The sequence below is a fragment of the Homo sapiens genome, chromosome X (assembly GCF_000001405.40).
Source record: "Homo sapiens chromosome X, GRCh38.p14 Primary Assembly".
Classification (NCBI taxonomy): domain Eukaryota; kingdom Metazoa; phylum Chordata; class Mammalia; order Primates; family Hominidae; genus Homo; species Homo sapiens.
In genome coordinates, this window is record NC_000023.11 from 106,682,619 (window position 1) to 106,802,465 (window position 119,847).

Genomic DNA, 119,847 nt, shown 5'->3' on the forward strand with positions numbered 1-119,847 from the left:
TAGAAAAGACAGTCTTGAATTGCCTACACCACCCATCCACCAGCAGCAACCACGTAGTGTGGACAGAGAATCTGTGTGCATGGGGGAGGGAGAGTGCAGTGATTGTGGGACTTTGCATCGGAACTCAGTGCTGCCCTGTCACAGAAGAAAGCAACACAGGGCAGAATTCAGCCAGTGCTCACAGAGGGAGCATTTAGAACAGCCCTAGCCAGGGGGAATCCTCCATCCCAGTGGTAGGAACCTGAGTTCCAGCAAGCCCCACCACCACAGGCTGAAGTTCTCTGGGGTCCTAAATAAATGAAAGGCAGTCTACACCACAAGGACTGCAATTCCTGGGCAAGCAACAGTGCTGTGCAGGGCTCACAGGCAGTGAGACACTGGCTAAGGCAGCCAAGGGAGTGCTTGCATCACCCCTCCCCCAACCTTAGGCAGTGCAGCTTACAGCTCCAGGAGAGACTCCTTCCTTCTGCTTAAGGAGAGGAGAGGGGAGACTAAAGAGGACTTTGTCTTGCAACTTGGATACTAGTTCAGTCAAAGTAGGATAAGGCACTGGGCAGAGTGCTGAGGCTTCCATTCCAGGTCTCAGCTACCAGATGACATTTCTAGACACACCCTGGGCCAGACGATAACCTGCTGCCTAGAAGGGAAAGACACTGTGCTAGCAGGATTTATCACCTGCTGACTAAAGAGGTCTTGGGTCCTGAATAATCAGCAGTGGTAGCCAGGCAGTACTCACTGTGGGCCATGGGTGAGACTCAGAGACATGCTGGCTTCAGGTGTGACCCAGCACATTCCCAGCTGTGGTGGCTACAGGGAGAGACTCTTTCTGCTTGAGGAAAGGAGAGGGAAGAGTAAAGGGACTTTGTCTTGCAGCTTGGGCACCAGCTCAGCCACATTGGGGTAGAGCACCAAGCAGGCTTCTAGAGTTCCTGATACCAGGCCTTTGCTCCTGGATGGTATTTCTGGACCTTCCCTGGGTCAGAGGGGAGCCAGTGCCCTTAAGGGAGAGACCCAGACCTGGAAGCATTCACCACAGGCTGACAGAAGAACCCTTGGCAGTTAAACATCAGCGGTAGCCAGGCAGTACTTGCCACAGCCTGGGGTGGTGATGGCCACAGGAAAAAATTCCTCCACTTGAGAGAAGTGGAGGAAAGGGTAGAAAAGATTTGGTCTTGCAACTTGGGTACCACATCAGCTTCAGTAGAATAGAGTACTGGGTAGATTCCTAAGGTCCCAATCCCAGCCCTTGGCTCCTGGATAGCATCTCTGGACCCTCCCAGGATTGGGTGAGGAACTTGCCACCCTGAAGGGAAGGACATAAGCCTGGTTGCATTTGCCACTTGTTAATTGTAAAGCCGTAGGGCCTTGAGTAAACATAGGTGGCCGCCAGGAATGGTCACCATGGGTCTTGGGCAAAACCCAGTGCTGTTTGCTTCAGATCTGACCCAGCACATTTCCAATGGTGGTGGGAACAGGGGTACTTGTATCAACCCTCACTCAGCTCTAGGAGGTTCAGCACAGAGAGAGAGATTCTGTTTGTTTGGGAGAAAGTAAGGGAAGACAACAAGAGTCTCTGCCTGGTAATCCAGGGAATTCTTTTAGATCTTACCCAAGACCACCAAGGCGGTAACTCTGTGTGTCTACAAGAGACACAGAATTACTGGGTTTGGAGTGCCCCGTAATGAAGATATGGCTGCAGGGACCAAAGACTTACACCACAATACCTAAGTCCCTTTAAAGACTTGGCAAGCTTCCTTAAGCAGGATGCGTACAAACAAGCCCAGACAGTAAAGACTGCAATAAGTACCTATCCCTTCAATTTCCAAAGTCCACAAGCATCAACGCCATCCAAGCAAACATTACCTCACCAAATGAACTAAACAAGGCACCAGTGACCAATCCTGAAGAGACAGATATATGTGATATTTCAGGCAAAGAAGTCAAATGAGCTGTTTTGAGGAAGCTCAAAGAAATTCAAAGTAACATGGAGAAGGATTTCAGAATCCTATCAGATAAATTTAACAAAGAGATTGAAATAATTTTAAAAGAAGCTGAAATTCTGGAGCTAAGAAATGCAAATGACATACTGAAGGATGCATCAGAGTCTCTCAACAACAACAAAAAGATCAAGCAGAAGAAAGAATTAGTGAGCTTGAAGACAGCCTATATGAAAATACAAAGAGAAGATAAAAGAAAAAAAGAATAAAAAAGAGTGAAACACACCTACAAGATCTAGAAAATAGCATCAGAAGGGCAAATCTAAGAGTTATAGGTCTTAAAAAGGAAGTAGAGAGATCAGGGTGGAAAGTTTATTCAAAGGAATAATAATAGAGAACTTCCCAAACCTAGAGAAAGATAGGAATATTCAAGTACAAGAAAATTATAGAACACCAACCAGATTTAACCCAAAGAAGACTACCTCAACGCATTAAGTAATAAATTTCCAAAGGTCAAGGATAAAGAAAGGATCCTACAAGCAGTAAGAGAAAATAAACAACTAACATACCAAGGAGCTCCAATATGCCTGGCAGCAAACTTTTCAGTGGAAACCTTACAAGCCAGGAGAGAGTAGCATGACATATTTAAAGTACTGAAGGAAAGAAACTTTCATCCTAGAATAGACTATCCAGATAAAATATTCTTAAAACATGAAGGAGAAATAAAGACTTTCCCAAACAAACGGAAGCTGAGGGACTTCATTGACACCAGACCTGTCCTGTGAAAAATGCTACAGGGAGTTCTTCAATCCAAAAGAAAAGGATGTTAATGAGTCATAAGAAATCATCTGAAGAGACAAAACTCACTGGTAATAGTAAGTACACAGAAAAACACAAAATATTATAACACTGTATTTGTGGTATCTAAACTACATATATCTTGAGTAGAAAGACTAAGAGATGAACCTACCAAAAATAAAAACTACAACAACTTTTCAAGAAATAGATAGTATAATAAAATATAAATAGAAAAAACAAAAAGTTAAAACATGGGAGGATGAAGTTAAAGTATAGAGTTTTATCAGTTTTCTCTTTGCTTGTTTGTTTGTTTATTTATGCAATCAGTGTTAAGTAGTTATCAGTTTAAAATAATTAGTTATAAAATATCATTTGCAAGCCTCGTGGCAACCTCAAATTAAAAAACCTACAACAAGTACACAAAAAATAAAAATCAAGAAGTCATAACACCAGAGAAAATCACCTTTACTAAAGGGAACACAGCAATGAAGGAAAGAAGGAAGAGAAGACCACAAAACAACCAGAAAACAAATAACTAAGTGTCAAGAGTAAGCCCTTAATTATCAATAATAAGATTGAATATAAATGAACTGAACTTTCCAATCAAGAGATAGACAATGGCTGAATGGATGAAACAAAAAACAAGACCCGATTATCTGCTATCTATGAAAAACACACTTTACCTCTAAAGACACATGTAGACTGAAAATAAAGGGATAGAAAAATATATTCCCTGCCAAAGGAAACCCAAAAAAGAGCAGGAGTAGCTATCCTTACATTAGACAAAATATATTTCAAGACAAAAATTGTAAGAAGAGACAGAGATCATTACATAATGATAAAGGGGTCAATTCAGAAAGAGGATATAACAATTGTAAATGTATATGCACCCAACACTAGAGTATCTAGATATATAAAATAAATATTATTAGAGCTAAAGACAGAAAGACCTCAAAAAATAATAGCTAGAGGCTTCAACACCCTACATTCAGCATTAGACAGATCTTCCAGGCAGAAAATCAACAAAGAAACATTGAACTTAATCTGCACTATAGACCAAATGGACCTAATAGATACTTACAGGACATTTCATCCAATGGCTGCAGAATACACATTCTTCTCCTCACCACGTGGATCGTTCTCAATGATAGACCATATATTAGTCCACAAAACAAGTTTTTAAAATTCAAAAAATAATGAAATTATATCAAATATATTTTCTGCCCACAATAGAATAAAACTAGATATCAGTAACAAGAGGAATTTTTGAAACTATACAATCATATAGAAATTAAATAATATGCTCCTGAATGACCCATGGGTCAATGAAGAAACTGAGAACAAAACGAAAAATGTATTGAAACAAATGATAATAGAAATACAACATATCAAAATGTATCATATACAGCAAAAGCAGTGCTAAGAGGAAAGTTTATAGCAGTAAGCACCTACATTTTAAAAGTAGGAAAACTTCAAATAAACAACCTAACAATACATCTTAAAGAACTAGAAAAGCAAGAGCAAACAAAATCTGAAATTGGTACAGAAAAGTAATAAAGATCAGAGCAGAAATAAATGAAAATGAAATTTACAGAAATACGAAACATCAATGAAACAAAAACTCGTTTTTTTCAAAAGATAAATAAAATTGACAAATCTTTAGCTAAACTAGCTAAGAAAAAAAGAGGGAAGATACAAATAAATAAAATCAGAGGTGAAAATAGGAAACATTTCAACTGATACTACAGAAATTTGAAGGATCATTTAAGGCTGCTATGAGCAATTATATGCCAATAAATTGGAAAACTTAGAAGAAATGGCTAAATTCCTAGACTTATACGACCTTCCAACATTGAACAATGAAGAAATCCAAAACCTTAACAGGCCAATAACAAGTAACGAGACCTAAGCCATAATAAAAATTTTCCCAGTAAAGGAAAACAGGAGACCAAATGGTTTCACTGCTGAGTTCTACCAAATATTTAAGAAGAACTAATACCAATTCTACTCAAACTATTCCATAAAACAGAGAAAGAGGGAATACTTCCAAACTCCTATGAGGTCAGTATTAACTTGATACCAAAACCAGGGAAAGATAAATCAACAAAAAGAAAACTACAGGTCAATATCCCTGATATATATTGATGCAAAAATCCTCAACAAAATACTAGCAAACCAAATTTAACAACACATTAAAAAGTTCACTCATCATGACTAAGAGGGATTTATCCCAAGGATGCAAGGATGGCTCAACACACAAAAGTCAATCAATGTGATACATCATATCAACAGAATAAAGGACAAAAACCACATGATCATTTCAATTGATGCTGAAAAACATTATGATAAAGTTCACATCGCTTCATGATAAAAACCCTCAGAGAACTGCATATAGAAAGAACATACCTCAACACAATAAAAGCTATATATAACAGACCCATTGCAAGTATCATGTTGAATGGGGAAAAACTGAAAGTATTTCCTCTAAGATCTGGAACATGACAAGGATGCCCACTTTCACCATTATTCAACATTGTACTGAGAATCCTACCTAAAACAATCAGACAAGAGAAAGAAATAAAGGGCATTTAAATTGGCAAGGAAAAAGTCAAATTATCCTTCTTTGCTGATGATATGATCTTGTAGTAGGAAAATCTAAAGATTCCACCGAAAACTACTAGAACAGATAAATAAATTCAGTAACGTTGCAGGATACAAAATCAACATAAAAAAGTTAGTAGCATTTCTATATGCTGATAGCAAACAATCTGAAAAGGAGACCAAAAAATTTATTCCACTTAGCAAAGCTAAAAACAAAATAAAATACAGAGGAGTAAACTTAATCAAAGAAATAAAATACCTCTAAAATGAAAACTATAAAACATTGACTCAAGAAATTGAAGAGGCCAAAAAAAAAGAAAAGATAGTCCATGTTTATGGATTGGAAGAACCAATATTGTTAAAATGTCCACAATACCCAAAGCGATCTATGGGATTCAACACAATCCCTACTAAAATACCAATGACATTCTTCACAAAGAGAAAATGAAAATTCCTAATATTTATATAAAACCCCACAAGATTCAGAATAGCCAAAGTGATCATGAACAAAAAGAACAAAACTGGCGGAATCACATTACCTGACTTCAAATTGTACTACACAGCTATAGTATCCAGAACAGCATGGCACTGGTATGAAAACAGACACAGAGACCAAAGGAACAGAATAGACAAACCAGAAATAAATCCATACATCTAAAGTGAACTCATTTTCAACAAATATGCCAAGAACCTACATTGGGGAATGGACAGTCTCTTCAATAAATGGTGATGGGAAAACTGGATATCCATACGCAGAGGAATAAAACTAGACCCTATCTCTCACCATATACAAAAATCAAATCAAAATCAATTAAAGACTTAAATCTAAGACTTCAAACTCTGAAACTACTGCAAGAAAACATTGGGGAAACTCTCCAGGTCATTGGACAGGGCAAAGATTTCTTCAGTAATACTCTACAAGCACAGGCAATCAAATAAAAAATGGACAAATGAGTTCACATCAAGTTAAAAAGCTTCTGCACAGCAAAGGAAGCAATCAACAAAGTGAAGAGACAATTCACAAAATGGGAGAAAATATTTGCAAACTATTCATCTATAAACTAGGGATTAATAACCAAAATATATAAGGAACACAAGCAACTTACAGGACAAAATCTAATAATCCAATCAAAATGGGCAAAAGATCTGATAAAAGATTTCTCAAAAGAAGACATACAAATGGCAAGCAGATTCACGAAAATGTGCTCAACATCACTGATCATCAGAGAAATACAAAACAAAGCTACAATGAGATATCATCTTACCCCAGTTAAAATGGCTTTTATCCAAAAGACAGGCAATAATTAATACTGATGAGGATGTGGAGAAAAGAGAACTTTCATATAATGTTGGTAGAAATGTAAACTGATACAACTACTATAGAGAACAGTTTGGAGGTTACTCAAAAAACTAAACTAGAACTGCCATAAGATCCAGCAATCCCACTGTTAGGTCTACATACAAAAGAAAGGAACTCAACATATCGAAGATATATCTATACCCCTATGTTTATTGCAGCACTATTCACAATAACCATGATTTGGAATCAACTTAAGCGTCCATCAACAGACGAATGAATAAAGAAAATGTGGTATATGTACATAATAGAGCACTATTTGGCCATAAAAAAGAATAAGATTCTGTCATTTGCAACAACATAGGTAGAACTGGAGATCATCATGTTAAGTGAAATAAGCCAGGCACAGAAAGACAAACTTTGCATGTTCTCACTTATTTGTGGAAGATAAAAATTAAAACAATTGAATTCATGGATATAGAAAGATAAAGGTTGGTTACAAGGCCTGCAAGAGTAGTGCAGAGGGAAGAAGCAGGGATGGTTGTTGGGTACAAAAATATAGTTAGATAGAATGAATAAGATCTAGTATTTGATAGCACAACAGAGGAACAATTTGTTGTACATTTACAAATAACCAGAAGAGTATAATTGGATTGTTTATAACACAAAGTGAAGATAAATGCTTGAGGTGATGGATATCCCATTTGCCCTGATGTGATTTTTACACATTGCATGCCTGTATTCAAATATCTCATGTTCCCCATGAATACACCTACCCACACACAAAAATTTTATTTTCAAGTTTAAGTTATGTACTTCAACCTCCAGTGCAATGTAACATAATAGCTTAGGAATGTTCTCTTATTACACCAACACTGGCACAAGATGTTATGGGAAAGTTGTCATTGTTTAAAATTTATTTTATTTGTATTTTTTTAAAATATATATATAGAGAGACGGGGTTTTGTCTTGTTGCCCAGGCTGGTCTCGAACTCCTGAGCTCAAGCAATCCGCCAGCCTCAGCCTCCCAAAGTGCTGGGATTACAGGCATGAGCCACTGCACCCATCCAAGTTGTCCTTTTTTCAGAACTTAATGATTTAACTTGTGCAAAAATATGTCAAGATTTGAAACTAGTATGTTCAGATTATTTAACAGGGAGCCAGTGGTAAAGGCCTGGGTGTGTCTTCCTACCTTTCTCCTTGTTTGTGCATACAATTACACTTCTTTGTAAAGATGCAAAGAAGGCTTGGTTTTATTACCAAAAGAAAGTCATAGTATGCATATTATTCTTTAATTTGCTTTGCTTTCCATGGGTATAAGATCTTTAATAACATGTAATAAAATACCTTTGGGGCATTTGCTACAAATATTTCCCCAATGTATCACTGCCTATTTAAAATAGTTCAATATTGTTGAGTGAGCAAATGTTCCACTTTAATTTTTTCCACTGATATGACAGTCTTTTCCCTTTCACAAGGTTTAATAAATACCCAGGTCTGTGTCTGCTGGTTTTAAAAAATTCTTAATTTTTCAAAAAACATTATTACTTAATCCAACTGTAATTTATTTGGGTGTTTTGTGAGGAGGAAATGAGGAGCAAACTGATTATTTTCCTTCTTTAACTGACTAGCCAATTGTCCCATCACCATTTATTGAATGGTGCCTTCTTGGGTTGTTTTGTTTTGTCTTGTTTTGTTTTTTGAGACAGAGTCACTCTGTCACCCAGGCTGAAGTGCAGTGGTGCAATCTCAGCTCACTGCATCCTCGACCTCCCAGGCTCAAGCAATCCTCCTGCCTCAGCCTCCCGAGTAGCTGGGACCACAGATGCACACCGCCACACCAGCTATTTTTTTTTTGATAGAGATGGGGTTTCATCATGTTGCCCAGTGTGGTCTCAAACTCTAGGGCTCAAGCAATCTGCACGCCTCTACCTCCCAAAATGCTGAGATTACAGGCATGAGCCACTGTGCCTGGCCTTTTTGTATTTTTTATTGATAGATTATAGTTGTGCATATTTATGGGGTACATGTGACATTTTGACACATGCAATGTATATCGATAAAATCAGGGTAATTGGGATATCCATCACCTCAAACATTTATCTTTTCTTTGTGTTGGGATCATTACAATTCTTCTCTTCTAACTGTTTTTGAAATATACCATACACTGTTGCTAACTATATTCACCCTTCTGTACTATCGAATACTAGAACTTCTTCCTTCTAGCTAACTGTATTCTTGTACCCATTAACCAACTTCTCTTCATCCCTCCCTCCTCCTTCCCTTCCCAGCCTCTGGTAACTACCCTGGAGACATGGGAGGAGAAATGAGGCAGGAGAGCTTTTCCTTAGTGTATTTTTATCCTGAATTGTTTCCTGAATACGTAAAATGTGTTAAGATTTTTTAAATGTTCAAAACTTCAACCTATTAAATCCACTGAAAAAAACTGTTAGGATATAATCTTAAACACAGAAAAAGTTATTATAACAAAATGATAATAGCAAAAATATTATTTAAAATTTTGACCAAACAAAAATGGAATGACTAAGTAAACCGAGGTATTTCCATTAATGGAATATCATTTATCCAACAAAGCATTGTCTACAAAGATTATAAGATAAAATATATAATGACTGAGATATTAAATGAAAAACTAATTTAAAAATATATAAATATGATCATGTAACTAAGAAAAAATCCCTACACAAAATAATGAAAAGAAATCTTAAGATAAACAAAGAAATATTATTTTTTAAAATTTGACTTCTAATGGATTTAGGTAACTTCTCATTAATCTGCTTTTAAAGTTTTTCATGAGAAGATTTTTTAAGGAGTAATTTAATTGGCAGAAAAGGATAGATCAAATTTCTGGGATTTTACTAATTATTTAAATGTTGAATGTTGATGTTGAATTTATCACAAAAGACTGTCCATCAGCAATCTCTAAGCTAATGGTTTTGACAACATTTATAATAACAATAATAACATTTCTGTTTTTAGTCTGATAATTTTCTCTGGTGAATACAGGCTTTATTGTGATCCTAAAAACACATCAAAATGATAGGGCTAGTAGCAAAATAATGAACTATTTGTGTTTACTCTTAAATTGACCATAAGCTAATACACAAGACCTTTAATCTTTTCAGTTCAATTATATGAATTATTAGGCTGTTACTAGGTGTATGATGCTAGTAGTACCAGGTACTATGGGAGGGTACGCTAATGAGTAATTGGCAGCTATGATATGATAGCAAGGTTCATATTTGTATTATACATCTGCTGGGATTTATTCAGCAGGTTCTGCTGCTGATTCCCTGAACTCCTTCCCTCTGCTGAGTGGTGTGAACTGTTAATTCTCACCTGCAGGGTCCACTCCAACACTGATATTTCAGATGTTTAAAAGCGGACAAGAAGTAGGGAGAAGAAACAGCTTCATTGACCACCTCCATCAACAACGTCTCCTATTTTTTTATTTTCGGTTGTCCTGTCCCCTTGACTCTAGTAAACCTTCCTGATTCCAGATTACCTGACTTGGACCTTGGACTACCATTGTCCCTACCTTCCTTTTGACCTGGTAGCTTTTTGCTTCCCTGGAAGCCTGATGCCTGTTTGTCTAGTTTGCTGACTCTTGGCCCAGTCAGACTCCTGATATCTCTGTTTGTCTTGTTCGTTCATCTATTCCTTCATCAGCCCTTGGCACACATTGCAATCTCCCCATCCCAGCAATTTTCACAGACCAGTTGACCCCGTAGCGTATGTGTCCTAATGCTCTTAGTGTCCAGTGTGCTCCTGAATAAAAACAGAGCTTGAACTAAAGGAAGCAATGAAACAAATAAAGTTGTCTATACATCTGGGAGAACTAAAAATTTAAAAATGTAAATGTTAAAAATTAAACCTTCAACAACCTTTTTTAGAGTATAACACATGGGGCACAAAAATTAATGGAATGCAGCAACTTGCAGGTATCAATCAATCAACAAATATTTGAGTGCCTGCCATGGGCAAGGCACTATACTTGAAAGGAAAGGAATTCTAGCTACTGAAATATGTTTGTTTTCCAACGAATAAACAAGGTAACAGAGGATATCCCTTGGGGAGCCTGCTAAGAAAACACACACACACACACACACACACACACACACACACACAGAGAGAGAGAGAGAGAGAGAGAGAGAAATTAGAAGAGAAAAAAGCAATAAAATTCATTCTACTAATGCCATAGCAATTAAACTCATGGATCTTAACTTACTCCAGGCTGAACTGGTTGATAGCATATTTCAGCAGGGCTTGGCAAACCAGTTTAGTGTTTTAGATATTCTGAGAGAGGTAACTTTCAGCCTTGTCACGTGGGATTCCCCAGAGTCCAGTTCCTCTTTCCAATCCACTCCATGTTTATGAAAGTGCATTAGTTGGAACAGTAAGAAGAAAAAAAAATGTACTGCAGGAAGTCATCCAATCCTAATAAGTTGACATGTAGAATAAAGTTGATGGTGTTATTTATTACTAAGGTAGTCCTGGTTAAGGGTTACCTGTGTGTACAGCTGGAGGAGGGGCAAGCAAAGGGGAATGTAGATAACTAAAGTGAAATAGAGCTGATGTATCCAGAGGTTATGTTGCTAGAGGTGAGATCAGTTACCTACGTGCAACTGAAATTTCAAACTTCTGTTCAGCAGGGACGTGAGTGGACAATGGTGACTGATAGTTGGAAATATCAGCAAACATCTTAAATTTTATACTCAAATGAATGAGCAATGAACCAGGAGAATAGGTCCAGTTTTTTTTGGCTCCTTGTAATTTTTACCTTTTTACTTAAAATTACAGCATCTTTTTCAATGAGTGCCTATGTGACTGTGACTTATTACAATGAAACCAGCAACTACACTGCAATAGAGACATGTGAATGTGGCGTTTATGGATTAGCTTCACCAGTGGCTAATGCTATGGGAGTGGTAGGCATCCCTAAGAACAATAACTACCAAGCTTGTGACCACAACACTGAGTTTAGTAATACTAAGAAGCCCTGGATTGCGCTGATAGAAAGAGGTAATTGTACATTTTCAGAAAAAATTCAAACAGCGGGCAGAAGAAATGCTGATGCTGTTGTGATTTACAATGCTCCAGAGACTGGCAATCAGACGATACAGATGGCAAATTTTGGTAAGTAATAATTGATTCACAAAGAGAGTTAATGTCCGTTTATCTTAGAATGGTATTTCCATCTAGAACTGGTCTAGGATCTGGCAACAAGGTTGTAAAATAATTTTACTTTAAATTTTCTTGCCTGGCACAACTTGTAATTACTTTATTATTATTTAATATTTTTAATTAATTTGTTCCAAAGACAGTAGCAATTCATGAAGTGATTCCTATTTTCTTTCATGTTTTCTTAGCAATATAAGTTTCCTCAGTGGGCATTATATCGTGAGTTGCTTTTTAATAAACTGTGCCTTTACCTCTAAACATTAAAAAATTTAATTTCATTATTAATTTGCACTTCTCAGTTTGATTTATTTTCTCCTGCAAAAGGGATTGTATGTTTTCAAGTTTGTGAAACTGCAAAACAGTTTCATTATGCTTAAATAATAGCATATTATAAGTGTGTAAAATGTTATAGAAATGAGAACTTGACTCTACTGTATGCTTGTAAGATTTGAATCTTTTTGCGGGACTGATACAAACGAATCTGCAAAAACGTGATATTACCCATTGAAAAGTGTATGGCAGAAATAGGATAACACTGTAATTAACAAAGAAAATAAAGATTTCCCTTAGAAATATTTACTAATGGCTTCTTAAGTAAATAGAAACTTCTAATTTATTAACTTTTTAAAGGAGTTACTTCTGAAAATCACTGGTTTTTATTTATTTAAAAAAACAGTTTCCAAGTAAATAGATTTTTAAACCAATGAAGAAGTAAACTTCTGAACCCCATTTTGTTCACTGTGGATAGGTATGTGTGTTTTTATCAGACTTGGTCTAAAAAAAAAAAGGAATAATTTCAATCAAGGCAAGCGCTGACAGTAAATGAATACAAAATTTTGATAATTGGTGTTATTGCCAAATTTGGCCTCTAAGAAAATTAATGCAAATTAAATTAAACAGATTTTAGAATTATGAAAAGGAGAAAATCAAACTTATGTTAAGAATAGTATGGTGCTTGGAATGTTCCAAGTTGTACACATACAATATCACTGTTTGGTACTAATATTTGAAAACCAAACTGCTTATTTCGCTAAGCATCAAAAAAACAAGTAAGATGAACTTCAGCAGTACAAAATTATTGTAGATGTAACAAAACTCCATGTGCTACCTTTTGTGACACATCCTGGACACTGCAAGAGCTCAGACATTCACATTTTATATTATTTTCTAGCTAAGAGCATTTCATAAGCATTCCCTGCCTGTTCCTGTGTTTTTACGAGTGACTTTCATTTTTGTAGAAAGAAACTAATGCCATTTTCTGATAAAACTTAGGAATTAAATCTGTTCTAAGGAACCAACTTGCTATACATTTAAACTTAGAGATCCTGAATACTCTGGGTTTCCTTTTGCATGAACACATTCTACTTATTCACTCTCCTGCTATTTTTGAAATACAAACAGTATCAAACTAAATAGTAGTCCTGTTTTCAAAACTTTCTTTGCAACCTGTATTAGGGACCAATATCTAGTAGAATGTAGGTACCCTGCCAGTAAATTTGAAATATTTACCAAAGATCACTCACAGTAAATCTCTCCAAAAGAAACATGTGCATAATCATTTGAATATGTGACTCTGAACAGAGTTTTAAAAAGGAGGCAGTTAGACTTATCATTCAATATATACCTCCAATATAACCAAAGACACATGATCAAAAATATTTTAAAGCTACAGTATTGCACCTATTTTAAAATAAACACATTGAAAAAGATAGCATAATGATCATAACTGTGATAGTTAACATTTACTGGCATTTACTATATTTCAGGCACTGTTATAGTGTGTTTATTTAATGAACATTGTTTTTTAACATATGATGATATCAACCCCAAAGAATTAAAACTAAATTTGGAATTTTGCCCTTTTAAGACCTGCCAAATAGTGTGCCATTGGATTTTTTCCTTCCTAGAAATTTCCTTTATATAAAAACTATTCAGTGATGCAGCTGACAAACATAAGGAATCAAGTGTGGATATGAAAACTAGATGACCAGACACTAGATCATTAAAGACTGTCATTATTTTATGCCAACATTTTGTTTGTTGTTGCTGTCTTTTCACTCGTGTTTTGTTTTGTTTTGACACAGAGGATGGGGGAAATCCTCCTACAATAAAGCTCACGATTTCACCTTCTGTCATCTCATCTTGTATTACCCCCTAAAAACCACCTTTTCAGAAAATCACACTGTAGCCCCCTCAGGCCCTTGTACTCTTCTACTCTTCTCTGGCTCCCCCTACCTCTTCATTCCTTCAGTCCCATTATCCTGTACTAGGTCTTACTAAGCACTTCCACAATGTTGTGTCTCTCTGCTTCTTTCTAATGTCAGTGCTCTCCAGCCAAAGACCGCTAGCAACAGACCTGTAGTTTAAAAAGGTAGATTTATTACTTGTTGCAGCAATTGGAAGAGCACACACCATGGAAAACCACAGGGCATCCTACTAAGAGGGTGTTAAAAAGGACTTGCAGGATTTGGGCTTGCTTATGTGTTTTGGGGGAGAGTTGAAGGAAGATGACTGTTAACCAACCATTCTAGTTTGCTTGAGATTGAAGGTTTCTTGGGATATGGGACTCTTAATGTTAAACCAGGAAATTCCTGGGAAAATTGTGACAAGTTGGCCACCCTAGCTGGCTTTGTTCTGAACTTGGAGGCTGCCAGTAAGTTGTAATTCTGTGTTTAGGTTTCTAAATAAACCTTTTTTGTAAGTGGGGAAGACTAGCCCATGGCTAAAGCTGTAATTGGTAAAGAAGCAATAGTTACCCTTATTAGCCAGAATAGAGAGATATTTGGTAGTTACCCTTATTAGCCAGAATAGAGAAATATTTGGTAGTTTTTGTGGCGAGGACACTGTCCATATTTTGTCTGTGTTCAGACCTGATTATGGAGTGGTCTTTTTTGTTTGTTTGTTTTGATCCATCATAGTCACAGATTGACCTTCTCTAATGTTGATGTTCTGTGAGATGGTTTATATTCAACAAGAAAATGTCAAGGCTTAATTGAGAGTGCCAGGCTAGGTCCTAAATATCAGGGGCAACTTGTCTCTTTCTCACTGAAAATCTACTTCACCCACCCTCGTACTGTTGTGCAAATATATTCTCTTCCCCCATGTCCTTTCACATTTCTGTGCCTCCGCATCCCTTATAGGTTGCCTTCAAGGGACCTGATAAGTCTAAGGGATGCTTCCACACTCCTTGCCTCACATGGTTTCATGATTTAAATACAGAATGTCCTTACTCTTGAGTCCAGTCTATTTACAGCCTCCCTACTAAGAGTGTTATTTTTCTGAAGGGGATAATTTCAGTTTGAGAATAGCTTCCACTGAGGAAGAATAGTGTATAGCCTAATAATTGGAGGTAAACTTCTAACTCAGTTTCCCATTGTGCTGTGTCCAGTATCAGTTTCCTAATTTGCTCTTGGAGTTCTCCTTTGGGTTATATTCTGCATTGGTGAGTATATCTCTATCTATCTACACACAAACATATATGTATATATACATATATTTTCATATTCTAGCTTACCAGAAGGAATAATGGGATTTTGACTCGGCATTTTGATGAGGTGGGAAATAAAAGGATATGTTTACCATGTTCTTAAGTAAGTATGTAACTTCCTAACAATCTTTTCCGAGCACTGCAGACATGGCCTTTCAGTTCTATTCTAGAGATGCAAGAAAATTCAGGACTCCTGAGTTATTCAAGCAGAAGACGCGTAACATGTTAAGTACTTGCTTGCTGAGCAGACAGCTTTGGAAGTTAAATATGTTATTTTTAGGTAAAATGTCTTAAGAAATGCTTAGATTTGGATGTAGTTTATATCAGCAAGGTCAGTAATTTGGGAGGGATAAAATGGTTTTTACGTTTTATCATTTCAGCTGTGTCCAACGAAGTGGATTAGAGTCAAGTGTGCGGCATTCAGAATCTCCAAAACTCAACCAATTCCAGAGTAGTGAAGTGCATGAAAAGGAAGGGTTTAATTATAGCAGCAAACTCACATGCTTTATAAAAATGTTTTTCTAGAAGTAAAAGGGGAAATAAAAGCATGGTATATAAATGAAGTGAGAAGATGACAAAAAACTTCGGTAAAACTAACTCAGATATGTACATAAAGAAGAGCTTAATTCAAGAAAACTAATCAGTTGCATTTCAAATGAGCCTCAAATCTGTCTAATTCTGTGCATCTCCAAGACACCACTCACTCTATCTTAGACCTCTACAACAGCTTTCCAGTTGATTTCCCTGCCACTCTTTTCCCCTTCCAAGCCCAATCTCCAGACTGTAAGCCAAAGTGGCTTTTTAGAGAAAATAAATCTCATTCTGTTTAAAATCCTTCCGTGGCTTCCCATGACACTCAGGGTAAATTCAAACTTCTTTCCAAGACTTTATCCAGCTCTGAATCATCTGGCCTACTGCTGTGACCTCATTTCCTCTCACTCCCTCCTCTTCTACTCACTGAACTCTTGCCACACGGGACTCCTTTCAGTGCCTCAATTCCACTAAACATTTCCTTGCCAGACAGCCTGAAAGTAACCCCTGATGCCTTCCTCATCCTCGCTCCCACATCTCATTAAACATAAAGTTCTCTTGATCCTACCTCCAAGCATTTCTTAAGTCCATTCACTTTTTCACCTCTGCTGCCTCCATCCAAGCCCAGGCCAAAATCATCTCTCACCTGGACCACTGCAATAGCTTCTTAAGTGTTCTCTCTTGCTATTCTCGCCCCTCTGTAGCACATAGCAGCCAGAGTGATCCTGTGGAAAATGTAATTCCACCCCAGTTAGAATAAAATCCAGGCCTTGAGCCTAGGCCTACAAGGTTTGATGCTAATCATGTACAATCAGACCTTATCCTATGCCCTTCTGCCCTGCATTACCATGCCTCAGCGACTCTGGTTTTCTCTCTGTTTTTTAACAAAGAGAAATAAGCGCAAGCTTTTGTACTTGCTGCCTCCTCTGCCTGAGTCACTTCTCCTTCATTTTTTTTTCACATAACACTGCCTCCAAAATATAACCATGTCTATCTACTACCACTAGTCTAGTACAGGCTACCGCCAGCTCTCGCACTGACTACTGCAAATAGCCTCCAAACTGGGCTCCCTGCTTCTACTCAACCTACCCCATATATTCTCTACACAGAAGCCAGAGTGATCAAAACATATAGGTCGATCACATCACTCCTCTTCTCAGAACTCCCCAGTGACTTTCCATTGTTCTTCAAATAAAGTCTAAATTTTATCAGGCCTAAAAGGAGTTGCATGATCTGGCCTCTGCCTATCTCTCCAACCTAACAGTCTACTCTTTCCCTCTCCCTCACAATGCTTCAACCACTCTGATCTTCGGACATTTTCTCCAACACGTGAAGCTTTTCCTGCGTGGGACACTTTTTACTTGCTTTGCTCTCTCTCACCACCATCGTTATCACACATAACAGGTACTCCATATACCAGTTTAAATGTTTCTTCTAACGGGTCTCCCTTGACCTTATACATATTATTTTCTATCAAAACCTTCAGGTCGTTCTTGTTAAAATTTATTTTAATGTATATTTTCTTTTTTAATTTATTTTTTAAATTTATTTATTTAATTTTTTTTTTTTGATACGGGTCTTGCTGTGTCACCCAGGCTGGAGTGCAGTGACACAAACAAAGTTCACTGAAGTCTCGAACTCCCTGGGCTCAAGCAATCCTCCTGTCTCAGCCTCCCAAGTAGCTGGGACCACAGGCCTGTGTTATCACACCAGGCAATTTTATTTTATTTTTTTAGAGACAGGGGTCTCACTGTGTTGCCCAGGCTGATCTTGAACTCCTAGTCTCAAGTAATCCTTCTGCCTCGACATCCCAAAGTGCTGGGATTATAGTCGTGAGCCGTCGCACTTGGCCTAATTATTTTCTTACTTGTTTATTATTTGTTTCTCCCACTAGATTGTAAGTTCCAGGAAGACAGAGACCACGTCTGTCATGTTTGCCATTGTATCCATTGTACAGAGCATAGTGCATGGTCTTCACTATTTGCTCAATGAATAAAAGTTTAAGAAGCTACAAAACAATTCTCTTTTATATGTGAAAAGATGGACAAGTTGAAATGAAGTTTGGTAAATTTGGCAAACTATTGTATTTTTTAAATTGTTTTTATTTTTACTGATACAAGTAATAAATGAGTAGTTTCTCCTATAAAAAACACTAACAATATAACTAAAGTCTCCCCTTGACTACCACCCCCAATTCCAGCACCTTTTCAAGAGATAACTATTGCTATTCATTCAGTATGTAACCTTTCAGACTTTTTCTATTCATTTTTGCATATATACGTACAGAAAACACGTAGTCAATTTGTGTTTTATTTTTAATATTAACAAAGTTATTCTGTAGCTTGCTTTAGCTACTCAACAATAGGAACTGGAGTTATGTTCATGTCAGTAAATTTGTATTTAAATCAAATTCATTCTTTTAACTATTGCATTATATTAATATTGCACACACACACATAATTTATTTAACCAGTCCCCTAGCAATGGACATTTGGGTTGTTTTCAGTGCTGCTCTTTTACAAACAATACTTCAGTTAACATAATTATTGCTGATACATAAGAAAGCTATTGATATTGATCTTGTATCACTATTGTTGACCTTGCATCTGACCACCTTGTTGAACTCCTATTAATTTTATTAATTCATCCATTGATTCTCTTGAATTTTCAAGATAAGTGATCATTTTCTCTAGAAAGTTTTGCTTCTTCTTTTATTTTAATTCTACCTCTTAATTTTTCCAATGGTCTTATTCCATTGTCTAGGGCTACAATAGTGATAACAGTATACATCCTTGACTTGTTCTTGACTTTACTAAAAAGTGCTCCCACCGTTCTATCATTGAGTATGTTATTTGATAGAAGCTTCTGGGAGATAGTCTTTATCAAGGTTCAGGACTTCAGTAAGATTTTTTAATTTTGTTATTCTTATGGCTTAACTAGAATATGAATATATATGTATATATGCATATATGTTTGTGTGTCGATAGATACAGATAGAGTCACCATGTAGGATATGCCCAAAAGGGAAATCCAATAGTTTACTGTTAGCTTGGGAGAAATAATAAGGTGGTATACAGAAACAATAGATGATCTCCATAAATTAGGTATGGAAAGAAGAAACAATAGGTAAAAGGGACAATTTTGGGTTATTTTCCAAATACAATTTTATTAGTGCCCTGGATAAAACAATTGAAAAAGAAATTTCATTGTGACTCCGAGTTGAGTGTCAAGTTGTAAGACACAAACAAACAGTAAAAGCATCTTGACAAGTTAGGAAAATTATTTATTAAAAACAAGATGAAGTACCATGGTGAATAGTAAAGAATAATAAATGTAGAGACAGATATAAAATAGAAATATATGGGCAAAAAAGACAGGTTTCTAAGCAAAATATTTGACAACTACATTGTACCACAAGTCAACTAAAGAATGACACAGTTATTTAAAAAATTGACATGATTATGGGATGTATTAGTAAGTATATAACATGTTACGCCTGGAAAATAACTCAGCTATGCTTGGAATTCATGAATCTCTGAAACATCATAAGCTTTTTTTTTTACCTGACTTACAATAACAAATTATTTTAGTACCTCTTTTATGCTTTCACACAAATGCCCAGGTGCCCCCCTCCCCTGGGTACAGGCACATACAAACATAATTGCATAAAAATGTATGTTTATAAGGAAATCAAGATATAGTACCTCTGGGCACCAGTTTCCGGATAAAAACAAAATGAGTAAATTTACTGTGAGCCCTTTCAAGTACATTTCATCTCCCTTTTCTCCATTTTAAAATCAAAGAACATTTTGAAAGCATCTAAACATGTGCCATTTGTTCATTAACATATCCTTTGCTTAACTCTTGGCCTCTTCCTCCTAAATTTTTAATGTTTCATTTATTATGTTATGATTTGCTGCTCAGACATAGATTTCCCCCAGAATTACTTGCAATTATTAGAAAAGAGTGTGTGTGTAAATACACACAGAACAATGCCTGAGCCTATATAAAGTAGGCTACTTCCTCTTAAGTACTCTCTGTCGCTCTCATTTCAGCAGTCCTCAGTTCATAAGTGCTCTTACCCCAGCTACCTCTCTTCCTTCATTCGAAGAGTACATTCCCTAGGCAGCAAGGACATCATATAAACAAATTATATCTGTTTCTGTCTAAACTTGCAAGTTTTATGTGCTACTTATTTAGAAAATTGTTCGATATTCAGGTGCTATTTTGATAAAGTTGGGGGAAAGATTTACTTGTTGCACCTAGAAACAACATGCCTTAAAAGAAAAACAAAACAGATTTCTTACTGGTGATATCAGGACCTTTGACAGAACAGTGGAAGAGTGAATTCCAGGAGATGATGTTTCAGAGTGTCCCTCATCACATCATGCAAGCAACAACCTGTTCCACCTATGCTCAGGACATGCTTTGAGCACACAAATATTCAACAGTATAGTAATGTTAATAGTCATGTAAATATTTAACAATATAGTAATGTTAACTGTAACTTTTTAGAGTTTTAGATGTATATCATATTTTTGCCTAAATTTTTAATGACATATATTCTCAGCATGACCTAGCTAATGACCTCAATATGCAATGATAGTAACACAATGTAGTTAAGTGAATTCGTCTCTAGCAATAATCAATACATTGACATCTCCCCCGTGGAAAGAACAAAGAGAAATGAAAATTTCCTTAATAATTCACTTGCTTTCCATTTATATTTTAAATGACTGTCTCAGCATCATTTCTCATGATAAATTGGAACTCTTTATTTCTTTCAGTAATGTACCTGTTAAAGTATCTGTTTTTCCTTCCCCTTTATGAAGGCAGTTGTTAATTGTAAGTACTCTGTTAACTATGTGCCGAGCATTCTTCTCAGTGTAATCATCCCAACAACTGCTATGAGGTACATAGTGTCAGTATCTCCATTTTATATATAAGAAAACTGAGACACAGAGAGATTGGTTAAATTCGCCATGGTCATACAGCTAGTACGTTTCAAAGCTGAGATTTGAAACCTAATATCCTAATAATTAAGAGTCTGTGCTCTTAATCAGTACACAATACTACCTCTCCAGTGAGCATATACTATGGAAGGCACTGTAAAAAATGGTACAAAAATATCATCATTGCCCTCAAGGAGGGAAATGTAGTCAGGGGACTAATATTTACGCAAGTCATAAAAGGCAGACTAGAAATGTTAAGGTTATTAGAACTGAAGCAATTAAGAAATTGTAAAGGTCAGAGTGTTGGAAGGGTCATCAACATAGAAGGTGATAGCAGAGAAGTCAAAGACCAGTACCGGGAATATGAAAGTGAGAGAGTTATAGGATAACCAGTCAGAAAGTGGGATATTTCTGTTAGGATTTTGGAGGTTTAGCAGATTAGGATGCTGATAATATACAGAGTATGGCCATGGCAGTGGGGTCAATAAAGTGGAATGGCAACAAAAATTCCTGAAGTTAAACCACACTGAGGACAGAATGTTGGGTGATGGAAAGATTTGAGGGTGAAAAGGATGGCTGTGATCCAAATGATAATGTCTTCGATAAATGTGTGAAAATTACTGGGAGGTTGGTCCATGGCCAAGCAGAGAGGAAGGTAATAGAGGTTATTAAAACCAAATGCTGTTGAGTCTCCAAGAAGCAGATTTTGATTCATAAGAGTGGGGGAGTAGGCCGGGCGCGGTGGCTCACGCCTGTAATCCCAGCACTTTGGGGGGCCAAGAAGGGCAGATCACGAGGTCAGGAGATCAAAACCATCCTAGCTAATACGGTGAAACCCCGTCTCTACTAAAAAATACAAAAAAGCCAGGCGTGGTGGCTGGCGCCTGTAGTCCCAGCTACTCGGGAGGCTGAGGTAGGAGAATGGCGTGAACCCGGGAGGCGGAGCTTGCAGTGAGCTGAGATCGCGCCACGCACTCCAGCCTGGGCGACAGAGCGAGACTCTGTCTCAGAAAAAAAAAAAAAAAAAAAAAGAGCTGGGGAGTAGTCTGGAAACAACAATGTGGGAGTGAAGAGACTCCTATTCCTTGAAATATGTGGGGCACGAACAGATGAGCTGCCTTACTGAAAATATCTGAAGGAGAAGTCGTGTCCTCATGATAAGACGGGTTTTGGTTGAGTCAGGAAGCACAGGGAACCCACAGTGAAGAGAAGATGAGGAAAGTATACAAGTTAAACATCTGTCATGTAACCAGAGATCTAGAAGACACATGGAAACTTTTAGGAGAGGAGAAGTAGAAGAAAGTAATGAGTAGTACAGAGAGAGGAGCACAGAAGTGAATAGTAAACAAATTAGCTTCCATTTGGGAAACTAGCTAAGGATGGAATGAATGTGATACCAGGTGGCAATAATGTAAAGATTAGAAACAAAATTCTGGAGTAAATTTGTCTCAGGCAAGTATGGTACTTGGTTTATCAATGTAAAGGGCTGGCATTGTATATGAAATGTAAGAGCATTATTCACAAGGGAGCAGCCACTCTTGAAGGAGCTGGCAAGGGCAGAGCTGAACAGATTAGAGGTGAAAATGTGAATAAATTTAAATCACAAGGGTTTGTTCCTAGAGCTATGATTGTAGATCACAGGGATGGAGAAGCATGTCAATGTTTGGGCAGGGAGGTAGGGTACGGTGGAGGGTAACAAGTGCTAAATGACCTGAATATAAAACTAACCCGCCCTAGGTTTCCAAATGGAACTGCTTTATAGTCTTAATCCAGGTACAAGTTGGTCCTTGACTTGAGTGTCACCTGGGTATCTGGAGGATGTTGCATAAAAATAGGAAATCATTATAAGAAACAAGCACATGAAAAATTATTTGGGGCTCTTTTAATAAATCAAATGGCTGGAAAATGATCTGTTTGTTATGACTAATGCTAATTACCTATCTGCATTGAGGAGATTAGGATTTTAGTAAAAACTGGTAGAAACTTAGTCAAGGCCTTAGGATGTCAAAATTGCAATCATTAAATGCCCGGATACCCTGCATTCCAGAATTGAATTAAATCCAATCAACATTTACTTATGTATATTTTTAGCTTTTAAATGGAATTGTAAATTGAGTTCTTTTCCTCAAAGCAGTCAATTCAGCAGAGGAAGAGAAGTGTACAATCAGTCAAATAGGATGTTTGATATTGTTTTAGCTCTAAAAATGTCAGCATGGACCGAATAACCATTTTTCAGAAATAATTTTTCAACTGATTTTTTTAGCCTCATATAGGATGCAGCCAGCATCTAAATGCTCAGTTAACTTATGTATAGCAAGATTAGCTGCAGTTGGAGGCCACAGTAGTTACATCTGAGAAATGTAGTACCATTTCAACCATACACACAGGCAAATGCTCTTAGAAAATTAGTTTTCTCAAAAAGCCAGGATATGCAAAATGACCATATTTACCAAAGGGCTTTGTGAGGACTCCTTGGAGCAGAACTCAGAGAGAGGTGGGTAAATCACATGTTGGTTAGAAGAAGGAGTGTGATTTGATTGTTTCACAAGGAATACATCTTTCTCACCTGAAAGCTGCTGTTCATTACCTCAATAAGGGCAGCTTAAAGGCTTAAAGAAGGCCTACAGAGAAATACTAGGCCTCTAACCTGATGCATTACCACATGATACCTCCACGACATGGGAGACCAAGGGATGAAGAGAAACCCTAGGGTATGAACCCCTGGGTTGCTATTAATTCTTGTTTACTTGTCCATAGCCTTGGCCAAGGGTAGCTTTGCAGTGTGGCTAGGAGGAAATCTCTTAGGGAGAGCAAGTTCTGGCTGACAATTGGATTTTCCAAATTGGGAATAAAAGAAGGCAAAACTGTGATTTTTGTAAATCTAAAAAACAATGTGGATTTGTTTATACACATTTTATTTGTATCATTTCATGTTAAACCTCAAATAAATGCTTCCTTATGTGAAAAAAAAACAAAAAAAAACAAGGGTTTACTTATTCACTCAACAAATGTTTACTGAGAGCCAAATATTTGTCCTCCCAAGTTTTACATTTCATAGTTCTATCTCTGAAACTTCAAGCATGCATGGCTTCTACCAGAAGCAGTGAGATGTAGTAGTGATTCAAAGCATGGGCTTTGTAGGGGGATAGACCTGGGTTTGAATCCCAGATCTACTGTTTGTTTTCTAGCTGTGTGATCTTGGTCTAGTTACTTAAACACTCTGAATTTCAGTCTTCTTATCTCAGTCATCTCATCTGTAAAATGGGAATACTAGCAATACTACTTTAAACGGCGAAAGATGTATAGGATCTGAAAAGAAATAAGAGTATGTGGTACTACTTTATATAGGGTGGTTGTAAGGATTAAATTACATAATGCATATAAAGAAGGCACTTTGCACAATGTCTATTCTATAGTAGACAGTAAAAACTACGGTAGTAGCAAGATGATGCTCATGAAGTCATCCTTGTTTTCAGTTCACTCTCCCTCTTCTTCACCTGTCTGTGTCTCTTTCCCACTTTAAACTCTTGGGCAAAAATGTTTGTCCTACAAGAAGTCTTTTTTGGCTAACAGTTTATCCTGATATTTCCTTTACTTGGCACCTATTCAAAATTTACATACATAGTTCGGGTCATGCTAATTTTGCCTTTTTGCCTATTTTTATGTATTCTTATGTATTCATTTGTATAATTCCTGAATTCCTAACTATTATAGACTAATAGATTCATAGCTTAAACATTAAAAAATACATAATTTCCATGTACTTCAGAAATCCCTTAAACTAAAACCCTGTCCAGTGGTCATTCACTTACTACTTGAGCACTGTCAGGGACAGAGAGTTCATCATCTCACAAGGCATTTCAGTTCATTGCTGAACAGCTCAAGTTTTTAGAAAGTTATTGTTCAAACTATGCCAAAATGTGCCTTCCTCTAACTTTCACACATTTTTCCTTGTTGTGCTTTCCTGAGCAATATAGGACATATTTTAAGTTGTCTTCTATTTACTTTATATCATCCAGTCAATTACCAATCAGTGGTATTGACATGTTGGCTTTTTTTCTTAACTAATGTTAGAATTTCAATGTTTTTACCACTAAAATAATTATAAATAAATTATTTTTTAAATTTTCTTTTGGTGGGATGGGATATACTCCATCTACTTTTTGAGGATGACTTTACTTTTGTGTCTTGGAGAAGGATTTGGGGGCCAGTCACCTGTGTGATGTGCGGTTTTTTGTGTCTCAGGAGTCCCCCTCCCCAACAATATTCTCCTCCCTATTAGCATGCTGTCTAAAATTTCATCCTTCATTAAAACAGCATTCTTTCAGGTTTTAAAAGCTGTAGGGTCTTTGAGTCCTTGTTAAAAAGGCAAATGGTCCCAGGAAAAAAAAAACACCAACTGAAAAGTACTACTGATAACTTAGCAGGGATTAATTCATTGATGGCAACCTGAGTGTAAAACAGCAGATTGATTGAGGTATGATCTGGAAGCAGTACAACACTGACGGAGATCCAGGGACTTTGTTTCATTCATCTCAGTATAGCACAGTGACTGATTCATATCAGGCCCTCATTGATGAATGAATAAATGAGTGTATGAAAATGAATGAATGAGGCTGGAAAAGTGAGCATCTATCCCCCCAGTCAAATATTTCCTACTTCATAATCTTATCTAGAACCATTTAAGTGTGATAACACCAGAAAGATTGGGGTTCCTCGGCTTGATGACACCATGCTGACTCTTAACAGAGTGTTCTTTTAATCTCTGTCTGCTCTCCCCACAGCTATTTGATGTCTCATCTTTAGCTGGCAGTTGGAGACATGACTTCTTTGTAGGCTGTTTCTATATAAAGCTCTGGCAGTAGGAACTGCCTAGGTTACCAACAGTGATTCACACAGCTACATAAAGTGCTTACACCCACACAGGGTTATGGAGTGAAGGAAACAGATTCCAGTTCAGATCTTGTTTCACTGCACGATATTGTGGAATTAGTTAACATTACTCTCCACTTATCTACATAAGCTATTGTAGATGTAGTGATCTCCATCATACCATGTGAATTTGAGTAGAGTATTAAAAACCTCATTAATTCTCACCAGTGTTTAATCTAAGTTTAAAATGTGGGGTTAGCACTTAGAGGAGTGAGGAGATTATTAAGTGCTTTCAGAGAAAGAAACTCTTTTAAGTAGTATATAGAAGCAACTGTTTTCTGCAAACAATCTTTGCCTATTCAATAAAGCAGATCCAGCAGTGCTTCTTTTTGGCATCATTTTAGTAGCAATTCATTTGTGTTATTATATTACTTGAAAATAATAGGGCTGCATTTTATATTTTTAAAAAACTTTAAGAGGAAGGCCTACCTGACAGAAGTTTTCTTAACAATGGAAGGATATATTTAAAAATACATAAAATGCCTGTTTTAAGGCTATATAGTAATGTAATCAAAGCTAATGAAATATAGAAATCTGCTTCAAAGAATAATGTGATTTGAATTAATACTTCAGTTGCTTTTATGCAAATGAATACTTCCTAAAGCACTAGAAAAATTGTGGGGTCTTTTTTTGTACAAGGTTCCTAGTGCAGAACTTATATACAGTATGAATTTTCTTTATCATGGAATGAGTGCTAACCATTCTCCAAAATAATAAAATATTACTATATTCTATAACTCCAATTATAGAACTTGCCTACTTCAAGCAAGTTTTATTAGTATAGTTTCACTCTATTTGCAAAATAATTTCATAATGAAAGTAGGCTTCTATTTCCTTTATTTTGTATGCTCAGGCTGTACTTCTGACAATGAAAAAAGTTATATCTAAAAGAATATCCCCATTGCTCATTTGTGGATATTGTTCAAATTATTGGATATCCTATTAATACTTCTCTGAAGAAATAGATGTCCACAGCCCATTAATCCTTACTCTATAAATACATAAAATGTTAGCAAACTGATAAATATTGATAAAACTTGTCTCATTCAAGCAATAATACGTTATGAATCTTCTACTTTAGGCTTTCATTTCACTGAACTGTGCCATTTAAATGTAATTATACTTTCATAATATGAAGCTGTGGTGGTTTTGTGTTGTTTTATATTTACTTGGAACATTTTTAACTGTTATAACTTCTTTTTTTTTTTTAGATGGAGTTTCGCTCTTGTTGCCCAGGCTGGAGTGCAACAGCCCAATCTGGGCTCACCGCAACCTCTGCCTCCCGGGTTCAAGAAATTCTCCTGCCTCAGCCTCCCGAGTAGCTGGGATTACAGGCAGATGCCACCATGCCCAACTAATTTCGTATTTTTAATAGAGACGGGGTTTCTCCATGTTGGTCAGGCTGATCTCGAACTCTCGACCTCAGGTGATCCCACCACCTCGGCCTCCCAAAGTGCTGGGATTACAGGTGTGAGCCACTGTGCCCAGCCTGTTTTAACTTCTTATGGGAATATTTTTATTTCCCTACGGTAAGATCTTGGAGATAGTCTATATTTTTTTGAAAGGCTTCCTCAATCACATATCCTATTTGTACTTTAGGGAAAGAAAATATTACTCAGAAGAGAAGGGTAATTTAAGACTTTTACCTTCAGCCAAACAAAATGGCAAAAATGAACAAACACTCCAATGTTCTAAATTTACTTTCATATAAATTTTAAATACTGCATAAATTGTGTTCTGATTCCTGAGAAGCTAAACAGTAAAGTACCATGTTCTACTGAACTATGAAAAAAATAGATAATCTCAATTCCTTTAATATGGTTGTTTTCCTGACCCTGAGTCAGTTTCACCCTTGTCTTTGATATACCACTAGAATTTGTTTTGAACAGAAGGAAAGCAGTGAAGATATACACAACAAAAGGCAAATTTCTAGTCCTCCAAGCACTACTTTTGCACCTGTTATATATTCTGTTAAAATGGTATAAGCAATTATGGATAATACATTAGGAAACTCAGAGAACTACAGTTTATTGAGGATATTGACTTAAATGAGTCAGAAGAATTTTCAATTTGACAAAATTAAAACCTTTTGGAGTTTCAGGGATACGAAAAGCTGATCTGGCTGGGCACTGTGAATCACGCCTGTAATCCCAGCACTTTGGGAGGCTGAGGCGGGCAGATCACTTGAGGTCAGGGGTTTGAGACCAGCCTAGCCAACAAGGTGAAACCCTGTCTCTACTAAAATACAAAAATTAGCAGGGCATGGTGGCAGGCGCCTGTAATCCCGTCTACTGGGGAGGCTGAGGCAGGAGAATTGCTTGAACCCAGGAGGCAGAGGTTGCAGTGAGCCAAGGTGGTGCCACTGCACTCCAGCCTGGACGAAAGTCTGTCAAAAAAAAAAAAAAAAAAAAAAAAAGCTGATCTGGGTGCCTTAGGGAGAAATTCACAAAGAAAATAGCCAACTATATTCTGGCCAATTTAATTTAGAAATAATAGTCTCTCTAGGTTTAGTCTAGCTTCATGATTTGCCTCTTCTGAAGCTATAAGCAGAAATATGTGGTCAACTAAAATGTGATTTATATGTGGACAACATATGCAGCTGAACTGTGCACAACCCCATTTGACTGTGAAGGAAGTTGGTGGGAAAATACTTGTTGAATATTTGCTACTTTACCACACAGGATGTTGAAAAATATTTTGATCCACAGCAAATATAAAAATAATTTTTGCTAAAAAAAATCACTGAATCTAATTCCTCATTTTCAAAACACCCACTTAATTTATAGGAAGATGTGCTTATTTATAGGAGCCAGCCTCTCTCCCCACCTACTCACCGCCTAGCCCCATGGGAGTGGAGGGTTGGAGTGGAAATGCACTTTTGCAAACCCTGCAAAAATCTGAAATTAGTATCCACCCCTTCACAGATATCCTCTTGTGGATGGTAGAATTATTTAGTTGGTTTACATATTTATGGAGCAATCACCAGACAGTAAGATCATTTTGTTTCATAAAACACAGGAAAGTTCCTAAGCACATAACAAAGTTTTCATTTATTTGGATCTCGACGGTTTTTTAAATCTTCCTTTTGAAACTAGCTAAGTGAGCCAGACTTATCCATACCAGAAAAACCTGTGAATATGTATTTAGGATTTATTTATTGCATATCATAGTTAGAGTGCAATTCCTTTTTTCAACCCACTATACAACAGATGACACAGCATTTTTTTGTTCCAACCTTATAAAAGAAAGGCCCAACAGACAGCATGTTGAACATTTTTATGGCTAATTCAAACACTTCAGTACTTGTCTCAAGCACATTTTATTTTGGTTTATTTTTCCATATTTTTTAAATTTTATTTTATTTTAAGTTCCGGGATACATGTGCAGGACATGCACGTTTGGGTAACTTGTTATACTGACATCTGAAATCAAATTTCCAATGTCTTCTGACACCATATGGCAACTGCTTCAATTATGAGAACACCAAGACACTCAGCCAAGGTCAGCCAAATTGATTTGAATAAAACAAAAATCAATCTAATTGATTATTTTAAAACTAAGCATCTTGAAGATGGGAATAAATTCCCAGAATGAATAAGATCAGTAAGTTCATAGAATCTCTTTAGTGGCTACATGCTCATGGGAGTAAGGTGACATACAGAATACAAATATGCTAAGTTTTGCCATTAATTTAATTACCTGCATGTGGCTAGCCCACCGGTGGTGGTTAAATCTCAGGCTAACTTTCTTTGATCACTCAACATACTTCAGAGTCACGTCTTTATATGTCTGAAGAGAATGCCTGCATAAAACAGAATATGAAAATGTGCTGAAAAATGCATTTCAAAGCCAACTTCGAGTGTCTTTTTATTATCTGCTCCTTTGTATCATCTGCATCACTGCTTCCCATCTACTGGTGTCTGTAACTGACTCAATTCCCTTCTAAGGACTAATAAGCAGCAACTCTGAGAAAACTATACATTGCTTTAGGTAGAAAATGAAATTCAATTCAAAAAAGAAAAAAGTTAATTTTAAGATCTCAAGAAGAAAGCCAGTAAAGCAAGGTTATTGTTAATGCTTTAAGCGTATAATTCTTCTAAGAGAAAGATCATTAGAGCTTTGATAAATCACTAACACTTTGAGCATGAGCACCTTCTAATCCTAAATATCTGACAAACTACAATGAACCAGAATGCTACTTTTTGCAAGACAGAAGTTCCCTTATGCATTCTCCACGTTTTTTTCTGCCTACACATCTAAAATGTTACTCAACTCAGCTATTTTTCCCATCATAGTATTTAAAATTTTGCTCTTCCCTCTTAACTGAGTTAAAAGTTAAGTAAAAGGGTTATTTTAATAACCCTTTGCCACAGTTAGTATCATATATGTTTACTAAAATAAAAGATATACTATTTGAACAAAGTCACTGAACATTCCACTTTTAGCCAGTTGTTTTGGTGTTATGTAAATAAGCCTGACTCTTGACTACCTCCTAATATTCTTGAAGTTATGAGTAGATAAAGTTACTTTTTTTTTTTTTTTGAGATGGAGTCTCACTCTGCGGCCCGGGCTGGAAGTGCAGTGGCGCTATCTGGGCTCACTGCAACCTCTGCCTCCTGGGTTCAAACGATTCTCCCGCCTCAGCCACCCCAGTAGCTGGGACTGCAGGTATCCGCCGCTTCGCCCATCTAATTTTTGTATTTTTATTAGAGATGGGATTTCACCATGTTGGCCAGGCTGGTCTCGAACTCCAGAGCTCAAGTCGTCCCCCACCCCCCGCCTTGGGCACCCAAAGTGCTGGGATTACAGGTGTGAGCCGCTGTCCCCAGCCCGATGAAGTTAATTAAAAAAAAAAAATACAAGCAAATCTCAGCCGGGTGCGGTGGCTCACACCTGTAATCCCAGCACTTTGGGAAGCCAAGGCGGGTGGATTGCTTGAGCTTAGGAGTTGGAGACCAACCCGGCCAACAGGGCGAAACCCCGTCTCTACTAAAAATACAAAAATTAGTAGGGCTGGTGGCGCAGCCTGTAGTCCCAGCTACTCGGGAGACTGAGGTGGGAGGATCGCTTGAGCCCATGAGGTGGAGGTTGTAGTGAGCCGAGATCAACCACTGCACTCCAGCCTGGGCAACAGAGTGAGACTCAGTCTCAAAAAATTAATTAAAAGCAAATCTTATTCTGAATGTTCTAGAGAAATGCTGTCCAACAGAACATTTTACAACTATACAAAATTCTATTTCTGTGTTGAATATGTAGCCACGAGCCATCTGTGGCTACTGAGTGCTTGAAATATAGTTAATGCAACTGAAAAACTGAATTTTTCATATAAAAAATGTAAATAACCACATGAGCCTATTGGCTACCATATTGAACAGTATATGAACATGAACATGGGGTCGTTGGATAACTTTCATAAGGTCCATACAACTCCTTGAAATTGTGCACAAAATTGTGTGTGTTGATTTATTTTGTACCTAGGTTTCATCAAATTTTCAGAGGTAACTCTGACCTCAGAAAGGTTAAGAACTACTATAGCAAGGCCGGGCGCGGTGGCTCACGCCTGTAATCCCAGCACTTTGGGAGGCTGAGGCAGGCAGATCAAGAGGTCAGGAGATCGAGACCATCCTGGCTAACATGGTGAAACCCCGTCTCTACTAAAAATACAAAAAAATTAGTCGGGTGGTGGCAGGCACTCCCCAGTAGTCCCAGCTACTGGGGAGGCTGAGGCGGGAGAATGGCGTGAACCCAGGAGGCGGAGCTTGCAGTGAGCCGAGATGGCATCACTGCACTCCAGCCTGGGCGACAGAGTGAGACTCCGTCTCAAAAAAAAAAAAAAAAGAACTACCATAGCAGGAGTACTATGGGCTTTATGTTTCCTGACACAAAGTTAAAACTAGAAACACGGTGATTTTTTTTTATGTTTTAAGAAAATATGCAAATTCTTCAACAAAAATAATTTCCTAAAGTTGAATTCAAATAATGCATTATACAATTCTACAATCAACATGTATTCCTCTTTTTTAAAAAAGAAAAACTTTTTATTTTTTAAAAATGTAGATTTACATGCAGTTGTAAGAAATAGATCTGTGTACCCTTCATCCCTTTACCCAGTTTCCCCCAGTAGTATCACCTCGTATAACGATAGTACAATATCACAACCAGGAAATTGGAGTTGATACAATCCACCCACCTTACTCGAATTTCACTAGTTTTACATGCAATTATATGCATGTTCTGCACAATTTTATCACATGTGTAGGTTCATGTGACTATCACCACAGTTAAGATTCAGAACGATTCCATTGCAACAGAGCTCCTTCGTATTGTCCCTTTATAGCCAAAAGGACCTCCGCCCCGTAACCCCTTATTAACTCTGGGCAACCACTAATCTGCTATTAGTATAATTTTATCACCTCAAAAAATGTTGTATAAATTGAATCTCATTGTATGTAAACTTTTTGGGATTGGCTTTTTTCATTCAGTATAATTCTCGGGAGATTCATCCAGATTGTTGCACATATTAATAGCTCCTTTCTTTCTATTGCTAAGTGATATTCCATGGTATAGATGTACCACAGTTTGTTTTACCATTCACTCACTGAAGGATATTTAGGTTGTTTCCAAGATTTGGCAATTATGAGTGAAGTTGCTATGAAAATTTGTGAATGGCTTTCTGTGAATGTAATTTTTCATTTTTCTGAGATAAAGGTCCATGACTGAAATTGGTGAGTTGGATGTTAGTTTTATAAGAAACTGCCAGACTGTTTTCCAGATTGGCTGTGCCATTTCACATTCCCACCAAAAAAAAATGTACGTATGATCCAGCTTCTCCACATCCTTAACAACATTTGGTGTAGACACATTATTTTTTTTAATTTTAGCCATTCTGGTAGGTATGCAGTGATATCACACTGTGATTTTAATTTGCATTTCCCTAATGGCTAATGACATTTAACATCTTTTCGCGTGCTTATTTTCCATCTGTATTTCCTCTTTGGTGAAATGTTTATTCATGTCTTTTATAATCAGACACAAGCATCCAAAATAGGAAAAAGTTCTTTTTACATAGGAATTCAAATAATCAGTGGATAATATGGTTTTACAAAAGAAAGAAATGCTGTTCAATGGGGATTTTTTTTAATTGGCTATCTGCTAAGACAGATGCCCTAACATTAACTCTTACCCCAGTGAAGATGTTTTTGTGGAGGACTAGGAAAATAGGACCCAGGAACAAAACTTGCCTTTCTGATACCTTGACTGTAGACAGAATTGAGAGAATACAACTGGAGATAAAAGAGAGCTTTTAGCAGGTATCAGATTCAATAATTTCATGAATGCATTTTCTAGCAAGTATCTGTAGTGCAGATATTTTATGTCCTTGGTATGCTTTGGATATATTTAGATGTAGTTTGTTGCCTTGTTTTAGGAGTCCAAGTTGTATACCTACCTGGACAGAGAGCTGTCTACTACAGTTCAGGCAGGGCAACAGAATTACCTGCAGGCTAAACTACTCTTCTCCTCATAAAAGAGATTGAATAAAAAGCCTACAATGACAGTCCACTGCCCAGTGAATCAAGACCAACTCCAAAATATGTTATTCAAGGTCAACAAAGCCCTAACCTACCTTTTCTGCCCAATCTCCCACTACTCCTCCTCTGTACTCTAGCCAAATGAAAATACTGTTTCCCAAATCTGCTCTGCTCTGTCCTGACTCTGAGCTTTTGTTACTGCTATATCCTCTACTGAAATACCTTCCCTCACCATTTGTGTCCATCAAAAATCCCACCTATCCCTCAAGGTCCTGCAGTTATCCATGAAACAGCCCCTACTTCCTTGAGTCAGAGGCAAACATTCCTGCCTCTATTCTAGCACAGGACTTTGTACTCCCTCACAGCACTTATCTCTCTGACCACTCTTTTGTTTAAATACCACACCAACGCAATAACATGGATGAATCTCAACTGCATTTTGCTAAGTGAAAGAAGTCAGACACAAAAAGCTACATGTATATGACAATCCAGAAAAGGCAAAAACCATAGGGAAAGAAAACAACTGAGTAGTTACCAGGGATTAAAAGTGGGAAGGGGTTTTGACTATAAAGGCATAGCATGAGGGAGTTTTTGTGGTAATGAAACCATTCTATATCTTGACTGTGATGGTAGTGGTTAAATGACTGTATATATTTGTAAAAACTTATATAACCATATACTAAAAAGGGTGAATTTTACTCTATGTAAATTATACCTCAACAAAAACGTTAGGAAAAAATCATACCAGCTAGGCAGCAAACTAGATAGCCTGCCCTCAAATTCTTGCCAATCATTTACTTGCACTTCAAGTGATGTGCCAGAGCAAGATCTGTGGCTACAAAAAAGATACATGGTCCCTTCTCTCAAGAAACTGTCTCTAATGAAGGAGATAGGCATGTAAGTAAATAAATGCAATATAGTATGAAAGATGCCATATATATTATGTGTAAAATACAGTGAAGAGGTAAAGGAGGAAGTGGTCAGATTGACTTAGATTGTTGAAGGCCTAGAATTCCAGGTTAAGAAATTTATATATTGCCGGTCACGGTGGCTCATGCTTGTAATCCCAGCACTTTGGGAGGCCGAGGCGGGCAGATCACGAGGTCGGGAGATCGAGACCATCCTGGCTAGCACGGTGAAACCCCGTCTCTACTAAAAATATATAAAAATTAGCCTGGCGTGGTGGCGGGCGCCTGTAGTCCCAGCTACTCAGGAGGCTGAGGCAGGAGAATGGCGTGGACCCGGGAGGCGGAGCTCGCAGTGAGCCGAGATCGCCTCACTGCACTCAAGCCTGGGCGACAGAGCGAGACTCCGTCTCAAAAAAAAAAAAAGAAAGAAAGAAATTTATATTGTATTCAATATGCAATGAAAAGTGACATAATCATAGCTAGGTTTTAGAAAGTATAATCTGGCTGTAATATGAAGGATGATTTGGAATAGGGAAGAGACTAAAATCAATTAGAAGGCTATTTACAATAATCTAAAAAAAATTAATATCACTTCTCTTTTCTAGTAGTAGACAATTGAGATCAGACTGTGCTTTCAATTAAAGCTTATATTGCTGATAATCTAGATATGTGAAAGTAAAAACAAAGAGAGGACCCACAGATCTTTTCTTGATACCGTTAATAGGGTTAACTCTTAATTTAACTTGTCGCATTCATGTTTTTATCTTCCCCAGCAAATTTGTAGGACTTTGTAGACAGCAGAAGCTCTAAGAATGTTTATTCTAATGAATAGAGCAGATGAATTTTATTTTAAATCACTGAAACTCCAAAATAGAAAATTATAATACCTCTATGCCCAATGATAGTTACTGCTTACAATTTTATGTTAGAAATCCCAGAGGGTTAAGGTTGATAAAAATGTTTTGTTCCTTAATTTGTATACTTAATGTAAAGATTAAGTGGGATTCGTCTAGCACATTTTTCCCTAGCAATACTGTTTCATTGAAAGTCTTCTATTCTTTACTTATTCACTGCTACCTATTACAACTTGCAATGAGTGACAAGGGTAAGATTCTGTTGCAAACTGGACAATAGCAGGCAGTATAAATCTACTCTTTAGTAGACTACTCTTAAGCAATTGATTATTGCCTCTGTCTTAGAACTTGGAAACCTCTGCCTAAAATGCCATACATGGGGCATATTGAAAGCACTGACACATGTTAGCCTGCTTACTGGAATGTGTGTACTGAAGAGTTTTTATTCTGTTTTAAATCTAACCAATAGAAGGCCCTAAAACCAGGAGGGAGCTATGCCCTAAACACCGTATAGAGGCCAAACATATGCTCTCATCAGGTCTCTAAATACCTCCATCATCACCTAAGAAAACTAAGACATTTAATGAACTAGTGGGATCATTGAAGATAAACTTAATGAGCCTCTTCTTCAAACAAACAAGAGCTTCAGGGTTTCAATTTCTGCCCTCTTTTTCCCCCTCTCGAAAATCAAACATTGCTGAGCCACTTCCTTGCCTCTGATAAAAGACTTTCTGTGGCTCTAGAGTTGGCAGCATCCAGAATGTTCAACAGTCACAGATTTCTGTGTCTGAACTAGTTTACTATGAAGAAGATAAAATATTTTGATGTTAACTGCACCCAAAGCTACACAGAGACAGCTTAGAAAAAATGTACCTCCCCCCACCCCCCAGCTAATTGGAAGATTGTCAGCTAAGGGAGATGTGATTTTATAGATGCCAGGGTGTGCTCTGATTCAATGCATCTGGGCTTTTTTTTCCTTTTGATGTTCCCGTTAGTATTTTCCCCATTAAAGTTCTTGTACTTTATACTGCATGATTTGTGGTGAAGTCAAAACCGAAGTCATTTTTGTAGCTATAAAATACCTTATTGTTGAAGGCCTGCTTGTTCCTTGCCTGTTTCCTGCTACCAACATAACCGTAACACTTGTCTAATTCTGGTGTGACAGAACTTAATTATTCTGTGAATCATGAGTGGCAAGGCAGCCAATTTCAGTTGTCCCAACTACGTGCTAGCACCTGGTCACTTATTGCCAGATACTTGTTTACTCCGAGTTATTGATCAAGTTTGAGTCCTGTGCAGCTGCCACTAATCCTAATGCATATAGTTGGCAGCTGTGAATTTGTGACTTTGCCCCCTTGGAATACAAAGGCAGCCTTTGCCCACACTCATGAAGGCTTTAACTTCTAAAGGGTAAGTCTTAGCTTAATAGGTGATTGTGATTACATACTACAGTAGAAGGACGTTTATTCATAAATTATTTTTTCAGGAGCCCCAGCCTTATTAGAAATTATCCAGTTAGGTTTCTATCAGAAAAGAATCCCATTGCCTGTAGATTAAAAAAAAAAATTACTGCCCATGGGCATTTTTTTTTTTTTGAAACAGAGTCTCTGTTGCCCTGGCTGGAGTGCAGTGGCATGATCTCAACTCACTTCAACCTCCCCCACCCTGGGTTCAAGTGATTCTCCTGTCTCAGCCTCTCGAGTACCTGGGATTACAGGTGTGCTCCACCACACTCAGCTAATTTTTGTACTTTTAGTAGAAATGGGGTTTCGCCATGTTGGCCAGGCTGGTCTCAAACTCCTGATCTCAGGTGATCCACCTGCCTTAGCCTCCCAAAGTGCTGGGATTACAGGGGTGAGCCACTGCACCTGACCATGGGCACTTTTAATAACTTAATTTCTCCCTAATTTACTAAACTGATTTTATCCATGCCTGACAGGTCCACTTCCTTCTACAGCTCTTCTCTCATTTGTCCTAGGCAATGGCAAGATCATAGATATTTATTTTAGATATACTATCTGATTTGTTAGGCTTTCATCTAATGGAATATTAAGTGATTCAAAATATATCTGTTCAATTTTTTACCAGTAGTATTACTATTTTAGTTGAGAAAGAAGAAACAGAGACTCCCTCAATGTCACATAACCAGTCAACAGCAGAGTTAAAAATAAGAACAGAGACTAAAATAGGGGGGATTCTGTGGATCTAGTATACTGAGTGTCATACTGGATCTGATGAATGGATTGGAAATGAACCTCAAATACGTGGTCATATTTGCAGGGCATAGTTCATTAAAAACATTTTCCTATCCCACTTTCCCCAAATAGTTGTTTTTCTTTCTTTAATAAGATATACAGAAATTCTCTTGTGGTCACAGGTTTAATTCTTTTGGAATCTTCACCTTACTGGAAACCTGAAAAGGAAAGATAGGAGACTGCATGAGACAAGATGTTTCCGAGGTAGGTTTGCCCAATACCAGAGTGGGGAGTAAAGACCACTCATCTCCATAGTTCCTTCCAGCACCTCCCTTGCTCAACTTACCCCCATGCCTTGGGCCTTTCCCCACTCTTTATCCCTCTCCTTCTCAGCAATCTGTGATCCTCTCAATCACCTCCCTAAACTCAAGATAGCTAATTTGATCTCCCAGTAGCAATCAAGTGCATACAATTTAGCTCAAGTTTTCTGCAATGACCTCCACCAACACAATTTCTTTCTTTCTTATTTAAAAATATATATTTTTTATGTTTTGTAGAGACAGGATCTCGCTATGTTGCCCAGGCTGGTCTCAAACTCCTGGGCTCAAGCAACTCTCCTGCCTCAGCCTCTCAAAATGCTGGGATTACAGGCATGAGCCACCACACCCGGCCTCATAATCTCTGTTATCTAGGATTTCTGGGCTGCTCAGCAGGATTCTGGTGAGGGGGTTCTTAGCATGGTAAAATGTGTGGCTGAAGAACACCCATTTTTTCCACCTTGTAATAATGTTCTCCCTATGTATGTGTAGAGGTAGTATAGCAGAATGAAAACAGCATGGAATTTGGAGTCATACATACCCCTGTGTGAATTCCAACCCCACCACCTACCAGCTGTGTGACCTTCAGCAAGATACTTCATTTTTCTGAGTCTCATTTTCCTCATCTGAAAAAATGTAAATTATAATAGGATATCATTACCTGTTGTGAAAATCAAATGATAACATTAATATATGTAAAGTACCTGGCCCATAGTAGGCTCTCAATGGTAGTTATTAAAGTTATGGATATGAAAAGATTGTTCTTAGTTTTAGATACAGCGTATCTACTGTTTGTAAAGCCACTCTCTGTAATTCTGTCCTTTCTTTGGGTGCATGAAAGTTTTGCTTTAAAAAAAGAATCCCTGTTTCCTAATGGTTGTATACTAACTTGAGCTGACCGAGGTTTAATCTTCATTTGCAAGTGACATTATGTTATTTGGAAGTATGCTGTTGGCATCATGCTTTGGCTTTTCATTTTGTTTTGTTGACTGCTTCTTCTCTCCACACACCCACCATTTTCTTCTTGCTATCTACATAGAGCAGCTGCCTGGAGTGGAGATTTATTGTCATCCCTTGTCTACACATTCTCTATACCTATGTTGTCGAGCTGTGTATCCAGCATCACTTAGATGCCAGGATACCGTTTGTCCCAAGTTGTGCTTTGCCATTCATTTAATGGTGAGAAGCCAGATACAGTGTCTCATTCCTTGCAAACATATTAAAAGCTGAACACTATCATCCATCTCAACATCTCTATAGAGTCGGTGTGATGGGAAACTAAATCTGCCACAATGGTTCCCTGCTGTTGCTCCTGCAGAATGCTGCTCTGTTTATCAGTTCATCATTAAATAGTGAAGTGCTCAGGGCAGCTTTCAGTTTAGTATTGCTGATACAAATATTTAGCAGGGTAGGCCTTTGTGGTAGGATTTGAAGAATTCAAAAAGGCTCCTGGCCCATATATATCCTGGCCCATATATATCTCCCTCAATGGTCACAGTGCCTGAAATGCATACAAGAGATATTTCACTTGAACTTTCTCTTTTTGGTATAAAGCAACATCCAAATGCGAATGGCACTCTCCAGAGGGAAAATAGTTAAGTCATTATCAGCTATTAATACTTAAGAGTCAGAACGGCATTGGAATCCTTCTTCTGTTCCTAGCTATATGGATTTTGGCAGGTTGCTGTAATTCTCTCTGGGCCAGTTTTCCCTTCTGTAAAACTGTGGTTAATAATAGATACTTGTGAGGATTAAATGAGATAATGCATGTAAAACATATAGTAAATGCTCAATGAACAGTAGCTGTTATTAGTCTTAGGGAGAGTAGGACTCCGAGGGAATATATTTGGGACTAGTAAATTTGATTTGTCAGATATAAGGTGAAGTCTGGTACAGGGGGACTGCTCAGAGCAAAGGTCCTGGTGGAGTAGTGATATGGCCAGGGAGTAGCATGGAAACTCTGGGGGCCTGGGTTTGGAAGAGGAGGGTGGAAGGAAGAAGAAGGACTGAAACAGGGTGAAACTATACTTAAATTAACTTCCCAACAAGAAAAGTGTAGTCTTACTCAGGATGGGATGCTTGGTGAGGTAGTGAGCTCTGACACTGGGAGTGTTCAAGCAGATGCTGGATGCTAGCTACCTGTCAGGAATACTCTAGTCTACCCTAGGGCTCCTCAAACATATATACATGCAGATCCCCTGGGGATCATGTTAAAAGACAGGTTCCAAGTCAGTTGGTCTGGGTGGAACCTGTGATTCTGCATTTCTAACCAGCTCCCTGATGATGCTGATGCTCCTGATCAACAGACCTCACTCTTGGTAGCAAGGCTCTGTTGTAGTTAGAAAATAACTCACAGTGAAATAGAGGAATACGGTTGGGTAAAACCAGTGGGTTACCCAGGCAAGTCTCCATAGAGTGGAAGTACTTTGTTGCAGTCATGATCTACAATCTGGTTCTTAGCTTTGTAAGCCTCGAAATTTGATTGGTAGTATAACCAGAGACTGGGTTTCTGGGGACTGACTCACACTTAACCAAATTCACGAGAGACCAATATATAAGCCAGAATGCCAGTTGATTAATTTATAATGAGAAGTACAACTTCCAAGTGGACCAGATACTAGTGTTTGCTAATCAGTACATTATCTCCCTGTAGGCATATTTACATGAGGAGCTAACTGATAATAAGTAGGGTTGCTCGGTGAGGATGAACTCAGAGCAAGGGGGGTTCATAGGATGATTTTAATGACTCACGTTATCAAGCTATGGTAGTCTGATACCTCCATTCCACAAGTGTCTAGACCTCCAGAATAGTTCTGGAGATATTGGCCTCCTCACTAGTCTCTTTTTCATCAGTCTTGTCCTCATACAATCCATATGATCTCTTTAAGTTCAAATCTGGTCATACCATTCATTCGCTCCATTGACTTCAATATAAATTCACAATTTTAAACTCATTATTACAAAATGTTTAAAATACTGTATAAGAAAAGTAGGAAAAAAAGTACAATGAGCACCCATACACCCACCATCTAGATTTATCACTTGTTGTCATTTTGCCATATTTGCTTTATGTATGTGTATACACATGTGCATGCATATTGAGTCCGTACGCTTTAATATAATTTTCTGGCCTGGCGCGGTGGCTCACGCCTGTAATCCCAGCACTTTGGGAGGCCGAGGTGGGCAGATCATGAGGTCAGGAGTTCGAGACCAGCCTGGCCAACATGGTGAAACCCCGTCTCTACTAAAAATACAAAAATTAGCCGGGCATGGTGGCACGCGCCTGTAATTCCAGCTACTTGGGAGGCTGAGGCAGGAGAATCGCTTAAACCTGGGAGGCAGAGGTTGCAGTGAGCCAAGATCATGCCATTGCACTACAGCCTGGGCAACAAGAGCAAAACTCTGTCTAAAATATATATATATATATGTATGTATGTATAATTTTCTAAACTTTTCATGTTCTGGCACAAGTTATTTGACTAGCTTCACTTCCCTTGGCTCCACCTTTGCAACTTTATATCCCAACCATACCGAACTACTGAATGCTAGTTCCCTGAATGTTCTTTGGAGTTCTCATATAATATACTCTTGCCTGTGCCTGAAAATCCTTACTCTCTTTGCTTGGGTCACTCCATTTGTACTTAAAGACTCAGTCACACTTGTCTTGCCCTAGCGCCTTATACTTTTCTCAGTCATAACATGTATTACACTGTACTGTTATTGATAGTTTATCTCTCTGATTGTCTCACTAGACCATGAGCTCATTGAAGGCAAGGGCTGTTTCTTTTGTCTCTCTACACCCCTGTCTCTCCCATGCTTTGCACTTAGTAGGTGTTCAGTGATCGGAAACTCAACTGCCTATCACACAGTTCTACCTGGTTACATCATAGGCACCTCAAAATCGACATATCTAAAGTGAACTCATCTCTCCTTCTACCCATTCTATACATTTAAAACCCTCCTCCTGTATTCCCTGATTGAATGTCATCTAGTCTTCCAAGTCAAAAACCTCAGAGTAATTTCTAACTCCTCCTTCTCTTTCATCCCCCAAACCAAGTCCTGTTGATTCTACCACCAAAGAACATTCCCATTCTGCCCACTTCTCTTCATGTCCACTACCTGTCTATCCAAGCCATCTTCATCTCTCACCTGTAGCACTGCCAACCATCTTCTGTATGGGCTCCCTGCTGCTATTCTCATTCCCTCCAATCTATTATCCACAGAGAAGGATCTCTAAACTTCAGATCTGATTCTATTACTCCCTGATTAAACCCTGATTATATTACTCCTCGTTTTTGGATAAAGTCTAAACTCCCTAGCTTTACCCAAAGGACTCTCAAGAACTGGCCCCCATGTACCTCTCCAACATGATCTGTTACCACCCTCCCTCTGTTACTTTAGGTTCCAACCATTTTGCATTTACTGGGCCTGTAGTAATTGTAGCTTCCTAACATTTCTTTTTCATATTTCAATGCCTTTCCTTGTGTTGTTTTCTGCCTAGAAAAGTTTACTGTCTCAAACTCAGCCCAGGTCTAACCTCCTCTGGGAAGCTTTTCCTTACTTCTCAGTCTGGGTTAGGTGCTTCTCTGTTATCCACTACTACCCTGTCATATCTCCATCATAGTGCTTACACTATATACATATATCACTCTATACTGCACTTTCCATTTTACTTGTCCTTCTCATCAAAACTAATTTATGAGCTTCTTGATAGGAGAGTTGATGTCTTATTTGATTTTGCACCACAATGCTCAGCCCATGGCTTATGGCAGATGTACAACAAATATTTAAGAAAATAATGAATGGAAAAACATTAATAAATGTCTCTCTGAACTTCATTTTTGTAGCTATAAAATACCTTCTTTCTTCTGAACACATTGTTTCTTCAAAGTACAATATAGTTGGCTGTCATTCAGGTAATATCAATTGAATTTTGAATGCTCTTCACCAGCAAAATCAGACAATTTCTGGAATTGTACCATTTCTCAGAGGTGGTTGGTCCTACCCATTTTTCCCCTAGGTAATTTTTATCTCAGAGATTACCATCAGTATTTGGGGGTACCATGCTATTGGTCTCATATACCCACTTTGACCTCTAAAGTCCTTTTCAATACCTAAGAGTATATGTTTCACAAAATTGCACATTTATTTATGTTCTAGGTGTTGTTTGGTATATGATGTTAATTTTCCTCTAGGTTTCTCTCAAGCCATAAGAGTATCAAGTACAGAATTGGTCCATGCTTAATCTTTGTAAATAACATTGATTAAGTAAATGCTGGGCCAGGGATTGAGGGGAGTAATTGATCAGAAATTTAACAAATGTTGAGCTGCATAAAGTAGACTGTATTTATTTGAACTGAAAAAGTGGCTAAGACTGAACATCTTGAACATCATTTTCTCTGATATTACCTCAAATTAAAACTTTAATATTATTTTAGAATTGTGTCTCTGAACCTGTTTAATAATTTTAACATGTTTTTTATATTGCTAAGCATTGTTCTAAGTGCTTTATTACATGTATTAACTCATTTAATCATCTGAAAACTCTGTGAGGTAGGTGCAATTATTATCCCCCTTTTACAGATGATGAGGAAACTGAGCCACAGGGAAGTTCCCCAAGGTCAAAAGTTATTCATAACTATCAGACAGCAGGTATATTAATTCAGCTTAATTCAAGGCTCATTTGTTAACCATCTAGTAAATATAATAGTTGACAGGGTAGACAAAAATTGAATACTTAAGCAAGGATAAATCGTAATGTAATAATGCCATGAGTGAATCGCCTAGGCGAGTCAGGCTCCTTTCAGTTAGTGGGAAATGGAGAAAGATTATGTAGTTAAGGTCATGAATAGCGCAGGAACATCCGCTAGGGTAAGTCAGGTTTGTGAAAAATGCAGAAGAAAGGCTTGGTTCTGAGGTGTGTGAAAACAGTCATTCTTTTGTGAGGACTAAAATTAGTTTTAGAAGAGGCATCTGATGCGGTACATGAAACCTAGGGTAACGGTGAGGAAATACACATGTATGAGGCTTCTTAGGAGCAGGGAAAGAGAAAGGTGCCATTTGAAGTCAGTAAGAAAGGGTAACAGCGCGCTTTTCCTGCCCTTCCCCCCTCTAGAGAATCAGTAAATAGCCTGATTCTACTCAAATTCCTTCCCTACCCAAATTCCCTTGACTACAACTCAGACCCTTTGGATCTGCGCTTTTTAGAAGTACTGTACTTCACATTCTGGCACCGTAAGCCCGAAATGTCCTTTAGGCAAATGTTAGGAGGGAAAAATGTATTCTTGCAATTCAAAACCGACTCGAATCCTGCCAGAAAGCTTTATGTTTGCGGACTTTATCGTTCCTCGCCTGTCCGTTTTTTATAAAACGACGCGACACACCTAGCCACACAGCCTCAGATCCTATTCTAACATCGATCCATCCTGTTACCCTTTTAAGAGGCGGATCCCGCAGTGTCCTTTCCTCCCTCCCAGCCACCTCTACCCCCAGTCGGCTGGGCGGAGCTTCACGCTAAAGCCCCAGAGCCCGACGCGGCAGCCGCGGTAGCGGAGAAGACTGGAGCTCCGAGGAGCTGCATCTGCGGCAACCTGTGTGCTGACGCTACGTGCCTCCTGGCTCCGACGTAGCTCGCAGCTCCCCAGTCTCACTCCATTCCTTCCCCACCTGGCGCGCACCTGCTCAAGACCAGGGTCCTGCCAAGCGCTAGGAGGGCGCGTGCCAGGGGCGCTAGGGAACTGCGGAGCGCGCGCGCCATGGGGCCGCCGCCTGGGGCCGGGGTCTCCTGCCGCGGTGGCTGCGGCTTTTCCAGATTGCTGGCATGGTGCTTCCTGCTGGCCCTGAGTCCGCAGGCACCCGGTTCCCGGGGGGCTGAAGCAGTGTGGACCGCGTACCTCAACGTGTCCTGGCGGGTTCCGCACACGGGAGTGAACCGTACGGTGTGGGAGCTGAGCGAGGAGGGCGTGTACGGCCAGGACTCGCCGCTGGAGCCTGTGGCTGGGGTCCTGGTACCGCCCGACGGGCCCGGGGCGCTTAACGCCTGTAACCCGCACACGAATTTCACGGTGCCCACGGTTTGGGGAAGCACCGTGCAAGTCTCTTGGTTGGCCCTCATCCAACGCGGCGGGGGCTGCACCTTCGCAGACAAGATCCATCTGGCTTATGAGAGAGGGGCGTCTGGAGCCGTCATCTTTAACTTCCCCGGGACCCGCAATGAGGTCATCCCCATGTCTCACCCGGGTGAGTGCAGCTACTAGATTGCACCCCTCCAGACCTCTGCCATGGCCAGTTTCTCTTATTTTCCTCATTGCCCTCCTCGTCCTATCCCCTTGCTCCGAAGGAAAGTGGGTGCTCTTTCTGTCCCCACGGAGTGGGGCAGGGTCCTCCCCGAGATTCACCAGGCCTGGGTGTTGGGCAAAAAAAAATCCTTCATTTGCCTCTCTGGTGGAAAAGGGTAAAACAAACCGGGTGCAGAGGCTGGCAAATCAAGGACTGTTTGAGCTCTTTGCGTTCCCTTTTCCTGGTTTTTCACAAGGGTGTCTAGCCTTGGATTAAGTGGTGGTGGGCATCGGGTCTTAAATGACCGAGGAGATCACCTGGAAATCTCTTCCTCACTCTGCTTTTTAACAACCTCAGACTGGCAGCAGATTTTCCCCTCCTCTCCCTGTTTTTCTCTCCATGTTTCCTGGGTATCAAATACTAGATTGTGCTACTGTGCCCTGTTAACCTCATTGCAATTTTGGTGGAAACTTTGCTTAGTTCTTGGGTTCTTCTCTGCCCAGTGGTCTCAAGTCCCAAGTGACTTGGTATCAGTGCTTTTGTTTGCTTCTGAAAAATCTGATTTAGGTTATTGAGTTGCAAAACAGGTGACTAACGTTCTTGAAAAAGAAGAGGTTTCTGCATGAGGATAGCAAAGGCCTAGACTTTGGAAAAAAAAATAGTCCAGGTAGTTCTTAAATTCTTGGAGATGGTATGAGGTTACTATTTTTCCCCGTCGGTTATCCTTCCACAAACTTCCCTATTTGTGATTAGGTATCCATACCTTATGTATATAGTTATCCTAGACCCTAAAGGACAAAGGGGAAAAAAATGGAGAAAAAGAAAGAGACACGTGTAATAGCAGTGTATCATAGTTTTTAAGAGCTGGGCCTCAAGTCAGAGCTTGGTTTAAATTCCTACTCTGTTGCTTACTAGTCCTGTGACCTTGGGCAACTTATTTCAAGTCTTAGAGTCTGGGTTCTCTCATCAGTCAAATGAGAATGAATAATAAGAAAACTTATCCACAAGTTTGCCTTCAGGATAAAATGAAATAATGCCTTAAAGAGTTTAGTGCAGTAAAGCACATCATCCACTCTCAGTAAGGGTTAGCTGATAGGATTAGCCTTCTGGGAGTCACTGGAAGGAAGAAGCTGCTTATTTGACTACTGGAGGTTTTCTGTTTTTCTTAAAACCTTATGACTGAACCTGCCTAGAGAGCACTTGTATTGAGTGGCTGGATGGCGTAATGGAAAGAACACTGAATTGGAACTCAGGAGATTTGAGTTCTTTTAGCCCCTTCTTTGCCTCTACCGACTTTGTAACCTTGTACAAGTTACTCACATGTCAAATGATTGTATAGGCAGTGGAGGCCAAGTTAGAAGCGTGTACTGAAACAAAACAAAAGTAGATGAACTCTAAGATCCCTTTCAGATCTAAAATGCTATGATTTTTAGTTTTTATATTGATTAAAGGAGAAACTGTATCTCTCTTGGCCGATAATTCATTGATTAGAATGAATCAGTAGCTTTTAGAAGTTACTGAAAATCAAGAATAAAGACCTAATAAAGTTTATAGTCTTTATATTTCAGTTGACTGTCTAATAGCAAGGGTTTGACTTTGTCTTCTAATGAGATTCATTTGCATGAATGATTTGTAATTGAAGAGTATTTAATTACAGAGTCCTACTTAGACCATTTTCCTTTTACTTCTGTTAAGGGTATTTATCTGATAGTTTTAGGAGACAATAAAATTAACTTTTGCTTGGCTCCCACTATATGCCAGGCACTCTACATACATATTACTTATACTTTATTGAGAGGCAATATGGTGTACTAAGAAAAACACAGGCATTTTAGTCAAGATTGGGAATAAAATTCTGGATTTACCACACAATAGCTTTGTGTCCTTGGTAGGATTATTTAACTTTACTGAGCCTTGGATACCCCATCTGTAAGATGGAGATAATATTTATGTTGCTGTGATTATTAAGGATTATATATATATATACTACCCAGCTGATAATAGTCACTGAATGTTATAATAGGTTAATGCTAACAGGATGCAAAAAAATAATGTACAAATGTATGATTGTGCAACTGTCGATTTGAAGACATGAATACACTGAGAATCTAACTATGGGTGTTGTGTTTCAGGATACCATATAGGAATAAAGCCCTAAATATTGATCACTAAATTACACTACATTCAGAAAAGCATTTTGATACTTTAAAAACAATATTATCTGAGATAAAGGCTATACCAAAGTTTGCCATCAAGCTAACTAGATAAAACCAGCAAATTACTTGAGGTAAGGAATCACATTTCTCCTTGAACTCCTGGAAAAACTATTTTTCAATATAGGGGGAAAATCACTGCATATTATCCACATGTGTTATTGAATATTTGTTTGCAAAGTGTTATATTGTTTGCTTTACTCATTCCTCAGAGTAAGCCTAGGGTTTCCTTTTAACCTCTGGTCAAAAACTTATCTTGGATCATAGTGGCAGAGAGATAGGACTGAGATTTAAGTATGGATTAGTTCATTATATATTGCTGTGAATTACGAAGGGGCCACCAAATGTGGAAAAGCCTTCTGTATCTTCTTTGTTTACAAAATCTCTCTTCACTCACTCTCATAGGGGCCTGCACTTGAATTGTTTGCCCTTGGTTAGAGTTTGTGCTGAGTGTCTATATTCCCACCTAACTAATTTAGAACAGTTGCTTTAAAATTTTTGTTTAGGAGAAAGAAACTCCACTATATAAGAGCAATCAATTAGGAAAATGAGACTTTTATGTATACCAAAATTTTTCAAAAGTTAATTGTAGCCTAACATCAACTCATGCAGTTTATTTCTGTATTTTGTTTGCAGAGTATTCAGAAAATTCTGATTCACACAGATAAATAATTGCAAATGACAGATGCTTATTGGCAGTTTGGCTTGCAATCTCTGGATATATTTCAATCAAATCAGTGCAGAAACCTGAAAGGAAATTAGGAGAAAATTTTTATTCCAAAGTGTAATTACTATTCAAATTTCTTATCTTAAAAATGAAAGTCAGATAAGTGGCCAAATCTTAAAGTAAGCATTAAAACCATCTAAAATGTAAGATTGTCACGAGACACGTTAAGCATGTTCTCACTATTGCACAACAAACTGTTCTGCTTACGCCAGGCAGATGGGCCTGAGCTTTGCCTGGTGTCTAATTGAGCACAACCCACAGGTTGAAGAGATATGTATACTTGCTTGTACAATTTTCCTTGAGTCAACATTGTAGGCATGAATTTATTGAAAGACTGGTGCAGAACTACAACCTTCATAATTCATGAAACATTTACAACGTTATGCATAAAACATATGCAAAGGGATGTCAGGAGAAGCATTATTCCTGAGGGCTGTAAAAAAAAAAAGTGAATGAACCAAGCAGTTTAATTAATGATTTGGGGGTCTCCAATGGGATACAGTTTGATATATAACACAGTTGCTTGTGTACATTGTTGAAAGATAGTGGAACAGATTAGTTAAGAGGTTGTGCTCTGCCAATTAGTATTTTTTAAATCTTAGGCCAGTTATTTTACTTCTCTAAGTCTCAGTTTTCTCCTATGTAAGGTAGGCATAATAATAAACTTGCCTCCTAAGGTTGCTGGGATTCAATGAGATAATGCAGATAAAGCGTTTAGCACAGTGTCTGACATATAGGAAGCTACTATTATGTTTTAATCACAGTTAAATATATTTTAGAAAATGAAAGTTGAATCCTGTGTTTGTAGAACATAATTGGAAATGAACAGTCTAGAGTACTTCAAAGTCCACATTACCTGAAATTCTAATTTGATCCCTTTAGGTACGGAGGGTAGACTGAATTTTAACAGGAAAAAGATCTTTTGGTCCTCCTATGTTTGTTGTACTTTTCTCAAATAACTGCTTCTCCCTCCTGCTACCAATCTTTTTCCGTTCACAGAGGACCTTGGAATAGTATGTTTGTACTACTTAATCACCACCCAATCCCTTCTCAACCATTTTATATTTAAGTTTTATTCTACTTTTTCTAGAATGTTGACTTTGAAAATAAATCTTTTTTTAATAGAGAAGTTCAAAAGGGATTGGCCAGTGATGATTAACCAATGTAAAATACTATTCCCAAAGCCATTTTCAGATGTAGCCTTCTTGGTACCTCTGCAGGACTGTATTTGACACTGTTGACTGCCTCTTTAAAACTATCCCAAGTAGTGTCTTCCTTCCTTGCCTCTCTTTTGTTTCATTACTATTTTATTAATTCATGCATCTGACACTTCTCACTTGCATCCCAGACTCCTAGCACTCCTCCTCCAGTAAATAGATGCCACATCCTGTTGATTCTGGCACTTTAAACATTCTCACATATGTCTCCTTCTTCCTTGCTTTCAATACCCTGCTTTCAGTTCCTGTGTCTTCTCATGGGAAAAAATACTTAGCCTCTTGATTGGTCTCCTTGCCTCCAGTAGTTTTTTTCCTAGTATGCAGTTCTTCCTCCATGCCATCAGAACACAGCTCTGATCACATATATGCTATTACTTATAAATTTTGGACTACATTTATCAGCATGGCATATAAAACTCCTAGTAATCTGATCCCAAACTACATTCAAAGCTTTATATGTCTCTTCTTTCATGTTGGTCCCTAAACATTCTCTATTCTTTTCCACTAACATTCCTTTGCTTCTGCTATTGCCAACAGACCTGTTTTTCTTAGCTCTGCTAGTCAAAAATTTACACATCCTTCAAAATGCAACACAAATGCCTCCTCATCTTTGAAGCCTTTCTTAATTCTTTCTTTTCCTCTTCCCAGCACAGCCCACACCCAAAACAAAGTATAGTAATCTCTTTTTGTTCCAATAGCACTTCCTCTCTTATAGTACGTTCTGCATTTTGCTGGTAATTATTTGTTTACATATTTTACCTTCTACTGGATTATAATCATTTTAATGTTTTGTTAATCTTTGTAATCTCTATAGAAACCTTTGTACTATACATGCTCTAGAAATGCTTGCTGAATTGCCTTAAACACTCAAGAACTCTAATGCCAGAAGGGTCACAAGATTCACTAGAAAAGTATCTAGTGGATCGGAATTCAATTCATCGAGCATTTATCAAAGGTCTGCTGTCTGATAGATACTGTGCTTCTTGCCTGAGTATACAAAATAATTAAGGTAAAGTCCCTGCCCTCTTAAGCAATGTAGAGCCTGGTAGAAGGAAGAAGAGCATACAGGAATAGAGTGTACACATACTTCAAGATTGCTGGCTAACTTCTATGGTGATTAGCCTGGTTTTATGGATTTTTAATGGCAAAATGCCCTAGGTAACAAGAAAATAATGACAAATGACTTTTCATATTGAGTTTTCCCTGTGCTGGGGTGTTTTATTTTTTTGATCTTTTAAAAACTACACCAGCATTATATTTATGTCTCCAATTAAAATGCTTCCATTGAACATGTTGGTGAATGTGAAATTTCATAAAGTAAAAATCTTTTTTAAAAAAAGGAAAATAGAGTCAGCCCCCTATATCTATGTCCACATCTATGGATTCAACCAACTGAGGAGGAACAATATTTGGGGGAAAAGAAGCATCTGCACTGAATATGTACAGACCTCATTTTCTTGTCATTATCCCCTAAATGATACAGTATAACAACTATTTACATAGCATTTACATCATATTAGGTATTATAAATAATCTAGAGATTATTTAAAATATACAGGAAGATGTGCACTGGTTATATGCACACATTGAACCATTTTATATAAGGAAATTGAGCATCTGTGGATTTTGGTATCATTGGGAGGTCCTGAAACCAATCCCCCATGGATACTGAGGGATGACTATATAGCTTGATCAGTGAATTGTTTTCTAAGCACATAAATAACTTTTCCCCCCTCAGTCCCTGGAAGATATGTGTTTTCAATACAGAATGCCACATTTTAACTCTGTTCACACTCAAATGGACAGAAAAGAGGAGAGTACTAAAGACATTTTCTAAGTAATTTTCTGATTATAAAATTAACTGTTATAGAAAACTTGAAAAATACAGAAAAGTGTAAAACTAAAATACCCATAATTCTACAACACAGATGACACCATTAATATTCCTTCTTACCTTGATTTCTGTACATAGGCATAACTTTGTATTCTACTTTTGTAATAGTTAATTTTTTATAAATATTAATGTAGTAATAAAATACAGAAAAAAATGAAAAAAGATATACAAATCTGTTTTAGCATTGGGGGGATTAGTCATTTTATTCTTTTTTATTTATTTATTTTTTTTGAGACAGAGTCTCGCTTTGTCACCCAGGCTGGAGTACCATGGCGTGGTCTCAGCTCACTGAAACCTCCTCTTCCCGGGTTCAAGTGATTCTCATGCCTCAGCCTCTCGAGTAGCTGGGATTACAGGCCTGTGCTAACACACCCGGCTAATTGTTATAGTTTTAGCAGAGACAGGGTTTCACCATGTTGGCCAGGCTGGTCTCTAACGCCTGACCTCAAGTTATCTGCCTGCTTTAGCCTCCCAAAGTGCTGGAATTACAGGCGTGAGCCACAGTGCCCAGCTTATCATTTTATTCTTTTGCTCTGTATATAGATATATTATTTAAAGAATTATATACTATATATACTAGTTTTGTATACTGCTTTCTATTGTAAGAATTTCTCCATGTATCTAGAAATAGAAGATGGTCCTCTTGTAGTTGAAGGTTGTGGTCATTGACTGAGAGTTGGGGATTGAGCCTCTCTTTCTTTAGCTACCAGAAAGGAAGTGAAAAAATGGAGATGGGGAGGGTTGTGAATTGGGGCATTTAAATAAAAAATATGCTTCACCGAGGTTTACATTGAAATATACTTACTAGCCTTAAACATGGTCTGATCTAACCCATATGCATTGCCTATTGTGGCCTTGGTATTTCTTAGGGTTTGATCACCACTTGTGCTTCAGTTCATTTTCTCCCCCAATATTCCCATAGGTAATGCCTTTTTATTTTTCTTTTTTTATGTCTTCTTCACAATTGAGGTTTGCACCTGGTTTCCCTGTTGCTTTTAAGTAGCTTTTCTATTATAATGATGGCTACTGAACTATAAACTATTGTTGGTGTTTACCCCAAAGTTTATTTGATAAGGCACCATAGGTATTTCCTGGGAATAAATAATTTTTGTATATGTAAGTTCTATCGAAGTATAATATACATCCCAAAAAGGTACATAAATCATTGATTTAGCTCAGCGAAATTTCACAATTGAGCACACCTGTGTGACCAGCGCCCTGCTCAAGGAATAAAATAGTACCAAACTCCAGAAGAGCACCTCACGCTCCAATATGAAGAATTTTTGATGTAGCACAATTATCAATTTTGTTTCCTGAGGGAATGCCCTCTTGCAGCATGTGGTAGGAGCCCAGTCACCCACAGAAATATTCTCCTCTTCACTGCACTGGGGTTATTTTATGGTGGTGATCCTCAGCTACATACCGTAGGGAGTTATTACCAAGCACAGAGTATATGCACCTTTCCAAGCCAGTTCAGAATTGCCACACTTTGCTGTACACCACCACCTTGGAGCCCTATGGGCAAAGTGGAACACAAGGGCTCTTTGTTGTGTTATTTCCTGTTCTGTCCTTTTCTTTTTCAGCTGTGTGTATGTCCTTCCATGCACCATAGCACGTAGTTACTGCTTGAATTTACCGATAGTCTTAGTGCAATATTGATTTATTTATTAAGGAAAGTTTGGTGATTCATGCTGACCTCTGGGAAACTGGACTTGATGAAGGTTGTTAGCTCCAGAATCTGCTCATGAATTACTTGCTTTTAATACTTGAATGACCAAGTTGGTACAAATCAGTAATTCTGAGTTAACCCTATTCATTTTGACCTTTTTTGAAAGAAGATAGTCCTTGAGCTCAATAGTTGATATATGTTTCTCTTTAAATGTTAACTTGTCATTTCAGACAAAATGTTGAAATAGCTTAGTTAAATACTGCCTGCAACTAAAAGCGTCTTAGCTTTTAAAAAGAAAATGCACCATAATGTTAATATTGTTGGTGAAATTATAGGAGAAAGTATTTGTTCTCTTCATTATTATTTTTCTATATTTTCTGACTTTCTTATAATGAATGTTTTACTTTTATAATCAGAAAAATTCGTAGTTTTAAAGAACCCAAAATACTCCAAAATTATTGATAGATCCTAAAGAAAGCATTACTAATGTGACTATAGTGACAACAGGAACAAAGCATATCTGCTCATAGAAATGATTTACAAACTATTATGAGAATTTAAGAATTGCTTTGGCCTTTTGAATATAGCTATCTAATCCATATGATAGTTGGTGTTACCTTTTATTGTTAACACTGGTTTCTTCATGTGCCTTGACGACTAAAAGAATTTTCAGGACTGACTTTTCCTATTTTAATATGGAATCTTTCTCTTCTCTTTACCCATTGTATCACTAGCTTTTTTTACCCTCCCCCCAACACACACACACATAAAAAAATGCACATTCCATGCCTTTCTTTGTATTTTTGTTTTTTTTTCCCGTAAGAGGCCTGCTTACCCTCATTAGCCCCCTTCAGTATCCATTCTACTCAATACTGTTAAGATTAGTGCTAATAGCTCAATATGAAGAATTCAATATATTGGTAATTTTCATCCATGAGACACTGACTTCATCTAATGGTGATAGATTTTGTCATTCTAGAAAATAGGAGGAAATTGTATTAGATTAAGGGCAGAAGGGAATCGTGATATTCTTATTTTACACTTTATTAATGATAGAACACACAAGCTCATTTAAATTGAGTTACTTGTTTTTAAAATGAGCATTTCCCTTGGGATTTTATTCAGCTATATAAAATTCCACTAGTTGGTGGTTTATACAAGAAACTGTCAAGTTCCAAGGTTGCTTTGGTACCACTTATTTTCCTCTTAGAATGTATTTTGTGTCATACTTTTCTACCCTCCTCTGTCTTTCATAACATGATTAATTTTACCTTAGGTAATCTTACACATACATACACACCCCTCTTAGAGCTTCTTTTTCCTTTTCAAAAATTTTGTGCTTCCTTCTATGTGATTCCACTTCTTTTGATGTAGTAGTAAACATTATAGCAAACCAGTACTCTCAAAATCTAATGACCTTGAAGGTGTCCATAACTTACTCCCATAAATTCTATAAAAACCACCCATTAACCATGTAATCCTCCTGATTAAATACACATTTCCTTCATGTACCAGTATTCATGATAAATTTGATGTGCCTTTGTTTTACTTTAGATATTGCAGTGATACTGCTTTCTGAAAAGTTTTATTACAAATATGGGTTAAATAATAATTTATATTTGCTTTGCAGTTTTTTGTCCTCAAAGCACTTTCATATGTAATAATCTTTGAGCTCATTTGAGAACCCAGTGTTTAGCAACATTACTGTGGGAAAATATGTTGTCTCTACTTCCAAAGAACTGGTTTACAAATGAACTTTTAAAACATAACCTACTAGTGTTTCTATTGTGGCTGTTCATTATGATAGCCCCATCGAGTATGGATTATTATATTATTCCCAACCATGCTGGTTTAGGGAGTTTTAATTCAGTTTCTGTGTCATGTTGACCAAAGTTCTGTCTCACCTTTTCCATGTACTTCACCTTAAAGACTACATTTTGTTTTCTTAATCTTTGAGGATCTCAGATGTTGGCTTATCTTAAGAGCATTTGTAATGTCCCTAAAAGTCTTAAGAATGTATCTTAACTTGATTTGTGGCTTAGTTAGTCATCAGTAGATTTTCTTTTTTTATTATTATTATTATAATACTTTAAGTTTTAGGGTACATGTGCACAATATGCAGGTTAGTTACATATGTATACATGTGCCATGCTGGTGTGCTGCTAGATTTTCAAGTACAGTTGTCCATTGGTGTCTGTGGAGGATTGGTTCCATGACCTCCCGCATATACTAAAATCCACAGATGCTCAAGTCCCTGATATAAAATGGCATAGTATTTGTATATAATATATGCATCTCCTCCTATGTGCTTTAAATCATCTCTAAAATACTTATAATACCTAATACAATGTAAATGCTATGTAAATAGTTGTTAATAGCATTGTTTAGGGAATAATGACAAGAGAAGAAAGTCTGTACATGTTCAGTACAGGCACTTTTTTTCCCAAACATTTTTGATCCTTGGTTAGTTGACTCCATGGATGCAGAACTCATGGATATGGAGGGCTGACTATACATCTCTTATCTTCGAAGATTTCAACAGTCACTTGGATGAAAGCTAGAAAAAATGTGATTATACTGAGTGAGGGTTTCATTCATAGAACCATGGGCAATCTATATTGAACACAATTCCAAAATACTTTCATAGGTGTGTTTCAATCAAATTCTTTCATCACCAGTTCATTTTGGCAAAAGGGCAGGATATGTAAGAAAGACTGAAACTGGATGGTGTGAAATCACCAATTACCTCCCTTGGCACAAACCATAACTGCCATTATTTTTGCTGCTCCTCTATGGCTGATGCTTTTTGGTTGAACTGGCTAGTAAGACAAAAGAATTGACTTACTTTGAGTAATGTAATTAAAGGCCAACAGATCATCATTTGATGGTAAGGAAAGCTATTTGATTGCTCTGTTTTTATTTCAACCTATTGTACCAAGGTGAATGTGTTCCATTTGAAATTGGGGGACAGCATATTGCAATGGAAGCAGGTGTCCTTGAGTCAGACAGCTTGATTTGAATTCCAGCTCTACCAATTAATAAATATGTGATCTTGGGCAAGTTGTTAACCTAGACCTTATTTATCTTGTTCATCAAAAGGGGGATAATAATACCTACATTTTCCATGATATTATAAATCAAGTGTTTGGCAGGTAGTGAGCATTTAGTAAATGCTAGTTCTCTTGAACCTTTGCTAATAATTTCATTACTACTAAACATAATACTTCTCCATTGGTTATTATAGATATTTACTACCACACTTTGAAATATGTAATTGTTTCATATGTAGAAGCAGAAAAAACGGAACATCCATATTGCAATTTTTCTGGGCAGTTCCTGAAAAATGCAGGAAGAAATCACATAATCAAGAAACTGAAACGACTATATTATCTTCCTTCTCCCTGGTGTATTTCCATTTTAAGCAAAAGCAAAACCTTAAAATCAAGATATTAAGCTCTAACAATGGAAATGGCTATGACCCTTTTGCTGGCACAGTGGTTAAGAAGAGGGGACTTAGGAATCAAATGGATTTGGTATGAGTCCCAACTCTATCATGTAAAACTTTGTGACCTTAACCAAATTAATCTAAGACTCAGTTTCTTCTCCCATAGAATGGGTAATATAATTGTCTCTATGTCATAGGGTTATTGTGAGGTGTAAATTAAATAATATATGTACAGTGCTCAGTGCACATCCTGGTTTATTAAAGGATAGCTTGACCATCTCCTTACCCTCATCTATAGCCCAGCTTTGGAGATTGGCAGTGTATATCACTGCAGGGCTTCTTAGAGCCTCTAATATGCAAAAGAAACCCTGTTTGACTTTGTTCAATGCATTATTTTCTGAATTTATCTGCAGAGTCCTTTTTGTCTTTCCAAATACTTAACATCCGAAATACGATTTGGGTAGCACTGATTATCAGACACTTAACAATTTCTCTCTTCTATTCTCTTCTCTTCTCTTCCTTCCTTCCTTTTTTCCTTCCTTCCTTCCTTCCTTCTTTCTTTCTGACTTTTTTTTTGAGACGCAGTCTTGCTCTGTCACCCAGGCTGGAGTGCAGTGGTGCAATATGGGCTCACTTCAACCTCTACATCCCGGGTTCAAGCGATTCTCCTGCCTCAGCCTCCTGAGTAGCTGGGATTATAGGAGTGTGCTACCATGTCCAGCTAATTTTTGGATTTTAGTAGAGGCGGGGTTTCACCATGTTGGCCAGGCTGGTCTCAAACTCCTGACCTCAAGTAATCCGCCCACCATGGCCTCCCAAAGTGGTGGGATTACAGGCATGAGCAACCATGCCCGGCCCTCATATTTTAACTGTGTCAAAGCTTTGTCAATGTCAGAGACTAACCAATAAAGTTAACCTCAGTATGATAGGAACAGAATATATTCAATGTGATGACAAATATTCTTTTTTTGTACTAATATGGTAGCTTTTATATCAGGTTTATGTGGCTTTAAAGTGGTTCTACATGCTAGGTTTATTCTCTTTACTGACTTTCAGAAACAATTTATAGTGAAAAGATAAGGACATAAGTGAGACAGATTCATGTTTGGTTTTATAATTCATGTGTGGACCTTAATGTAGAAGCTAGCTTTTGTAATATGTCATACAGGAGGAAATTTAATATACTCAGGTACTAGAATGTTCTTTTTTATAGATTTTTTGGTACCTATATGATACCAAAAGTCATGCAGAGGCATCCCAAATTCTCCTTTTCTCTAATTTGAGTACATAATGGAATAATAACTAATTGGACTACTGGAACTCTTGCACCCTTGGATTTTGTGGCCAGGTCAAAATGAATACCTAATCTCTCAACATAATATTCTTCCTAACTTTAATGACAAATGCAATTTCCAACCCAATCCCCATATTAAAAACTATACCTGAAGAGAATGCACATAAGAAGAAGCACCAATTTCAATAAAAGTTTGAATGCCCCTTTATGACCAGCATTATGCTGAATGTTGTAGTAGGAGAAGGGGAGTGTGTAAGCAGCATGCTCAAAACAATGATAGTGTTTTTTCCTTCCAGGGACCTCACATTTTTAGCCTCTGTTGTTGTTGTTGTTGTTGTTTTGTTTGTTTGTTTTGCCTAATAATATTTTAGTCTGGCACTTAAATGTCAATTTAGGTAGGGCTTTCAGATCTACACAAAAAAATTGCATTGACTAGAGTTTGGCAACATTTAAGGTACAGAGTACAGGTACCTTTCATGCATTGTTTTACTAGTTCCACCTGGTCTGAAAGGTTCAGGATAAAGTGGTGAAGGTCATGTCCCAGTTTCATTGTAAGTCTAGGCTATGACCTATGCCTGTACCCATATGTTTGCTCCTAAATAAACAATTGAATAAACAGTGGAATTCTCCTTTACAAGGGCTCACATTATAGGAAAATACAACCAACAAATAATTTTTACTTTTTATTTTTAGAGACAGGGTCTTGCCCTGTCATCCAGGCTGGAGTGCAGTGGTGCAATCATAGTTCACTGCAGCCTTGAACTCCTGGGCTCAAGCATTCCTCCCGTCTCAGCTTCTCAAAGTGCTGGGATTACAGACATGAGCAACCACACCTGGCTAGAACCAAAAAATAAAGGACAAAAGGAACACCGTAATTTCTAATGATCATTTGTATAAATTTTCTCTCTCTAAAACCTCAAAGTCTCCTGTTTGCTCCTTTTTTTAAACTGCCCGACAAATAATCTAATTATTTTTAACCACTTGTGTATATCTTGTTAGTCATAGTTGTTTCACCTTTTCTTATCAAATAGTCCTATCAGATTCTGAACAGCTTTTTGTATTTCATAGTTTATGGGATTGAAAATGTTGATGGTATAGAGTTTACTGACTAGCATTCCTCTAGAAAACATAAATAAATAGCAACTGCAAATGTTAAATCTGGCTTCTAGAAACCTTACCACCCCAAAACAGAAACAATGACAATAGAAAACATTGGCATAAAAATTTTAATATAATTACAGAATACCCTATTTATCAATATAATAACATATACACTATAATTTCTGCCTGGCCTTGCAATAGCATATCTTATTTTTTTCCTCAGTATCAGCAGAAATTTAAGGTTTTATAGAGACTCAACCTGTTCTGGATGCTTCAATGCTTCTCTTTTATGCCCTCTGAAATTCCTCATAACCATCCAAGCCATCAGCCTACTAGTGAACCAGGATGACTGTGTTTTAACTTGAGCTTTGGGCTAAAATGGCATGTGTACCAGCATCTGAATGGAAGTTTGAAACTGAGGTATACCAAAGCCCCATGTTGGAAGGGGATTATTTGTCACCATTAATGCAGCTCTGGAAGTATGGTAATTTCAACAGAATCAGCACTGTGGCAATAAGCATTCCACTAAACCCAAGGTCTATAGGATAGAATTAGTATTTAATTTTTTATCTGTTTTTGTGATAGGTCTTTGCTGTAGGCAGACATGTCTTGTCTAGATATGCCATCTTTATATAGAGAGAGGACGCACACCTTAGACTGTTAACCACAGTTATCTTTAAAAGATGAATTTGTTTTCAGATTAAATCAAAATTCAAATTATCACTAAATATATTATACTTAAAATTGCATTCATCAGAAATTTATTTGACATGTGTTATGTGGTAGGCACTCTGCTAGTTGCTATAGATACAGTGATGAAAGACCTAGTCCCTAACATGAAGTTCATAGTTTATGAAGGACAAATAAACCAGATAACTTTAAGGGAAGTCTGTAGTAGATAGTGTAAAAGCAGGACATCTAACGCAGTCAGGTCAGAATCTTATAAAAGGAGGTTCAATTTTATTCCGTAGGTGAAATGGAGCTCTTTAAGGGTCTTTTGAAAAAGAATAATGTACTTTTTCCTTTTAGAAATGTTTCATTAGTAGCCATGAGGAGAATGAATTAGAAGTCTAAGACTGGTGGCTTGGAGACCAGCTAAGGGGTTGTTAATGGTGATTTAAGTGAAAGATAATGGTGACAATGGAGATATAATATAACAGGAAAGGAATGGGACTATTTCTGATATAGCAAATTTTTAAAATTCTATGTGAAGTACATTACATACTGAGGAAAACAAAATAATTCTATTGGCAGAGTTTTTCTCTGCATGGTAAAGGATTGGCATTGATCTGGACAGAGGGAATAGACTGCTATCTTGAAACTCTTTGACCTTAATGTTTGAAAAGCTATAAACAAACTCCAATCCAGTATTTCTCAATGTATTTTCCACAGACCACATGCAGCAAAATAACCCACAGAACTTGTTAAACCTGCAGATTCCCAAGCCCCACCCCAGACATACTGAATGAAGGAATGGGGCCCAGAGAGCTCAGTGTTTTAACAAGTTTTCCAGGTGATTCTTCTGCCTATTAACGTTTGAGGATCATCGATCCAGCACAATGGTTCTGAAATTATGATCTGGGGACTACTAGTCTCTGAGATTCTTTCAGGGGTCCATGAGATCAAAACTATTTTTATAATAATACTTACACATTGTTTGCCTTATTCACTGTGTTAATATTTACACAGATGATATAAAAGCAATGGTGGGTAAAACTGCTGTCACCTTAACACAAATTAAGACTGTGGCACCAAACTGTATTAATTGTATTCTCTACCTCCATGCACTTCAGGAAACAGAAAGTGCTAGTTTCACTTAAGAATGCCCTTGATGAATCAAAAAGAATAATTAATTTTATTAAATCTCTACCCTGCACAACTATGTATATAGTGTGTGTACATATTGATATACATATATGTATATGCACATATATATACATGTGTATATATACACATATATATGTATTTCTGTGTCATGAAATGGGAAGTGGGCATAAAGCACTTCAACAGCATACCAAAGTATGATGGTTATCTGAAGGAAAAGCACTTGTATGACTGAGTCATGAGATGAAATAGCCACTTCAAACAACTCTTTAACTTGAAGATCCACTGACAAACAACAGTTATTCAGACTTCAGTCCTATTTGGAAGATATTTTCTCTAAAGTTAACTGGGTGAGCCTGTCATTTCAGGAAAACAAATGACAATATTTGTTGCCAATGATAAGATTTAAGTTTTTAAGCAAAAATCAGAATTTTGAAAAACTTTTATCTACTATGTAAGCATAACTTCCCAATACTTAGACTTTTCTAATGGGATCAATGGTGATATTAACAACTGACTTTTTTGTTATTGTTTTATCTTGAAATGAGTCACCATATAACTGCATAACTCAGTGAATCTGCATAACTGAGTCTGCCTAACTGGGATCTATGTAACACAGTGAGCCAATATTTTCCAAATGACCAATGCATGATATTGCAAAACCCCATATAAATAAAAGATCCATTCAATGTGTGAGATAGACCAATGGATTTTCATTTAACCAAGTAGAAAGAATTCATTGATATTGTTTCAAATTCTACCTTGCACATAGTATTTAAGAAACTACCATTTGTTGAGTTTTGGTGTAGTATCAAAGGATAATATCTACAGTTATCTGAAAATGCTATTGAGACATCCATCAGTTTTCCAATTGCATATCTGAATATAGTTTCCCTTCTTGTGCTTATTTGACCCAGCCATCCCATTACTGGGTATATACCCAAAGGATTATAAATCATGCTGCTATAAAGACACATGCACATGTATGTTTATTGCAGCACTATTCACAATAGCAAAGACTTGGAACCAACCCAAATGTCCAACAATGATAGACTGGATTAAGAAAATGTGGCACATATACACCATGGAATACTATGCAGCCATAAAACATGATGAGTTCATGTCCTTTGTAGGGACATGGATGAAGCTGGAAACCATCATTCTCAGCAAACTATCACAAGGACAAAAAACCAAACATCGCATGTTCTCACTCATAGGTGGGAATTGAACAATGAGAACACTTGGACACAGGAAGGGGGACATCACACACTGGGGCCTGTTGGGTGGGGGAAGGGGGGAGGGATAGCATTAGGAGATATACCTAATGTAAATGACGAGTTAGTGGGTGCAGCACACCAACATGGCACATGTATACATATGTAACAAACCTGCACGTTGTGCACATGTACCCTAGAACTTAAAGTATAATAAAAAAAAGATTTCCTTCTTGTGCTTTAACCAAAACAACATATCACTATAGATCTCATGCAGAAACAGCTATGAAGATTCAGCCATCTTTTATTACATCTGATATTACAGGTTGGCACAAATGAAAAACAATGCCACTCTTCCTTGTTACATTTTGTTGGGAAATATAGTTATTTTTAATACAATTAGGTTAATTACTTTAACATGAACTTATGATTATTTTAAATGAATATATATATATATTGAGATGGAGTCTCACTCTGTCACCCAGGCTGGAGTGCAGCCACTGCAACCTCTGCCTCCCAGGTTCAAGTGATTCTCCTGTCTCAGCCTCCCAAGTAGCTAGGACAACAGGCACGTGCCACCATGCCCAGCTAATTTCTTGTATTTTTAGTAGAGACGGGGTTTCACCGTGTTAACCAGGATGGTCTCTATCTCCTGACCTCGTGATCCACCCACCTCGGCCTCCCAAAGTGCTAGGATTACAGGCGTGAGCCACCAAGCCCAGCCGAATAAATAAATAAATATTTTTTAAATTCCTCCGTGTTAATTTCTAATGTGGTAAATATCAATAGAAATAATCTACTAAACAAAAGTTATTTGGAGTTCTCAATAACTTTAAAGAGTGTAAAGGGGTCCTGAGACCAAAAAATTGGAGAATTGCTGATCTAGCCCTTAGGTTCTATGTGATACGTTAAACATAACCACTAGTGGAAGTCAGAATAGTTCAAGCAGGATCAGGTGTTTTATATAATATTTCTAAGAATTGTTTACCTATGAGTGTGACATGTCATCCACAAATTATTCATCTGTGACCTTTTGAACAGTGTCATTTCTAATTCCCTAATGTCTTTAATATACTGTTTCCTGAGGACTCCATCTACCAGAGAATTTTTGTGCTATATCAAGTATGTGACCCATTTCCTAATGTATTATTGCCTTCAAAAACTACAGCAAAATTATCTAGAGGTGCAGGGCAGAAAGGCAACTTGCTGTACTCTACATTAGCTATGTGCCTTTGTTGATTTTAAAAAATGGTAATAAAGGTGATTTGGGTCACATTCCCTGCGATACACCCTCCCTCCAAAAGATGATCTGTGATAATCCAGAATATTAAGAACCATTGCTTTAATCAACAGCTAATCTGTACTAATGCCTATTCTGCAACAGACTAGATTTTAACAAAAGGCTAGATAGGAGGTGTCTAAGTTCATTTGTGTGGCTATAAAGAAATACGTGAGGCCAGGTAAAGAAAGAAAAGAAATTTGGGGGCCAAATAAACCATATTCAAACCATAGCAGGAGGATAATCACTTTATACAAGGGTATGCACTACTGATTTTGTCTGGTTCCTAGTGAAACACCGATATATAATCCAGATACTTTTAAGAAATCACTTGTGTATTTGTTTCTTTGATGAGGTACACTGATAGTAAATACATATATATATTGCAAGAACTGCTATGAAGGAATCAAGAAACGCAAATTTGGTTCATCTGTGACTGAGACCAATCAAAAGGAAACAAAAAAAGTTGCCACTAAACAGGACTTTGAAGAAAGAGAGGCTAGTTTGGCTTAAAAGTTTAGATTTTTTTTTTCTGTTTTGAAAAATCACTACTTAGGATTCTTGGTCTGATGAAGTTTGGTATCACCCTTTGAAATAATTGTCCTTCCCCAGTTGTCTGAAGAGTTTGGGATATAGGAGGAAAAGCCAAGCCTTTGAAAAGCTACTGTGGACAAAATGAATATTTAGAAGTCCACTTGAATTGGTTCCAGATTTTATAATGGAGGAAATGTTTGTTACGTTGGAACTCTTTACACCTAGATCTTGTTCATTCTGGATATCAGCAAATTCAGAAGTGCTGACCCTATTGTATTATCAGGATGTTTGGACAGTATTGAATGTAGTTTTATAAGAAGAACTACTTTGCCCTTCAGTTGCCCTTATTATTCTCATTGTGAATAACCTCTATTTTCTAATATGTTAATATTAGAAAATGTTAGTTGAAAGAGATACTAGAACAGCTTCCTTCACCTTGTATTTTGTATTTCAATGCCAAGGTGCTGTAAGTATGTTATCACTATGCTAGAATATTTAATATATTGTAAAAATATTTTAGAATTTATTTTACATTTTAACACGTTAATATTAAATGTGGGGAAAAAAAGGTCCAGAGGCACAGAACTTATTACATAGTTGGTGCTTAATAAATATTTGTTCAGTGAATTTGTGTTTACAAATAAGATTAGACAAAAACCATAATATCATTAGCTTTTTGAAGGAAATGAAAGAAGTTGGCCACCAGCAGGATCCTACAGTGGATTTCTATACGTTGTGAATAATAATTTTTCCCCAATAATGCCCAAGATAGACATTCTTTGTATTAACATTTTAATTGAATGATATTCAACAGCAATAGGTAAGAGTTGCTACAGCTTATTTCATTACCTTTGTTCCCAAGATAGGTAAATGCCAAAACCTTTTTTCACTGTTAAACATTTGAAATTGAATCTCTATTTCTTCTTCTACTTAATTGCTACCTATTTCTAATCTGTCCCTTCTCCTAAGATACTTTAGATAGCAGAATGAAAATGCATGAAACTCTAGCCATGTCTCGTTATTATTAATGACTATTAAGCTTGAGAATTTCTCCTAGAATTGGAATCTGTAACTACTATATACATTTGTTGTATCAAGATAAGTGTGCTTTAAGTTATAATGGACTCAGGAATCTATATTTAAGTAATAAGGGTCCAGATTAACTACTCTTGATGACTAAATTGTCAAATACAAAGTGGTATAAATACACTGGAATTATAAAAATGACAGCTTTTTCTGCTATTCAACTCTGAAAATGTAATTATTAGATATAAGATTTATGAGTAAATCCTTGATTGATCTCTACAAATCAGATAGGCATTTAACAAATAAATTTTATAGTTTGTGTTAATGATTTTTGCCTAACAGTCCATGAAAGAAAAGGGTGTGAATGATCTCACAATTACCTTTGAAACAAAGTACAGATTTAGAAAGATTGAAATCTTGAAAAGACAGCTGTTCTGTGATTGGGGTTTAGACTATCTGTTGTCCAATTATCAGTTTTTCTCATCAGATACTTTTAGCAAATTAAGGACTTTTTTCTTTTCTTTGGGATGAGCGCTATGTTTGTTTAGAAAAATAGGATGAAATTAATAAATGATTTGGAGAGATTCTATAAGGATAGAAGAAATGTAGTGATCTTCCTTTGCCAGACTTGATTATAGAACCTTAGAAACCTAGCACAGCCTGACCTCCTTCATGCAGAAGATGCAACCCAATCTTCTGATCCCATTTGAGTTACTTTGGCTACATTATACTGTTTCTCTCTCCCAAACTGTAGACTGTTTCAGGTTACCAGTTTTTAAATAAAGAACACTATCAAGTTGAGAAATATCAAAACCAATACAAAACAATTTGTTATTTTACAAATCATTGGACATTGAAGGAAAATAAATTTTCCTTTTTATTCTACTTGTATCAGTTTGAAATGTGATTTGGGAATTATTATTTTCTACTACTGGCCATAATAGTAGATATATACAATTCATTTCACTGGCTTGGATCATATTCTTCCTAGTGATGAATATCTAACATACGGAAGATATTTGCAAGTGTGTAGAGGGCAGGGACTGCACTTTATTACTCTCTATAGCCCCACAGGCTAGCATAGTGCCAGGCATGTGTGTAGATATTCAGTAAAACACTTAATGAATGAAATTAAGAGTACTGTCTGTCTTCTGTATAACCGGTCCACAAGAAAGTTAATGGAACCATAGCTTTGATCTTATTAGTGCTACGTTTTAATCAACTGAGCTATGTAACCCATTTTTGGCTTCTTAAGCCTGGTACTTTCCAAAGGAAATAGTTGTTACAGTGAAATTTTGGACAGAAAAGTGGAAAACTCTAGAACTTGTACAGGAATCTATGTATTAGCATATCAACATTGGTTTTAAAGATCAGCTCTCAACATTTTGAGAAAAAAACATAATTTTACAGACTGTGGTAAAACTGATTCCATTTGTATAATATGGTGTTGTTTTATTATGAGAGAATAACAAAATTTGCTGATAAGCAAAACTCAGCAACATAAACAACATAGATTCAGTGATATGGTTTCTGTTCATTGGACTTGTGTTCTTGAGGGCCTGAACTCTTGTTTTCAAAGATCAATTTTTATGAGCACTTAAAGAAATGCTTTGATATTGCAGCACTATTTACAATAGCCAAGATATGGAATCAGTCATCAAAAGATGAATGGATAAAGAAAATGTGGTATGTGTACACAATGGAATACTATACAGCCTTAAAAAATGAAATCCTGTCATTTGTAGCAACATGGATGAAACTAGAGGATATTGTGTCAAATGAAATAAGCAAGGCACAGAAAGACAAATGTCACATGTTCTCACTCATGTGGGAGCTAAAAAAGTGAATCTCATGAAGATAGAGAGTAGATTGGTGGTTATCGGAGGCCAGGAAGGGGAGGGATGAAGAGAAGTTGTATAAGGGGCACAAAAATACAGTTAGACAGAAGAAATAAGCTCTAGTATACAATAATACAGTAGTGAATAACTTACAGCTAAAAGAATTGTAATCTTCTCAACACAAAGAAAAATAAATATTTGAGATGACAAATATCCTGATTACCCTGATTTAATCATTACATATTATATACAGTTATCAAAATATCACATTTATCACAAAAATATGTACAACTATGATACATCAATTTTTAAAAAAGGAAGTGAATTTTTTTCTCAGGCAAAAGATGATATTTTAATCTATCTTTGAAAAAAATGCCATCCTTCACATTTTCCAAAATCTTGTTTAATATGAGAAAAGCTTCTGGTCCTGTGTATGTTTTAAATATTCCCTTCACTTTCTATTCCCTAACACACTGAAAATCGGGAGATTAAATATCTATGATAAATTCTGAACATGACCACATCTATATTGCTTATAATAAATGGCTAACTTTACATCTGAATGTTTTGTGGTCCTTTAGAAAGATAACTTACAAAGTCACTAATTTTAATTTGAAAGGTTTGGAATTCGCTGGCGCATTATAAGAGACCCTTTCCAATATTTTAAGGATAGAAAAAAGCTAAAGGGAAAAAGAGGCTCAACAAGGCCTGCTGTAGCAACAGAAACACACAACACCACACAAAAAAGCACACACACTAAAAGGGTTTCTTTCTTGTTCCACAAAGGAAGTTTGATTGTTCTTCCTTGGAGTTTCAGGGTACATATTTTGTGGTTTTCAACAGAGTAACAAGTAGAAACACTTAATTTGGGAATGTGCATGGGTTTTCACTAGTTTTTAAACATAAGTATGAGGCCAGCCATGGTAGTTCACACCTGTAATCCCAGCTCTTTAGGAGGCCATGGTGGGAGGATAGCTTGAAGCCAGAAGTTTGAAGCCAGCCTGGGCAACATAGTGAGACCCCTGTTTCTACAAAATAAAAAAATTACCCGGGTGTGGTGGTGTACACCTGTATTCCCAACTACTCAGGAAGCTGAGGTGGGAGTATCACTTGATCCTGGGAGGTGGAGACTGCAGTGAGCCGTGATCGTGCCACTGCACTCCAGCCTGGGCAACAGAGCGAGACCTTGTTTCAAAAAAAAAAAAAAGGAAATTAGGTATGCACAAGTGAAAAGAATAGCAAAGTAAAATAGTTACAGATTTTGAATTGTATTTAGTTGTAGTTAAGCTTTTTTAAGACTAGGTAAGTTCAGTAGTGAGAAGTGGGGAAAGAGTAGAATAAGCAGTTCAATCTGTAACTGAGTGAATAATCAATTGTACTTAAGTTTTGAATCTGTAATGTCCAGTGGTGAGCTTGTTCAGTCAGTTGTACACATTTCATCCCAATTCCACATTCACGTGGCTATGGTGGGAGTATTTACACCATGGAAACTGGCACACACTACACATTAGGGCTTTCTCCAACCCTGAGAGCAGATTTCTAAACATTTACTACTGCACCCATGAATGTGCCTATTTAATTTTCACTTTTACAGTTAAATAACAGCTTTAGGTTTCATTGAAGATAACTAGTGTAGAATGGTGAAGAGCAGAGATACCAGAGCCAAACTATCTGGGTACAAATACCATTTCTTCACTTACTAGCTTGTGTTACCCTAGGCAGTTAGTCAAACTTATCATTAATGGGGATAGTAGCAATGCCTACCTTATAGGGTTGACGTGAGGATTAAATATGTTAAGGGTCTGTTTTATAGATAAATCTTATCTGGCAACCTCAGAAATCCAGTGCATAGCCAGGATTCAGGAAATAAACAAAAACATCACTGAGCCACCAATGTAAATGTCAGACAGAGGGTACTTGCCCTGAAGCCCCCAAGCTTTCTCTAGAAGCTAATTTTACTCTTTCTGTAGAACCAAGCTTGATTGTCTTTTCTGAGCCAAAGGGATATTAGAAGCATGACATCACACAAAAAAAAAGAGAGAGAGGAGAGATGCTGCTAGAAGCAACAACTGAAGTGAGAACCTTCCTCCCTCAAAGAAAATTATCCAATGTGAGAACTCAAAAATGAGTCAGACTGCTTGATTGCTAAGATCTGTTCCATTTCCAAAAATTTATGACAAGAGTGAAAAATTGCAACAGTTTAGAAACAAATAATCTTACTACTATGTTAAATAATGGCATACAAAGATAATCCACTGTCAATAATAAATCATAATCAGTATCTATTAGTTAAGAAAATAGGACAGGGAGCAAGATGGCCAAATAAAACCCACCAGTGATCATCCCCTCCATAGGAACACCAAATTGAACAACTCCCCACACAAGAAAGCATCTTTGTAAGAATCAAAAATCAGGTGAGCAGTAACAGTGCCTTGTTTTAACATCATATTAAGGAAAGAGGCACTGGATAGGATAGGAAAGATAGTCATTAATTTCTTACACCACCCCTCCCTCATCCCCTGGTGGTGCAGCTTGGCACAGAGAGAAAATCTGTGTGTTTAGGGGAAGGAGAGCACAGTGATTGTGGGACTTTGCATCAGAACTCAGTGCTACCCTGTCACAGAGGAAAACAACATGGGGCATAATTGTGCCCATACCCATGGAGGGAGCATTTAGACCAGCCCTAGCCGGAGGAGAATTGTCCATCCCTCTGGCAAGCCTCACCACTGTGAGCTAAAGTGCCCTGGGGTCCTAAATAAATACGAAAGGCAGTCTAGACCAAAAGGACTGCAATTTTGAGGCAAGTCCTGGTGGTTCTGTGCTGGGCTCAGAACCAGAGGACTTGCGGTGCATATGGCCAAGAAAGCGTTTGCATCACCCCTCCCCCAACTCCAGGCAGTACAGCTCACAGCTCTGGGAGGAGAGGAAAGATTAAAGTGGACTTTGTCTTAACATTTGGATACCAGCTCAGCCACAGTAAAATAAAGCACCAAGCAGAGTCCTGAAGCCCACACTCCAGGCCCTAGATCCTGGATGACATTTCTAGACACACCCTGGGCCAGAAGGGAACCCACCAATTTGAAGGAAAGGACCCAGTTCTGGAAGGATTCATCACCTGCTGACTACAGAGCCCTTGGACCTTGAATAAACATTATTAGTAGCTAAGCAGTACTCACCATGAGCCTTGGGCAAGGCTTCAGGTGTGACCCAGCACATTCCCAGCTGTAGTGGCCAAGGGGAGAGACTCCTTTTCTCTGCTTGAGGAAAGGAGAGTGAAAAGTAAAAAGGACTTCACCTTGCAATTTGGGTACCAGTTCAGCCACAGTAAAATAAAGCACCGAATAGATTCCTAAAGTTCCTGACTCCAGACCCTACCTCCCAGACAGCATTTCTAGACCCACCCTGGGCCAGAAGGGACACCACCACCCTGAAGGGAAAGACACAAGCCTGGCTGGATTCACCACCTGCTGATTAAAGAACCCTTGGGCCTTGAACAAACAGCAATACTCACCATAAGCCTTGGGCAAAACCCAGAACTATGCTGGTTTCTGGTCTAATGCAGCTCAGTCCCAGCAGTGGTGGCCACAGGGGTGCTTGCATCACCTCTCCTCCAACTCCAGGCAGCACAGCATGGTGAGAGAGATTCCTTTTGTTTGAGAGAAAGTAAGGGAAGAGAACAACACATTCTGCCTGGTAATCCAGGGAATTCTCCTAGATATTACCCAAGACCACCAAAACAGTACCTCTACTAGTCTGCAAGAGCCACAGCGTTACTGGGCTTGGGGTGCCCCCTAATGCATATATGGCTAAAGTGACCAAAAACTTAGATCACAACACTCAATTCCCTTTGAATGCTTGAAAAGCATTCTCAAGAAGGACAGGTATAAACAAGCCCAGACTGTGAATATTATAATACCTATCTCTTCAGTGCACAAGCACCAAGAAATATCCACAAGCATCCAGATCATCCAGGATAACATTACCTCAGAAAATGAAATAAAGAAGGAACCAGTGACCAATCCCAGAGTAACAGAGGTATGTGACCTTTTAGACAGAATTCAAAATAGCTGTTCTGAGGAAGCTCAGTGAAATTCCAGATAACACAGAGAAGGAATTCAGAATTCTATCAGATAAATTGAACAAAGAGATTGAAATACTTTAAAAAAATCAAGCATAAATTCTGGAGCTGAAAAATGCAATTGATATACCGAAGAATGCATCAGAGTCTTTCAACAGCAGAACTGATCAAGCAGAAGAAAAAAGTATTGAGCTTGAAGAGGGGCTGTTTGAAAATACACAGTCAGAGGAGACAAAAAAAGAATAAAATAGAATGAAGCACACCTACAACATCTAGAAAATAGCTTCAAAAGTACAGATCTAAGAGTTATTTGCCTTAAAGAGGTGGTAGAGAGATCGAGATAGAAAGCATATTCAAAGGAATAATATTATAACACTGTAGTTGTGGTGTGTGAACTACTCATACCTTGAGTAGGAAGACTAAGAGATGAACCTATCAAAAATAATAACTGCAAGTTTTGAAGACATAGACAGTATAATAAGATATGAATAGAAACAATAAAAATGTAAAAAGCCATGGAGGGGATAAAGTTAAAGTATAGAGTTTCAATTAGTTTTCTCTTTGTTTGTTTGTTTGTTTTAGCAATCACTGTTGTCATCAGTTTGAAATAATGCAATATAAGATGTTATCTATAACATTCATGGTAGCCTCAAATCAATGAACCTAGAACAGATACACCAAAAAATAAAAAGCAAGAAATTAAAACATACCACCAGAGACAATCACCTTCACAAAAAGAAGACAGAGAGGGAACAAAGGAAGAGATCACAAAACAACCAGAAAACAAATAATAAAATGGGAAGGGAGTAAGAACTTATCAATAATAACATTGAATTTAAATAGAATAAACTTTTCAATCAAAAAACATAGAATGGCTGAATGCATTAAAAAGCCCCAACTAGCTGCCATCCTTAAGAAACACACTTCACCTATAAGGACACACATAGACTGAATATAAAAGGATGGAAAAAGATATTCCATGCAAATAGAAAACAACAAAGAGGAGTAGCTATACTTATATCACACAATATAGATTTCAAGACAAAAACTATAAAAAGAGATAAAGAAGGTCATTATATAATGATAAGAGGATCAATTCAGCAAGAAGATAGAACAAGTGTATATATGCACCCAAAGCTGGAGCACCCAGGTGTATAAAGCAAATATTATACAAACTAGAAGGTGGGATATAGACCCTGATATAATAATAGCTGGAGACTTCAACACCCTACTTTCAGCATTGGACAGATCATCCGGACAGAAAATCCACAAAGAAATATCACACTTAATGTGCAGTAGAGAACAAATGGACCTAATAGATATTTACAGAACATTTCATCCAACAGCTACAGAAGACACAATTGTCTCTTTGGCACGTGGATCATTCTCAAGGATAAACCATATGTTAAGTCATAAAACAAATAATTTTTTTCTTTTTTCTTTTTTTTCAGACAAGTTCTCACTCTGTTGCCCAGGCTGGAGTGTAGTGGCATGATTTCGGCTCACTGCAGCCTAAACCTACCAGACTTGAAGGGAACCTTCCACCTCAGCCTTCCAAGTAGCTGGGACTACAGTGGGACTACAGGCACATGCCACCACACCTGGCAATGTTTTCTTTCTCTTTTTTTTTTTTTTTTTTTTTTTTTTTTTTTGTAGCGACAGGGTCTCACCATATTGCCCAAGCTGTTCTCAAACTCCTTGGCTCAAATGATCTGCCACCTTGGCCTCCCAAAGTGCTGGGATTACAGGTGTGAGCCAGCATGCCCAGCCAAAATTTTTTTTAAATTGAAATATCAAGCATCTTCTCTAACCACAATGGAATAAAACTAAGTCAATAATAACAGAAACTTTGGAAACTATACAAATACATGGAGATAAACAGTATGCTCCTGAATGACCAGTGGGTTAATGTAGAAATTAAGAAGAAAATTTTAAAATTTCTTGAAACAAGTGGAAATGAAAACAAAATGTAACAAAACCTATGAGATATAGCAAAAACAGTACTAATAGGAAAGTTTATAAAAATGAGTGCCTACATCAAAAATGTAGAAAACCTTCAAATTAACAACCTAATAATAGAACTAGAAAAGCAAGAGCAAACCAAATGGAAAATTAGTAGAAGAAAAGAATTAATAAAGATCAGAGCAGAAATAAATTGAAATAAAAAAACACAAAACATCAATGACATGAAAAGTTGTTTTCTTTAAAAAATAAATAAAATCAACAAACCTTTAGCCAGAATAAAGAAAAAGAGAAAACCCAAATAGATAAAGATGAAAAATGGGACATACAACCAATACCACAGAAATTCAAAGAATCCCTGGAGACTACTGGGAGCAGCTATACGCCAATAAATTGGAAAACGTTGAAGAAATGGATAAATTCCTAGACACACAGAACCTTCCATGATTGGATCAGGAAGAAAACCAAAACCTGAATAGACCAATAACAAGTAATGAGAAGAAAGCCATGACAAATAGTCCCCCAGTAAAGAAAAACCTGGAACCCAATGACTTCACTGCTGATTTTTGCCAAACGTTTAAAGAAGAACTAATGCCAACCCTACTGAAACTATTCTGAAAAAACGGAGCAGGAAGAAATACTTCCAGACTCATTCTATGAGGCCAGTATTACCCTGATACCAAAACCAGACAAAGACATATCGAAAAAAAAAAGGAAACTACTACAGGCAAGTCTCTCTGATGAACATCAATGCAAAACCTCAACCAAATATTAACAAACCAAATTCAGCAACACATTAATAGGGTAATTGATCATGATCAAGTGGGATTTATCCTAGGGATGCAAGGATAGTTATACATAAATCAATCAATGTCCTACATCCTATCAACACAATGAAGGACAGAAAGCATATAATTCCAATTGATGCTGAAAATCATTTGATAAAGTTCAACATCCTTTCACGATTAAAAACCCTAAAAAAGGGCAATTAGGCAGGAGAAGGAAATAAAGGGTATTCAATTAGGAAAAGAGGAAGTCAAATTGTCCCTGTTTGCAGATGACATGATTGTATATCTAGAAAACCCCATTGTCTCAGCCCAAAATCTCCTTAAGCTGATAAGCAACTTCAGCAAAGTCTCAGGATACAAAATCAATGTGCAAAAATCACAAGCATTCTTAATACACCAACAACAGACAAACAGAGAGCCAAATCATGAGTGAACTCCCATTCACAATTGCTTCAAAGAGAATAAAATACCTAGGAATCCAACTTACAAGGGATGTGAAGGACCTCTTCAAGGAGAACTACAAACCACTGCTCAAAGAAATAAAAGAGGATACAAACAAATGGAAGAACATTCCATACTCATGGGTAGGAAGAATCAATATCTTGAAAATGGCCATACTGCCCAAGGTAATTTACAGATTCAATGCCATCCCCATCAAGCTACCAATGCCTTTCTTCACAGAATTGGAAAAAACTACTTTAAAGTTCATATGGAATCAAAAAAGAGCCCGCATCACCAAGTCAATCCTAAACCAAAAGAACAAAGCGGGAGGCATCACACTACCTGACTTCAAACTATACTACAAGGCTACAGTAACCAAAACAGCATGGTACTGGTACCAAAACAGAGATATAGATCAATGGAACAGAACAGAGCCCTCAGAAATAATGCTGCATACCTACAACTATCTGATCTTTGACAAACCTGACAAAAACAAGCAATGGGGAAAGGATTCCCTATTTAATAAATGGTGCTGGGAAAACTGGCTAGCCATATGTAGAAAGCTGAAACCGGATCCCTTCCTTACACCTTATACAAAAATCAATTCAAGATGGATTAAAGATTTAAACGTTAGACCTAAAACCATAAAAACCCTAGAAGAAAACCTAGGCATTACCATTCAGGACATAGGCATGGGAAAGGACTTCATGTCCAAAACACCAAAAGCAATGGCAACAAAAGAAAAAATTGACAAATGGGATCTAATTAAAATAAAGAGCTTCTGCACAGCAAAAGAAACTACCATCAGAGTGAACAGGCAACCTACAAAATGGGAGAAAATTTTCGCAACCTACTCATCTGACAAAGGGCTAATATCCAGAATCTACAATGAACTCAAACAAATTTACAAGAAAAAAACAACCCCATCAAAAAGTGGGCGAAGGACATGAACAGACACTTCTCAAAAGAAGACATTTATGCAGCCAAAAAACACATGAAAAAATGCTCATCATCACTGGCCATCAGAGAAATGCAAATCAAAACCACTATGAGATACCATCTCACACCAGTTAGAATGGCAATCATTAAAAAGTCAGGAAACAACAGGTGCTGGAGAGGATGTGGAGAAACAGGAACACTTTTACACTGTTGGTGGGACTGTAAACTAGTTCAACCATTGTGGAAGTCAGTGTGGCGATTCCTCAGGGATCTAGAACTAGAAATACCATTTGACCCAGCCATCCCATTACTGGGTATATACCCAAAGGACTATAAATCATGCTGCTATAAAGACACATGCACACGTATGTTTATTGTGGCATTATTCACAATAGCAAAGACTTGGAACCACCCCAAATGTCCAACAATGATAGACTGGATTAAGAAAATGTGGCACATATACACCATGGAATACTATGCAGCCATAAAAAATGATGAGTTCACGTCCTTTGTAGGGACATGGATGAAATTGGAAATCATCATTCTCAGTAAACTATCGCAAGAACAAAAAACCAAACACCGCATATTCTCACTCATAGGTGGGAATTGAACAATGAGATCACATGGACACAGGAAGGGGAATATCACACTCTAGGGACTGTGGTGGGGTGGGGGGAGGGGGGAGGGATAGCATTGGGAGATATACCTAATGCTAGATGACGAGTTAGTGGGTGCAGCGCACCAGCACGGCACATGTATACATATGTAACTAACCTGCACAATGTGCACATGTACCCTAAAACTTAAAGTATAATAAAAAAATAAATTTAAAAAAAACCCTAAAAAATCTGTGTATGCAAGGAACATACCTCATTGCAATAAAAGCTATATGTGACAGATCCACAGCTCAGTATCATATTGAATAGGGAAAAACTGAAAGCCTTTCCTTTAATACCTGGAACAGGACAGATATATCCACTTTTACCACTGTTATGCAACGTAGTACTGGAGGTCCTAGCTAGAGACATCAGACAAGAGAAAGAAGGGCAACAAAATTGGAAAGGAAAAAGTCAAATTATCCTTGTTTGCAGATAATATGATCTTATAGTTTGAAAAACCTAAAGGCCCCACAACAAACTATTAGAACTGATAAATTCAGTAAAGCTGCAGAATGCAAAATCAACATATATAAATCAGTAGTATTTCTAGATGCCAATGGCACACAATCTGAAAAAGAAATCAAGTAAGTATTCCCATTTACAATAACAACAAATAAAATAAAGTACTAGGAGGAAACCTAACCAAAGAAGAGAGCTCTACAATGAAAACTGTAAAACAATGATATAAGAAATTGAAGATGGCACAAAAAGATGGAAAGATATTCCATGTTCATGGATTGGAAGTTTCAATTTTATTAAAAGGTTCATACTACCCAATGCAATCTACAGATTTAATGCAATCCCTATTAAGATATAATACCAATGACATCATTCACATAAATAGAAAAAATAATTATAGAATTTATATGAAACCACAGAAGACCCAGAATAGCCAAAGCCATCCTGAGCAAAAAGAACAAAACTAGAGGAAACATATTACCTGACTTTAAATTATACTACACAGTTATAGTAACCAAAGAAGCATGGTACTGGCATAAATACAGACATATAGACCAAAGAAAAATAATAGAGAATTCAGAAATAAATCTATACATTCACAGTGAGCTTATTTTCAACAAAGTGCCAAGAACATACATTGGGGAAAAGATAGGCTCTCCGATTAATGCTGCTGGCAAAACTGCATATCCATGTGCAGAAGAATGAAACTAGACCCGTATCTCCTGCCATATACAAAAATCAAATCAAAATGGAATGAAGACTTAAATCTAAGACCTCAAAATATGAAACTACTAAAAGAAAACACTGGGGAAACTCTCCAGGACATTGGACTGAGCACAGATTACCTGAGCAATACCCCACCACAAGTACAGGTAACCAAAGCAAACATGAAGAAAGGAGATCACATCAAGCTAAAAAGCTTCTACCAGCAAAGAAAACAATCAGCAAGTAGAAGAGACTACCCATAGAATGGGAGAAAATATTTGCAAACTATTCATCTGACAAGGGATTAATAACCAGAATACTTAAGGAGCTGAAATCACTAAATAGGAAAATATCTAATAATCCGATTAAAAATGGACAAAAGATCTGAATAGACATTTCTCAAAAGAAGACATACAAAAGGCAAACAGGTATATGAAAAGATGCTCAACATAATTGATCATCAGAAATGCAAATAAAAACTACAATGAGATATTATCTCATCCCAGTTAAAATGGCTTTTATTCAAAAGTCAGGCAATAATGAATGCTGGCGAGGATGTAGAGGAAAGGGAACCCTTGTACACTGTTGGTTGGAATGTAAATTACTACAGCCACTATGTAGAACAATATGGAGGTTCCTCAGAAAACTAAAAATAGAATTACCGTATAATCCAGCAATCCCACTGCTAGGTATATACCCAAAAGAAAGGAAATCAGGATATCAAAGAGATGTCTACACCCCCGTGTTTATTGCAGCACTATTCTACAATAACCATGATTTGGAAGCAACCTAAGTGTCCATCAAGAGACAAATGGATAAAGAAAATGTGGTACTTACACACAATGGAGTACTATTCAGCCATAAAGAAAAATGAGTTCCTGTCATTTGCAACAACACATATGGAACTGGAGAATTATTATGTTAAGTGAAATAAGCCAGGCACAGAAAGACAAACTTTGCATGTTTTCCACTCATTTATGAGAGCTAAAATTTTAAACAGTTGGAGATAGATATCAGAAGGATGGTTACCAGAGGCTGGGAAGGGTAGAGGTGGGTAGAAAGAAATTGGGGATTATTACTGGGCACAAAAATATAGTTAGATAGAATGAGTAAGACCTAGCATTTTATAGCACAAAAGGGTGACTGTAGTCAACAATAACTTAATGTACATTTTAAAATAACTAAAAGCATAACTGGAATGTTTGTAACACAAAGAAAATAAAAATGCTTGAAGTGATGGATACCCCATTTACCCTGATGTGATTATTACAGATTGTATGTCTGTATCAAAATATCTCATGTAACCTAGAAATATATACACCTGACATGCACCCATAAAAACTAAAAATTTTATAAAAAGAATAAAAAATTTAGGAAAATATAGATTACTTTTTCGAGTGTTCATTCAAAATTGTTAAAACTAAGTATTTGTGTAAAACCTTTTGTTACCTATAAATTTTACTTTTATGGAACATCTAATTCCTAAAAATAGCAGATAAAGGCATTACTGTCATTAAGAGACTGTTAACTCAAACAATTAAATAGCAAAACAACAAATAATCTGATTTTACAATGGGCAAAAGACCTGAATAGACAGTTCTCAAAAGAAGCATACAAATAGCCAACAGTTACATGAAAAAATATTCAACGTCACCAATCATCAGGAAAATGCAAATCAAAACTGCAATGTGATATCACTTCACTCCAGTTAGGATGGCTATTATAAAAGAGACAAAAAACAAACAAATACTGGCAAGGATGTGGAGAAAAGGGAACTCTTATATACTTACTGTTGGTGGGAATGTAAATTAGTCCAGCCATATTGGAAAACAGTATGGAGAGTTTTTAAAAATGTTAGAAATACAATTACCATATAATCTGGCAATTCAATTACTGGGTATCTATCCAAAGGAATGGAAGTCAGTTTGTCCAAGAGATATCTGCCCTCCCATGTTTATTTTAGCACTATTCACAACAGCAAAGATATGGAATCAAGCTAAGTATCCATCAATGGATGAATGGATATAGAAAAAGTCACACGTGTATACAATGGAATACTATTCAGCATTTAAAAAGCAGCAAATCGTGTCATTTGCAGCAGTGTGGATGAACCTGGAGGAAATTAAGTGCCAAAAGCAATTGCAACAAAAGCAAAAACAAAAACAAAAGTTGGCAAATGCAACCTAATTAAATTAAAAAGCTTTTGCATAGCAAAAGAAACTATCAACAGAGTAAACAGACAACCTACAGAATGGGAGAAAATATTTGCAAACTATGCATCCAACAAAGGTCTGATATCCGAAATCTTTAAGGAACTTAAATTAACAAGCAAAAATCCAACAACCCCATTAAAAACTGGACAAAGAACATGAATAGACACTTTTCAAAAGAAGACATACATGCAGCCAACAAATGAAACATATGAAAAATTACTGAACATCACTAATCAGATTACTAGAGAAATACCAATCCAAATCACAATGCAATACCATCTCCCACCAGTCAGTATGGCTATTATTAAAAAGTCAAAAAATAACAGATGTTAACAAGGTTTTAGAGAAAAGGGAGCGCTTATACACTGCTCGTGGGAATGTAAATTAGTTCAGCCATTGTGGAAAGCAGTTTGCTGATTTCTCAAAAAACTCAAAGCAGAATTGCAATTTGACACAGCAATCCCATTATTGGGTATATACCCAAAGGAATATAAATCATTCTACCATAAAGACACATGCACATGTATGTTCATCACAGCACTATTTACAATAGCAAAGTCATGGAATCCACCTAAATGCCCATCAATGGTGGACTGAATAAAGAAAATGTGGTGCAAATACACCATGGAATATTATACAGCCATAAAAAAAGAATGAGATCATGTATGATCTCATGAGTACTCAGATACAGCCACATAGGACTATTGTCATTCACTTTTCTTAACTGTTCATTCTGATCTTTCTGCCTAAAATACCCATATTTGCTCTGACACTCCCTGTCCTCTGCTTATCTATGTATTACTTAAGTCCCAGCTCAAATGATGCTTCTATACAGGTTCCCCAAGCTCCAAGTGAGAGAATAAATGTTTCCTCTTTGGTCCCCTGTCACTTGGTTTCTAACCTCTATCTAGTATTTCATTTTACTTTGCATCTCAATTGGCATGCCTCTCTAAATTAAGAACTTTTTTATTTTGGGCAGACACTGTCTTTTTTTTTTTAAAGACCCTTAATTTAAAAATTTATAATTGACACATAATTGTATATATTTATGGGGTACAATGTGATTGTAAATGTAAGTATACTATGTAGTATAATGATCAAATGGGGGCAATTACCATATCCATCACATGGAACATTTTTCATTTGTTTGTGGTAACATCATTCAAAATCTTTTCTTCTAGTTATCTTAAAACATACACTACATTGCTGTTTGCTATAGTCACCCTACTGTGTAAAAAAACACCAAACTTATTCTTCCTGCCTAACTGTAAGTTTGTACACATTGGCCAACCTCTCTCCATCCTTCCCTACCCTGTACCCTCCCCAGCCCCTGGTAATCACTATTCCATTCTCCACTTTTGATTTTTTTTTTTTTTTGAGATGGAGTTTTGCTCTTGTTGCCCAGGCTGGAGTGCAGTGGCACCATCTCAGCTCACCACAACCTCTGCCTCGGGTTCAAGCGATTCTCCTGCCTCAGCCTCCCGAGTAGCTGGGATTACAGGCATGCACTGCCACGCCTGGCTAATTTTGTACTTTTAGTAGAGACAGGGTTTTTCCATGTTGGTCAAGCTGGTCTTGAACTCCTGACCTCAGGTGATCCGCCCCCCATCGGCCTCCCAAAGTGCTGGGATTACAGGTGTGAGCCACCAAGCCCAGTCTTGAAATTTTTTAAACTTTTATTTTAGGCTCAAGGACACATGTGTTGGTTTGTTGTATAGGCAAATTGTGTGTCACAGGGGTTTGTGTACAGATTATGTTCTTTGCAGCAACATGGATGGAGCTGGAGGCCATTATCCTGAGTGAACAAACACAGCAACAGAAAACCAAATACCACATGTTCTTATGTATAAGTGGGAGCTAAACTTTGAGTACACATGGACACAAAGAAGGGAACAACGGACACCGGGGCCTACTTGAGGGTGGAGGAAGGGAGGAGGATGAATACCTATTGGGCACTATGCTTATTACATGGATGATGAAATAATCTGTACACAAACCCCTGTGACACACAGTTTGCCTATATAACATACCAACACATGTGCAAGATCAGTTGAGATCAGATCATATATGGCTTTACATGTTAGGCTAAGGAGTCAGATTGTAATGAGTAATTAGGAGCCACTAAAGACTCCTGGGCAGAAAAAGAGGCATGATTCAACCATGTTATGGCAAAAGTCAAGCAGAAAGGTCAACTCTAATGAAACTTTAAGGGAGGGACTGGATATAGGATGACCAGCTAGGAGGTTACTGTAATAGTTTCAGTACCCTATTTCAAAGAAATTATGAGGGTCTATATTAAGACAGCAGAAATAGAAAGATCTGATAATGGAGACACCAAGAAAGTAAATAGCATCTCCATGACTGACTAGGTGAGCAGTGAGGATTCAAACATGATTCTGAGGTTACTAAACTAGGTGACCAGAGGGGTTGTTACACTGTTAACTGCAATTGAGAACAGTGGAGGGGGAGCAGTTTACAGATATTTTCAAGTGCATGGGAAGTATCAAAATGCTTAGAAATAGGTCTTTTACATGATTAGGAAGCCAATTCAGGGTTTTTTGTTTTCGTTGAGACGGAGTCTCGCTCTGTCGTCCAGGCTGGAGTGCACTGGCACGATCTTGGCTCACTGCAAGCTCCGCCTCCCGGGTTCACGCCATTCTCCTGCCTCAGCCTCCCGAGTAGCTGGGACTACAGGCGCCCGCCACCACGCCCGGCTAATTTTTTGTATTTTTAGTAGAGATGGGGTTTCACCGTGTTAGCCAGGATGGTCTCGATCTCCTGATCTCATGATCCGCCCGCCTCCTCGGCCTCCCAAAGTGCTGGAATTAAAGGCGTGGGCCACCACGCCCGGCCAATTCAGGTTTTTTAATAGTTGGACTGTATATAGCACGTATGAATATAGATTGTGAGGACTGAAGCACAGCATTGTTGCTAAGATGTATACAATGTACATTTCTTGCCTATCCTTGTTTTTTGGTTTGGTTTGGTTTGGTTTGGTTTGGTTTGGTTTTTGTTTTTGTTTTTTGAGATGGAGTCTCGCTCTGTCGCCCAGGCTGGAGTGCAGTGGCACGATATCAGCTCACTGCAAGCTCCACCTCCCGGGTTCACGCCATTCTCCTGCCTCAGCCTCCCCAGTAGCTGGGGCTACAGGTGCCCGCCACCACGCCCGACTAATTTTTTTTTGTATTTTTAGAAGAGACGGGGTTTCACCATGTTAGCCAGGATAGTCTTGATCTCCTGACCTCGTGATCCACCCACCTCAGCCTCCCAAAGTGCTGGAATTACAGGCGTGAGCCACCACGCCCGGCCTTGTTTTGTTTTTCAACCTTCATCTGACCACAATGGCCCATGTGTTCCTGAGTATCCACCCCTGCCACCTACCCCATATGTTCTAAAAGAACAAAACATTTCTATTAGTTAAAAACTTATGGCCAGGTGCAGTGGCTGACGCCTCTAATCCCTGCACTTTGGGAGGCCAAGGTGGGTGGATCACCTGAGGTTAGGGGTTTGAAACCAGCCTGGCCAACATGGTGAAACCCCGTCTCTACTAAAAACACAAAAATTAGCTGGGTGTGGTGGCATGCACCTGTAATGCCAGCTACTCGGGAGGCTGAAGCAGGAGAATCACTTGAACCCAGGAGGCAGAGGTTGCAGTGAGCCAAGATTGCACCACTGCACTCCACTCTGGGTAAGGAGCGAAACTCCGTCTCAAAAAAAACAAAACAACAACAACAACAACAAAAACCAACTTATTAGCAGTACACATCTGTGATTCAAAAGAAATATTTAAAAATATATTCCAAAGCCTAACTTTTAGAATTCTCTATGCTTTCAAAGATTATACAGTTTATAATATCGGAAATGAATGCTACATTATATAATTAATCACAACTTTATTACTATACATTTTCCTGAGAGATGGCTCTTAGAGAAAAGACAAATAATGTCTGTGATTTTAGTGCCATAGCTAAAAATTTAAAGCCCCTAAATAAATAGAAAAAAAGGGCCACTGTTTGGTAAAATTATCTCCAGATCCATAAGGGATATTTGGGTCATATACTGATATTGGAAGAAAATATAACAGAGGGTCTCTACATTTCAGACTCCTTCACTCCCCATTGTTTTTGAGATTTTCCTTTTGTAAATGAGAACAAGGTGAGTCATTAATCTCTATCAAACTGAATGATCACACATGACTCAGTAGAGTTTTAAAAAGGGCTTAACTAAATGGCTATCATGTAAAAATAGTGTCTTTTGGAATGTTAAGGATCTATAATAAAATGCTTTGAATAAAATGTTTAAATTAATAACTTCAAATAAAGAGAGAATCTTAGCATACTATGAGATATTTCTTTTTGGCCCCATCTTTTGAAAACTTTGGCTACTGAGGACCATAAATTTAAGGGATTGCTTGATTAACAATTTTACTGTGTACATTGCCATTTAAGGTTTATACCCTTAATTTGAAAATTAAAACTGTGAATACTATTTTAATATTTTACTGAGAAATGGCTTTTAGAGAAAAGACAAATAATGTCTGTGATTTTAGTGCCATAGCTAAAAACTTAATGTCCCCAAATAAATAGAAAAAAGGGGCACTCTCTGGCAAAATTACCTCCAGACCCATAAGGGATATTTGGATAATACACTCATATTGGAAGAAGATACAACAGAGGGTGTCTACATTTCAGACATTCAGTATTTTTGTATTTAAATTCTAGTCTAAAAGTCCTTTCATTTTATTTTTATTTTATATTTTGTTGGTTTTTTTATTATTATACTTTAAGTTCTAGGCTACATGTGCACAACATGCAGGTTTGTCACATATGTTTACATGTGCCATGTTGGTGTGCTGCACCCATTAACTAACTCGTCATTTATATTAGGTTTATCTCCTAATGCTATCCCCCCCAGCCCCCCACCCCACGACAGGCTCCAGTGTGTGATGTTCCCCACCCTGTGTCCAAGTGTTCTCATTGTTCAATTCCCACCTATGAGTGAGAACATGCGGTGTTTGGTTTTCTGTCTTGGTGATAGTTTGCTCAGAATGATGGTTTCTAGCTTCATCCATGTCCCTACAAAGACATGAACTCATCTTTTTATGGCTGCATAGTATTCCATGGTATATATGTGCCAAATTTTCTTAATCCAGTCTATTATTGAAGGACATTTGGGTTGGTTCCAAGTCTATGCTATTGTGAATAGTGCCGAAATAAACATACGTGTGCATGTGTCTTTATAGCAGCATGATTTATAATCCTTTGGGTATATGCCCAGTAATGGGATGGCTAGATCAAATGGTATTTCTAGTTCTAGATCCTTGAGGAATCGCCACACTGTCTTCCACAATGGTTGAACTAGTTTACACTCCCACCAACAGTTAAAGGAGTTCCTATTTCTCCACATCCTCTCCAGTACCTGTTGTTTCCTGACTTTTTAATGATCACCATTCTAAGTCGTGTGAGATGGTATCTCATTGTAGTTTGGTTTGCATTTCTCTGATGGTCAGTGATGATGAACATTTTTTCATGTGTCTTTTGGCTGCATAAATGTCTTCTTTTGAGAAGTGTCTGTTCATATCCTTTGCCCACTTTTTGATAGGGTTGTTTGATTTTTTCTTGTAAATTTGTTCAAGTTCATTGTAGATTCTGGATATTAGCCCTTTGTCAGATGGGTAAATTGTAAAACTTTTCTCCCATTCTGTAGGTTGCCTGTTCACTCTGACGGTAGTTTCTTTTGCTGTGCAGAAGCTCTTTAGTTTAATTAGATCCCATTTGTCAATTTTGGCTTTTGTTGCCATTGCTTTTGGTGTTTTGGTCATGAAGTCCTTGCCCATGCCTATGGCCTGAATGGTATTTGCCTAGGTTTTCTTCTAGGATTTTTATGGTTTTAGGTCTAATATTTAGGTCTTTAATCCATCTTGAGTTAATTTTTGTATAAGGTGTAAGGAAGGGATCCAGTTTCAGCTTTCTATATATGGCTAGCCAGTTTTCCCAGCACCATTTATTAAATAGGGAATCCTTTCCCCATTTCTTGTTTTTGTCAGGTTTGTCAAAGATCGGATGGTTGTAGATGTGTGGTATTATTTCTGAGGGCTCTATTCTGTTCCATTGATCTATATCTCTGTTTTGGTACCAGTACCATGCTATTTTGGTTACTGTAGCCTTGTAGTATAGTTTGAAGTCAGGTAGGGTGATGCCTCCAGCTTTGTTCTTTTGACTTAGGATTGTCTTGGCGATGCGGGCTCTTTGGGTTCCATATGAACTTTAAAGTAGTTTTTTCCAATTCTATGAAGAAAGTCATTGGCAGCTTGATGGGGATGGCATTGAATCTATAAATTACCTTGGGCAGAATGGCCATTTTCACAATATTGATTCTTCCTATCCATGAACACGGAATGTTCTTCCATTTGTTTGTGTCCTCTTTTATTTCGTTGAGCAGTGGTTTGTAGTTCTCCTTGAGGAGGTCCTTCACATCCTTTTTAAGTTAGATTCCTAGGTATTTTATTCTCTTTGAAGCAATTGTGAATGGGAGTTCGCTCGTGATTTGGCTTTCTGTTTGTCTGTTATTGGTGTATAAGAATGCTTGTGATTTTTGCACATTGATTTTGTATCCTGAGACTTTGCTGAAGTTGCTTATCAGCCTGAGGAGAATTTGGGCTGAGACGATGGGGTTTTCTAGATATATAATCATGTCATCTGCAAATAGGGACAATTTGACTTCCTCTTTTCCTAATTGAATACTCTTTATTTCCTTCTCTTGCCTGATTGCCCTGGCTAGAACTTCCAACACTATGTTGAATAGGAGTGGTGAGAAAGGGCATCCCTGTCTTGTGCCAGTTTTCAAAGGGAATGCTTCCAGTTTTTGCCCATTCTGTATAATATTGGCTGTGGGTTTGTCATAGATAGCTCTTATTATTTTGAGATACGTCCCATCAATACCTAGTTTATTGAGAGTTTTTAGCATGAAGCGCTGTTGAATTTTGTCAAAGGCCTTTTCTGCATCTACTGAGATAATCATGTGGTTTTTATCTTTGGTTCTGTTTATATGATGGATTACATTTATTGATTTGCTTATGTTGAACCAGCCTTGCATCCCAGGGATGAAGCCAACTTGATTGTGGTGGATAAGCTTTTTGATGTGCTGCTGGATTCGGCTTGCCAGTATCTTATTGAGGATTTTTGCATCATTGTTCATCAGGGATTTTCGTCTAAAATTTTCTTTTTTTATTTTCTCTCTGCCAGGCTTTGGTATCAGGATGATGCTGGCCTCATAAAATGAGTTAGGAAGGATTCCCTCTTTTTCTATTGATTGGAATAGTTTCAGAAGGAATGGTACCAGCTTCTCTTTGTACCTCTGGTAGACCTCGGCTGTGAATCCATCTGGTCCTGGACTTTTTTTGGTTGGTAGGCTATTATTTATTGCCACAATTTCAGAGGCTGTTATTGGTCTATTCAGAGATTCAACTTCTTCCTGGTTTAGTCTTGGGAGGGTGTATGTGTCGAGGAATTTATCCATTTCTTCTAGATTTTCTAGTTTATTTGCGTAGAGGGGTTTATAGTATTCTCTGATGGTAGTTTGTATTTCTGTGGGATTGGTGGTGATATCCCCTTTATCATTTTTTATTGCATCCATTTGATTCTTCTCTCTTTTCTTCTTTATTTGTCTTGCTAGTGGTCTATCAATTTTGTTGATCTTTTCAAAAAACCAGCTCCTGGATTCATTGATTTTTTGAAGGGTTTTTTGTGTCTCTATCTCCTTCTCTTCTGCTCTGATCTTAGTTATTTCTTGCCTTCTGCCAGCTTTTGAATGTGTTTGCTCTTGCCTCTCTAGTTCTTTTAATTGTGATATTAGGGTGTCAATTTTAGATCTTTCCTGCTTTCTCTTGTGGGCATTTAGTGCTGTAAATTTTCCTCTATACACTGCTTTGAATGTGTCCCAGAGATTCTGGTATGTTGTGTCTTTGTTCTCATTGGTTTCAAAGAACATCTTTATTTCTGCCTTCATTTTGTTATGTACCCATTAGTCATTCAGGAGCAGGTTGTTCAGTTTCCATGTGGTTGTGTGGTTTTGAGTGAGTTTCTTAATCCTGAGTTCTAGTTTCATTGCACTGTGATCTGAGACAGTTTGTTATAATTTCTGTTCTTTTACATTTGCTGAGGAGTGTTTTACTTCCAACTATGTCGTCCATTTTGGAATATGTGTTATGTGGTGCTGAGAAGAATGTATATTCTGTTGATTTGGGGTGGAGAGTTCTGTAGATGTCTATTAGGTCTGCTTGGTGCAGCGCTAAGTTCAGTTCCTGGATATCCTTGTTAACTTACTGTCTCGTTGATCTGTCTAATGTTGACAGTGGGGTTTTAAAGTCTCCCATTATTATTGTGTGCGTGTCTAAGTCTCTTTGTAGGTCTCTAAGGACTTGCTTTATAAATCTGGGTGCTCCTGTATTGGGTGCATATATATTTAGGATAGTCAGCTCTTCTTGTTGAATTGATCCCTTTGCCATTATGTAATGACCTTCTTTGTCTCTTTTGATCTTTGTTGGTTTAAAGTCTGTTTGATCAGAGACTAGGATTGCTACACCTGCTTTGTTTTTTTTTTTTTTTTTTGCTTTCCATTTGCTTGGTATATCTTCCTCCATCCCTTTATTTTGAGCCTATGTGTGTCTCTGCATGTGAGATGGGTCTCCTGAATACAGCACACTGATGGGTCTTGATTCTTTATCCAATTTGCCAGTCTGTGTCTTTTTCTTTTCAGTCTATGTCTTTTAATTGGAGCATTTAGCCCATTTACATTTAAAGTTAATATTATTATGTGTGAATTTGATCCTGTCATTATGATGTTAGCTGGTTATTTTGCTCGTTAGTTGATGCATTTTCTTCCTAGCATCGATGGTCTTTACAATTTCGCATGCTTTTGCAGTGGCTGGTACCAGTTGTTCCTTTCCATGTTTAGTGCTTCCTTCAGGAGCTCTTGTAAGGCAGGCCTGGTGGTGACAAAATCTCTCAGCATTTGTTTGTCTGTAAAGAATTTTATTTCTCCTTCACTTTTGAAGCTTAGTTTGGCTGGATATGAAATTGTGGGTTGAAAATTCTTTAAGAATGTTGAATATTGGCCCCGACTCTCTTCTGATTTGTAGAGTTTCTGCCGAGAGATCCGCTGTTAGTCTGATGGGCTTCCCTTTGTGGGTAACCCGACCTTTCTCTCTGGCTGCCCTTAACATTTTTTCCTTCTTTTCAACTTTGGTGAATCTGACAATTATGTGTCTTGGAGTTGCTCTTCTCAAGGAGTATCTTTGTGGCATTCTCTGTACTTCCTGAATTTGAATGTTGGCCTGCCTTGCTAGATTGGGGAAGTTCTCCTGGATAATCTCCTGAAGAGTATTTTCCGACGTGGTTCCATTCTCCCCGTCACTTTCAGGTACACCAATCAGACGTAGATTTGGTCTTTTCACATGGTCCCATATTTCTTGGAGGCTTTGTTCATTTCTTTTTACTCTTTTTTTTCCTCTAAACTTCTCTTCTTGCTTCATTTCATTCATTTGATCTTCAATCACTGATACCCTTTCTTCCACTTGATCAAATCGGCTACTGAAGCTTGTGCATGCACCACGTAGTCCTCATGCCATGGTTTTCAGCTCCATCCGGTCATTTAAGGACTTCTCTACACTGTTTATTCTAGTTAGCCATTCGTCTAATCTTTTTTCAAGGTTTTTACTTCTTTGCGATGGGTTCGAACATCCTCCTTTAGTTCAGAGAAGTTTGTTATTACCGATCATCTGAAGCCTTCTTCTCTCAACCCATCAAAGTCATTTTCCATCCAGCTTTGTTCTGTTGCTGGCGAGGAGCTGCATTCCTTTGGAGGAGAAGAGGCGCTCTGATTTTTAGAATTTTCAGCTTTTCTGCTCTGGTTTCTCCCCATTTTTGTGGTTTTATCTACCTCTGGTCTTTGATGATGGTGACGTACTGACAGGGTTTTGGTGTGGATGTCCTTTCTGTTTATTAGTTTTCCTTCTAACAGTCAGGACCCTCAGCTGCAGGTCTGTTGGAGTTTGCTGGAGGTCTACTCCAGACCCTGTTTGCCTGGGTATCACCAGCGGAGGCTGCAGAACAGCAAATATTGCAGAACAGCAGATGTGGCTGCCTGATCCTTCCTCTGGAAGCTTCGTCTCAGAGGGGCACCCCACTGTATGAGGTGTCAGTCGGCCCCTTCTGGGAAGTGTCTCCTAGTTAGGCTACTGAGGGGTCAGGGACCCACTTGAGGAGGCAGTCTGTCCGTTCTCAGATCTCAAACTCCGTGCTGGGAGAACCACTACTCTTCAAAGCTGTCAGACAGGGATGTTTAAGTCTGCAGAAGTTTCTGCTGCCTTTTGTTCACCTATGCCCTACCCCCAGAGGTGGAGTCTACAGAGTCAGGCAGGCCTCCTTGAGCTGTGGTGGGCTCCACCCAGTTTGAGCTTGCCCGCCACTTTGTTTACCTACTCAAGCCTCAGCAATGGCGTACGCCCCTCCCCCAGCCCCACTGCTGCCTTGCAGTTTGATCTCAGACTGCTGTGTTAGCAGTGAGCGAGGCTCCATGGGCATGGGACCCTCTGAGCCAGGCGCGGGTTATAATCTCCTGGTGTGCCATTTGCTAAGGCTGTTGGAAAAGTGCAGTATTAGAGTGGGAGTGTCCCGATTTTCCAGGTACGGTCTGTCACGGCTTCCCTTTGCTAGGAAAGGGAATTCCCTGACCCCTTGCACTTCCTGGGTGAGGCGATGGCCTGCCCTGCTCCGTGGGCTGTACCCACTTGTCTGGCAAGCCCCAGTGAGATGAACCCAGTACCTCAGTTGGAAATGCAGAAATCACCCGTCTTCTGCATCACTCACACTGGGAGCTACAGACTGGAGCTGTTCCTATTCGGCCATCTTGGAACCTCCTCTAAAAGTCCTTTTAGAGTTGCATGTGTGTATTTGTATTTATTCCAGATTGGAGTTGGATCATTAACCCAGATTAGCACCTTAACTTAATATCAGTGGGAGGTTTCTCTAGTTGGTTATACCTTAACATTCAATAAGTGCTCTTCTTTTGCTTAAGATTATTGGTCTCAGGTCATATAAACTAGAGGGAATATAAACCTTGATAAGCATTGGAATGGCATGAGCAATCTGACATTCTTTTAACATTGGGAAAGATAATGTTTGTACTTTATTTTTTTCCACAAAACTTATATAATTGGTGGTAGAGAGGTAAGTATTTTAGATAATTAGACCTTTAGTAATAAGATTAGTCTTAGTTTAGGCTTGTCTTTAATAGGTAGTGAATAGAAATGTGCATTTCTATATGTTATCTTCATTGCTAACCTGATCACGTCTGTGTAAAACCTTAGAACACCTTGAGCAAATTTTATATTGCTTTTGAGGATATAGAAAAATGGTACATCATGGACATATGTAGTTTGTACATTTGGGTTTGTAAACATTGTTTGGCTCAAATTACTATCCCAATATGTAAATCCTTATACATGCTAGTAGTGAGCTCTTGAGATAATTTATCATCTTATAAATTGGGAAATATTTCTGTATTCCCCAAATCTTAGATTCCTTATCATATAAGCCCTATTTTCTACAATTTGGGGGACTATTTGTCTTTAAGCAAGCCTTCATATAAGATGCAAATTGGGTCTCAAAGGCAATACTGTTGAATTATAGATAGTTAATCTGAGGAGGGGGAGGTGTTTGTTGTATATAATAGCTTCCTTACTAAGTTATGAGTTCCCTAAAATCGGTAACCAAATCTCATGCGTGTTTATATAACCTACAACTTTCATATAGATAGTAGGTGCTCAAAAATGTTAATTGAATGAATGGGTATCCTTCCTTTGTCTCATTGAGACCCATTTAAAATCATTTTAGCAATTGGGTTATTATACTAAGAATGTTTCACCAAACTAAAACTGAATTTGTTTTATTTTACAGGTGCAGTAGACATTGTTGCAATCATGATCGGCAATCTGAAAGGCACAAAAATTCTGCAATCTATTCAAAGAGGCATACAAGTGACAATGGTCATAGAAGTAGGGAAAAAACATGGCCCTTGGGTGAATCACTATTCAATTTTTTTCGTTTCTGTGTCCTTTTTTATTATTACGGCGGCAACTGTGGGCTATTTTATCTTTTATTCTGCTCGAAGGCTACGGAATGCAAGAGCTCAAAGCAGGAAGCAGGTTTGTAATGGTCCTTTCTTCCACTATTAAAAAAAATTTACTGTTCTAATTGTAGTTTCAGGGTCCTGCATTTTAATACATTGTACTTGCTAGACAATGATCTCCCCATATGTTTTACAAAATCTGGTAGTTTTTAAAAGTATGTCAGCTCTTCTCAAAGGTTTATTTTCTATATTTGTCAAAGAACTTAATCCTACCTGATTAAATTTTCTAACACCTCATTAGAGAACACATCCAGCATTTAATTACATATAGGTGTAAATACATATGTTCTTTTAAATAAACATTTTTTTCTAAATTACAAAAACATTTCATACTCAATATAGAAAACTTAGAAATTAGAAAGTACACGGGAAAAAAACTCACCTAAAACCTGATATAGCAATATAACTATAGTCATCGCCCAAAGGTAACCACTATTATTTTATATGTACGTCTGTATTTGCATGTGGGGATGGGGCTGAGAAGAGGGACTAGGCTGAGAAGGCAGGGTAGAAGATCTGATTGTGCATGATATATTGTTAGGCTTCAAGTGGAGTCAAATATTAATAGTTTCTACCATATTATAACAGTGTATAAAAAGGTACAAGGTACACAAACAACAGAGCAAAAATACCAAAGCATTACTGAACAGTAAAGTACCTATGGTTGTATGGCATTGTTCCTGCCACCATTAAATTGTCCCCCTCAGCCCCCTGATATGCTCACATTTCTCCTTACCCAGCTTAAATTCCATGGTTACTCCCATGCATACATCTTCAGTTCCCGTGGCCCTTCTTTCTCTTTGTTATAGTTGCTGGAAAAACAAATCCAACCCTGGTTAAATTTACTTCCCACCTACTCTATGTCTTCACCTTGCACAACTGAAGTATCAGAAAGGCATTTACAGCTGTACTGACTGATCTCACTTTAAATTTGTGACCGTAAAATCAGAGTGGGCCCTTAATGCTACCCAGGAATCACACTATGTTTTCTTGGCCATTTACTCTCCTACTGTTGGATAACCATATGTGTTCCTTTCCCTTTCTCCAACACCTCCTCCAACTTTACTCTCAATTTGTATTTTATTTTACTGAGAAAATTGAAGCAATCAATAATACTTCCACATCTTCTCATCTATCTTCATCTGCGTCTATCCTATTCCCCTGCTTTGTCTTCTGTTTTTATGGATGAACTGTTCCTTTGCAAAGGCTAACTCTTTCACTCAGGTATAAGATTATTTTTGTCTTTTGTATACTCAAGGACATCACTCCAGAAATTTTCCTCTCTCACTCTCCTACTTTAACAATTTCTCCCTCTCCTCCTCATCTTTTCCACCAACATGCAAACATAGTATTATTGCTCCCATTTTCAAAAGATTTTCTCTTGGCCCCAGGCCAAAAACCTTGAAGTTGTTCTTTATTCCTTTTTTTCTGTCACCTCCCATGTAAACTATCAGCAAATCCTATTATTTCTACCTTCATTATATATCCAGAATTTGATTATTTCTTATTACCTTCATTGCTTCTGCCCCAGTCAAAGCCACCATAATTTCTTACCTCCTCCTCCCTTCAGGTATTCTCAGTATAACAGCGGAATGGTGTGCCACTTCTTTAGAAAGCTCAGTAGGGATTTAATGCTTTCAGATGAAAATACATTTTTATATGTACTGAGCAGTTTCTCTAAAGGCGATCGATTTCTGGTCACTTCATGTACTCTTCCTCCAATAAGTGAAAAGGAACTCAATTTATTTAGGGGGCGGAAGGAGCAGTGAGGATTTTTATATAGCAAGAAAGTTAATTTAATTTAGGAATAGATGAGAAATTGAAATTTTATTATAAAAACTTCATAAAGATTAGATACCAGCATATGGTAATAAGTGATGGTTATCTCAGTGTTTAAAGTTAATTGGCTTCTATCCTTCTCCTTAGAGAAGCAGCTTATCACATTGGTGGCAGGTTCAGCCTGATACTAGCTGCAGTCAAAAAGATGTTTAAAATTCCTGTACCAGGCCACTCAGTAGTTTCACACTGTGTTAATATTTGACATTTGTATATTGTGCGGTTTTTTATCTGCGAGGCTGGAAGGAAATTGGTGTCCAGTGTGACTAACTATTCAAAGGTTATAGTTACAATGACAAGAGTGTTTGGTTTGCATATGTTCATGGTGGGGTATGTGTTTCAGTATTCTCAGTGCTATAATAAATTTATTGACATGGCATTAAACCCCATCAGAAAATAATAAGGTTTATAAAGAACTTTGTCTGGTGTTACAGAGCTTCATTGGACATTTAGCTCTGGTCTACGCATTTAATTTTCATAGTTTATAATACATCTTATGATAATTAACCTCTGTAGAAATGGTCAAGAATAGCATTAAAACTTCTCATCTATTTGGAGAAGGCTTTTGAAGGGGCTTTTAAAAATTACTTAATGGACTATATCTGTTTATCCTTTGAGGACTAAAAGATTAAATATATGGCTGATAATCCTTTTTGCTTATAAATATTTGAGAGTGCTAGAATGTCATTTATATATTTAATTTTCATGACAGTATTAATTTTTAAAAGGTAGAGCTTAATGCATATGCTGATTATAATTATCACTAAACATTTAACTATATTATCTCCATTTTACTGGTAGAAATGATGATGAAGCTGAGTTATGGAAATTTGGCTTCATTAGAATGTTAGGCAAATTTAATATATTCAAGAATTTCTTCCTTCTGAAGGTTATGATACATGGTATATAATGTCAGGAAACTGATAACTGTAACCATAAATTCTGATGACTGAATGCTCAGATGAGCCCCCAGACAGAATAGCCTCATATGTTGTAGTGTGATGTGTAAGAACACATATCATCCCTGTTTTTTAGATACAAAGCTTTTAAACAGAACAAAAAAGTATCAATGGATTATAAATGAAAATAACATATTAGGCCTTATAAGTTAGTTTCATGTCCCTTCCGGGAACAACCCTAACTTGAGACAAGAAAGATTATGGGAAACCTTATGGCATACACAAATTAAACTACATTCAGGAGTGACCACTATACACTTGACTCTAGCATGGAGTACCAAACATTTTCGGGTACCGTAAATGTATCCTAACTGTATTCAAGCAGTTAATACTCAATAGCCACAATGCATGTGTTGGATTAAACATTGGCAAGTGAAACAAAAGAGGGCTGTAGGTGAAATAGGAGCTGGCCTAGATATAATGTGAAAAGCTGAATTTACTTTTAATGAAGAGTGGCTTTCAGAAGAAAAGGATTTACTAACTAAAATAGACAGATTAGAAGGAAATCATCTTCCAAGAGGAGGGAAAAGAATGGGAATCCACTTGCAAAGGTCATAAAGCTTTGATAAACTGATCACACAGACCCAACACATAATGCTAGAGAATGCTAGGAATCAATATTGGGAAAGAGAATATACTCTAACACAACAGAATCTATTAACTATTTTACTTAAAAGTGATCCCCAAGTAGCCATGGGGGTAATGACCTTCCATTTTTAGCTGTAGAAGCTCAGGCAGAGAATCTTTGAGACACATGCAGATCCTCAAATTTATGGAATTTTTTTTTGTAAAATTGCAACTTGCACTGCTGATCTCTGACTGATCTGGACCAAAGGATGGGCCAAAATAAGGCTAGTAGGAATAGAACTAATACTGAATGATACCCATGTACTCCCATGGGAGGGAAATGGCCTTGCTGTACAAAGTTAACAGGAACCTATAACTTGATAATAATATAAGTTGAGACAAATGATTGGCTTTGTCCCCAGCTAACATGGAACCTAGAAATGACAGAATGATTGCAACTGGTGACAGCATTTGTTCCTCATCATATCTGGCATATGGGCAAAGGCTAATTCTTCTAGGAAGGTTTAATAAATATTTCTGTGACATTTCCGGATTTTTTTTGTAACCAAACCAAACTGTATCATAACCATGCTCTGATATGGTGTAATACTGGTATTGTTAGTAAAATTCAACTATCTTATATAAATAAATCATATGGTAATCAAATATATTTGAGACATTGAACTAAAAACTCCTCACAGTGTGATACCAAGGGAGAGTGACTGGCATGAAGAAGAAGTAGAATGATTTAGTTCATTACTATATTAAATTGCTCTGTGCAAGTCTATCACAAAGTTCAAGTGGCCATAGATCAAGGGAATAAATGGATAATTAAATTGGTATAATAATGTAAAGATGTTTGTGATGGTCTTATAAACTGGATGAATTGTTCCTTTGAACCTGTTTCCACTCCTTGTTGGCTTCTGCAAGTATTAGATAGACTTGTGTTGTTCTTATGGCACCTTATATAAAAATACTGTGCTAACTGAACAGTATATACAGTTGACCCTTAAACAACTTGGGTTTCAACCACACGAATCCACTTTTACACGGATATTCTTCCACTTCTGCCACACCGGAGGCAGCAAGGCCAATATATCCTTTTCCTCCTCCCCAGTCTAGTGAATGTGAAGAAAGAAGGATGGAGGCCTTCATGATAATCCACGGCCTCTTAATTAAGATAAAATTTATTTTCTCTCACACCTGTCGTACCAGCACTTTGGGAGGCCGAGGCGGGTGGATCGCTTGAGCCCAGGAGTTCCAGACCAACCTGTGCAACATGGCAAAACCCTGTCCCTGCAAATAATAGAAAAATTAGCCAGGCATGGTGGCATGTGCCTGTAGTCCCAGCTACTTGGGAGGCTGAGGTGGGAGAATCACTTGAGCCCGGGAGGCAGAGGTTGCAGTGAGCCGAGATCATGCCACTGCTCTCCAGCCTGGGTGACAGTGAGACCCTGTCTTTAAATATATATTCTTTTCTTCCTTATGATTTTCTTAATAACATTTTCTTTTCTCTAATTTACTTTATTGTACAAACACAGTATATAATTTATATAACATACAACATAGGTGTTTATTAACTGTTTATGTTATCAGTAAGGCTTCCAGTCAACAGTAGACTATTAGTAGTTAAGTTTTGGGGGTGTCAAAAGCTATATGTGGAGTCTTGGCTGTGTGAGGGTCAGTGCCTATAACTGCCATGTTGTTCAAGGGTCAACTGTATACTGTATGTAGTACACTGTTTATAAATATTATGCTAACTGTATAGTAACTATACTGACTACTGTACCAACTGAAGTGATAATATATAAATACTGTACAAACAGTTACTGTACTGAAAGTTTTATTATAAAAAGGCTTTGACCAACAGGATGGATTGTGAGGAAAAAGGTAACACAACAGATGCAGTTGCTTACTCCTTCCATGTCCCCAAGGGAACCATGATTGGCCCCTGGCCAACCCTGGGAATGTGGCTCTCAAACTGGTCTTTATGTTAGTGATTGATAATTTTGTTATATACACCTGGAAAAATGGACCATGTTGTACCAGCCTGTCAGAGTTGCTTTTCACAACAATCAAGATTGATGATATCCTAGTTTCATTGTTGGGGTCCTCAGTTTCCGGCAACATGGCCAGTTGCTAGCAGGATGCACCTAGTAAGCAGTCCCTTCATCTGAGTCTTGGACCCCAACACTTAAATTGGTTCCCTGGGCAGAGATATGCCACACATTTCTGTAGTTTGCTGCCAGACAGAAAGAGCACTCCTGTGTGCTCTCAGATGAGGAAGGACTAGGCTACATTAATATTTTAAAATCTGTCCTTCAACTTAAAGCATTACTAAAAATTATCTAAACTATTTCTGGTTACATTAAGTTTTTTTCTACTCCACTAGTACACGAAATTATCTGGAAGATTCATTAAGTACCTGCACACTGTACCACTATTAACATATATACATTTGCAGTTGGTGTGTTCACATGTATGTATCTATTTCTGCCTACATTTGAGAGTAGTTCAGGGTCTTTTACAGAAACCATGAGAATTTTGACTCTTGTATAAGAAGAACAGATTAAATCCTTGTCTAAGTAAGACTTAGTTTTACAATATTTCTTCTGACTTTCTCACTGAACAAAAGAAAGCTCTTATAATGGGTCTCAGGATTTTTATATATTCACTTACTCTAATTTTAAATTTATACCACTAATTCTTTTTCCAGCTTTATTGAAGTATGATTGACAAATAAAATTTGTATATATTCAAGGTGTACAACATTATGATTTGATATACATATAAATTGTAAAATGATTGACATAAATTAATACATCTATCCCTACACAGTTACGTGTGTGTGTGTGTGTGTGTGTGTGTGTGTGTGTGTGTGTGTTGAGGATACTTAAGATCTACTTTCTTAGCAAATTTCAAGTAAACCATGCTGTAAATAAGATCCTCAGGATTTATTCATCTAAAAAATTTGAACTCATAGATGCAGAGAACAGAGAAGTGGTTGCCAGGGGGATTGGGGAAATGGGGAGATGTTAGTCAAACGATACAAACTTGCAGTTATACCACAAATTCTAAAGGGTGTTAATCACATTTCTTTGAAAAAAATGCTGTAATCTGAGCTATAACCTATCTACTGAGTCAAATTCACCCTTTCTTCACTGTTCTTCCTTATAGTGTATTTCCTTACACTGCTCACAGTTATGTTCTTCATGAGAGTGGTCTGCACTCTTGTTTATCCCCTCATCTGTAGTTCCATAGATTTATAGGAAGCTGTTTTATAGCCTGCACCTCCTCTTACCTGTAGGAATATTTTCACTCAAATATTGTGGATAGGTTTTTATTGAATAAAATGGATTTCTTTCAGTTCTCAGATACCTAAACAGCTACATGGCTCAGACTTTTATTTTGTCCTAGGAATATATCTGAGGAAAAGAATCCTCTTACTATAATTCTTGATTTTAAATATCTTGTGTTAAAACTCTTAGCCAAATTTTTAGGAAAATGTTTATTTTTAAAATATGGTGACTTAAGTACAGAAAAATCTAGTTTGCTTATATCTCTCTCCTTTCTTGCTTTTTGCACACCCTGTCCTCCATCAAGTAATTAGGTTTGACTACATACTTAATACTATTCATGTGGGTTTCAGTTAAGCTAAAAGCTGAACGCCCTGGGACCAAAAATCAGGCTGAAAAATCACCAGACTGAAACATATACTTTACCTAATTGGATATAAAGACACCAGTGAACTAGGTAGAATATCTTTGCTTTCACCATAATTTCAAAATTGAACATTGTAATAAAGAATGATCATTGGTTTGACATTTTATCATCAACCCCAATATATTCCCATTCAGAATCAAGAAAAAAAACCATGTAGTGGAGATTCTTCACTAACTAGAGCGAATGCAGCTTTTGATTAGTCAGAATAGTCACATTAAGCTTCTGTTAAGAAAATTGGCCAACAACCAGCTTCTTTGAATCAGTCTTCAGTTCTACTGCCAAATATTCTTAGACCAGGTATCTCTTAGGATTAGAGAGGAGGAGGGGAAAGGCAAAAGGCGTTTGACATCATATACTTGCTTTTTAAAATTCCCCAAATCACAGTAAATAGCCAGTTTGGGAAGAATTTTAAGATTGGATAATTGCTGGCTTTAAAGGGGTTTTTAAATTTCCTTCGTTTGTCTTCTTCACAAGAAATGTGAAGCCTCTTAAAGGCTTCTTTGCCATTACACAATGGAGGCAGTGTACAATAGTGGAGAGATCATGGGCTTTAAAGCCAGATAGAACCTGGGCTTGAATTGAATCACAGCTCTGAAGCTTACCAGCTGTCTGGACTTTAGTCAAGCTTCTGAACCTTACTTTTCTTGTCTATAAAACTTGGATATTAAAATAGCTATTTCACAATGTTGTTAATGATTAAACAAGATGACACATGTAAAAAGCTTACAACCTGACACATGGTAAAGGTTCAATTAATTTGTAAACCTTTCTTTCCCCAAACTTAATGGAGTAGAGACTTTTAATAATTGAAATGAGAAGTGTCTTGCATGAGAAAATCAAGAAAGTCTGTTTATATTTTCTAAATTCAGAAAATAATTTTTGAGCAAACTCTAGCCACTGGGGAATTTTTTTCTAAGTGACTAAGGCCCAGTCCTCCAGCTACTCAAGAGAGAAAGGCACATTAATAATACAATTACTGAACAAGATAAGAGGTGGAAATAATGTGTTACTGGAATTTATAGACTAAGGAAATTCTGATCTGGTAGCAAGGCATTGGAAAAGTATCTCATGTAATTTGTATAATGTAGATATGTTCTTGAAATTCTGTTTTTTAAGGAGTAAGGTACAAATTACAGTTCACATGGGGCATATTGTCTTTAAATGTTGAGGTATATTTGGGCACTGTAAAGTTGACATAATGTTGTTCAAACACGTGTTGAATATAATCTACTGGGCCCTAATGGTGTTCTCATATTTCAGTTTTTTTAAGAGGGAGGCTTGCATCTTGGAACTCTTGCTATCAGTGTCACAGTGAAATATCTTGAGTACTATCTTGAATATCGTGAGGCAGTTTTTTTGTGAGTGACTTTCCTTTAAGCTCTAAAAATAGTTTGTGCTTTTTATTAAATCACTTGTCTTGCATCCATATTTAAAGAAAATAGCTTTTCTTTATATCAGCCCAGTAGGAGCTATTGAAAATACTCAAATTTTCTTTTAAACACATTTTTATTCTAAGGCTGCTTTGTTAAACATTAGTTTATGCTATGCTGCAAATCTTTTAGAGATCCTTTATAATCAAATCTCTTGTCTAGTGTCTTCTGGCATTTTGGATTTGGCCCTGTTTTTTTATTTTTTGTATTCTCCCCCACCATCATTTTCTAGCATCGCCCTTAATGCAAGTTCTACTGTTCTCCTGGGCATAGACTCAGACATTACATACAAAGTTTCCCTTTGATCCCACACTTCAAATTAATTTGCATTATAGTCTTGGCTATAATTAAGAAAGTTATATATTTGGCATTAATGCCTAATAAATTGATAAGCACTATCACTGGAGATTCAGACATTTATATTGTATTGAATCAAATATTTTGCAATGAGAAATCAGACTGTATAGACTGAATCAAGTAAATACCCTAGAGAGGTATCAATTCCTTATGAGAGCTTTCCCCAACTGTGTGATACAGCTTGTTGCCTAAACCTAAATTAGAATTGCTTTAAGCACAAAGAGCAAAACGATTGTGAAAGACATCATCAACTACATTACATTTTTTCCCCTTTCTTCTTGCTGGCTCTATTTTTTTATCATTTGCATTTTTCTCATCTCGATGTCCAACTGACTCATGATCTATGTGGAAAGAAAGTAGTGAAGTGTAGGTGTGTGGGCCAGGGCCAGGACCCTGTAGGCATACAGGTGGAAGGATTGCCACAGTTTGACAGACCCTAGAATCCAGGAGCTAGAAAAACATCAAAAGACAGATGAGTTATGGATGGTTGTATTGTAATGGACTCTTGGAATATGAAGAGCAGAGTTCCAGTACCAGCTTTATTATTTAGATGCTGCATTCCCTTTTGAATAAGTTATTTTACTTTTTCAACCCTCCACTTGAGCATCTCTAAAATGAGGATATTACCTTCTTCTGGGGGTTGTTGTGAGGATTAAATGAGGTAATGGATATAAAAAATATATTTTAAACTGTATAACAACTGTATATTGTAAGGAAATGGTAGGAGTAGCTTCCTACTCCATGCTACAGTCAAAACAGATAGCTACTTTGATATAACTCTGGACTTCAGTGGGGCTGACACTAGCTCTGATATTTCAAGCAAGACATTCTTCCTCTTTGAGCATCAGTTTTCTTCTCTGTCTGATTAGATGTCGGGCTCGGTAATCTAAAGATCCTAGGTGTACCTTTGTTCACTGTCACTCTATTATTATCTTACAAGTAACAAAATAGAAGGGAAGATATTTGTGCTGAAATTAAGTCCCATCATAGAATTTTTTTAGTTCACAATTATGTCCCAAAATGGGAGTGAAAGTGCCTTGATTATCACCTCTTTTCCTTTTTAGGGTCTAGGCCTTCCTATTCACTGTTTCTGTTAGACTTATTTGCTGGTCAGGTAATAATCTGAGAGGTTTCTGCTTTTCCTGTGACAGCAAAGAAATACTTTGGCTAATATTCTCCTTGGCATTAAGCTAAATATCTTCCACAAAATGATATCTTATATAGGAGACAGGTTTGGGCATCAATGAGATTCCTCACCTACTGATACTTATAGATTCTTACCTTCCAAAATATATTTGCTACAAATATTTGTAGCATTTGTAGCAAATATATATTGGCAAGTACCTGTTATGCTTATTGATGAATGGTAGTTTACATTTTGTGTAATAAACATTTTATTGAGTATCTGCTATATGCCAGACATTATACTAAATACTTACATTATCTCTAATTTTCATGTAACATAAATGTCAGCTGGGGACGGGGGTACATATAGGAGGGAAGCTGCTTACATTCTCCCAAAGGTCTGGGGGCCTACTTTTTGCCGAATTTCTAAGTTTGTTCATTTTACAGTTCAAAATAGAAAGATCACTTATCTTGCCATGCTGCACATGCTACCATTATATTCCACACATGTATTAGTCGGGTTTGTGTTGCTGTAAAGGAATACCTGAGGCTGGGTAATTCATAAAGAAAAGAGGTTGATTTACCTCATGGTTCTGCAGGCTATACAAGAAGCTTGGCGCCAACCTCCGCTTCTGGTGAAAGCTTCAGGAATCTACCTATCATGGCAGAAAGGAAAGGGGAAGCACGCGTGTCACAGGGAGAGAGAGGGAGCAGGCGCCAGGCTCTTTTAAACAACCAGCGGGAACTGAGAACTCACTCATTACCATAAGGATGGCACTAAGCCCTTCATGAGGGATCCTCCTCCATGACCCAAATACCTCCCACCACGCCCCACCTCCAACATTGGGGGTCACACTTCAATGAGATTTGGAGGGGACAAATATTCACCATTTCAACACAGCATCTACCAAGTGTCATACTTAGCCTCTACTTCAATTCATATGTATATTATATTCACTACTTCAATTCATATGTATATTATATTCACTTGAGGCATTCCTGTCTGTAGTAGACCTTAGTGAAGGGGAATGAAGTATTTGCAGCATCACCAGTAACTTCAAATTGACAAATATCTTAACAAATATCACCTGGGATTTTTTCCTCTGGCTAGTTCACCATACATAGAGGGACAATGTGTTATTGAACTGTATAGACTCTCTTTATAGTCTTTCCCTCACCTGGTAGATTCTTCCCACACCCCAACTTCACTTCTGACTCAATTATGCATAATGTTTTAGTTTTTATTCCATAAATGAGCCTGTGGCTTGCTTTTGCATATCCAGACACATCTAGATATATGCTCAGTGAAACAATAAAAGGCGACCACTCTCAGAATCAATCTTCTTCATTAAGCAATCGTGGTTATAAGCACCAATATTTTTCTTAATACCAAACAGTGTAAAGGTTGGTACTACCCTCATTTTATAGATAAGTAAACAAGCTCAAAGAATTAAATGACTCGTGCAGGGTTATTCATTGAGTAAGTGATAAAGTCAGATTTTGAACCATTGGAATCCAAATCCTATGCACTTTCCACCAAACAAGACACGATTCAAAAAGGAAATTGGAAAAAAAATGCATATTAATGTCCTCTGAGCTTGCAAATAGGAAGATTGCTTTGAAAATTCATAGTATTTGAATCCATTAGGGGTGGGGGAAATGTATTTTTACCATTATGGTCCCAACAGTATTGTTTAAGAAAGTAGGGAAACATAAGTTAAGTAAAAAGTCTCAGTAACTTGGAAAATCCTGCCTTATATCAGGTAAATGGGACATTTATTATGGCTAATTAAGTTTTATCTTTTAAAATTGATTTGTACATTGACTTTTACCTGATAAATATTTATTGATCCTCTCTATCTTTTTCATCATACTTCTTTTAAAAAATAGTTTTTCTAATACCTGCTGTTTTTTTTTTTACAGAGGCAATTAAAGGCAGATGCTAAAAAAGCTATTGGAAGGCTTCAACTACGCACACTGAAACAAGGAGACAAGGTACATTCATGACTTTTAAATGCTATTTATTTTAAAGCAGTGCTACCAAGCCATTGTTCAGGCTAAATGTTCTTCCTAAGTATGCTTTTATTGGCATTTATGAACCTTATTGACTTTATATGCATTTGATTCTAGAGGTTGGCTGAATAATGGCCTCCCAAAGATATCTAAGATAACTATTCCCTTGAACCTGTGCATATTACCTTATATGGCAAAAAGGACTTTGCAGATATGATTAAGTTAAGGGTCATGAGATGGGGAGATTATCCTGGATTATCCAGATAGATTCAAAATATAATTGCAGTGTCCTTATAAGAGGGAGAGAGAGGGAGATTTGACCACAGTACAGTAAGGGATGTGACAAGGGAAGCAAGAGGGTGGGGTGATACAAGAAAGAGGCAAGGAGCTAAGGGATGCAGACAGCCTCTAGAAGCTGGGAAAGATAAGGAGAGGGATTCTCCCCTGGTGCCTCCAGAAGGAGTGCAGTATTGCCAATGCCTTGGTTATAGACTTCGGATTTCCAGAACAGTAAGAGAATAAACTTGTGTTGTTTTAAGCCACTGAATTATGATAATTTGTTACAGCAGCTACAGGAAACTAATACAATGCTTTAGTGTTACTTTGGTTGAATACGCATTTTCAGATTTAGGACAGTTGAAAACTACCATTCATGGGTAAAACATGTATTTCAAAAAATAGCTATAGAACTTATGGAAATAATACACCATTTTAAATCTTACCAAAGTCATGAAACTGTAAAACACTAATGAAAGAGATAAATCAAAGAAGATCTAAATAAATGGAAACATATACCATGTTCATGGGTCAGAAGACTTGCTGTTGTTAAGATGTCGGTTCCCCACCAAACTAATTTATGGATTTGATGCAGTTTCAATAAAAATCCTAGTGTAAATCTTTTATAGAAATTGACAGGCTGATTCTAAGCTTAGATGAAAATGCAAAAGAACTAGAATGAACAAAACAATTTTGATAAAGAACAACTTTGGATGATTCATGCTACCTGATTTCAAGAATTATTTTAAAGTCACAGCAGTCAAGATAGTGTCGTATTGGAAAAAGGATAGATTTATAGATCAAAGAAACAGAAGAGAGAGTACAGAAATAAACCCATATATATATGGTCAGTTGATTTTCCATAAAAGTGCAAAAGCAATTCAATGAAGAAAGGATAGCCTTTTCAGGAGGATAGCCCTTTGTTGGCTATCCATATGCAGTGATTGGATATCCTTAAGCAAAAAACAAGCAAACAGACAAAAAAGAACTTAAATCCATTCTTCATACCCTATGTAAACATTATTTCAATAGATCATAGACCTTAACATAAAACCTAGAACTATGAAATTTTTAGAACAAAACGTTAAAGAAAAATATTTTCATGACTTGGGTGACAAATATTTCTTAGATATAACTCCAAAAACAAGTCCAAAAAAGAAAAAAGTTGATACATTTGGCCTTGTCAAAATTAAGAATTTCTGTTCTTTGAAAGGCACTGTTAAAAGAAGGAAAAGATAAGGTACAGACTGGGAGAAAATATTTGCAAATCATATGTCTGTTAAAGGGCTGTACCCAGAATATAAAGAACTCTTAAAACTTAACAGTAAGAATACAAACAACCTAATAGAAAACTGGCAAGCAAAACAGACAATTCACCAAAAAAATATATATATGAATGGCAAATAAACACATAAAAGATGTTCAACATCATTAATAATTAAAGAAATACAAATTAAAGCCACAATGAAATACAACTACGCATTCATTAGAATGGCTAAAATGCATACAACTGAAAATACCAAGAGCTGGGCGAGATTTGGAGCAACTGGTACACTCATTCATTTGCTGGTGAGAATGCAAAATGTATAGCCAATTTGAAAATGTTTGGCAGTTCCTTATGAAGTTAAAAATACACTTACCATAGCACCTAGCAATCTCACTACTAGATATTTACCCTAAAGGGAGAAAAAATCTACGTTCACATAAAAACACAACTGTTCATAGCAGCTTTATTCATAATTGTCAAATACTGGAAAAAAGCCAAATATTGTTCAACTGGTGAATGGATAAACTGTGGTACATACATATCATGGTATACTATTTAGCAATAAAAGTGTGATGGGAATCCCATTGATACATACAGCATTATGGATGAATCTCAAATGCATTATACTAAGTTTAAAAAGCCAGACTCAAAAGCTAGATAATGCATGATTCCATTTATATGACATTCGGGGAAAGCCAAAACTATAAAAACAGATCAGTGGTTGCCAGGAGGTGGGGATGAGAGGAAAGGTTAACTACAAAGAGTTTAGAGGAGTTTGTTGGGAGTAATAGCACTATTCTATATCTTGATTGTGATAAGGATTAAGTGACGACATATTTTTCAAAACGTGCAGAACTGTACACTAAAAGGGTGAATTTTACTGTATGTGAATTATACCTTAATTTTTTAAAAATGAGAAAAGTTATAGAGCTTGCACAAATGGTATTTTATATATCCTAAATCAGGAAAAATAAATCAGTGCTACATGTTTCCCTTTGTTCTGTTCCCCTTTTGTTTCAGTTTATTCTTTTACCTTTTTAAAGTCTGGATACTTTTAAATCACCTTTGGGAACTTTACAGTTACATAATCATTCAGTGATATAATGCTCCTCCTTTTATAGGAATTTAGGCTGGTTAAGTACATGTATGTTCTGATCTTGTTCTGTAGTTTAATGTATTTTTTCTTATCTGTCAGAGTAACAATAACTACTTGCTTGTAGGAAATTGGCCCTGATGGAGATAGTTGTGCTGTGTGCATTGAATTGTATAAACCAAATGATTTGGTACGCATCTTAACGTGCAAGTAAGTTTGATTTTCTTCTATATCTTCAATAAAATAGCTGACCCACAAAAATGACTGTGATGGAAGAAAACTATTTTGAATATTTCCAAATTAATGTAAAAAATGTTTATTTTTTAACTTATCTTCATTTAAATATAGAATGGTTTATTTTTATTTTTATTCATTTCTTAATACCACTGAAATTGGTATAAGTCTAATTGTAATCTGCTTCAATTTGTTCTAAACTAATTCCATAGAAAACTGAGAACCTAGCCAGCACAATTGATATATATGTATTATATATATATTATATATAGTATATATACTATATAATATGTATTAATATTATATATACTATATATAATATATATTATATACTATATATAATATATATTATATATTATATATAATATATATTATATATAATATATAATATATAATATATATTATATATAATATTATTATAATTATAATATATATAATATTATTATAATTGTAATTATATATTATAATTATAATTATATAATTATAATTATAATATATATAATATGTATTATATATTAAATATAATAATATATTTATATATTATATAGTATATATCTTACATAGTATATTATGTATAATACATATACTCTATATTATATATACTATATAATATAGTATATAATATATAATTATATATACTATATAATATAGTATATAATATATAGTTATATATAAATATATTTTATATATAGTATATTTTAAATATAGTATATAATATACATAGTATACTATATAATATATATACTATATATAATACATATTTTATATAATTATATATACTGTATATACTATAATATATAATTATATATACTACATATAATATGTATTATATATTATATATTATATAATGTATAATATATTATATATTATACATTATATACTATATACTGAGTATATATACTATATAGTGTATAGTATATAATATATGTATATGTACATGTACATATATATACTATATGTACAGTATATATACTATATACTGAGTATATATACTATATAGTGAGATAATATACCATATATTATCTATTATATAGTATACAATAGTGTATATATACTATATAGTATATAGTATATATATACTATATACTATATATACTATATACTATATAGTATATAGTGTATATATACTACATATATATAAATTGTGTATATATTATACATATATGTAAATTGTATATATATAATACATATATATAAATTCCAACTAAGGAGTGAACACTTCCAAATAGATGCTCATAACTTGATTTCATTTTATTTTTTCTTGATAGATTAGAATAAATTTAAAATTAATCCAGTACTATCCTTATATTTATGTGTATTTATATTATATTATGTATATATGTATATTATATATTTATGTATATATATGTACATTATATAATATATATACTCTACATAATATATAGTATATATTATATACATTATACACTATATAATATAGTGTATATATTATATACATTATACACTATATATAATATAGTGTATATATTATATACATTATACACTATATACATTATATATAATATATACTATATAATATTATAATATGTAGTATATATAGTTACACATGTAAATATAAGGACAGTACTGGATTAATGTTAAATTTATTCTAATCCATCAAGAAAAAAATAAAATGAAATCATGCATCTGTTTGAAAGTGTTCATTCCTTAGTTTTTTAAATTATCCCTCTCCTGAAGGTTGTTCTTAACACTACTTCTTTTAGCTATTTAATACAATAGTGATGCTCTTGGAACATATCACATTGCCTAAAGCATCAGTACAGTGTTGTTGTACTCAATACTATATTGGACTATATTATTGAGAATGACTGTACCATTTATCAGTTAGGGAATTCTAACTGTTTAAGATTTGAAATAATGAACAAAGTCTTAGGTCAGGTAGTGTCCTAGCCATTTTCAAATGAGTACTGAAAATATTTTTTTTTGGAGCTAGAGTAATGAGGCTTTTACATTTAAAAGTACCGTATTATGGAATTTCCAAATTTTGTTTCTGTGACTCCTTCATTTTATGAATAGTGTGTTTAAAAGGAAAGGCATCCATTCAAAGACTAAATAAAGTTACACTAAGTAATCTGTTAATATATATTAGGTAAAGTGTTGCTACTTTACAACTGATAATTATGTTTTTTTCCTGAATTAGCCATATTTTCCATAAGACATGTGTTGACCCATGGCTGTTAGAACACAGGACTTGCCCCATGTGCAAATGTGACATACTCAAAGCTTTGGGAATTGAGGTAAACATTAATATGTTATTTATATGAAGAATATATGCCTGGGCTTTGGAGAAAATAACAAAATAACATCCTTATTTTTTCGCTATGTAATACACCATACTTATAGTTTATACCTAAAACCAGACATATTTATATCATATAGACAATGAGGTGCCATCTTGGGCCATCTCCATTTTCCTTCTTCCTCCCTCTTTCCAAATAGACTCATTATTTGGTCAGAATTTGAAATGATAACCATATAAACCACCAACTTGGCATCCCTCTTTCTGTTTTTGTAATCTTTTACTATTGCATAGTGACCAAACTTGTAGTTAAATAAGCAGACATAATTTGAGAAAGCATAATAAATATTAAATTATAATTTTATATTTGGTAAATGAAAAAAAGGCCTATTTTCAAGATACAACATAAAATCGAGCTCAAATCTTGACTTGGGAAGGTACATAGATGACAATGATTCTCAAGTTCCATAGGGGACAGCATGATGTTTTTTTAGGGCCTAACTTGTACCCAGCATTATTTTATGAAGTGCTGGTATCACCCAAATGAACATACCAGATGAGAGTGCACTCCGCCTATAGCATCTTTCATCCCATTGGTGGACCCAGTTACTCTGTTTTGACTGGGGCTAACAAGAGACTTGTGATCATCAAAAGGGATCATAGGTTTAAAAGGTTAAGAAATATTGCTCCAATGAGTCACCTATAAAGAAACTTTGAAGTGATATGTCGAGGAAAAGCGTGTACACTGAGAGGCTTTTAATTTGTTACATGTTCTTTAAAGGTGGATGTTGAAGATGGATCAGTGTCTTTACAAGTCCCTGTATCCAATGAAATATCTAATAGTGCCTCCTCCCATGAAGAGGATAATCGCAGCGAGACCGCATCATCTGGATATGCTTCAGTACAGGGAACAGATGAACCGCCTCTGGAGGAACACGTGCAGTCAACAAGTAAGCATCATACTAAAGGTTAACGAGTGCCCTGCAATCCATTGTAGATCATATGCCTGTATAGTACTCTTGCTTTTTAGCGTTTGTTCCATTCAGCCATTATCATGATCCAGGTTTTTTCTACTTAAAATAATGCCGTGAAGGATGCACCCCTACCTTAATATACATATATTCAAATGTATTTGAAATAGATGAAATGCATCAGAGTGGGGATTATTTACAAAAGAAAGATTTATTGGAAAGCTTCTCTCTGATGCATTTAAATCTTGGCTTATTAACTAATTACAGAGGGTAAGGAGAAACTTTAAACTTTAGGAGCCATTGTTTATTGCAGATAAAGCAGAAATTAAAATAAAGGAGTTCTGAAATGATAAAACAGAATTCAATTTATAAAAGTTTGATTTATACCCAACTTCTCTGGAACCCATGTTTTGCAAGTAGGAAACTGTTTAAGAATGGTATGTGCTGCCACCTGTTGACTATTTACCGTGAAATGAACAAACTGTTAGAAACTAAAATTGAATATATCATTTTCAAAATTCATGTGAATTTGTATTGCAACTTAGTAATTTTATGCCAAATGAGAAATTTTAGGGAGTTCTGTTTTTCCCTATAAAGATAAAACCCCTATAAAAATTATTTTCCCTTTCTTTTACCTCAATCTTTTCCATGTTTTTGTTGGTTTGAAAGTCTTCTCTCAATCCTCATTTTGAGATAATTTAATTCTAGTATAAAAGTAAAACAAAAACTGATTGTCAAGATGACTTATGAAACTTTCAGCTTCCTATTATATAAACCTTTGTCCTCTATAGGCTTATCAGTGCCATAGATACCACTTCTGAAGATATCACAATGAATATAACCACACAAAGGCAAACTTTGTATTTCTTATATCTAATCTTCAGACATTCCCTTGAATATAAACTAGTTATAAGTATCTTAATAATCTGTGGATTATTCTACCTGTAATAGAGAATCATTGTCTGATTGCCCCAGATGATCTTGTACTCTCATAATTGTGTGGTAATAGAATTCAGTAAAGATAAAAGAGAGTGTACGAGATAATTTATTGCTAGTCTTTTAAAAAACAACATTCCAATCTACTCTTTTTGTGTTCTGTTCTTCTGTGGGTAGGGGTGGGGTGGGGGAAAAAGGTAAGCACAACAGATTTTGCAGAGATTTGAAAAGCAAATGAAATAATGATCCATGTTTCTCCTCCTGTATTCTTAATTTGGATGATAGTAATACTCACCCAACCGCCCCAAACCAGAAACTAGGGACATCCCAAATTCTTCCCACTTCCCCTTCTGTGTTCTCAATTCTGTCCCCTAATTTCCAACCTTAATTCCACAGTCATAGTTTGAGCCACTATCTTCTCTTTGCCTATTCCTTCCATTCTTCCTTACCCAAGAAGTTAGGGGAGCCCAGTATAACTCCTGTTTCTCCTTTAAGACTGACACCTCTTTGAGAAGCCTCTCTTGACTAGATGTGATGGCCCTACTGTTGGCTTCCATAGAACTTCGATCATTGCACTTACTACACTGAGTTGTATTAAAACTTTTAAAGTTCTTTTGGATAAGAACAGTGTCTTATATTCACTGTTGTCTATCCAGCACCCAGCACATAGTAGATACTCAAATTTATGTTGAATGAATTACCACTTAAACCAGATTTAATTTTGTCTGGGATTACATATTACTAGTTTAAGAATCTTGCGTATTAGCCATTGATTCTTATGGTGATAGTTGATTTGCATAACTTTGTAAATACACATAGTTCATGTCGTGTGTCACATCATTGGGCTAAGTTCTATTAGAGCACTGGTTTTCAAACTTAAGTATTCATTGAGTCACTTGGAGGGCTTATTAAAACGGAAAGGTCACCACCAGAGTTTCTGACTCAGTGGGTTTTGGGTGATGCCTAGGAATTTTCGTTTCTAACAGGTTCACAGGTGATACTGATTCTACTAGTCCAGGGACCACATTTTGAGAACCATTGAATAAGGGCCCTACTGTCAATCCTGGCTATACATAAAAATCACCTGGAGAGATTTTAAACTTTGCTGATGTTTGGACTGTACCTCAGAGCAACTGTGATTTAACATGAGGTGCAGGGCCTGGGCACAGGTATTTTTTATTTTAATTTGAAATGATTTCAGACTGACTGACAAAAACGTTTCAAAAATAATACAAAGAATGCCCATATACCATTCACCCAGCTTCTCCAAATGTTAACATATAACCATATACAATTATCAAAACCAGGAAATTTGCTGATAAAATGTTATTATCAAAACTATAAACTTGACTCAAATTTCACCAACTGGCCCACTAACGTCCTTTTTCTGTCCCAGGATCCCACATTGCATTTAATTGTCATGTGTCCTTAGTCTCCAATCTGTGACACTTCTTCAGTCTTTGTCTTTCATGACCTTGACACTTCTGAAGATTACTGGTCAGTTATTTTCTAGAGTGTCCCTCAATTTGGGCTAGTCTGCTGTTTCCGAGTGATTAAATTTATTGTCCATTTTTGTCAAGAATACTACAGAAGTGATGTTGTGCCCCTTTCAGTGCCCCCATATCATACCAGGAAGCACGTGATGTTGGTGTCTTATTAGTGATGATTCAAACTTTGCCCACTTGGTTGAGGTGGTGTCTGCCAGGTTTCTCCCTTTAAAGTTACTATTTTTCCCTTTGTAATTATTAAATATCTTATAGAGAGATACTTGGAGACTACACAAATGTCCTGGTACTTATCATACTTCTACCCACTACTTTTAGCAATCATTGATGCTTCTTGCTTGCAGTAATTATTGAAGTATTTACCAAATGGTGATTTTCTGTTTGCATCATTCTTTGTACATTTATTGATTAAACTTCTAATATAAGGAAGAGCTCTTCCTTCTCCTCCATTTATTTATTGAGTTATTTATTTATTGTACTATAGGATCCTAGACGTTTCTTTCATTCTATAATATCATTCTCATCGTTTATCCCTTGCTCATATCATCCTAGATTTGGTCATTGGGAACTTGTTCAAGTTGGTTTTTGTGTTCTTTCAACTTTCTTACTTTCTGGTAACACAAGGTGTTCTAGGTCTGGGATTAGCCAACTTTTTCTGTAAGGGGCCACATAGTAAATATGTTAGGCTTTGAAGGCCTTAAGTCTTCATTTTCATACTCTTATTTTTTTGTTTTTGTTGGTTTGTTTTACAACCTTTTACAACCATGATAAGCACTTTTAGCTATGGTTTGTAGGCTGGAGTTTGCTGGCCCCTAGGCTAAAATCTAGGTTAACCTTGTACTTTCCCTCTCCTAGCCCTAGAATCAGCCACTTCTTCAGGAGGCCTTTTACTGGAGAATAGTATTTCAAAACCAGGATCTGAGCAACGGGCATGCTTATTGCTACCGGGGTGTCATTGCTATTGGCCCTTTTAGTGAACAAGACTAGAAAATATATGTATTTACTCTCACAAATATACACATACATATACATTATTTCTCTATCTGTCATTTTATCTATCTATCTGAAAAACAATGACCCTACTAATACATCTGATTCCAATCCCACACTACAGGGTTCATTCTAGCCTCCCCCTTTATTTATTTGTAACTCCTTTCTCCGACAGTGAAAGGAGAAATATTCTTTTTATCCACAGTATTTTTACTTATTTGTTCAATTATAGAATATACATAAAATAGTTTCAGCATTGCTAACACATACCCCTGTGTAAAACAATGTCAGTAACTAGTGTACAGTTCTTTTTGTTTTTAGCCTTACAGGTTAGAGTCAAAATACTGTTTTCCAAAGTTATTTAAGTTTAGTTGTTTTCTTCCCCATTCTCTTCACATGGTTATGTATTTCATTTATAATACAATTAAGTTCATTTATTACTGTTTGTATTCAATTCAATTTTGGGCATCCTTCCAACTTCCTGGTTGATTTTTTAAATCTGTCTATCTATATTTATGTGAATGAAGAAGCACTGGTAATTTTTTAAGTGCCCAGGTGATTGAAATGTATAGCCAGATTTAACAGCTTGTTATATTTAAGGTAAGGAAGAAGTAGAAGACATAATTTTTGCTCTTAAGGAGGCTATAATCTAGGTAGAAATAAGCACATGTACGTGAATCAAAAAAGCAATTATAAATCAATATAATAATGCCATATGTGCTTTATGTAAGATATAGCATAAATCATATAATTATTAGAGGTACAGGGAATGAATATGGTAATCAGTGTATGTTGAAATTAAATAAGAAAGACTTCTTGGAAGTAAATGTTGAATTTTGTCTTAAAAGAGGAGAGGGGCAAAATCATCCTAAAATTGCTATTTCTTTTTAAAGATGAAAGTCTACAGCTGGTAAACCATGAAGCAAATTCTGTGGCAGTGGATGTTATTCCTCATGTTGACAACCCAACCTTTGAAGAAGACGAAACTCCTAATCAAGAGACTGCTGTTCGAGAAATTAAATCTTAAAATCTGTGTAAATAGAAAACTTGAACCATTAGTAATAACAGAACTGCCAATCAGGGCCTAGTTTCTATTAATAAATTGGATAAATTTAATAAAATAAGAGTGATACTGAAAGTGCTCAGATGACTAATATTATGCTATAGTTAAATGGCTTAAAATATTTAACCTGTTAACTTTTTTCCACAAACTCATTATAATATTTTTCATAGGCAAGTTTCCTCTCAGTAGTGATAACAACATTTTTAGACATTCAAAACTGTCTTCAAGAAGTCACGTTTTTCATTTATAACAATTTTCTTATAAAAACATGTTGCTTTTAAAATGTGGAGTAGCTGTAATCACTTTATTTTATGATAGTATCTTAATGAAAAATACTACTTCTTTAGCTTGGGCTACATGTGTCAGGGTTTTTCTCCAGGTGCTTATATTGATCTGGAATTGTAATGTAAAAAGCAATGCAAACTTAGGCGAGTACTTCTTGAAATGTCTATTTAAGCTGCTTTAAGTTAATAGAAAAGATTAAAGCAAAATATTCATTTTTACTTTTTCTTATTTTTAAAATTAGGCTGAATGTACTTCATGTGATTTGTCAACCATAGTTTATCAGAGATTATGGACTTAATTGATTGGTATATTAGTGACATCAACTTGACACAAGATTAGACAAAAAATTCCTTACAAAAATACTGTGTAACTATTTCTCAAACTTGTGGGATTTTTCAAAAGCTCAGTATATGAATCATCATACTGTTTGAAATTGCTAATGACAGAGTAAGTAACACTAATATTGGTCATTGATCTTCGTTCATGAATTAGTCTACAGAAAAAAAATGTTCTGTAAAATTAGTCTGTTGAAAATGTTTTCCAAACAATGTTACTTTGAAAATTGAGTTTATGTTTGACCTAAATGGGCTAAAATTACATTAGATAAACTAAAATTCTGTCCGTGTAACTATAAATTTTGTGAATGCATTTTCCTGGTGTTTGAAAAAGAAGGGGGGGAGAATTCCAGGTGCCTTAATATAAAGTTTGAAGCTTCATCCACCAAAGTTAAATAGAGCTATTTAAAAATGCACTTTATTTGTACTCTGTGTGGCTTTTGTTTTAGAATTTTGTTCAAATTATAGCAGAATTTAGGCAAAAATAAAACAGACATGTATTTTTGTTTGCTGAATGGATGAAACCATTGCATTCTTGTACACTGATTTGAAATGCTGTAAATATGTCCCAATTTGTATTGATTCTCTTTAAATATAAAATGTAAATAAAATATTCCAATAAAAGTTTGTGTCTGGTGTTAGTTTAACTATCTGTATTAGGATGTTTCTTGTGTCACTATAAAGGAATACCTGAGACTGGGTAATATATAAGGAAAACAGGATTAATTGGCTCATGGTTTTATAAGCTGTATAGTAAGCATGGGGCCAACATCTGCTTCACTTCTGGTAAGGGCCTCAGGAAGTTTACAGTCATGATGGAAGGCTAAGTGGAAACACATCACATGACAAGAGCAGGAGGAAGAGAGAGAGAAGCAAGAGGTCCCAGACTCTTAAATAAGCAGATCTTGCATGAACTGAGTGAGAACTCACTTATCACCAAGGGGATGATGCTAAATCATTCATGAGGGATCCACCTTCATGATCCAATCACCCCCACCAGGCCTCACCCCCGACATTGAGAATCACATTTCAACATGAGATTTGGAAGGGACAAATATCCAAACCTTATCACTGTCCATACACTAATTTTTCTCATATAATATGTCTGGATTTGGGAGATAAGAAAATGGTTGGATATAAATGGTCATTTATATATTTGATCAATAAACACTGAAACATTAGTATGATATATTTACATATTACATAGAGAGGAATGGATGCCATTGTAGTATCATTCAACTTACCATGAATTATTGTTAAATGTCAGCCAGGTAAAAAGGGTTTGACCAGTAATAATATAACATTAAAATAGACCTTGATGCCAGTCCATCTTCATGCTATACATGACAGAGGAACTTTTATTACTTTAAAGTTTTTCTTCAGACTTCTCTTTGTCAGTGTGATTGTCAGGATGCTGTTAATAAGTTAAGTGCATCTTTCTTTTGTCAAGCATGTTAAGAATACACAGATGCTTGGAACGCCTCAGCACTATGATTATCAAACCAGGTACATGTGTCTTATGTGACGATATGCCGGGGACGAGGGTGGATGTGTGATGCCTGTATTCTTGCCCTATATTCTTAGATAGTTAACCTCTTTTCAAGTTTTGTGGGACTTCTTTGGGGGCATTTTTAAGTGTTTTTTAACGGCTGTACTGAAGTATAATTTACCCATTGTAAATATATCATTGGAATGTGTTTAGCAAATGTGTAGATATGTACAACTATTACCACAATCCAGTTTTAAAACACTCCATCACCCCAAAACATTCCCTCATGCCCATTTACAGTTAGTTCCCCCTCCCATTTCCAGCCCCACATCACCACCAATCTGCTGTTTCTATAGATTTGTCTATTGTGGACATTTCATATAAATGGAATCATACATTATAGGCCTTTTGTGACTGGCTTCTTCCCCTTAGCATAATGTTTTCAAGGTTCCTCCATGTTGTAGCATATAACAGTATTTCGTTCATTTTCCTTGCTGAGCAATATTCTATTGTATGGCTATATCGTGTGGCTATCCATTCAACAGTTAATGAACCTTTGGACTATTCTAACTTTTTGGCCATTACGGATAATGCTGCTATGCACATTCACATACAAGTATTTGTGTAGATATATGTTTTAGATTCTCTTGGTTATAAACCAAGGAGAGAAATTCTGTAACACTTGGGAATTTTCTTCCTGCTATTATCATTTGACATTCTTTAGCCTGAGCATCAGACTTTATGCTACACTCTCACATCGTAGTAAAAATATAAGCTGGTGTTTTTTAACAGTGGCAGTAATATTTGTATGTCTATGGAGTCTCCAACTTAAGAAGGGTTTTCACAGTTTATTTGTAAGTTTAATGGAATCCAGGTTGTGTTATCTTATAAATAAGAATATACATGGTTCCCAAGTCAATCAGTAAAAATATATTTAGAGATACAATTGGAATGCTAGGAAGATTCCTTCCCTCACCTACATCTAGTTTCTGTTCACTTATGAAACATTTTATTTAAGTTCTATAATGTCTGGAAAAATGTTATCACGTTAGGCTGTAACAAATTTTCAGTTATTCACCTTGTTCATTGCTTTTGTTTGGAGTTAATTTTTTATATTTTTAAACATTGAACAATATAAAATTTAAACAAATATACTACACGAGACTTAAAAGAAATTCATTATTATGATGGGCACTTTGAGAGATAAACGTTCATTATCCTCTACCGTCAGAGCTAATGTGAAATTCAGTTTGAGAAACACTATCCACTAGTTCTCAACCTTTTTCTACATAAACAGTCTCATGAATGTGGGACACTAATAGGCATACCTAGACATTGATGGTTAAGAGAATAGTATAGATAAATAGGATTTAGCATGGAAGATTAGTGGCAATTTCCCCTTCTAGTTATAATACCAACTGATATCCCACATCTAAACCACGGCCTTAGAAAATTAAATGGTCATGTGCTGTTATAAACATTTTTTTGGGGGGGGACAGCGTCTCTCTGTCACCCAGGCTGGAGTGCAGTGGCACAATCTCGGCTCACTGCAACCTCTGCCTCCCAGGCTCAAGCAATCCTTCCACCTCAGCCTAGTGAGTAGCTGGGACTACAAGCACACACCACTATGTCAGGCTAATTTTTGTACTTTTTGTAGAGACAGGCATGTTCTCTTGGCATGTTCCCCAGACTGGTCTCAAACTCCTGAGCCCAAGAAATCCACCCGCTCTTCAGCCTCCCAAAATGCTGGGATTACAGGCGTGAGCCACCGCATCCAGCCCCTGTTATAAACCTTTTTAAAAAGCAATTCAGTTATCTAAAATTCATTAATAGCCTATTTTTTAAGAAGATATCTATGTGGGTCTTAATGGAAACATGAGTACCCTCAATTTGTTGTAGAGTTTGATTTTCAAATTCTAATTTGCTTTAACTCAGTGCAACTAAAACGTTAATGTGCCTACAAGTTACTTGGGGATCTTGTTAAAATGCACATTTCAATTCAGCAAGTGTAGAAGGAAGTATGAGGTTCATAATTTCTAGCAAGCTCCAGGGTGATGCAAATGTTGATGGTCTGGGGTCCACACTTTAAGTAGCAAAGCTTTAAATGGCTCTCTTCTGGCAGTAGTCCACCTGTTTTGAATCTTACTGCTTCTAAACTAGCTGCAGACTGCAAAAAAAGTATAACCTAAGCTAGTGACATTCCTTTCAAAAAAGCCAGTAAAATCCTGAGTGACAGCCTCAGTCTTTCCATAGCACAGGGTTTGGAATTGCTATTTGGGGTTTCCAAATACCTTTTCTTATAGGTGTTTGAGGCTCTTAGAAGGCTGAGTCAGCTGGAAGACTGACCTTCAGAAAAATGAAGTATTATTTATCTCTACATGGTGTATTATTGGGTCTGTTAATATGTGGCTTGGATAAGTCAGAAAACAAGAATGGAAGCAGACAGATGAGTTGGGAAGCTATATTATCATATGGCGGGAAAGTGTTGTGAGGCTAATCTAAAGCCATAATAGGCAGATGGGATGGACTTTTGAAAAAGAAGTAGAGGAGTGTGTGTGTGTGTGTGTGTGTGTGTGTGTGTCAGAGAGAGAGAGAGAGACTGGCCAACCAATGGACTAACACCAAGTTCTTACTTTCAGTGTCTTGGTAAACAGTGGCCTTTGAACTAGGAAACCTAGTAGGAGAAACATCAACCAGGGGGAATATTGGAAAAATAAGTTTGGCTTTGAACATATTGTATTTGAGGTAACTATGGACCATATGCATAAGCAGTATAGTGTCATGGTTTGTAATCAGACAAATCTAGGTTCAAATTCCAGCTTTGCTGTTTATTTAGCTATACGATCTTAAGCAAGTTACTTCTCTGAGCCTCCTTTCCTTCATTCGTAAAGTAAGCATGTAAAAATGTGCAAGCTTATTAATGAAAATTAAATGACATAATACATATACAGTACCAGTACAGCACCAGTACTGTACCAGCAATGCAGACAGTGTGCAATCCCAGTCCTTCCCCAAGCAATTTATATTGACATTGAATAGAGTGGCACGCTCTATTTTTTTAAGGTGCTTCTAGGAAAATACTTTTATTTGCAAGGGTGCGAAATTAAGTCGTTTATTATTGAGCCAAAAATTTAGATCACATAAGTAATTTAATTAGAAAAAAATGTTTACATAATTGGTGAAATGTTTATTTACTAAAGCAGGAGCTCTCTAAACGCCCTGCTGTAAGCCAAAAGTGGCCCTGATCCTGTAACAGGGAGCATGTGGGTATACCTGGAAGAAATTGCAGAGTAAACAGGTAGAAAAGCCATCCAGTTCTGGATAGCTTTTGCCACACTGTAACCTTTAAGGGTATTGGAAAAGGATGTGGTTTGATGGGGAAGGAAGTAAAAAGGGGAAGGAAAGGTAAAAAGAAAGGAAGATATCTCTCAACGTTTGCTACATTTACTGATCTTTCTCCAGGAAGAGAAGAAGAAATTACCTCCCTTAGTACACATTCAAATTGCGATGGCTTTTCCCAAAGATACATTGCAGTCTGGACTCTGAAAGGATTATCTCTTTCCAAACTGTCCAGATAGCTGCCTTGGGACTACTTACTGCCATTTAGTAGAAGAGAATCCCAGATTGCCCCTTTTCTCATTCACAAGAAAAATCCCTGCTTGGAGCACACGCCTGCCTCACTCGAGATGGCACACATCTTGGAAGGTTACCCCAGAGATGCTCCTCCAGGGCAGAGTTCCTTGGCTTGGCATCTGCGTGTGCCCCACCCCATTTTTTTTTAATCCACATGACTTTGAGGCTCTATTCTCAAAACAGCTTGCCAAGAGCCCTTTGCTTATACATGGCCTCCCAACTCCTTCCTCCCTCTAAACTTTTTTTCACTTTTAATGCACTCTTTAATTCCGGTGGACTTAGTTATTGCAATAAATAAAAACATCTGTCAAATATTTCCTCACAGCGATATCATGCAAATTATTGACCTCATTCACCTTAGTGTTCAAACCGCTGCGCATCATTGCCAAGATACAAAGAGATCAAGTTTGCTTCCAAAGGGATTTTTTTAAGAGTTTAAGAAAAAAAAAAATGCACATAAATTGTTTAGATTCCAAAATAGGAAGCTGGACAAGAGATTTTCTGTGGTTCATTACAGCAGTTTAATAAACAGATAGGGGCGACAGTGAAGGAAAGGAGCGGTGCACGGAGTGAAGAAAACGCGTGGCTTCTGGAAATTTTATATTCTTCCTATATAACCAAAAAGAGCTTAATCTAGGCATGAATTTTGGATTTAGAGAAGGAATCGTATCACTGACTGTGTGACCTTGGATAAGTCGCCTCACCCGACAGTGCTTTCCTTTATTAATGTGCAAAGCGGGGACGAATGTCCACTTCGCAAGACTGCTGTGAGGATTACGTGAGATCGCCTGAGTCTATAGTGAGAGCTCATTAAATGTTAGTTGTTGCTACTGCTACTTCCTGGAATGAACCGATATTCCAAAATTCCAGAAACTTTGTTTTCTACAGTTTAATGCCTTCGGCTGTAAAATGATAAAAAGAAGCAACACCTTTACACCTGGGACTCACTTATTTGAACCAAAAAAATGCTTTAA

The 119,847-nt window shown here is 36.8% G+C and overlaps 1 protein-coding gene across 2 annotated transcripts, besides 1 other annotated feature; it reads left to right on the forward strand.

Moving 5' to 3' along the window:
• On the forward strand, positions 11,220 to 114,398 carry RNF128 (ring finger protein 128). 2 transcript variants are annotated; one of them, NM_024539.3, is made up of 7 exons: positions 11,220 to 11,790; positions 90,295 to 90,542; positions 102,447 to 102,518; positions 105,300 to 105,382; positions 107,568 to 107,664; positions 108,448 to 108,616; positions 112,962 to 114,398. In NM_024539.3, exons 1-7 carry the CDS (start codon positions 11,385 to 11,387, stop codon positions 113,093 to 113,095), a joined length of 1,209 nt encoding a protein of 402 aa, NP_078815.3. In that variant the 5' UTR covers positions 11,220 to 11,384; the 3' UTR covers positions 113,096 to 114,398. The 2 variants fall into 2 exon arrangements, with proteins under 2 accessions (NP_078815.3, NP_919445.1); NM_194463.2 differs by lacking the exon at positions 11,220 to 11,790 and adding an exon at positions 44,083 to 44,779.
• Positions 43,930 to 44,518: an enhancer, noted in NCBI's record as "H3K27ac-H3K4me1 hESC enhancer chrX:105969778-105970366 (GRCh37/hg19 assembly coordinates)". NCBI's record gives its function as "activates a minimal SCP1, AML or CMV promoter by ChIP-STARR-seq in naive H9 embryonic stem cells {active_cell/tissue: H9 hESC(naive)}" and the evidence as "EXISTENCE:reporter gene assay evidence [ECO:0000049][PMID:30033119]".

Bases quoted from the DNA above. Each gene is read 5' to 3' on its own strand.
- RNF128 (NM_194463.2), top strand. From the start codon at position 44,296: ATGGGGCCGCCGCCTGGGGCCGGGGTCTCCTGCCGCGGTGGCTGCGGC. The intron at 105,383-107,567 runs GTAAGTTTGATT...TTCCTGAATTAG, and splicing joins GTACGCATCTTAACGTGCAA to CCATATTTTCCATAAGACAT. The intron at 108,617-112,961 runs GTAAGCATCATA...TTCTTTTTAAAG, and splicing joins GGAACACGTGCAGTCAACAA to ATGAAAGTCTACAGCTGGTA.